The 142592-nt window shown below is 47.0% G+C and overlaps 3 protein-coding genes, 3 long non-coding RNA genes and 2 pseudogenes across 7 annotated transcripts in view; 4 read left to right on the top strand and 4 right to left on the bottom strand.

Moving 5' to 3' along the window:
• The first annotated feature begins 1723 nt into the window (after positions 1-1723).
• On the top strand, positions 1724-2662 carry LOC143658677 (olfactory receptor 4P4-like). Its single transcript, XM_077130850.1, has one exon. The coding sequence runs from the start codon at positions 1724-1726 to the stop codon at positions 2660-2662; it is 939 nt and encodes a 312-aa protein (XP_076986965.1).
• Positions 2663-7607: 4945 nt separating this feature from the next.
• Positions 7608-8217, bottom strand: LOC143658680 (protein lin-28 homolog A pseudogene; annotated as a pseudogene).
• A 66-nt stretch (positions 8218-8283) lies between these two features.
• On the top strand, positions 8284-13567 carry LOC143674953 (uncharacterized). The gene is made up of 4 exons (XR_013171296.1): positions 8284-8849; positions 8971-9140; positions 9881-10023; positions 12591-13567. It is a non-coding gene; the product is annotated as an uncharacterized LOC143674953 (long non-coding RNA).
• Positions 9721-40230, bottom strand: TMEM201 (transmembrane protein 201). Of its 2 annotated transcripts, XM_077151388.1 has the most exons (11): positions 40118-40230; positions 33117-33237; positions 32289-32483; positions 30733-30909; positions 29141-29493; positions 28250-28453; positions 22254-22486; positions 19577-19648; positions 18732-19013; positions 18022-18159; positions 9724-17221 (listed from the first exon to the last, which is right to left on the bottom strand). In XM_077151388.1, the coding sequence occupies exons 1-11, from the start codon at positions 40228-40230 to the stop codon at positions 17124-17126; spliced, it is 1986 nt and encodes a 661-aa protein (XP_077007503.1). In that variant the 3' UTR covers positions 9724-17123. The 2 variants fall into 2 exon arrangements, with proteins under 2 accessions (XP_077007502.1, XP_077007503.1); XM_077151387.1 differs by having other exon boundaries at positions 9721-18159.
• A 3260-nt stretch (positions 40231-43490) lies between these two features.
• On the bottom strand, positions 43491-84479 carry SLC25A33 (solute carrier family 25 member 33). Its single transcript, XM_077151389.1, has 7 exons — positions 84240-84479; positions 63653-63832; positions 52334-52411; positions 50326-50426; positions 48513-48579; positions 45816-46096; positions 43491-43965 (listed from the first exon to the last, which is right to left on the bottom strand). The coding sequence occupies exons 1-7, from the start codon at positions 84293-84295 to the stop codon at positions 43763-43765; spliced, it is 966 nt and encodes a 321-aa protein (XP_077007504.1). The 5' UTR covers positions 84296-84479; the 3' UTR covers positions 43491-43762.
• Positions 59855-63070, top strand: LOC143655171 (large ribosomal subunit protein eL19 pseudogene; annotated as a pseudogene).
• A 15181-nt stretch (positions 84480-99660) lies between the features above and the next one.
• On the bottom strand, positions 99661-105473 carry LOC143664647 (uncharacterized). The gene is made up of 3 exons (XR_013166567.1): positions 105418-105473; positions 100695-100772; positions 99661-100051 (listed from the first exon to the last, which is right to left on the bottom strand). It is a non-coding gene; the product is annotated as an uncharacterized LOC143664647 (long non-coding RNA).
• Positions 105474-141014: 35541 nt separating this feature from the next.
• The window catches only part of LOC143664655 (uncharacterized), a 3624-nt gene continuing 2046 nt past the window's right edge, over positions 141015-142592 (top strand). Inside the window, exons 1-2 of the long non-coding RNA XR_013166570.1 lie at positions 141015-141458; positions 141787-141846. This is a non-coding gene — a long non-coding RNA (uncharacterized LOC143664655). The remainder of the gene's footprint in view (positions 141459-141786; positions 141847-142592) is intronic.

Raw genomic sequence — 142592 nt, forward strand, 5'->3', positions numbered from 1 at the left:
TAACCATGTTTGTTTTTTTCTATATATGTTGTTGATCTAACGGTTTTTGCAGTCTCTGTAATTTCTTATGCTGTGACATTATTATACAAATCTGATTTTTTTTAAAAAAGTCTATAAGTTTTAGAACACAGAATCCAGAGCGGGCATGGATAAGGTTGTTACTGAGAGTCTGTCTTACCACAAAGAGAACTTGTGCCTCAGTTTCCCCATCTGCAAAATGCTTCGTATGGGCTGTAAGTTTGTCTCCACATGCTTAGTCAATATCTTAAAAAAGACAATAATTTCAACAACAAAAAGCTGTATCTGACTGGTTGCATGTTTCTAATGATCAGTTTTGAACCGTGTGAAGGGGACGATATTTGCTGAGGGGAACTGCATTAGGAAAAAAGTTAAAGCAACTGTCCCTTCAAAGCAAGATCATCCAATGACTAAGGATCCCCCCCCCCCCCCCGCCAAGTTCTACAAGTTTAAAATGAACTTTTAATTTTAGAATATTTTTAGATTTACAGAAACGATATTACAGGGAGTAGATAGACCCCGTACCCAGTTTTCCCTGTTGCCTGACATTGCTGTGCTCCATTTGTCACAACTAATGAGCCAATTTTGGTGCATTGCTAGTAATTCAATCCCCCAGTAAGGCTTTGGTTTTGCATGGGATAATATTTAGTAAATACATACCAGTTGCCTGTACTCCTAGTGATATTTTTTTCTGTTCCAACAAATCTTTATTTATTCATTGTATTATCCCATGGAAAAGTGGGGAAGGGGAAATGGTCAGCATGTTTCAAAATGATAGCAAAACAGAAAGTACCCAGTACAAAATCAACCATCAAAAAACATGCCCCAGTGATAGGTTCACCAAAGCCCAAAGGGGCTCAGTCCCCTGCAGTTCAGGAATAAGGGGAAGGGATTAGGGAAAGGACACATACATGCTTTCCTCCCTTCCTACCCATAAATTCAAGATTCAACACAAGGCTTTGGTTTCTAGCAGTAAACATGGAGTTGCATTCTATCTCCTATTAAACAATCTTGTGGCCACTTTGACATAAGTTTCTTGCACCTGCCTAAAAGTTCCTGAGTGATTTGGATATATATTCATCCGTTCCCTTTCTTGATCTCTCCCCTCCACTTTCTACATGGAAACACCCCTTCCCCATTGTTTCTCTCTATCCTAGAATTGATGCGTAAGTAGGTTTGGCCAATCCAAGGGCAGCAGTGTTAATCTTTTGGCACAAACAACACAAGAGGAATGGGTCTTAACTTACAAGGTTGGGAATGAGGGATGGAATGTTCTTGGGGTCGTCAGGTTTTTTGCAAAAATCATTGATGAGTTGTGGAGATACCCTCCAAATTAAATGTGTGTGCGGGTTTGGGCAGGGTGCGGTGGAGAGGGGCAATGGGGTAAATATTTAGAACAGAAGATCTAATCCAAAATAAGAAACAGGGGAGCATGAAGGAAAGGAAGGTCCCAGATCTCCACATCAAAGAGAGGCCCCCAGCCTTTTGCAGAGTGGTGAGAAAAACAGCAGACACCACCATTTTTGCCATGTGCACTTCCAGCTGAGAGAGAAACCCTGAACTTCAGTGGTCTTCTTGAACCAAGCATGTTTTCCTGTAAGAATCATGTTTTTCTTCAAGGGCTACATGAGCAAAGTGATAAAATGGTCTTAAACCCTTGGAAAGAAATAAAGGTAAAACTTTTGACCATTGCCTGTATTAGATCATGGAAATGGTGAATAACGTCACTGAATTTATTCTGCTGGGACATTCCCAGAACAAGAAAGTTAAATATTTGTGCTTTCTTTTATTCTTATTTTGTTATATAGCTATTTTGATGGGAAACTTGATCATAGTGATTTCTATCATACTCAGTCAGCTTATTGGCCAACCCATGTATTTCTTCCTTAATTATCTTGCTCTCTCAGACCTATGTTATACCTCAGTGGTGACACCCAAGCTAGTTGCAGACTTGTCGACAGAAAGAAACACAATTTCTCATACTAGCTGCATGGCACAGCTCTTCACCATGCACTTCTTGGGGGCAAATGAGGTCTTCATTCTCACAGTGATGGCCTATGACCGCTGCGTGGCCATCTGCAAGCCCCAGCACTACACTGTCATCATGGGCAGGTGGAGGTGTGATTGCCTGGTCATGGCCTGCTGCGCTGGGGCATTTCTGCATTCCTTCGTCTACTGTCTTCTCACCATCATGCTACCCTTCTGTGGCCCTAGTGAGATAGATCACTACTTCCGGGATGTGTATCCTTTGCTGAAACTGGCGCGCACTGACACCTACGCAGTGGGAATCCTAGTTGTTGCCAACTCAGGCAAGATGGGGTTGGTGATCTTTGTGGTCTTGATGACATCGTATTTTTTGGTATCATACACCAGCAGGGCTTACCCTGCAGAAAGCCCTAGCAAGGCACTTCCCACCTGCAGTTCTCACATAACAGTTGTGGTTCTGTTCTTTGTGCCTGTTCTCTTTATTTATACTGGACCAGCCAAAACTTTTCCAGAAGATAAATTCTTGGCTCTTTTCTACACTGTCATTGCTCCCATGTTCAACCCTTTGATCTACACGCCGAGGAACTTGGCGATGAAGAGTGCCTCGAGGGGAGTGTGGTGCCCCAAACCAATTTTGAGTGGAAAGCAAATGATCTGAAGTGCACTTCCGCTGCTCAGCAAACACCCCGTTCAAGTGATGCTTGCCCATCTTAAGCAGGACCTCTGCTCTAAGAAAATATGAAGATACCCACCAGCGTCTGTTCGCTAATATTATAATTTACTGTGCACTACTTTTTTCTTTTCTTTTCAGTTTGTGTTTCTTACATTGTTCCCTAACACTTTTGGTCACACTTCTTTGCTCAAGTTCTGTTATACTCTTCTTTTATATTTTTTCTCTGGATTTGGTAAATAAGTCATTACTTGGAGCCCATCTTTCTACCCTCCCTACACTTTGACTCCGTAAATGAATCACCAAATATATACATAAGGTACACTAATGCTTATGCTCCCAGGCCTGAAAAGCCCGTAGGACCTATTATCTTCCTGTATTTCTCATCAAAATAAAAAAAAGAGCATTGAATATTGAGAATCAAAGTTCTGCACTCATCATATGCTTTTATGTATTCATTATAGGTTCTAAATAGTCATTAATTTTAAGAGAAATAGTGTATAGAAAAAAATGAAGAATTTTCCAAAAATAATTTTAATGAAATAATCTAAAAATAATGTTATTTAAACAATTGTAATGATATTTGTTACACATATAGTATACTACACATCCTCTTCACTTAATAATGAAAATATATTATTGATAAAAATCAGGTTAGCTGTCTAATTTTTTGCCCAACCTGAGCAACAGTTGACTGTAAAAGGGGGTGATGCTAATAATGATGCTCATACAATAAATACTAAATGTGATAGTGTCAGGTGGCCAGTACGTATGTCTTTAAATACCTGAGAAGTCTGCATACTCTTGTGAAAAATTCATTGCCAGTTGTGGAATCTACTTAGTATCAATGGGATTGTAAACACAAAGGGAAATACTGATACTGTTACTACTTCATCCAGAATATGCTGGCATTTATTTTTTCCTATTACCATTGAAATGAAACCTACAAATTTTAAATTTCTTATAGAACTTCCTTACATCTGATCATATCCAAAAGATTGCAAAATATTTTCAAATGATAAATTAAACAACCAATTATAATAAAATATGATGAAATGTGAGAAAATAAAATATTAAATATGTCCATTAAAATAAAATATGATTTCAATCACTACAAGTATTGGTGAGAAATTGAGATTTCTTTTCCTCTTAGAGAAAAAGCTTCATAAACCCTAGTTTTGAAATAATGATCCAATTATCTTGCATATTTTACAGATTAATAATCTGAAACTCAGGGGATTAAAATGTTTTTCAGCATGAAATTGTCAGCTAGAGAGGGAGTTAAATAGCCAAATAAAAAAAAAGTCATGTAATTTGATGACAACTCCAATAGTTTTATTTAAAGTTTGCCAGCAAGGGGGAGTGTTCAAAAAAGTCAGATCAAAGATAGAGACTTAGGTAGTTGAAAAAGTGGAAAGTAAAGTTGGATATGACTTTTAGAGTGGAATGTCTTGTTAAAGTTGTTAAGTAAAATACATGTTTCCATGAATGGATTCAGATTACCTAAAGAGGTTCTTAATCTGATTATTTCTATCAGAAAATTGCCCCCGTATTTGCCCCAGAATGGTCTCTGAAGATACACAAATATGTTTCTATTTTTTCATAACTAACAATTATAAGACATCTTCCCTTTACACTAAACTTCTTTTTGACTGAGACAATCCTTACAGATTCTTGATGAGGAAGAAAATATCTTTCATGTCATAATTTTGAGTAAAACCATTAATTTAATGTATCAATTAATATTTTGTATTTGGATGTTTTAATATGGATTTGGCTTTAATAAATATATTTCAGACACTTTTTCCAATAATATTGTGATTTCATTCTTTCTTACTTTCCCTCCTTCCCTGCCTCTTTGCCTCTCATTCTCTCTCTCTGTCTCCTCTGTCTCTCTGTCTCTTAATGCGTGTGTTTGTGTACTTTAGGAAGACGTTCAATGAACACTTTCCATAGTGGCTTTCATAACAACATGCCATATAGATTTGGGGCCCGGGTTTTACAGTGTGATGTCCTGCTCAGTTCTGCATGTACTTACTCTTCGCTTATGTACAATAATAATGCTTTATAAATGCAAAAAGTCCCTCTGGTTATTTAGATAAAAAAATAAAGCTATAGGGTGGGAGGCCATGTAATTAGTTTAACTGGAATTTGTATTAATGATTGTTTCCACACTGGTTTTTTTGTTTACTAAATTTGATATATTTTATATTCTGAGGCCAGTTGAGGACTAGCTTTTGTCCTCCATGTTTAGCCTTCTGTACCTCTTGAATCCATCTTCCTCCCAAAATCTGCAGAATGCTAAAGTTCTTGACATAACACTGAATATGTAAACTTCAATATTACAGCTCTGATGATTTCAAACAGAGTTGAGAAGCTATCCTGGAGGTTATTCTTTTGCATTATTCAGATATCCATTTACAGTTTATGCTGTATAGGAGAGGCTGAAGGGAAGTACCTGAAACTGTTGAGCTGTGTTCCAGTAGCCTCGGTTCTTGTAGATGATTGTATAAAGATATAACTCTTACAATGTGACTGTGGGATTGAAAGTTTTGTGTCTGTTGCTCCTTTTATCCAGGGTATGGACCGATGAGTAAAAAATATGGATAATAAATAAATAACAGTGGGGACAAAGGGTAAAATAAATTTTGGAGGGTAGATGGAAATTTTAGCAGTCAATGAGAGGGAGGGATAAGGGATAGGTTTTGTATGAGTTTCTTCTTTTTTCTTTTTATTTTTCTGGAGTGATGCAAATGTAAAAAATGATCATGGCGATGAATACACAACTATGATGATATTGTGAGCCATTGATTGTAAACCATGTATGGAATATATATGTGAAGGTATCTCAATAAAATATATTTTAAAAAGTCAAAAAAAAAAAAAAAAGAGAGGTCCCCAAGCATGTTTCAGATCCTTTTGCCTGGTGCAGTATCTTCTGTCAAAGATGCTTCGGCTGTTTTTCTTCAACATGCAAAAAAGGAGTTTGTAAACAATAAAACCCCCAAAAGGACATGGAAAAAAACCAACATATTATATTTACACCAATTAGGCCACCTAACAATCACCAAATCAGTGAATCGTGAAGTTCTACAAAGCCCAGACAAACTAATTAACTGGGGGGGTGGGCAGCATTTGGGGGAGACCAGAAGCCAGGGTCAGACACACATCACCCAACGTGTTCTATCGCATTTACTCCTCTTCAGCACAGGAAGGTAGGTTTGCAGCGATCCCACAGCATGTAAGGGAAATCCCCTTTCTCCTCTACCTGCTGTAACACTGCAATCACTGCTGCAGCGGGGTAGGACATTGGCTTCAGCTGTCACAAAGAAGCCTTCACTTATGGTCTCTCTGGAAGCCAAGCAGGAAAAGTCCAGAATTTTGAAAGGTTAAGGATTTTATTCTTTGCTTCATACATCCATCCTTACACACACACACACACACACACACACTGTGCATGGCAGGCCTCGCCTAATCCAGTGAAGGGTGCATTTGATGTACTAAGCAAGTCCTGTGCCCTAGGATTAAGAGGCTGGAACAGGAATCCCTTATAACATATGTGGATAACTGTTATCTAACCTTGGCTTCTTCTCTTTACCTTTAAACTGCCCAGCTCTCCTTAATTCTCTGCACCATCTTCCCATTTCAACTAATTTCCAGTTTTCCAGGAGGAGATCAAGTTATGGGGCAACCTAATTAAAACCTAGTCTCCCATGAAAGGGAGGGATTTCAAGAGGACACTAGGGCAGAAAAACCAGCTCTAATTGGCAAAAATGAGGTGGTTCAAATAGTTGTTCTTTGTAATGATAAAGCAACGACAATAAAAAATCACTCCTGCTGTGCAGACCTGGAGCTGCTGCTTGGTTATCCCCAAGACTGCTCATGTACCTGAGAACACAGTGCAGGAATAAGGGGTTAGATTAAATTATACAAAGCTACAGGGGATGCAAGGGTAGTTCAGTGGCAGAATTCTTGCCGGCCATGTGGGAGACCTGGGTTTGATTCCTGGTCCATGCACTTCCCCCCAAAAAACAAACAAACAAAAGTCAAAAACAAACAAAAATTCAACAAATGGTGCTGCAATAATGGGATATTCACATGGAGAAATAATGAAAGGTGACCTCACCATACAGCGTACAAAAAAACCACACTAAAATATATAAAAATAGAAAACCAGAATATTTATATTGAGAAAAAAAACAGAAAAATAAAAAAGGAAAGAAAAAAATGAAAAAAAAAAAAAACGAAGAAACAACCCACACACCCCACCTCCCGCCAAAAAAAAAAAAAAACAAGAGAAGTTAAAATGCACAAGATGCCTCATTCACACACAGCCAGTGTAGTTGGCATCCTGGAGAAAGTGGAACCCAAGGTGCAGTTATCCAAGGGAGCAAATAAATAAAATCTGATTGGCCCCGAATGGGGTAGGAGTGAGCTTAAGAGCAGGAGGTCTGCAGCTGTCCCACCAACCTCCCCTTTTGTCTGTCATCACAATCTACTGTTTGGGAGAGTCCCCAGCAAGGTGTCCCAAACATGGGTTATGAGGAGACAAGACACGGAAACCCCCTGTCCTACCCCTGAGAGGTTCCCTCCTGCAAAATGTAATGGCTCCTGGGTCTGTCCACCAATCTGCTCTCATACTTAATCCTTTCACTCTGGCATGACAAATTTTTATAAATCCTCTTTCAGAGGAAAACAACTTCCCTATCAGGCCAATGTCAAAAAACCTGGAAATTCTAAGGGTATCTCATGCAGGCTTTGGGGTATTTCTCCTGAAAGCTCTCACTTGTATTTGGATAGAGCATGGTTGGAATTCCTTTGCCTCACCCCTTTCCCCCACCAAGATGGAAGAGGGGGTGAAGCTATGGACCCCAGCCTGAGACACACGGCAGTGCCAGCTGCTTCCTACCCATCCCATCCCATTTTCTCCACTCTAGTGATCGATGTCTGCTCCTTGGGACTTCCTGATGGCGAACGGATTGCCCCCACACACTGCGGCTCGGTGCTGGGCCTCTGGGAGCAGGGCAGGGCTGTGGGTCTCTTCTTCCTCCCGAAAGCAGGAGGGCTTTCCCCGTGGGCTGGGCCTACTGGGCTTTCCGTGGACACGAGGCCACAAGATGCCCGCTGCTCGGCAGAAGTGGCACTTCCCAGGCTGGGCTGGCAGCTTGCTTTCCTTGGCACGATAGTCTAGACCTCCACTGCTGCAGCACTTGTCTCCGTTTGATCTGCACTGCTGCATGTGCTTCCCCTTTGGCGGCCTCTCACTCCCGGTACAGGCCACCCCCCCAGATCCAGCGACACGGTGGATTCCAGGCCCTTGGCAGACTTGTGAAAGGTGAACCCCACTACCTCACCCTCCTTCAGATTCCGGAAGCCCTCCACGTGCAGTGAATTCTGATGCACAGAAATGTCCACCGGGGGGTCATGGACAGGAAGCCGAAACCCAGCTGCACGCTGACCCGCTTACTGATGTCTGCACGGGGCAGCAGCTGCGGCTTCTCGGCGCAGCCACCTGCAAACTGCTGGTTGGACACGGAGCCTGTGGTCGCCGCCTGAGCTTGCGGCCCTGGGGCCCCGGTCGGGCGGCTGCTGGCCCCAGAGAAGTCCGGAGGCAAAGGGCACTCCTCATGATTTTGTGGGGAAAATATGAGGACCACAAAGTGTGTTGAGAAGCAACTGGAGGCTTGTGCCGGTTTGAATACGTACCCCAGAAAAGCCATGTTTTAACTGTGAGCCAATCTTGGAGAAGAAGCCGTTTCTTTTAATCCTGATTCAATAATGTAGGTTGGAAATTTTGATTAAATTATCTCCGTGGAGATGTGACATGCTCAATTGTGAATATTAACTTTGATTACATGGAGATGTGACTCCACCCATTCCAGGTGGGTCTTGATTATTGGAATCCTTTAAAAGAGGAAACACTTTGGAGAGAGAGCAGAAACAACAGAGCTTAGAAAAATGACAGAAACCTCAGGGCCGACAGGAACGTCACAGCAGAGCCGACACAGACGCGGAAACATGGAGAACAGAGACATACATGTTTGGAGATGCTTGAGGCCCAGCAGGTGTCACCGTGGGATGTTAAGCAAGTGAGAACCTGGAGAGGCAGATGCCAGCCACGTGACTACCCAGCTGACGAAAGTGTTCCCAATCCATGGACCTTCTTTGAAGTAAGGTAAGCTCCTGTTGGTGCCTTAATTTGGGCATTTTCATAGTCTTAGAGCTGTAAACTTGTAACTTGTTAAATCCCCCTTTTATAAAAGTTCTTTCAATTCTGGTATATTGCATTCCGGCAGCTTGCAAACCAACACAAGGCTGCTCACTGTTGGTCAGCACGAAAACAGAAAAAAGGGGATCTGCTAATCCGGTCTCTTCCTATACTACGCCCTTGTGCCAGGGCTCACGTGGGGTCATTTATAGAAGCCCTTCTGTAAAATCATCATTCAGTGTGGCTGATATTTGGCAGGTTAGTACGATGGGGCCAAATAAAAATGGTAATTTTACTATTTGTAAATTCAGAATTGAAAATCCCTTGTCCTTGGAGCCCAACTACAGTGGATTTGGGAATAAATTCCGACAAGCTGTCAATGTGTCTGAAAAAAGTAAACCAAATCTCCAGAGAAAAACACAGCTCAGCAAATGTCTCAAGAGTGGGGTTGGGGGAGGATGGGGGCAGAAAGGCAGACAAGACTCAAAGTCATAAAATGCCCTGGCCTGGGCTGGCTGCTCTGTACTAGACTTGCCATAAAATCAATTTAAGAAAACCACACACTTTATGTTCACTCCATTATTGTTCCTGCTATAGCCGGTGAGGGGTGGTGAGTTATGTGCCTCCAAACTGGAAAGGGAACCCCTTTGTGTTCTTGGGAAATGTGGTTTGGGCAAGTCAGTGGGCGAGCCAGGACTATGCCACCTGGGTTTGTGCTAATGATTATAATCCAGATGGATTAATTTGGAAATATTTACCTGAATTAGAAGGAGGAGCTAGATTTGTTTGGGTAGATAATGTCTCTAAAATGTACCCAGTGGCTCCAGCGTGTGTGGCCCCTCCCCGTGCCAGGCCAGCTGCCTGATTCTGGCTAAGATGAGAAAGCCCCTACACATTTATGAACTTAATCTTTAATCTTAAATTCAGCTAATAGGGGAAGAAACAAAGAAATTGCTGCTATGCACATGAATCTTGGACTCAGACCTTTATTTTTTCAGGAATTGAACAACTTTTGGCTGAAAACACAAAAACAGCACACCACTAGGAAAGGCAGAGTCAGAGAGACCAAGGAAGAGACCCCAGTATATTTGCCCCTGTGCCACCAGCACTGGACAGTTGGGCCACTCAGTGCATTGTGCAGGTGAGAAAAATCAACTGAAATTCCCAATAAAAATTACTCTCTGTAACCCCCAAAGCAAATGGTGGGGTGGTGGGTGTAGGGTTGGGGAGCCCACCCCTTCTGCTGAGAGGACTTTCTCTACTGCATCACATGTGATTTCTCTAGGCAGTAGGGGCAACGCCTGCAGCACAGGTCTGAGTCAGTTTGCAGATTCTCCCCCTCCGAACCCCAGAGTTCTCACCTCTTCCGCTCTGAATTGCAGACTCACTGACAGTTCCTTCCTACTTTTAGGGGGTAGCGTAGAAAAAATATCCTAAGACTCAGTTGCAGGTTTTGTGATTTGGGGAGCTCCAGCTTCAGACCAGGTCCAAAGCAGACAGCTTTGCCCAGAGTGCTCACTGTGCTGCCCACAGCCTACGTGGGACACCTGAGGTTGAAAATGCCCCCAGAGAACCTGTTTGAAACCAGAAGCCAAAGGACCAGCAGACACCAGCCATGTGCTTCCCAGATGATGAACTGTTCCAGATGCCATTGGCCTTCCTTGAGTCAAGTTATCTTTCTCTAGATGCCTTAGTTTGGACATTTTTATGTCTTTAGAACTCTAAAATTGCAACTTAATAAACACCCTTTATAAAAGACACCCTGTTTTGGGGGTGCAAGGGCAGTTCAGTGGTAGAATTCCCGCCTGCCATGTGGGTGAGCCAGGTTGGATTCCCAGCCCGTGCACTTCCCAAAAACAAGCAAACAAGCAAACAATCAAATGAAAAACCAAACAACAACAAAAATTCAACAAATTGTGATGCAATAAGGGGATACTCACACAGAAAAAGAAGGAAATGTGACGCCCGCCACATAGAATGCAAAGAAAAGAAAAAAAGAAAAAAAAAGAAGAAAAGTCAACCTATTTCCAGTATACTGCAGTCCCATAGCATTAGCAAACTAAAGCAGATTTTGGTACCAGAAAAGTGGGGTGCTGCAGTTTGCAAACACCAAACACGTTGGTACAGTTTTTTAAATGGATAAGGGGAGGATTCTGGAAGTGTTGTGGAGCTTGATAGAGAAGGCCTAGAATGCCTTGAAGAGGCTGTTGGTAGAAAGGTGAACTCTAAAGATACTTCAGGTAAGACCTTAGGCAGGAGTGATGCATGTTACTGTAAACTGAAAGGTGACCCTTGTTTTAAAGTAGCAGAAACTGTGGCAAAACTGACAGCTGGTTCTGGATGGAAGGCAGAATTTAAAAGCCACAAGGTGGGTTACTTAGCTGAAGATAAGTGTGGAATTTCCAAATTAAGGGTGGAAAGTGCAGCCTGGTTTCTCCTTGTAGCTTATAATGAAATGCAACAGGAAAGAGGTAAGCTGAGAACTGAACTATTGGGTACAAAGAAACCAGAAATTGATGTTCTGGAAAATTCGGAGCTTCCAGAAAGGGATACCCCAGACAATAGTGCTTCTTGTGAGGTTTTAACCAAACATGGAACCAGTCAGCCATTTCAGAAAAAGCCAGAATTGGAAATAGAGTTATCCAGAAAGGATTTATGGAAGGTCCTATTATCTGATGGGTGTGATTCATGACTACTGAATGGAAAACCAAATTTCTTATGAGACCTGTATAAATGGAAATACTGCCAGTCTGGATGGACTCAAAGGGACAGAAAAAGGACAAATTGAAGGAAAAGATTATTTTCAAGGCAGAACCAAGGATGCTAAGTCTGAAGCTGAGAGATCTTGGGCCAGGAGAGTGAACTACCCAAGCACTTGGAGAGGGTGAGTTCGCCCTGAAGGCAGAGAGTGGGGCCTTCCACCTGGATCTTTCGGAGGAGTTTTGTTGCCCCAGGCCTCAGAGAGGGTGGAGCACATTCCAAGGGATTGAGCCTGTGCCCCTGAGATGGCAGAGAGCCCAGAAGCTGCCCCAAGGCTTGGAGAGGGTAGAGCTAAGAAAAAGGTGGTCTCCTCAAAGCTCCAGCCCTCACTTCACACTTGGAGAGAACAGGGCCACTGCACAGGCCCTTGGAAAGGGTGGGCCTGCTACTTTCTAAAGCTCTGAGGAAAAATCTCCTTCAGACTTTGAAATCTAATGGAGTTTGCCTTGCAAGTTTTTGGAACTGTTTGGGTAGGTGACCCGTTTTCCTTCCAGTCTCCTCCTGTGGCAATGCGATCATCTATCCTACGACTATTCTTCTATTGTATATTGGCAGCAACTTGTTCTGAGTTTTATAGGTCCAGAGCCAGAGGAGAATTTTGCATTAGGACAGACCACGCCTGTAACTGACCTTGATGAGATTTTGTTCTAATTTTGACTTGGTATTTTATTTGTATAGTTACTGAAATGGTTTAAGACCTTTGTGATATTGTGATGGAATCCACGTATTTTATATGTGGAAAGAACATGTCTTTTTGAGGTCCAGAGGGTGGAATGTACTGGTTTGAAATTGTTTTGTATCCCTGAGAAGCCATGATCTTTAACTCTGATTCAATATTATTTAGGGTGGGACCCTTTGATATAGGTGGTCTCCATGGAGATGTGTCTCCAGCCATATAAGGTGGGTCACTCACTGGAGTCCTTTAAGAGGGAACCATTTTGGAAAAAGTTTCAGGGCCCACACAGCCAGAGAAGTTTGGAGTTGCAGAAAGAAAATGCCCCCTGGGGAGTTGCTTGAAACCAGAAGCCAAAGGACCAGCAGATGCCAGCCATGCTCCTTCCCAGCTGACAGGAGTTCCAGACAACATTGGCCTTCCTTGAGTCAAGGTATGTTTTCCTGGATACCTTAGTTTGGACATTTTTATGGCTTTAGAACTGTAAACTTATAATTTTATAAACCTGTCTGTAAAAAGCCAACCCATTTCTGATATATTGCATTCTGGCAGCATTAACAAACTAAAACACACCATATACTATCACCTCACAGCACTTTTAAGTATGCAGTTGTGTAATTACATTCTTACCTAAGCCTGCCTCCTCTACTCTAGGTGAGCTCTGTGGAGCAGGGTTTGGCTCACCATTGCACCCTTGGTACCTAGCACACCCTGGCACATACATAATACTCTTTGCACAAAATCTGGCTGACTGAATGAAGGGAAGCACACAGGGTGCAAGTCCTGGATCCCTCTCTCCCTCCATCATGATCCAGCCCTGTCTCACCTGGTGAATGGGGTGGGACTCAAAATACTCCCGGCCGCAGGAGGTGCACAGAAAACCCGTGTTGGCTGTGAAGCTGAGCCGGCTGTGCTCCAGCCCTTCCAGGACTGAGAAAGAGCTTCCCTACTTCCACCCCTGGAAGCAAAGTGCCTGGAGTTGCTACCACAGTGTTCTGCAGCGGCGGAGTCCACTCCAGACTCCACGGCCACCCTCTGCTGGAGGCTCCTGCTTCTCACTGTCTCCACAAAGGGCCCAAGTGACACAAGGTTCTTGGTAAGGCTTGTGGTAACAGCGTTTCCAAACCTTTCTTTTATGACCAGCAGAACCTTTTTCTGATATCAAACCTCAAATGGAACCCCAGCATAAAAGCTCTTGGATGGGGGTGGTGGAGGGCTCCCCCACCCAGGTTCTTGGGTGGAGTTCCTTAGAACCATCTCTTTTACAAACATTATTATTATTACAAACTCGGACCTTCTCATCATCTTCCCATCACACCAGGGGCAGGTTTCAAAAGCAAAAACCAGCTTGGTTTCTGAAAACAAAATGAAAAACATCTAGGTAATTTCCCACACCTTCCTGGAAGGCAATGAGTTAACTGTTTCTCCCCAAGACTCGGTCAGGTCCCAGCCCCACCTCCTGTGAATGTGGCCTCATTTGGAAACAGGGTCTGTGAGGGTGTGAGTGTGAACAGGAGGCCAAAGTGGAGGAGGGCAAGTCCTGATCCAGTATGACCGATGTGCTTACCAGACAGGATTGGGCAGCCAGCCAGCCAGATGAAGAAGGGGAGAGTGCCATGCATGGCTGCCGGCCACCAGGAGCCAGGAGAGAGGCGGGAAACAGGTTAGTCCCTGTAGACTTGAGGGAACTTGGCCCAGCCGCAGCCTCCAGAACTGAGACAGACCCCTGGCGTCTCAGCCATCTGGGTCTGTGGTTCTTTGCCACTGCAGCCCTTGGAAACCAAGAGCCATGTATATAAAAGGCTTTAGATCCTGTAGACCTTTGCAGAATAAAAATCAACTCTCAAGAATTATCTAAGTCTGGGAGAAGATGTAGGTTCTCCAATTTACAATTCTAAAGAGGGGAAACCCAGCCACTGCCTTCTGGCTGCTTAGCAGAAAGTAAGATATCTTTAATAAAGACCCCATCTTCATAAAAAAAACATACCTATGTAGAAAAAAAAAGACTAAAGGGAGACATCAATATTTTAACTGTGGGACTATGGGACTTAAAAAAAATTCACTTGTATTTCTAAATTGTCTATAATGCTATTTCCTCTCCTAAGAATCAAAGGGGGAGAATCCTTCCTGCCCTCAGGTTGGCTCTCCACCGGGCTGGGCCAGGTTGGCTGGGGCCCAAGGAGCCACCTGTGTCATCGCCTGTGGGCACACCTGTGTCAGCCTGGATGACGTGCTGTCCTTTGGACGCCTAGGAGAAGCCATTGGCACCGGGCCTGCCCTTGGCCACAGCATTCCCAGAGGACCCCCTCTACGGCAGGGCCCTGAACATACCAGGATTCCCAACGTGCCTGCGCTGCAGCCTGTGACCCAATGCCCCTCACACTCCTTCTGCCAGGCTGGGCAGGGGTCCACCTGAGTGCTGGGTGACCAGGGCCTGCAGGGAAAAGTTTCCACATGCTTTGCTCATGGCAGCCCCTTCCCTGGCAGCCCTGGAGTTGGTGGATGGCAGGCTGCCTCAACACCTGTCCAACTGCCCCCCCTGCATTTCAGCTCTGTTCACTCTTCCTGCCCAGACCTGGCCCTTGTGGATGGCCCCCTCCCATCCAAGCCCCACAGCCCTCTCTGGGGACCATCACACTGCATTGCCGGCACCGTGAGCCCCTGGAGTCCACCTCCAGCTCTACTGAAGAAATGAAATCACTTTCTTCCCAGTGAGGGATCCTCTTCAGTCCAACTGGGCCTGTCATGCAGCCTGAACTGGACAGAGCAAATGACAATAAAGACAAGACAGCTGAGTTGTGAGTTCAAGAGTTAGCATCTTTTTTGGTTCTTTTTTTTTTTTTTTTTTTTTTGCTTTTATAAAGAAAAATAAGGTGATTCTTGTTTGAAACAAACAGGTGAACCCCGCCCCCCTACCCAGCCTCTCCCCTGCCCCTGCAGGGGTGCAAAGACAGGCGGTCCTGGCAGGGGAAGCCAGGCTGGCCTGGGCCACCAGGAGTGGGGTCCTGGTTTCCCCCTGCCCGGGAGCTTTCTCAGAGCCCCAGAGAAAGGCCACCTGGAAATGCAGTTTGGCTTTGATAGGCAGAAATAAAATTAAACAACTCGACACACGCCCATACAGTTGGGGACCAGGAGGCACCACCTCTATGTTGGAACCATCTCTGGCACCTCAATTCCCCATGTCCTGGGGTGGGGACAGGGCAGGAAATAGCATCAGCAGCTCTTAGGTCAGGAATGGGGAGGTGAGACGGGGAAGGCAGAGCAGTCTCCTTCCCCACACATTAAAAAAATGATTAAAAAAGCACCCAAAGCTGAAAAAAACAAATCTCCCTGGCAGGGAGTGTAGGGGGCATTCTGCTCACCTGCAAAATACCTGACCTGGCAAAACGTGTACAAAAATAAAACTAAACGTTATCCCTGAATGAGAGTGAAGACCCTCCCCCCAAAAGCCTCAGAATTCACTGAGGCCAGCCCGATTCCTTCGAGAGTGGCACAAACACAAGCACACATTCACACACACACTCACACACAAACACATGTACAAACATAAACACATGCACACACATAAACACGTACACGCACACAACTGCGTGTACTCACACAGCGCCCCACACCCTCGTCCCCAGGGCTAGGGGAATGGGTGGTTGTGACACCCTCCAGGTCCTTGGGCCAGACAGAGGCCCTTCCTTCCTCCTCCTGGGGGACAGGACGGGACCCTAATCCCAAAAGGAAAGCAGGGCAGGGGGTAGGGGCACAGCTGCAATAGGCATCAGGAGGTGTGTGGCAGGAACCAAGGGGAGGAAAGAAAGCCAGGCAAGGAGCCTGGGTGCCGGTGGTCTGAGCCCAGGCTGGGAGGTGCTGGGAGAGGGGGGAATGTGCGGCTGTGCGACCCGACGTAGAGCTGAGGGACAAGCAAGGGCCCATTGGGCAGCGTCGGAGGGTGGCCTGGAACACTGGGTGAGTAGGGCCCTGTGCACTTGTGGGGCCATGGGACTGCCTCCAGGACAGGTCAGCCGAGGTAACAGAAGAGAGCCTCGGGGTGGGTGGGCAGGAAAGGGGGCTGGGAGGGGGAGGGAGGGCAGTGCCCATGCAGGCCCCAGGACCAGCTGGGCCTTTGGCTGCTGAGACCCAGAGGCGTGGAGGAGCCCTGGGCAGGGCCAAGGAGGGCAGGCCTGGGCCAAGCCGACAGGATGATGCCTGGCAGACAGGTGCGGGGCAGCCAGGGGGAGAGGACACAGGTCCTCAAGGGGTCCTGCCCAAGGGAGGGTCACTCTCCACCAGTGGGGAGAGGACAGGGGCACAGTAGGGAGTCCCCTCCCTCCTGCCCCTGGGCACCTTCGGCTGGGTGGGGCTCTGCCCGGGAAGGGGCAGGTACAGTACGAAGGGAATGGAGTCAGGGAAGCCGCTGCTCAGCCAGCTCCGGCTCCAGTGACAGTAGGATGGGTATCCTGCTAGGCAGGGGGTGATGCGGGGAGGGGACCCCTGGGTCCTCCAGCCCCTTGGGCATCTCTGGCCTGGGGATCAGAGTGTCAGCACCAAACACCCACAACCGAGGTCAGCCCAGGCAGGGGCTGGCAGGGAGGGGACTGCAGGAGCTGCTAGGCCTGGAAGAGGTGTCCTGGAGGCAGGAAAGGGGTTCCAGGCAGGCAGCTGCAGGCTGCTCCCCACTCCCCCTTGACCTCAGCTCACAAACCAGTGAGGAGGTTGAGGGCCAAGATGGCAGCACCTCCGGGAGATCTCTGAGGCCCCGAGCTGGCCAGTGGCAGTGGTGGAAGCAGCGGGCAACCTGGGCGTCACCCAGGATGCAGTCAACGCAGGCTCTGGTACAGGTACACTGAGGTGAAGACGGCGTTGGCGGCCAAGCTCATGGTCAGGAGGCCCCGGACCAGGGAGGGGCTGAAATGACCTGTGGGGGCAGAGAGACAGGTCAGAGGTGGGAGTTCATGACCTACACATGTGGGTGGGGGGCTGTCCATTGACCCCATACCCATCAGCGGCTGCAGCTCTGGGGGCTGCAGGGCCCTCTGAGGGGGACAAGGGGACTAAGGACCTTCGTCCCTCCACAGCCCAGCACCTCCCCAGCAGGAATGCCCCGTGGCCCTGCTTGTGCTCAGCTGTTCAGGTGCTGCACCCTGAAGGCGGACCTGTGTGCACCCAGGCTGCCAGAGCTGGGCCGCCACCTGCCTCACAAGCCGCAGCAACAAGTGTTCCCTCCCGGGGTACCCCATGTCCACCTCCGTGCACACGGGTGCTGCCCCCACAGGGAGGGAACCACTGCCAGGGGCAATGCTTACTCAGCGCTCAGCACGGGCGGCTGCTCCATGGGGACGCACCAGCCCCCTCTGGGTAACCCAGTACCCTGGTGGCACCCACAGTCCCTGGGTGTGCCCACATCCTGCTGCCAGGGCGGTAGGGAACTCTCTGGGACAAAGGCATCTGCTGTATCTGTACCGTCCCCTGAGCCACCAGGCCCATGGCCCAGGAACTGAACTTTCACTTTTACTTGACTTTGGTTCTGTTAATCGGAAGTGGCCCCTGTGGCTGGTGCTGCCCTAGGAGATGGGCAGAGGCAGGCCCCGAGCCCGGGGAGGGATGCTGCCATTCAGAGTCTTGGGCTTTGGTGGCCCAAGGCCGTGCAGGGTGCTCTGCTGGGTCCCAGTCGCTTGGCGCTGGCCTGGACCCTGTAGGGCGGAGGTGGTTCCAGACCTCTCCAGGTGGTGGCCTCCTCCGAGCACCCTCGGGTGGTGGTGTCCACCACACAGCTAGACGAGTGCGATGAGTCGTCCTCTTTCTTGATGGAGCGGAGGCTGCAGGCGCCGCCTCTTTCCGGCATCAGTCTCCCGTCTGTGGAGAGGAGAGGCTTCCCGCTGGTGCTCGCCCCAGATGGCTCCCCCACCTCCCCTCTCAGCACCCATTCTGGCCCTGCCCTGGACCCTGGCTGTGTCGGGGCAGCTGGTCTGAGATCTGGGGTCGCTGCCACCCAGAGTGAGGCTTCTGGAGGGGACAGACAACTGGCCGGGGAGGGGCAGGGCTGGGGGCGGTCTAATTTTTAAAATAAGCCACACCATCTGAGCAAAACAAGTATCTGTGCTGCTGCAGATAGTGCTTTCAGTGAATCCCAAGGAACAAGGACCCTAAAGGTTGACTGCAAAACTAGAAAGTAAAACCAGTCAGCAGAGGGCATGCCCTCGAGGGTTCAGGGTGATCAGAGGCTAGACTGAGGACACCTGGTGTCGGGGGTGTGCCCCAGGGAGGAGTGAGGGCGGCCCGTGAGGCCTCCACACGTCCCTTCCCTTAGGAGCACAGGCCCAGCCGGGCCATGGAGAGCAGCAGCTGGTGCGTGGCCCCCGAAAGTGCTCCCGACCCCGCACCCCTTCCCAGGCACGCCCAGCACCAAGGGGGCAGGCAGGCCGTACCCACGGTGTGCTTGGCATCCTGTGCTGGCGGCCGCACGATGGTAAAGGGGCTGCCGTTGTGGGGCGAGTGCTCGTCTGAGCTGCTGGGGGAGCTGGGGGCCTCTGCAGGGGGCGACGGGAAGAGCAGCAGCTTCTGCCCCTTGAGGTTGAGGCGTGCAGGGCTGATGAGTGGTCTGCGGTGGCGCAGGGAGCCCGAGCTGGAGGCCACGGAGCTAGTCACGGAAGGCGCTGGGGAAGGGAGTGGAGAGGAGGGGCGGCCCCCCGACAGCAGGGAGAGGTAATCTGGGGGAGGGAGGGGAGGGTCAGCCATATCTGTGAGCAGGCCGCATGGGGCTGCTACAGCAGTGCTTCCCATGTCCCTGGGCCAGGATGGAGGGTTGGGGAGAGACTGGGGGGCAGGGGGCAGTCCCGACAGAATCCAGAGAGAGAAGGGGCTGGTGCCCCACCTGGCTGAGGGGAGGGATGGCGATCATGGAGCCAAGGCCACATCCCCTCTGCCCTCCTGCCGCTGGGGGCAGGCCAGGCAAACATGGACTCTGGAGGCTCAGAGTTTGGTGAACCCAAGTCCCTGTCGTTGCCATCAAGGTCACCAAAGAGGACATCAGTGACACTTGAAGGTGCTGCTCTGGGCCAACTTTGGGTTCAGTGCCCTACAGGGATCAAGAAGAGGAAACTGAGGCACCAGAGTCACGTGCCCAGGCTGGCACAGCCAGGTGGTGCCAGGGCTGGGACCTGGGCACAGATGCGTCTGACCCCTGGGTACATGCTTGACCACTCTGTCTTTCCCTCGAGCTCCCCAGCGGAGGCTGCCCCCAACCCTGCTTTCAGCTCCTGGTTCCCCTTACCTGAAACAGGAAGCTCCCCTGTGGGAGACACCTGAGAGGGTGGGCGGCTCCCACTGAACAGGTACCCTGAGTCTGGAGAGAAAAGAGAAGCAGGAACAGGTCAGGCCTGCAGACAGGACATGTCCTCCTCTGCTCCCCACCCTGGGATGTACCATCCAAATCCAACCCCCACAATATGCTTTCATAAAATCGCTCTCAACTGAGGCCTGGCACGACCTTTGGAGGCAGGTAAGACACAAATGCTCATTCCCTTTGCGTGAATAAAGGACTGAAACTCACAGAGGGTGATGGGCGGAGTGAGACCTTGGACCCAAGCCTCTGGGCCTCCTGTCCCCAGGCCCTGCCTTTTCAACCACCTTACTTCTACCTTCTCTGCTAATCTTGTCCCACTGCTGGCTCTGGACACATAAGCTTGGCACATGCTGCCCTTTCTAAGTACAGTCTAAGTGGGGGCAGGGACCCCGCCTCACCCATCTTGTGTCCCCAAGTGCCCATCCAGGCAGGGCCTGAGTGCCTCTTTAGGCGGTTGCTGCCCTGGGGGTCTGAGCACCCCAGCCACCCCTGCCCTGCCAGGCCCCCCATGCCACAAGGGGAGGGTGGTGAAGTGACCCAGGCACCACTGAACAGAGTCCTTCCAGATACCTGCTCTGGGGGGGAGGGGGGCACGGAGAGGGCATCGTCCTACTGGGCCTGGGAGAGGGAAGCAGAGGTGGGGGTGGGAGAAAAGCTGAGAGAGGCAGGGCAAGGGCTCAGGACAGAGGGGCCTCTGGGTCAGAGAGACCCTGGGGCCATCTGTCATCGGCCCCCACACCCTGTAATGACAGTGAGGTGGCACTGTTTGGTGAGGGCCCTGCTCCAGCAGACCCTGGGAGATGAACCGCTCCATCCCCCGCCCCTGCCCCCACTGCAGAGAGGTTAGGGTGCCATCTGGCTCTCAGGGCTTTATTTCCCTCCTAGGATCCCACAACTCCACGAAGCACTTGTCACGGACTCCCTGTTAGGGTGGAATTGCGAGGTGCAGAGCGGGGTGGGGCCAGGGGAGGCAGAGGCGGGACCTGGGGCCAAAGCTCCTGCCCGGGAGGCTGCCCCAACTCTGCTCCCCCATTTTGCCTCCATCAGACTAGCAGACAGGGAGTGGGTGGCCCTGGGTAGGGGCTGGGGACTTCAGAGGGAGCCTGGGGTTCTCTTTTCCAACTCTGGCATGGCCCGTACAAGGGAACGGTGAGGAGGCCCCCTCCGCCTGCCCAGCCCTGTCTGCTTTGTGCCCTGGGGAGACGATGAACCATAATTGCTTTTTTTCCTAAAGAACAAAGCCTGAGGCAGCCCTCCTCACACCCTGTAATCAACAACACCGAATTAATGTTTGAACCTAAAAGGGGAGAGTTAGGCTGTACGCCCATTACAAGTGCACACCCCAGCCGGTGTGGCCTGGGCTAGAGGACAGGGCAACGGTAAGAACACTCCTCTGGGGACTGGAACATGGAACAAGGGCTCCGCGCTGGTGTGGGCTGTTCATGACAGAGGCAGGGTGGTAAACCTACACCTTCCCTAAAGAAGACGAAACAGGCTCCCACAGAGTTGACCCCAGGCCGGTCCCGTGGTGAGTCCCACCGCACCCTGAGGGCCTCTGAGAAGCTTCTGGGGCAGCCCCAGATGCTGGGCCCCAGGGTCCCGTGGCGCCTTTGCTCCAGCCCCCGCTCCCAGGGCAGAGCCCACAGAGGCCCCACCAGGCCACGGGGCATGGCCAAGGAGCGGCTCTGCGAGGAGGGCAGCAGCCGGCGCCTTCCAACCACCGGGGGCGCGTGTCTAGCAACACGGAAGGATCTGGAAGTGACAGCCATGCACAGGACTCTCCCGGCTGCTCAGCCGGCACAGGGGGCTCCTGGCTGCAAGGGCCTCAACCCTTCCTGCCCCGATAGCCTAGACATGGGAATTGTCCTTAGAGGCCCCGTAGAGGCCCTAGTCTGTCCACTTTGGAACAGGGGAGCTGTGCTCAGGTGCTGGGGCTCAGGCCCAGCTCGTAGCAGCAGTGGGGCCAGGGGCAGGTGATCAGAGGAGCCAGGCTGGGGGTGGGGGGTGACTCCTGGCACAGAGCCAATGTGATCTGCCGTGAAGTTGCTGTGGGGCTTACATGAGGCCCCGACTGCACGTTACAAGGCTAGCACCTGGAGTGTAACAAAAAAAAGCCAGTTTAATTGCAAGCCCACCATGTTCTCCGAGGATGGAGTCCTGTCACGTGTCCCCAGGACACACGACCCAGAACGGGCCCAAAGGGGCAGAGGCTCAGCACCAGTCTCTGGAAAATTTCCAGACCTAACCGCAGTAATAGCAATGGTAAGAACGAGGAAAAACCAAACCCAACACTGCTCACACTCGCTGGGCACACACTGGGTGCCAGTCACCCTTCTAGGCCCCTTAAAATGTCATCTCATTAACTCTTAGCTTCCCACTGCCAGCTCCAGAAGGCAATGCTATACCAGCCCTGTCTGTGGGGACACAGAGGCTCAGAGGTTCAATCCTCTGGCTTAGGTCAGTTACTTGCTAAGTGGATCCCTAGGGTGAGAACCCAGTTTCATCAGACCCCACAGTAGGAGCACAAAGCCCCCCTGCACCACCTCCCACTCTTTGACCGGCTGTCCCCTCCCTGCTTTGCCCGCCCATCCTGAGCGCCCCGTACCTGTCCGTGTCAGGGAGGGGACGGTCCCCAGTGAGAGGGCCCGGCTGAGGCGGCCTGGCAGTGAGGAGGGCGAGGCCCGTCGGGGAGACCTGAACAGCTGCTGGCTGGCGAGAGGCAGGAAGCCAGGAGGGCTGGGGACGAAGAGAGATGGTGGGGAGCCCCCGACGCTCAGGCAGGGGATGGCCAGGCTAGGGCTGGCAGGGAAGAGGCTGGCCGCATCTCCTGGGAAGTACCTGCGAGAGCCCATTGGCCCGGGAGAAGAGCAAGAGGGTGAGCTGCAAGGCTCTCGAGGCAGTCTCGGCACAGCAGGTCCTCATCCCCTCTCACCGTTCAAGGGGAGCTGGAGTTGGGGGCCCGAGGAGCCGTGCGTTAGTTGAAGCAGAAAAGCAGTCTGACCACGTTCACGCCATTAGGAGCGGGTGGCTGGGGGCGGGGTGGGGGGTCAGCATGGCCACCCCACCTGCATGCCCCTCCGATCCCCCAGGGCTCACAGCAAACTAGTCCCACTACAGGTCTCGGCATTAAAGTGACACTGTCGTCCTTGTCAACCTCATGCCATCCCTGTGCCTTGACGTGAAAATGCCTAGTCTCAGGCCAGGCACTCAATAAAGGTAACGGACTTGGACTCTTCTTTGCCACTTCCTGTTCCTGGCCCACAGTCTTCCTGCTACTGCTCCCAGTGGGGCAGCTGAGCTCAGAGCATGGAACGGCAGGAGCACCCAAAGCCAGAACAGGCACCCTCTGCTACCCAGGGCATCATTCCTAGAAGTCCCACGGCCACTCTATCTGTGGGAGGCTGCCTCCTGCTCCTCTGGTCTCGGACACTGGACACTTCCCTTTCCAGCCCCTTGTAAAGCAGAGGGTGTGGTGGCTGCGCTCTGCAATTTCCCCTGGGAAGAAGCTCTCATGGGACAGGACCGCCAGCCCATACACCAAACTCAAAGATTAGGAAAGCTTCGTAAGCGATCTGCCAAAGCCACCCAAAAGACAGAGGTGACAGTGTCTCTTTAACTCGAGAACAGTACAAATCACACCAGAGGACCGAATGGCTCTGAGCCAGAACATCAACCATGCTTCAGATTAAGGCAACCGATTACAGAGAAGAGCGCGGGACAAGAGGCAGTTAATACATTAGTCTGCCGTCTGGATGGGGCTGCAGATGGTCCAGCCTTACCTCAGTCCCCAGGGACAAATGAGCCAGCTGGCAATCTGCCGGCGAATGGGCAGGCTGGCCAGGCCCTCCAGCAGACCAGGGGCTGGCTAAGGTCCCTTGTGGCCCCCACCAAAACCGACCGAGCTCAAGTCCCAGTCCCCCACAAAGCCCCAGCGAAACATTTTTCATCACCTCCTCTTAAAAAGTTTTATAAGGAAAGCATAGGGTCAGCTGTTGATTTCCTGGAAAATCACGTGACCTTTTAAATGCCTTCCCAAGCAGACTCAGTGTTCACAGCCCATGGGGAAACCAAGCAGGAATTGTCAAGTCAACATGGAAAGGCCTGGCCAACATGAGCCCAGGCTGGACGCGCCCACATTATCCGCTGATCTGTCCTTCCCAAGCCCGGTGTCCACTCCTGCCCCCTTGGGCACGCAGGGAGGGTTCCACCTCTAAGGAGGATAGCATCGTACCTCAGGGAATGGCTGGGAAGGATAACACTGTCAGGCACTTTCAGTGGTGGCAGAGGCATAGCTGGGACAACTTCCTGCTCTAGGGTATGAGTCCATGGGGGAAGGCAGAGGCTACCTCCTCCCAGGTGGCCTGCCAACCCCAAAGACCTAGAGTCTGCCCAGAGGGGGAGTGGCCTGCTGCCAGCAGGACACCTGGGATCATGCCCAGGCCCTCCCAGCAGATGGCAGCAGGAAACCTCGACAGGCAGCAACACACGTGGACGCACACCCAGGCCCTTCTAGCAGATGGCAGCAGGACTCTGTGTTGGCATCTCATCTCCACTCCCACTGGGTATCTGTCAAAGGCAACCCACAGGGGCCTGGGAGGCCTCAGTGACCAGCTGAGCCTGTGGGTGGACATGAGGGGAGGGGGCTCCACGGGTCTCAGAGGACTGCAGCGCCCAGAAGCTTTTGGCCCCTCACGGGAAGCTCCAAAAAGAGGCCGGGTCTTGCCAGCTCTTTCCCACTTTTCCTAGACTCTGCTCACACGTGGGAACACCGCAGTGTTTCACATCAGGCTTCTCATCCCTTTAGCAGGTGTGCTATTCTCAAACAGGCAACACTGACACAGGCGGCACTGGCAGGGGGAAAGAAGGCGCTTGGAGACCTAAGCCCTCCGGCTGCGACTGCGCCACAGCTGGTTCCGGCCACATGCAAGAACTTCCTCACCGGATGCTGGCCTGGGGGATGGTGCAGGGGGGCGCAGAAGAGGCCCTGACACAGTGGGTGGTCCCAGTAAAGGAAGCCCGACCTCAGGTCAAGCTCCACCGAGCTTCTGCAGGTGCTCAGGTTCCCTTTGGTGAGAGCCCCTCAAATTGCCCTGCACCCTAAAACCAGGTCTCGGGGACCGAGGACTCAGAATCTGAATCACTGTACCACATGCTGAATAAGAGCGTTCTGGGAGGGGACAGGCAGGCTGCACTTTGACCTGATACTGAGGGCAACTCTGGGATTTTCCCACCTGGTGCCAGTCCAAGGCCAGAGTGGAAGGAATGAGGACTCCCCCGGAAGCGGCTGTCTGCTGAGAAGGGAGAATATGACCTAGCAAGGTAGGTGAGTGCTGGGCTCCTCTGAGAGGTGCCAGGACACCAGCCCCCAATCCGCACTCCCACCAGATGCCTGTGGATGTGCCTGTACCTCAAATGCCCTCCGCCCCGCGCAGCCCTTCCTAAAGGAACAGGAAACAAAAAAACATAAAAGACATGGCACCTGACGTCAAACAGGTAGAAAGCAGGGCCCCAGGGGCATTTATTGAAAACACAGCATCCAAAACACAACGCCCAAGGCCAGGAGTTGTGTTTACAGTGATTAGAGGGATACTAGACATTATCCACAATTCTACGCGAGAGAGGACGAGGAGCGGTGGCCGCCGGGTGGCTCAGAACCGCGGCGGCTCCTTCCCGGGTGGGCTCCTTCCCAGGTGGGCGGGCTGAGGCTGTGCAGGGTGAGTCAGCGCCTTGTTCCTGGGCAGGTGTTACTGGAGGAGCCTTCTCAGGTAACACGTAAGGGGAACGGTGGGGCGCTGGCACAGAAGGGGGAGGACAGCCGGCCCCTCTTGCATCATTCTACACCTAAAGGTGATCCTGCCCTGACCAAGGATGGACTAGTAGTCGTGCCCCAGCAGTGGGGGAGAGAAATGGGTGGCACTGCAGCTAACAGGCCACAACCCCAAAATCACCAGCGCTTCCTCAGCCGTCACCCAAGATATCAGAAGGGTGTTAGAATATTCTCAAAGTGACAAAAGCTTAAGGGACAGATGGGTAACTTAAAAATTCACACAAAACTCTAAAAAGGCCAGTACTCCTCACTTTTCCATCTCCTAAAGTCTTTCCTATCCCTGCTAGATGGCAGGAAAGGCATCTGTTTAGCAAGGGCTCCTGGCCAGCAAGAAAGCTGGTTATGATTTTTATAAATAATTTAAGTACACACATACACACAGATGTCCTGTTCTATACAATGCCAAGAAAAGCAGTAGCTGGCATCACACTGTCAGCTTCCTGGACACACAGGTGGGGGTTGGCACCGCCAGCAGGCTGTGCTCATGGGCCACCTGCCACCTGCCTTGGAGTGAGGGGCCAGTATGTGGCTCCTTACCCTCTCTAGGAGACCCGCCACTGAGCATGGCTTTGGGCTGCCCCCACCCCCAAAATTCCCAGCTCTTCCTTGCTGCTGATTCTACAGGAAGGGCTGCCTCCCATGTCTTCTCATCTCACCCGTACTTGGTCAGGCCCTGTCTGAGATTCCCCTGGCAGATTAGGAAGGGAGCAAGACAGAAGCCCAGAGGGTCCCCTGACCTACCTAGGCTTTCCACACACTAACAGAGGACTGCTCTCTAAGCACAGGGCCAATGGGGTAGGGTTGCTGCTTAGGTTCCCCCATAAGGAAGACTCGTAGCAGTGGGCTTGGGCACCCCGACCGCACCCTGCAGGGCCCTGTGCAGGACTGGGCAGGGCACGCTCTCCCACCTGCTGGGCACTTAGACCCAGCAGGCTGGTTGCCTCTTTGTTATAGTGTGAGCCTGCATGATCAGCTGTGGTCTTCCCTATGCCGTACAAGAGTAGAATACGGGGGCTGGTAACCCCAGGCTCTTCCTTCTGGAAGGGGAGAGCAGCCTACCCTGGGTCATCAGGGGGCACCACCAGGTAGGGAACAATGGGTCCACCTTCCTGCCTTGGCCCCTCCAATGCAGCTTGGGCTGGGGACTCCTCTGTATGTAGACAGCACTCGGTTCCCAGTGTGCCACCCTGTGTGCTCTACCCCACAGTTTGTGACGGGAGGCACCGGTCTCTTGGCACCAAGGACAGAAGAAACTGAGGCCCAAGGGGGACACATGCTCTAGCTGCCCAGGGCTATGCCGCAGCAGGCACTGGGATCCAGCTCTCCCAACTCTCCCACTGCTATATGCTCTACTCCCTGGGGACAGGGTCAGGGGACTAGGCCTAGCAGGGGCTCTGCCCCTCACTTCACAGACTGGGGAAACTGAGGCTGGGCATAGCAGTACCTGGTCAAGACCACAAGCTAGTAAGTAGCAGTTGTTCCTGGAATGTAGCCTCAGCCACAGATGGCCCCTTCCCTGGGGCAGCCCACAGTGGGAGGTGGTCTCCCCAGAGTAGGTGGGTATGGAGCTTTGGCAGGTGCTGACCTTCTCTTCCCACCTAACTCAGTGTGGAGCAAGTGAGCTTGGTAGCTGCCCCACAGTGGAGTTGCTGCCAGGGGCCTGGAGGAGGACATCTGACAGTAGCAGGCCAGAGAGGTGACACAGAACCTAGTGTCATGGTGTGCAGACCAACCTCCTAAGCCTTGCTCCCAGGCATATGGGGTGACTGGAGGAAACTGGAGATACACCCAGGCCTGGGGAGGAGGAAGGCCAATGGGGGCAGCTCTGGGTTCATGCACAACTGGGTGTTTAGGGGCAGCTAGAATAGGCTGGTACAGCCCTGGCAGAAGGCAAAGGAGGCTTCCCTGGGGGCGGCAGAGCATGCATGCCCAGCTCTTTCTATCTGGCCTACAGCAGTGCCCACTAAATAATTGGTGAGTAAAGAAAAGACAATATTCCCTCAACCTGGGACACTCACACCATAGTTTAGAGAGAGATGACTATTGACCACAAGCAGATTTCCTACTGCCCCTTGGGAAGAGGCTCTCCTCACAAATTCATGGTCAAGGTTGGTAGGGGCTCTGGCCATACAAGCAACTGGGCCTATGAATTGCACTCAATTGCCTGGGAAGGATGAGGGACAACTGGGTCTCAGAGACCAGAGAGCTGAGTTGTAGGCCTAGGGCAGCCCCATCCCCTCTCTGGTCCCACTGGCAACAAGCATGACCAGGGATGGACCAGAGTTTTTACCTGGGCACCAGGGTGGGGTTGGGGTAACCTGGAGTGAGGTGAGAGCAGCAGATGGCAGGGACCCTGGCCCTCATCTGCCTGTGTCAGAGTTAGGAAAAGGGGGTTCCTAGAGCTGCCAGCAGGAAGCCATGGGACAGGGGCAGGCTTGGGGGAGACCCCAACATTCTGGTCATCTGGGTGGGTGAGGAAATGCATTGAGAGGGTCTTTGGTCAGAGAGGAGGCAGCAATGGCAAGTAGCAAGGGGGCACCTGGGGCTGGGGCTGGCTGCGTGCCAGTTCAAAGGAAAAGGGGTACGGGCCTGACTCTGTGGGGAGGTGGAGAGGCTGGGTCAGGCCCTGGGGCTTGAGGCTGGGCAGGGAGTGGGAGTGGGCAGGTAAGAGAGAAGGAAGAAGAGAGAAGAGGTGCCCTGCCCCAGGCCGGGGGCAAGCTCTGAGTCTGTCCATCTGTCTGTCCTCCCCCCGCAGTCATTGCTGCTTCTCTGACCTTCGGGGCCGGAACCTCCGCGTGCCTGTCACCTTCCTTGTAGCCACGGCTGCGGTAAAGCCCACCAGGCAGCACAGGGACGTGATGCTGAACTTGAGCATGTCTAGCCAGCTGGGCAGGGCTGCCTGCAGGTGCTGCTCGGTCAGGTGCAGGCCCAGCAGCAGGGCCCATAGGCAGGAGGCGAAGGCGTCGATCCTCCGGAGCCTGCAGGGCAGAGTGGGGCGGCATAAGTGCCTGTGGTGGCGGGGCCAGACCCCTGTCCCACATCCTGCCTTGTCCTCCCTACCCGCCACAGCCTAACCTGCTCAGAGGACAGAACCCTTGAGCCAAGAAGGATCGTGAGCCTCTGGGTCCCACCCGAGAAGGCCAGTTTCCCCAAACCTCAGTGCTCCAGCCTGTAAGGTGGGGCCAAGAAAACCACCCTCAGAGACACTCAGAGGTAAGGCGAGGGGATGTGGCTTCTGGTCCAAGGTGCGCCATGGCTCAGGGAAGGAAGACAAAAGACCAGGAAGATCCCACTTAAATCCCTCACCACCCCATGAGGGAGCTGATAGCTACCACAGCCCAGATTTTACAGTCAAGCCCAAGGCAGGGGAAAAGCAAGGTGAGCTGGCCTCAACACACTATAGGTAAGAGACGGCCATCTTAGTGCTGCTGCTCCCCTTCAAGGCAGGGTCACTTTCTGTCCTACCTGCCCAGTGGACTCCCAGCCCCTGGAGCATGGGGACATCTTGTTCCAGCTATAGCCAAGTTCGGCCCAGAGTGACTGTGACAAGGGCTCCTTACGCAGAATCAGCCAACAAACCTGGGCCTCTTGAATTACTGCCCCATGCCAGTGATTCAGGGTGCAGATCCCATCCTACACGCTCCCGTGCCCCAGCCCACACCTACCTGATGCGGCCAGCCAGCAACATGGCCAGCAGGCAGGCAAGCAGGCCCAGGGCCACGATGCCCATCTGGTGACTCTGCCCAAAGGCCCAGGCATCCCGTAGCCTCTCCACAGTGTGCTCTGGCAGGAGGCCCAGCAGCTGCTGCCAGCCCTCAGCCCCAGGGGCAGTGCCATTGTCAGGCACAGCTGAGCCATTGCCACCAGGGGGCAGGGCTGGGGGCAGGGAGTCACCAGGGGTGGAGGAATCGCTGGTGCTGTGCAGGGCAGTGGTCAGCAGGAAGGCGCAGGCCAGGAAGGCGAGTGCACGGAGTGCGGTGGCCTGAGCTGGGGCCTTCAGTGCAGAGGAGCAGAAGCTCTGGGGGAAGAAGGAGGACAGAGACTGAGCCAGGGGCCATATCTACCTGCAGGGTGCACCTGGGCCTGCTGTGCTGCGAGGCACCAGGGTCCCAGCCCAGCGTGATGGTCACGAACACTGTCCTCCCTATGCCCTTGATCCTTACACCCTCTCTGCTGTCCCTATTGGCAACCTGTCCCCTTGACTCCCTTTGTCCCTGGCCTTTCACCCCACAGGGGCCATGCCTGTGGGTGGGTGAGTGGAGGGTGCGGCTCCCACACGCTCTTGTCCAAGAGAGCTGGTATTAGTAGTGACCTTATTCTTCCAGACAAACTTTTCAATCATTTAGTCAAGTTCTCATCAAAAATTCCTCTTGTTGCAATAAATGGATAGATAACTCTGGCAAAGACTGAATTTATATTAAGGTGTCCTTCTGGGATAAGCTTATGCCTAATTTTTTTTTTTTGGCATGGGCTGGTTCCTGCAATTGAACCCAGGTCTCCAGCATGGCAGGTGAGAATTCTGCCACTGAGCCACCATTGCACCACCCAAGACTGAATTTAAAATTTTGGTATCTAGTTGTTTAGTCTAGGAATAAGGCGGTCAGTTTGGGGGAATTTTAGGTCAGAGAGCCAAAAAAAAAAAGAAAGAAACCCCAGAGGACAGTGCCTGCCTTGTTTTCCACTGTGCACACGTGTGCATGCCCGCGGAGGTGACATGGCTGTGAGGTTGGGGCGGCTGTGGCCTAGAAACCACACCCCAGCTGGAAAGGAGGGGGGGTGGGTTTTCACTTCTAATTCTACTTGTGAACATCTCTTATTTTTCAACGACCTGAGTATCCCATTAACTGTGCACCACAATTTTAAAAAGTCAGTGAGGGGTTTTAGCCAGCCAGTCCTGGGTTTGAATCCTGGTGTCGAGTAGCCCTGTGAAGTTATTTGACCTCCCGGGCTTGGTTTCTGCAGCTGTCAGTGGGGTGCCAGAGGCTCAGAATCACCCCAGGGCTGCCAGGAGGAGCAGATGCGACACCACAGGGAGGTGCTTGGCACAGAGATCAGCTTTAGCGCTAGAGACAGAAGTATCAGGCACAGCACTGAGCCACTCTCTGCAGGACACCCACTGACAACAAGGGGCCCGGCCTGAAAGAAAGGTTTCCCTAGGGAAAGGCCCTCAGCCCTATATTGTGGGCCTCTTGTCATGGGGGGACCCAGCCGAGTACACTGAGAGCCCCAAACAGCCCCAAGCTCACCCACCACAGACCTGCGTGCAGGGCTGATCGGCCTCCCGGCGCCTGAACTGGTGGCTGAGCAGCAGCGCGCGCAGCTGGCGGTTCTGGTGCTTGATGTAGTACTCCACGGCCGCCTGGCAGGGCCGGCACAGCTTGTACATCTGCTCCAGGTGGTGCCGGTATACCTCGATCTCCTCGTCATACCTGCCCTGCAAGAGGGGTGGGAGTTGGGTGGAGAAGGTTGAGGCCACCCTCTCTGCTGACAAGATGGACCTGGGGACAGGTCTTGGCCCTGCCGCTTACACGTAGGTGAGACAAGCAAGTCACCCTCACGCTGAACCTGCTCCTCCTACGACCAACAAGATGAGGGCCACTGGTGGGTGACACAGGGCGATGCCTGGGGTGAGGCGATACAGGTGCTGGGAGGAAGGGCAGCAGAGTCCAAGATAGAGCAGGGGCCTAGCAGGCAGCAGAAGACACACTAAGGAAGTCCTTTAGCTCCCGGGGATGCATCTGGAGGTACTTCAGGCCTCATGCCCTGAACCTGAAGATAGGGGAACCATAGGCAAAGGGGGGGGGGGCACCTGATACGGCAGAGAGCTAAGCCCAGAGAGGCCCAGGATCAGTTTCAGAGGGAATTAGAGGGGGTCTTAGGGCTTCAGGAACAGCCTGGAAGACTCAGGTCCCACCTGGGCCCTCCCCCAGAAAAGCCACTAATGCATATTTCATCTTGTTTCCATGGGAACCAAACATTTCAGTTTGTAGTGGAGGACAGTTATCAGTATGATCTCCTCATGCAGGAACCTAACGCCCGCCGTGGAAAGCTGCCCTTCACTCTATACACCCTGACTCCAAGCCCAGCCCCAGCTCACCTTACACTCCTTCCCTTGACCTGGGTCCCTCCCTTCCCACCTCCCTTCCAGCTGGACCCTGGGAAAACCACTGTGTTTGGGCCTTAGCTAGGATCTGCCCCTGAGGCCATGGGACCCCTGAGATGGAGAAGGTCAGGAGTTAGCCAGGTAACAAGGCCCCTGACCCCACAGTGGGCTCAGGGGAGGCAAAGCTCCCAGCTTGGCCAAACACCTAAGGCTGAGCCTCCCAGCAAATACCATGTTCCTTCCTCTTCAAGAAGTCAGCAGTTTCCTTCCCGTATTTCCCCTGCAAACTGCCTGGCCAGCCAATGAGCACAAAGGACTCTGAAGGAGCAAGATAAGATGGGATGCATCTGATGGGGCCCCAGAGGGATAGAGGCGTTCATCCTTTCCACCCTGATGTGCCTGCCTGGAGCCCAAGACCTATCTCTCTCTGCCCAGAGACAACCCTTCTGACCAGCAGGTGCTGTGGCTTCTGTGGGGTTCCTGGGCTGGGAATCCAGAGAGAAATGACCATGAGCCAGGGAGAGCAAAGAGGAGGGAAGAAATCACACACAATGGAACATGGCACCAGCAAGGAGAGGGGTGTTTCCAAGCACTGAGGGCAGAAAGGGGGGGCAGGGGCTGGAGGCTCAGAGATGGCTCCAGCCAGTGTTTTGCAGGCACGCGTTCTCTCGGCTGCTCCAAAGCCTCCCGATTTCCTCCCCCCACCTCACCTCCTCTCGTGGAGTGAAGGCAGCCAACTGCTTGATCTTGGTGGTCTGGTGGTGGCTGCACCTCCGGCATAACAGCACCTGGCTGCTCACCCATTGCTGCGGCTGGGGAGGGGTGCGGGGGTTGGGCAGGCTCCGCACCACGTGGTTCAGGTGCTCCATGTACTGCGCGGGGATGGGCTTGTTATAGTCACCGTTCTGGAAGGAGAAACCACGGTCAATGAGGAATCCCTTCCCCAAGGGGAAAGAGGGGATGCAGCAGCCCCTGAGGAGATGGGGGAGAAATGGGGTCCAAAGGACTGGCCCCATGCTGGAGGCTCCAGGGAAGTGGGGGCAGCCCTCACACAAGGCCCTTCTTTCTTTCTTTATGTACAATTGCAGACACTTTTTCTCCAAAATTTTTTATGGGATCCCAAAGGCATGCTAACTGTGAAGTCATCCAGCTTGGCGCACAGCTGGGGGCCCGGACCCTACCTCCCACCCACACCCTGGGCAACCCCAGCCTAGAGCAGGTGCCAGTACTCTCCTGCTCCACAAGGGCAGAAGCAAGGAGCTGGGCAGAGACCGAGTGGCCTGTGCAGCCTAAAACGTTTAACACGTGGCCCTTTACAGGCCATGCTTGCCATCTCTGGTGCAAAGCAGAGAATGGGCTTCAGAGTCAGACACACCTGGGGCCACACCCTGACTGCCACTCTGAACAAGTCACCTCGATCCCCTGAACATCTTCATTTACAGATGAGGGGCAGCACCACGAGACGACACATGGAAAGCACCCTGCTCCAGGCTGGGGCCCAGAAGGGCAGGTCCTGTGCCAGCCCCTGCCACTCGCACCTCCTGGAAGCCATTGTACTGCTCGCAATGGGGACAGTCCCAGCAGTTGCGGTTCCCATAGGGCACCACCGTGTCCTGGTTACAGAACCAGCAGTTGACGGTCGTGTGGGTCGGCTTCTTCCTGCGAACAGAGGAAAGAGCGGAGTCAGCTGGAACCTTCTGCTGGGTCCTGCCCTCTTACCTGCAGATGGGGTCCTGTACCCTGGCCACCAGGGAAAGGGTGAAGGAAGTAAGATCTGGGGACCACAAGCTGGAGATGCAGGGTGGAAGGAGGAAAGTGATTCCAAAGGAGCTGGGCCTGGATGTTGGGGGCATTTCCACTGTAGACCCAAGAGGGATATGCTTGAGGTGGATCCCTTCACTCACTGAGGTGAAGCACCTCTCAGGAGATGCTCACCAGATCCCCAGGCTCTGGGATATCCTTACGCGGACCCAGGGCTGCCAGCCCCCGGTATCCTAGAGCTCAGGCATGAGGGCAGCAGGGGCCAGAGCTGGCCAGGCCTCGAGTTGACCCATCGAGGCTCCAGGATGCCTGCCCCCAGTGGGCTCAGGTCACTCCTAAACTAGCTTCTTTCCAGACTGTGGCAATGGTGCGCCCCAGATTAAAGGGAGTCTCCTGTGCTTCCCAGAGGAAAGTCCCAGGAGAGTGACTGCCAAGGAGCCAAGGGGCAGAATCAGTGACAGCTGCTCAGCAGGGGCTAGCACCCCCACCCTCCACCTCCAGTGAAGAAGATTGGGCAGGAAGGCCAGCCATGTGTGGTGACAGGTGGGGCTTATGGGATAATCCCGGCCCAGACACTGGGAGTCTGTGCTCTGGGTGCCTCCATACTTCTGGCCTGATGGGGAGAAGAGGTGGAAGCAACTGCCCAACAAACACCCCCAGTCCCAGGAGTCTAGAAATAACGTGGGCAATGAGCAGCTGCTACCTGGGCCCCAGAGCCCTGGCCTTGTCACTCCTGACTGCACAGGGGCCATCTCCAGTCCTGGGTGAGCTGCCACATTGCACATAGATGGCCTCGCTGTCCAGAGGACCAGGTGGCATGGCCCCTGGGAGGCTGGACCAGAGCTCTATTGACTTCCATATGTGCCACTCAGAGTCTCTCAATTCCAGGTCTTGGCACCTGATAGAACGACAGAAAAGGGCCAGCTGCTTTCACTTGCTAAGGGCCTGGAAGGAGGGTCAGCACCTTGGAAAGCAGGGCTCCTTGTTCTGCCACTGGCAGCCACCACCTGGCTTGGCCCTCCCTTCCCTCCCACTGGTCATGGGCAGATTACTGGGGACAACTTGAAGAATCCCTCCTGGGGAGCTGCTCAGCAGGGCCTGATCTAGAGAAAGTGCAGGATTAATGGCCATTACATGAGGTGGGGGCCCAGAGGACCACCTGGACATCCCCTGCAGCTCTGCACTACCACGCCAGCACAGGCCAAAGCCCTTGAGCACCATGTTGTCCTCAGCAGTCTAAGCAGCAGGACTGGGCAGGATGGCACAGGGGCAGCCACATTTCCTCATTTGTCAGATGGGGACAATGTCAGTCCCTGCCCCAGAGAGACTACTGTGGGGGTCAAGTCAGAAAATCTAGGTACTTGGCTGGGTTGGGGGCTGGCACCTGGCGCCTGGCAGCTGCACCGTTCACTGCTTCACGGAGCCTTCAATAGCGTGCGCAGCGATGAAGGGCTACAGGTCTGGAACCTGCTCTGCCAAGATGCCACCTGCCACGGGACTCGGCATCTGGTGTTCCAAGCACTTAAACCCTTGGCTTTTTCTTGGCTAACTTGTACCTGCATTACAGGCAGTTTTTAGCCAGGCACAGAGGCATGTTCCAGTTGGGTGAGATGCAGGCCCCAAAGCCTCTCCTCAGATCTGTGCTACCCCAACCACAAAACCCCGTGCCTGTGACAGGCTCTGTACCCGCTGCTTGGGGGTGAGAACCATATCCCACCCACCCATGAAGGACCCAACCTTTTCAACTTTGTTTGGAAGGACCGGTCAACCAGTGAGCTGGCTCTAGAACTGCTGTGAAGCCAAGAGTAAGAGCAGGGCACTGGCCACTGAGGAATAATGAGGAGCTGCGGAAGGAGAAGACACTGCTCTGTCCCCTGGCTGCCCCGTACCAGGAAACACAGACGGAAGAGCAGGGACTGCCACGGAGCTCCCTCCACTCCAGGAAGCCCTGTTACTAGGGAAATGGCTCGGTACATCTCAAAACAAGTCTAGGCTGGTTGCGGTGGCAGGAAGGAGAGGCAGGAGATGTGCCGTCTTCCCTGGGGCCAGCAACTTCAGCTCCTGTCATTTGGAGCCCCTGGTAATCTCTGCCCAGAGCAGGGAGATCCTCTGTCCTGGCTAGAGCAGCCAGCCCCGCCCCCAGCCAGATGGAGGTCTAAACACCAGGAACCAGTTCCCTTGGCTCTTCTGGGGCCAGCCAGGATGAGCAGCACAGTATGGAAGGGGTCCACATGCCCCATGAGAAGCAGGTGGGGGCGTGGCAGAGGGCTGGAGTTCTGGCCCAGCTGGGTCTGAACTTTAGTCTCCCATGCTCCAGAGCTGTGAACTCCTTCCCTGAGCTTCACCTGTTAGACAAGAAAGCAAATGCAAACCCCACGGAGGGCACCCCTGACAGCGCCTGTATGTGGTTCACAAAGCCATCCCTGTCAGCTGGGGAGGGTCAGTCCCGGGCCCTGGGGATCCCGACCTCTAGGCTTTGCCCACCTCCACCTGGCCCCAGGCCAGGCTCAGCCCTGTCCTGCTTTTGCTTAGGGAAATCCTCCTCACACTCCCCCTGAACTCCCACTCCCAGCGTCTCTCCCCCAAGCCAACACCCTCCCACCCCAACCAGGCTCCAAGACAAAGCACGCTTAGTGTGACAAGGTTTGAGGAGACAAGACAGAATGTCCTTGTAACACAGGGGAGAAGCACCATCAACAGATTGAAGAGGGAGGACCCTGGCCCCTAGGGAGGCGGGCACCCACCTGGCCCCTAGAGTCCAGAATCTGACAGGCTAAGAGGCCAGGAGACCAGGCCACCGTCCCTGGTCAGGGGTCCCAAGAGGCAGAGTGGGCCCCGGTGGGTGGCAGCCTAGGAGCCACTCACACTGGGCTGCAGGCATTCTGACGCTGAGGCCCTGGGCTCTGTTGGGTCCTGGATGCAGAGCAGGTGCAGAGGGGCCTGCGGCAGTCACAGGCAGTAGAGGCTCTAGGGAAGGAGTAAGGGGAGCTCATGCATGGTCTCTGCCCCTCTTCAAGCCCAAGCACACCCTCCGAAAAAGCAAGATGGACACATGGACGCTACACAACACTGACGTCAGGCCCAAACACGATAGCTTCCTAAAACAGCGCTCATGCCTGCCACCTCCTCGTTCCCTACAGGTGGGACAGGGGTGGGGTCTGACTTAGGAGGAAGGAGCCCACTGCGACAGGGGTTGCACCAGGCTCAGCCTCCACCCCGGGGCGCTCAGAGACTGCCGAGGCTTCTCTCTGGGAAGCATCGGGCTTGGCTTCCTCAATGGCCAGGGAGTCAGAGGCCAGTCTCTGCCTGGGCCCTAAGAGGATAGATACCCTAGGACAGCCTCAGGGGTGAAGGAGGGCCCTCATAAGACCCCCACGCAGCTCCTCACTTGCTCCTCTGTGCCTTGGGTGCCCCAAATACCCACATTGAGGTCTCCCCACAGCGAAACCAACACATGCCTTGCTCCATCCAACCAACCAAATCCAAAAGGCATAAGGCACCACCAGGACCTGATGGGCCTCCAGGCTCCTGCCTGATCCTTCCATGCCAAGACCAATACTCCTGAATCCAGCCCCTGAGGGACACCTCCATTCTCCTCTGTCCAGTGTTCAGAGCACCAGGCTAGGCTCACAGAGGTGAAAGCTGAGCGAGATGTTCTCTACTTGTGGACTTGAAAAAGGACAACAAGGACAGCCTTACAGGACAGTGACAAATGCCACAGGGGTGAAGCCAACCAGCAGGGAATCTTGCCATCCCCTCAGAGGGGTACATCTGCCAGGAGGGTACCCCGAGAAGGTGGCATTCAGACAGGTGGGCTGCTAGGCACAGCCCAGAGGGGCGCCACCTGCAGAGTGTGCAGGGGACAGGTCCAGGGGGCAGCTTCGGCTTAGTGGGAGGTACAGGGCCCTGGCGGGTGGGGTGGGGGCATCTGAAAGACTGGCCTGTCAGGATGAGACCCTGGCACTTGATGGGGGGTGAGGGGGTAGGGCTTGCTTCCTCTTCACCTCTGAGCACCAGGATGTGGATGGCTCAGCAGGCGGCCCTGGAGGCTCCTGAGAGGGATGGGGTGCTGCTGAGGAGTCCAAGCGGGGTGGAGAGGGTCAGGGAAACAATGAGCAGACTGAGTGAGGGTGGGGAGTCCAAGAAGCTGGGGACTGTTAGGACCGCCAGGGGGAAATGCAAGAAGACTGGGGGCCACCCCTGTGGTGGCAGAGGGGCAGCCGGGTGCCAGTGAGGTCTGGGGCATGAAGCTGGCGAGTGCTGGAGTGTGGGCTGGGGGCAGCTAGTGATTCAACAGCCTAGCCCCTTCAAGCTTCCTCCCCTGGAAACAGGGAGGCCAGTGTGCCTGCCCCATGGGGCTGCTGCCAGGGTCCCCAAGGTGGTCGCACATGCTGTAGGGCTCAGGATCTGGTATGCCACTAGCCCTGAAATGCCACTGCCACCGTTGTTAACAATCATCCAGGCAGGAACTCCACGGCAGGGGGCCTGGCTCTGCCCTTAGGCTTAGGGAGGATGGCAAACCTTTAGGAAAGTGACCTCTTGCATCAGCCTGGGTCAAACTCAGGCAGAGGGCACCCAGAGGACTCCTTTCCATAATCCCCATGGTGCCCCTCTCCTGCCTGCTGCCATCTTTCTACTGAACCTGCAAATACCCTCCAGCCAAGCTGCCTTCCCAAGACAACCCTCCGTCCTGCCCTCTCCCCTGAGGTCATTCCCATCCTCACGCTGCCACCAAAGCTAACGTTTATCATCGTCACCACGTTCTTCTTAGTCCCTGGCCACCTGGACAGAAGAGGGCTGATTCCACAAGGCCTGGTCTCATTTCTGAATTGCAGCAGTGTAATTTTGTGTAGCAGACTACACAAAACTAAGACTCAATGTGAACGCCTCTGAGCATCCTGGGAAGGGACTGGCCCTTTTCAAAAACAATCAACAGCAATAGTCCCAGTGCCACCCGTGACTCTCTGGCTCCCCGCTCACCTCTTTGCTGGAAAAGGTACACTCCTGACTCTCCTTCCACCCCACTCACTCGACACTTCACCAATGTCCCAGACTCATCTCTGAGAGAGGGAAACTGTGGCTAGGTCCAAGAAGGGGAAATAGGACCCGTGAGAAAAGCCGCATGGCACAGCAAGCAAACCTCAGTGTAAATTCAGTCTCGCGAGATGTTGCAGGACCCAGACAATGCCCAGCCAGGGCCCATGACCTAGTTGCCCCATCAGGCTTGGATCCTTGGGTCAACCCCCCCAGTCTGCCTGAACTGAGAAACAGCTCAACCAGCAGGAAAACTGCTCTGGACCCAGCTCTGCTGCTAATATGCTGTGGGGCCTGCAAGCCTCAGGTCCCTTGGATATAATATGAGGGGTTTGGACCAGGTGGTCCGGCAGACCCTTCCAGCTACCAGGACCTGGGCAGGAACTGGGTCGGGCAGAGGCTTGGGTTCTTGGAGGCTCCTGAGTGGTAGTGGTGGTGCTGGGGTGGTCCCTCAATCCCTGCTGCACTCACCACCTGGCATGCTCCCCCACATGCCCATTCCTTGCCCTGGAGGTCTCTCCCTCCTCAGCCTGCCAGTCTGGCTCATCCTCCAGGCCTGGCTGAAGCCCTCCCTTCCTCTTTCAAGAAATCTCTGATTCACTCACCCTTGCTTATTTTCTCCTTCTGGGATGAAAAGCAGTACATGGCAGAGGTTAAGGAAGTACAGACTGGCAGCCAGACTGCCGGGGTTCAAATCCCAGCTCTGCCACTTGCTGCCATGTAACCCCAGGCATGTGTCTGCTCTTCTTTCACCTAAGATCTGAGCTTTCTGAATTCCTTGCTGATGCTACCCATCCAGCCAGTTCTGTCTCTAGAGCGTGTTCACAAGCTCAATTTCCCCCCTTGTCCCCCAGGAAGGTGCATCAGGTGGGGAATCGGGTCACCCCTGAGGTCCTGCTGAGGCAGGAGACCATTAAGCTTTTATCCCTGACCCCAGAGGCTGATGAGAGGCCAGCTGTGAATGTGGCAAGGGGGCTAGCACACCCCTGAGCACTGGGGGGAGGGGGGTACCAAGGAACCCGCTCAGCTGTAGCTCCACTCACACCATCCTTCTAAAGACCTTTGACACATCTCAAGCCTTTCTTACATCTTGAGGCAGTGTGGCCCTCAAGGTTAGGAACGCAGATTCCAAGGCCAGACTGTGGCTTGCAGAGTTTAAATTGCAGCTCTGCTTCTTAGTAACAGCCTATTTTCCTTGTGTCCCTCAGGCTCTCTAGAGGGAGCAGGGGCCTTGACTAGTAATGAGCTACCAGAAGGCGCTCCAAACAATGCCTGGAGCATCCTCTGCAGACCCCAAGTGCCAGCTGAGAGCATCAGGGCCCCCGACCCGGGAGAAGCGCTAGTGGCAGCAAGCAGGCAGGACGGCACCCGCCTCCATCTTCGATTCGCCGCAGTTTGGGAAGCCTGAGGGTGCCGGGGACTGCAGCCCCCGCGGCTCGGCCAGAGCATCTCGCCGCGGGAAGCAGTAGTTTGCACCCCGCCCGCACCCTACATTCCCGGAGTCCCGGTACCCCCACCCCCAGGCAGGCTCCCCAGGCGATTCCTGACTGAAGATTAGGGTCTTCTCTTGGGTGGGTGGGGGAGTGTGTGCAGCCCGGGGGTCAGCGTCGGCAAGCAGGCCGCAGCCCCAGCGCGCCGCCGCCGCCTCCGGGAGAGGGCGGCGCTCCCGCCCACCCCAGATCCTGGCGGCCGCGAGGGGCCGCGCCAGGCAGGGCGGGGACCGCGTGGGCCGCGGCGCACTCACCTCCGCGCGATCCTGTAGAGCAGCACGCCGGCCGCGGCGCACGCCGTGACCCCCAGGCCGCCGGCCAGGCCAGTCGTGGGGCAGCCCGCCAGCAGCGCGCTCACGCCCTCCATAGCCCCGGCGCGGGCGGGCGCGGGGATGGCACGGCGACGGCACGGAGAGAGCGCGGGGAGAGCGCCGAGCCGCAGTCGGCGCGCGCCTGCTCACGCCGTCGTGACCTTCGCCGCGCTTTGTGGCCGTCGCGGGACCGCCCCCTGACTCGGCGCGCTCCCGCCGCGTAGCCAATCGGGGCGCGGGGCGGGCCCGAGCGGGCGGGGCTCCGGAGGAAGCCGCGGCGTCGACTCCCGCGCGTCCCCCTGCGGCCGGAGGTGGAAGAGCCGCGCCCAGGGCCAACCCGCGGTGCCCGCGGATCCCGCAGCGTTTCCGGGGGCCTCCTTCTGTAAGTAGGAGGGGAGCACCTCGGGATATTCGCCCGAGCGTACTTAGACCTTCTCCGGTTAACCTTGCCTTCCCGAAGTCTAGGCAAACTCAACTCTGCGAAGGGCTGAACTTGGCTGCTAGTTGCATCTCCTGTAGCCACTTCCACTGTAGCCATCCAATGGTTAAAAAATTCACATTAGTTAATGGAAACGTGGATGTCCACCGATAGGGGGGAGACTGAGAAAATTAGAGGACAGGCGTATACATCGGAACACACCGTAAATATTGAAAAGAATGTCAGAACTGCAGGTATCGGCCTCTAAGTTTGGTACTGTCTTAAAAAAGAAGCATGCATATCTTTTTTTTTGTAACCAGTTCGAATAATCCGCTGTAAATGTATGTTGAAGTGGATAGTTATATCTGAACTGCAAGCGTTAATTAACTTACCGGTGTGGAACTAGAGGGGGCAGACAGACTTGATGAAAACATTTCAGTATCGTTCATTTGTGTTAAATTACCTTTTCAATTTCCTAAAAAGCTAATAGTAGGAAGTTTTTGTATTTAATGACAAACACACGTTTTATCTTTGCCAGAACTTTCCCAGTGTGTCTGAGGTTGCAAGTTCTTTCTGGAGAGGGATGGATTTTAAATTGATTTGATGGCAGGTGTCACTTTTGCTTCCTATTGCCAATTAGTCTGTCCAGCACCCCAATGGCATGTGCCCACAGAACTATGAGCCAAGGGGCCCAGGCCTGAAAGCTACTATGGCCTGGAAGTGCAAATTTATTGGCGTTTTGCTGCTTTCCTCAGCCATGAGCAGACAAGTGAGTAACTAAATGGAGGTGCTTCCTTCTAAACGTGTGGCATTGTGTTTAAGGATTGCTTTCTTTCCAAGAAAGATTCAGCATCTGCTTAACATTCCACTCAGAGGAAGGGTTCTGGCCTGCGTGTGTGTGCTCTCCACAGCTTTGCCACGTGCTTATGCTCACCTTGCTCAGGGATCACATTTCTGGGATCGGAATCCTTAGGTAAAATCAATGGAAACGGTTTGCCAAACCTTGTCTTTGAAGTCAGACCATCCCACACGTTCAAATGCCTCCTCTGCCTTTTTCATTCATTTATTCAACACACTTTTACTTTTACTCTGAGTCATCTTACCACTCAGCAACTGGGAATCATGTAACCTCTCTGAGCCTCTCTTATTGGTAGCATATGAATGATACTTTACAAGATGAAAAGATACAAAACATCTTGCACAATGCTTAGCACACTTTGGAAATGCAGGAAGGTGTGTTTTTTTTGTTTTTGAGGCACATATACATGCAGACGCATAACAGCTTCCAGAGTGATATTTCTAAACATGGCTCTGCAGTGAGGATTTTTTAAAGCTTATTTTAAAGCCTTATTTCAAATAATGAAATTATTCTCATGAGAAATAAATCATGGGATATCTCCATTAGCAGTTCAAATAGAGGTATTTCCCATTGAAAAATCAAACAAGCCCCTTTGTAAAGAAAACATTATGTTTCACTGCTTATTATACCTTTCCCATTTTGGTGCTGAAATTTGGTTAATTTTAATGTCTGAACAGGAGAAGAAAGAAGAAAACTCAATTATACTAGATCAAACCAAATTTATTAATTTAAGAATGTCTAAAATGAGCATTATTTTTAAATAATTCCCATACCCAGTAAGAGAATAGTTAGTAACCTAATTTTGACCCTGCCTATTAGATAAAAACTTTGAGGAAAAGATCATGTTGAATATGAGTATTAGGAGGATGTTGCTAATTGCCATTATCAAAAAGTTTAGGGCAGGCCACGGTGGCTCAGCAGGTAGAGTTCTTGCCTGCCATGCTAGAGACCCAGGTTCGATTCCCCCGTGCCTGCCCATACAAAAAAAAAGTTTAAACTGAGCTTCTGAAATAGAATTCACTTGACTTAGGTCACTCATTTTGACTTCGAGATGGCTGAAGCAAATTATGCCAGAGAGTTTAATAATACCAATTAATCTCTTTTGTGACTAGAAAGGTGAACAAAATTAAACAATACAATTTGAAAATACTCTCTTCTTATCCCTACCAGAGTATCAAATTCAATTTGAAACTACAATGCATCAGGTGTTAGAATCTTCCTAGATATTTGGATTGAAAAATAAAAATGTATAATATATTCAAATACTAGAGATTTGATTACCTGCCTTCTGTCTTATTGTTGTCTTCCTTTTCCCCCCCCTATTAAATTTCCTTCATAAATGAAGGGGTAAAATTCTCATTTCTAGAATTTTTTTTCTTTCTAAACTCCACAGTACGGTATTTGACTACCACCAAGTACCTCCTGACAGAATGAAAGTATCCAAGGTGTGGGCAATCAGTCCCAGACTGTGCTCCTCTTCTCCAGCAGTAAGCTCCAAGACAGGGTTAGAGAGCTTAGACGGAATGTCTGTTACTCATCACTGTCTACACTCAGAGCCAACTTGGGAGGATGTGCTACAGCATATGTAGAAGGTCCTCGGGCTTAACTAGGCTTGACTTCTGGAAATATAATCAGGAGTCAGTTGATAAACAGTTCTTTAAAACTCTTGTCTTTGGTTCAAATCAGAAATAAGAGGAAAACTTCAGGAAAATATTTATAGTTTAAAATACTTCGTGCCAGAAAGTTGTACTTATTTTTTCTTAGCAGCCTGAAAGCTTAGGTTATAAATTTATATAAAGAATCTGAAATGTACAAAGGAGAAAAATAGCTGGGAAGTTTGCCCGGTTGGCACAATCCCACCCAGATGTTGATACTTCCTACCTGTGTATCTAGCAGTGTGAGATCTTAAAGCATACTGGAAAACAAGTTGTACTCTACTTTGTTTTTCTCTGTGTTCCCAAGGCACACTGAAATACTTACGTCTTTAGCTATCACTTAGAGTACAGTGAACATAAAAGAGGACACAACCAAATTTATACTTAAATTAAATAGCATGATTTAATTTAGTTGCTGCTTTAATCCCGAATCCTCTTAAGTTAAAAAAAAAAAAGTTATAATTAACTATGAACGTTAATGAATTAAAACCTTCCAGAGAGCATGAATCCAAAAGGAAATGTCCAATGGGTGATATGAGCCAGATATTTTATGGTCTTTCCCGTTTCAGTCTCAAACATTCTAAACATCAAATGGAAAAAAAAATTCTCTAAGAGTTTTTCAGTTTTATTCTTCTAGAGCACAATTTTCTGGCCTGTTACTGAGTATGGTCTTCTAACAGGTACACAATTAACTCATAGGTAGACAACACAATGGCAGTATTTGGAATCTGCCTGATGAGCTGGGCAAAGAGTCCTCTGTAAAAGGCAAGATAACCTTCTTCCCGAAACACCAGGCGTGCGGTCTGGATGAAAGACTTGTACTTGGTGCCTTCCTCACGGAGCCGCGTCCTTATGACTTCTGTAGACAGAGAAAGATGTGTTTTATGCTACAGTAAAAGTCCATTTCCAAGCAATAATTGGGGGACAAGTCAAAGTGGCTAGCACACACATTTGAAATTGTCAATATACAACTATGCCTATTTGCCATCTCAGCTCTATTTGGACAGATAATACAGAGATATAAGGAAAAGTTCTTCTGAGAATATTCTTCAACTCTAGGAAGGGATTAAAAATGGCTTAATTTGAATGGGACTTAATTTAAAATACTTTATGGTTTTCTACTCTCAGTTAAGTAAAATTAGAATTTCACCAAAGGTGTAATGGTATTAAGTACAGCAGTATCTTAATATCAAGACATTATTTTCACATAATGGTATTGAGTATGGCAGTATCAATACATTATTTTCACATACTCCCGATAGTTCTCCTCCTTGAATCTTTCTCCACTCTGTCCAGCTTAAAAGCCTTTATCAAGCCTCCCTGACCTGCCTATTTCTCATCCCAGCACCACAGGATGGCACACAGCACCTCCTGCCCATAGGGCAGGCCACAGTGCTGCATGCATCTGTCTCCCTGCACAGCAGGCAGCACCTCTCCTCTGTAAGTCCCTGGACCTACCTTTGGGCCAAGACACATAATTGAGACTTAACACCTGTTAGTTGAATTGACCTTATGCATTTGTAACAGCTGAGAGTGCAGAGGCTTTTGAAAACAAAAAGTTTTTCATGATGTGCTGGTTTGAAAGGAAGTATGCCCCCTAAGAAAAGCCATGTTTTGATATAAATCCCATTTCATAAAGGTAGAATAATCCCTAATTCAATACTGTATATTTGAAACTGTAATGAGATCATCTCCCTGGTTAATGTGATTTAGTCAAGAGTGGTTGTTAAACTGGATCAAGGGACGACGACATGTCTCCACCCATTTGGGTGGGTCTTGAATGGTTTATTGGAGTCCTATAAAAGAGGAAATATTTTGGAGAATGAGAGATTCAGAGAGAGAGAGCAACACTATGAAGCAGAGAGTCCACCAGCCAGAGACCTTCGGAGATAAAGAAGAAAAACGCCTCCCAGGAAGCTTCATGAAACCGGAAGCCAGAAGAGAAAGCTAGTAGATGACGCCGTGCTCACCATGTGCCCTTCTAGCCAAGAGAGAAGCCCTGACTGTGTTCGCCATGTGCCTTCTCATTTGAGAGAGAAACCCTGAACTTCATCGGCCTTCTTGAACCAAGGTATCTCTCCCTGGATGTCTTTGATTGGACATTTCTATAGATTTGCTTTAATTGGGACATTTTCTTGGCCTTAGAACTGTAAACTAGCAACTCATTAAATTCCTCTTGTTAAAAGCCATTCCGTTTCTGTTATATTGCATTCCAGCAGCTAGCAAACTAGAACACGTGGCATAATAAATTAAGCTAGTATATTTTATCTTTAAGTAAGCCAGTAAGAAATCAGCTCCACAATTCTTTAAAACATAAATTTACTCAAAGTAGCTTTACTTGGCACCCCATTCAAAGAGGAAGCTGAGGTTTTTGTTTTTTTTTTTAAGTCTGGCTCCAACATCATTTTTGTTTTGTAATCAAGGAATTTTATATAAAATCCAGATTTCTGGTTTCTTTCAAAACATCAGAAGTTCAACAATAGAGCCCACATTTCTGCACGGCAATCGTTTTAGTCAAAATCAGCTGGAGTTAAGTAGAGTTCCCACCACTCACATAACCTACATTTGTGCTGTTAAAACTGTTTTCATTCATTCTCATTCACCTTAGCTGCAAGCATCCGCACTCTCCTGTATGCTAGAGAGGTTTAGTATCCTGACAGTGATAATGACCCCAGAGCTGACTGCTCCAGAAGAAAGAGCCTGACATACCGTGTGGATAAGCAATGCAGGAGGCACATCCCTTAGAAATTGCAGCAGCTGCCATGAGTCCAAAAAAATTTGTGGAATTTTTCTCAGTCCCATTTGTAGAAGAGGCTAATGGACCTTCTTTTAGATACTTCTTTAGACTTTCATAAATAGCAAAACAGATTATAGTTTCTGAAATCCCAGCATACGAGGCAGTTAATCCTCTATAGAAGCCACGAATGCCTTCTGTCTGGTAAACATAGCGAGCACACTGGAGTGTATTCATCTGCTTGGAGCCTCTCACTCTGCAGAAAGAACATCAATGGCACCCCATTAAAACACACACGAATGAGCCTGCTGATAATACCAAGCTGCAAAAGATGTTTGATGAATGTGTGATGTGTCTTCCTCGTACTGCCATCATGCTGTCTTTGTGCCCACCATGAGGTCAGGCCTCAGAGCCTAGAGAGGGGTCAGGCTATGTAGATGGGGACAGTTGGGGCCCACAGAACATTCTGTGCATCTGTATCAAGAGTCATAAAAAAATGTTCATAGCCTGGGACTTAACTCCGAAGTGAGCTGTATGTGGAAAGATGCTCACCACAGAGAAAATACAACTGCAGTAACATCAAAATAATCTAAAACTCTAAAAGTAGAGATAAACTATGGTGCCTAATTTAGATTGAAATGCTTATGAAGCCAGAAGCCAGTAAGATATGGGGAGACAAAATTATATGTAAAGTATAATTTAAACTATGATACAAATATCTTTAGGAAAATACTGAAGGAAAATTCACCAAAATTCTGATAAGGTGAGTATACGGTGCTCTCTAGCCTCTAAATTGCATGCTTAATTGTATTATTTCTTAATTTATAAAGTTATAAATATCAAATAGGCTATAAAATAACAGAAAAACCTTAAAATTAGGTGCTCCTTCCTAAACTGCCTGGCTTGGGGCAAAACGAATGGACCCAAGAGACATAATTGTGTTGACATGGTCACATGTCCAGCAATGCCCCTATGGAGGTACAGACAGCACCGTTCAGGTTCCATCACCCTTAACCAATTTCTCTACCTGTTTCACTGTGTCTCAGCAGAAGCCACTAGCTGTGCCCCAGCAGGAGCAACCTCTCTAATACAGATCCCACCATTTCACGTCCTTGCTGAAAACCTTCAAATGAAGGGATTCTCAAGTGTAGCACTACTGACATTTTAGCTGGATAACTATCAGGGGGGCTGCCCTGAACATGGTAGGATGTTGCACAGCATCCCTCACCCCCATCCACTAGATGCCATTAGCACTCCACCCAACTTGTGGCAACTGACAAGGTTTCGTGACATTGCCAGTATGTCCCCTGGGGGCAGAACTGCCCCCACTGAGAACTGGTGCTCCAGTGGCTGCACTCTACATAAAGCCAAGTCTCAACTCCAAACATCTTCCCAGGGCGATGGGAAGATCTGGCCGCCCCTCGCAGCTCCAGCTATTATCTTTCCATTATTCCCTCCTTTCCCAGCATACACTCCAACCACAGTCCCTTCTGGGTTTCCCAGAATTATCCATGCTTGCTTGTCTCATGATTTCTTAGACAAGCCTAAGCGCTCTTTACTGCTGCCTCTGGAGGCCCTCCTACCCTGCTCCCTCCATTCCCTCCCTAGCTGCTCCATAGGATCCTCCAAAGTCCAGTGGTACTGTGGGCCCCTCATCACACCATACTGATCTCTGTATTTCCTGTAGTCCTCTGAGCTGTGCTCCTGGAAGGCGGGGGCCTGTCATGTCCTAGTGCCTAGCGCACAGGAAGCAAAAAAAACACTCAAGGGTTGAGAGACACATTAATATTTTCATTCTAGACAGAATGAAAAGGAGCATCTAAATGCTCTCAGCTAACTCATTCATTTATCTATTGCTAAAAAGAAGTGATATGAGGACATTTTGTGAACACGTGGAATTGGGAGTAATATTCAGAGGTTTACAGGATTTTACCCTGAGAGTAAGTACAATCATTGAAGGCTCGGAGCAAGGTATCTGTTCAAATGAGTAGACCTGCTGTTCAGAAGGCTGTCGGGCAGAATAGATTGGGAGAGAGACCAATTCAGAAGCTATTGTGGGTAATGAGAGAGAAAACAAAGGAAGGATCCTACCTATCCTTCTGGGGCATTCTTGTTTTCTCTTTCTCCTTTCCCTAGAGGTAGCCTAGAGTCAGACTGTACTAGATAAAACTCTCCAGTACCCTGCATGCACTTTTATGCAACAAAGGAACATGCCAAAATAATCCATTGCACAAGAAACAATAATCCCGGCTAGAGTTTCAGGGCAGAAATCTAGTCCACTTGAGGGGCTTGGAAATGAAAGTTATCCCTTTGCAGACTGTTCTGTCCTTATGGCATCTTCAAGTCTGAAAGAAAGATTGTCCACAGTGGCCACAGTAGGGGTGGGGTCTTCGAAAAGCAGAAGCCCTGTTACCATTTGAGAAGGAAGTCAGGAACCACAGATCAGGGACTATAATGGAGAGAACTTTGCTTCTTCCCTTGTTGGTTATGGCTGGCAGTACAATCTCAAAACAAAAGGAGTTTCTACATATACTTATATTCAGAAAATACAAGGAAAACGATGGCTAAGGACTCCGTGCATTTCACTCCACCACTGGAACTGGGGGAAAGAAAAAACCCAAGAATTCTTCCTATATCAAGGAAAGTGGGAAAAGGAACAATTTGTAGCTTACCTTCGTTCTAGCTGCATCCGGGTTTTAACCATCCATATAGGATTCATTAAGGAATTTGTGACAAAAGCTGGAAGAAAATAAGCAGAAAAAGTTATTGCTGAACATGGTCAGCACTTCTTAAAGCTGTCTTTATGATAAATTCTGGGATCAGGATTTCAATGCCTTAAGGATTAAAAATGGAGAGCAAGAAGCCATTATGTTCCATATTCTAGGCAGATGGTGTACTTCCTAAATAATGCACTATAGTTCCTAAAATGTAACATCTATACTGATTTGTTGGCCCTAAAAGAAATCTTGATTTCAACTTTTTAGTGCCCTGTCTAGTCTTTCCAACCTCTAGGTGGTGCTACTGTTATTTCTGTTTAATGTGATCCCCTAAAGTAAATATGAAACAATCCTAAAATCCAAATTATAAGCTTTAGGTCAGAAATAATTTGTTTTAAAAGGTTGCCGGAAGTTACCTTATCCAAAAAGTTACCTTATAGCTTGGAATAAAAGGAAGTGAATCTCCATTGCCCTGAATCTAAATTTAGAAATTATAATACCTAACTAATCATTTCAGAAAACTGAAGTTTTAAGACTTCTGCTTATGGCACTTTTTTTTTTTTTTAAGTAAGCCTTTCCCATTTTAACACTGCCAATCATTCAGATCGATTAGGAAAAAGCAATGTCCTGGTATTAGACATACTGTTACCATTCTCTAATAATTCATGCCCTCCAAAGTCCTGAGTGAGGAGATTAATTAGATATTAGGGAGATGGTGGTTTAAAAAACTCCCTTCAGGCCCAGCCCGCTTCGTTTACCAAGGGTTCTTCTAAGTTATTTGTAAAAATTACAAAACTGATGACTACTTTTTGACTTATGGCTAACTCAGTATTTTAGTCTATAAAATGAAGATTAACCTGGTTTTGAAATCCACATCATTTCCTTCTCAGCACTCCCTACTAAATAAAAATTCCTTTCTTGTGTGAAATAGCTTTCCTTAACATTTTCTATTCAGGGTCCAGAAATTAACAACTACTATAAATATTCCTATGGGGTTGTTTGTATTTTCACTCAGAATAATGAAGGCAGGCAAAATGGAGTGTGTACACCTTACCAGCTGGCAGAAGGTGTAGATTTTTCATAAAATGACAATTTAAGTTCTCTAAGATAATTATTATCTATTTAAACAGACATCAAACTTTTTTATTTGTATAAAAAAAGATTTAGCCTTTGCTTCAGAAATCTATAAGGCCAAAGTATTTTTTGCCAAGTACTTCCTGGGGTGGGGGTGCAGGGAGAAACTTGCTATGAAATGTCTTCAGTAAGTGAAAGGACTTTCTCAGAGAAAATAGACACTACCTGACCTATCACCAACCCCAATGAATGAACAATCAGAGGCCCCGAGTCCTCAATCTATAATCCAATTGTTAAGGACACTCACTGCCAAGTGTATGTCAGCTATGCTGGACCACGTGGGAAGCACAAAGAAAACAGCTCTGAGTTACAGAAAATAACTTGATGGGGAAATACGAAGCCATGAAAAACACATTAATATTCTTTTAAAAGAAACGTAACTCTAAGATGGTGCATGCATGATTTTTTTATAGAGAGAATAAATAGCTTTAGTGGTAGAAGAAATGGAACAACGTTACAGATGGTTCTTAAACACTCATATTCTATCAGTTTTAATGTAAAGCTTTAGAAAAACAATTTTAGGTGCAAAAAGAAGCAGAGGGCTTATTTTTCTAATTGCAGGAAAAAGATGCTTGGCATAAAAACATGCATTGGAAAAGTGAGAAACTGATCTTCACTCAAGAGGGGAACATACCTGCAGAGCCAGCTGAGAAAATATGCACAACATTGCTGTTAGGCACAAAAATGCCGTTAAATTGCTCTTTGGCTTTGGAGTAACATGCAAAGTACACAGCCCTGTGAGAACAAAGAGAGAATGCTATAAAGAAACTGTCATGGCATGATATAATATATATCTCCCTCCCCAACAGCTGAAAAAAGTAGGAAGATGATATGGAAAAAAAGTTGACGTTCACCCAAATCTTGAACTTGTCTGCTGCTATAAAACTGTTTTCTTCATTCTGCATTAACTCTCCAGATAAATGCTAATTCTTTAAGCATCAACATATACTATATATTTTTCAAAGGTGTAATATTCATAAGAGATCCACATATGCTCTGACTCATACCAAAATGAGTATGTCAAATATAATCTGAACTGTTTTGGATGATGTGGGAGCGCAGTGGAACAGCCACCATACAGTGTTCTCATAAAGAGCTCCTGTTGGTCCCTCAACTGAATATGCACCCCCACCCCCCAGAAGCGGACTACTGCAGATGGGGTTCAGCTTTCCCTATGGCTTCCTGGTTTTCTCTTTGTCTGCTTTTTTCTCTCTTTCTCCTTGTTGGGGATAGTTGGGATTTCCTGGCTCCTTTACTAGCGATGCCAGGGAAAACGTGTTTTTTTTTCCCTCTTGGCCCACCGATCAATTATAGAATATTTTTTCAACTTAAGATCTTGATTATTTATCATTATTGTGTTTTATAACATATTTTCCCCTTAGGTTCCATCTGTTCTAAATGGGTGAGGTAGCCAGGAATTTACATCAGATAAGTATGACCAAATTAGTACTGCTCACCTGTAGATAAGACTTTTATTTTCTGGACTTACTTCATATCTACAGGTTTCCCATCTACTCATAATACTCAAACCCATATTACTTCACAGATAGTACTTTCTACTTTTTAAGTAGATTGTAGATTCTTAAGGAACAAAAGGGTTTAATTAGTCTGCATTTTTATAACATCTCCAGGCAATTTGTATACAAAATTGGGAGCACTAATCTGGAAGAATTTGAGAAGCTTTTCATCTTCACCTTACATAAAACAACATTCCCTTTTTTATTATAAGGCAAAATTCTCTTTAAAATCTATTTGAATATTCCATGAAATATGAATATGAGTGAAGACACAATATATGTGAGTGTCCCATACCAGTCACCCTCCCAGGAGGCAATTGCTATACCAGTTTCATGTCTACCTTTCCAGAGATATTCTACACACAAACTCTCTCACATGTTAACTTTTATTAATCATGCGTTTATCCTCTGTATTAGTACTGGCTGACAGATCTTTCTGCAAAGATGGAAATATTCTTGAGCGAAGCTCTCCATCACAGTAGCTATAAGTACAGAGGATACTGAGTACTTAAAATGTATTGAGGAAGACTGAGCAACTAAATTTTCCATTTTAATTGATTTAAATTTAAATAGCCCCATGTGTCCAGGGGCTATGATATTGGGACAGTGCAGCTCAATATACTCTAACGGGCTTTAAAGAGAATTAAGCCTTGTACCAAAAAGGAGAATGTTGTTTTATGTAAAGTAAGGCCTAGGAGCTTTTAAAATTTCTCTAACATTGTGCTTCTCGAACACTTGCATATGAATCACATGGGGATCTTGTCAAAATGCTGATTCTAATTTGGGTCTGAGATGGGGTGTGAGACTGTGCTTTTCAAACAAGTGCCCAGATAATACCAATGCTACATCTGCAGAGCACACTTCTGAGTAGCAGAGTTTAGGATGCAGCTGATGAGAGCAGATTAATTCTTATAAATAATAATAAAATAATTAGAATCTCTTTCACATACACACACTAAAAGATACTTGCAGTTACCACTGAGTATTTCTACATATGTGAAATGTATGGAGACAAATTCAACACAGAAAAAGAAACTGGTCATTGAGAAGTACTGCCCTTCAATAAGAAAGGACTAAGCTTTCTGCACAGCATGGAGTAAGGTAGGTAAAGAGTTTAATGCTTACCTTGATGGAGCAACTCCAACCAAATTTGGACCCAGGCCTCTAAAAAGTGACTTTGGTCCCTCCTTCTCCAAGATTGACCTGAAAAATAAGAAAAAATGTATTTTTAAAACCCCTTTGGTAAGGCCTATGGAAAATAACTGGCAACAACTTTCATATTAACTCTTTGATAGAATAAAATAAATTAGCCCCCGGATTCTTAATCTGCTTATAATACTACAACACAGAATCGAAGGCTGTAAAATACTGCTTTCATTAATAGAGTGAAAAAACATATTTCAAGAGCATCATCTAGACATGCTTTCAAGAAGCCCTTCTCCTTATTTACACAGGAGCAAAATGTCAGAAAACATATGTCAAAAAACATAACCTGAAATCCTATTAAGGTACATGAGCACCTGGCAAAGGGTCTGATATGGGGAATAGTGCCCTCAGTGCAACAAAATTCACTGAGAAACAGGTTCAGAAATTTCTTTGGATGGTACTTCTTTTGGATTTATTCCTTATTTATAATTCTATCTTCTAGATTTTACCTATTACAGTTGAGCCTTAAACAGGAATATCAAGAGTAGAAACATCAGATGCTTCTAGTAGTTTTCATGAGCTTCAATGGCTGAAACCCAGGATCTCCAATCCCAAAGTATTAATGCAATTGCATTTTTTTTAAATGTGAAAACTAGCTTCTGGTTAAAAGTCAGTCAATAAAGGATGTATTATCATAATTTTAGAACTTCACCTACTGTATGAGACCAAAGGAAGAGAGTTTTATTTTATTCAAAACCTAAATTTTCTGAGGCACACTATCTAATTTAACTTGCCTGAACAGTTCAGTTAAACAACCTAAACACATGCACCTAGCATTAGGAATGAGGTCTTGCAATTCTGTATAGCTTAATGTAATACGCTAATACATTCCGGAGTATGTTGCCAGACAATTAGAAGGTATTGGCAAAGTCCCTTGAGGGACTGGAGAAAAATATGGAACTAATAAACTTTGCCACCTGGGAAATCCCATGATCCTCCCTCAAACATTAAGGATTCTCAAGTTAATAGGACAAGCCCTTGATTTTGACGCTTGTTCCCATGAAACTTATTTTTGTAACAGAGAAGCTAAGTCTACCTATAGTTATGCTGAGAGTTACTTCTAGAAAACTTCTTTTGTTGCTCAGATGTGGCCTCTCTCTCTCTAAGCCTGACCCTGCAAGGAAAATCATTACCCTCCCCTCTACACGGGACATGATATCCAGCTGTGTTAAGTCTCCCTGGTAACAGGACATGACTCCCACGGATGAGCCTGATCCTGGCCCCATGGGATCGACAATGCCTATTAACCAGAAGGGGGAAAAGAAATAAGGTATAAAATTATTTCTTTAATTTTGATAAAATAAGGTATCAGTGGCTAACAAATTTCAAATAGAGTTGAGAAGCTATTCTGAAAGGTTATTCTTATACAAACTTCAGCTAAGATACTGCTAATTCCATGGTTTGCCAAACCCCAACCAAAATCACTCCCATAAAACCTAAAGAACACCCAGGGCTCTATCTGAGACTTTATAAAAATTTTATTCACTATGGTTATTTTTCAGAAACCGAAAACCTCCAGAGGGTTCCTAGGACACATAAGCCCTGAACCCCAGAGTTACCAGTCTCTCCAAGAGCATCAACCAGTTGCATCCCCCTACCCCATGTTGACATCTTTTCAACATGAAGTTAGAATTGTCATTGCCCAAATATCACTAAAGACTGGGAAAAGGATTAAGGTGAAGGAGGAGTTATAAAAGAAAAGACAGGATTTAATAAACATGTATGATTACTGAATCATTATTTCTTTTTAGTCTCCAGTGTCTTAGAGCAACTAGAAGGAAATACTTGAAACTGAAACTGTAACCCATACCATACATGGAAATTTGTTCTATAACTACTTGTTAAAATGTACCTTGAAATTTATCACTTTTTGTATATACGTTATATTTCACAATAAAAAATGAAAAAAAAAAAAAAAGGTCAGAAAATCCTAAAAGGATTACACAGAACATTCCTTAGGGGTACTTCTGTGCTCCAACATAGTGATTCATCAAAATGGTTATTATGTTCTTTTCAATCGCTCAATTTTTATAGTATCCAAAGGAATCTGTATCGCTGAATACTGTCCACTCTAATTCACTCTCTATTTTTTTTTTTCACTGAGGACTGTTCTTTACTTGTAACTGATACCTTCAATTTGACAGCATTCTAAATTAATCCAACTCACAAATTACATCCTAGTCCAAGGAGTTTATACAGTGTTTCAACTTTATAATGTTGAGGTTGAACAGTTAAGAGAAAGAAATACCTTCTACTTTATGGAATAAAGAGTCCTATGAAGCTAATAATAAAGTGAATCCTGCCAACTTTATATCTACCATTTTCCACTTTTCTTATGAAGAGAAAGTTGGTAAAACCAAGCTCAACTTTTTGGTGCAAAAGTGTCAGTTGATGTTCTCATGTGTCAGATGATGTTAAAATTCTGTTTATTTAGTCTTCATTTCCCTTCTTTCCTTCCTCAGACCATTATACCTTTTCATGACCTAGATTTCCTGAATGGACAAACTATGTAAAATTTTGAATCTTAACTTCTTTTCTCCTAATTTCTGGATGTTAATAAAATATTTAAATTGTCTAAAATAAAGAATATTTGTAGCTTTAAAAGTTTTCCTAAAAATTAGCAGGCTAGCAATTAGGCAAAAAGAATAAAAGTTTAATTTAGATTGGAAAGGAAAAAATAAAACTATCTCTAGTCACAGATGACATGAACTGGTATATAAAAAATACTAAGGAATCTAACTATTAAGAAGGTCAGCAAGATTGCAGGGTATAAGATCTATATGCAAAAATGAGGGGGTGCAAGGGTAGTTCAATGGTAGAATTCTCACCTGCCATGCAGGAGACCCAGGTTCAATTCCCAGCCCATGTACTTCCCAAAACAAACAAACAAGCAAAGCAAAAACAAACAAACAAAAATTCAACAAATGGTACTGCAATAGCAGGATACTCACGTGGAAAACAGAATGAAATGTAACCCTGCCATACAGCACACAAAAACAAAAAACAACTGTACTTCTACACCCTAGCAATGAATAATCTGAAAATGAAGAATTTTTTAAAAATCCATTTTACAATAGCACTGAAAAGGATAGATTATTTAGGAGTTACTTAACAAAAAGAAATGTAAGATTGTTACACTGTGAACTACAAAACAGAATTAAGAGAAACAAAAGAAGGCCTAAATGAATTGATAGAAACCCTGTGTCCATGGGTCTGACAATTTAAGTTGTAATGATGGCATTACCCTCAAAATGATCTACAGAGATAGCTGAAATTTTGAATAAGGATTGCACTATCTTTTCTTTTTTTTTTTGCTAAAACTAACAAGCTGATGCTAAAATTCAAATGGAAATGTAAGGGACTCAGAATAAACAAAACAATCTTGAAAAAGAAGAAAATTGGAGGACTCATCCTTCCCAAATTAAAAACTTATGACAAAGCTACAGTAAACAATACCATGCAGTATTTGATTAAGAATAGCCGCATTTAACAGTGGAACAAGATCTAGGCATCCAGAAACCCTCACATTTATGGTCAACTGATTATCAGCAAGGGTGCTATATCAATGCAGTGAGACAGAACTTTTCAATAAGTGGTGGTGGGACAAGTGGACATCCACAAGCTACAAAGAATCAAGCTGGATCCTGACCTCACACATCACATTTTGTAACTCAGGAAAATTAACTCAAAACGGATCACAGACCTAAATGAAAATGCTGAAACAATTCTATAAAACACTTAGAAGAAAACATAAAACTAAACTGTCCTGACATAAGAGTAGACAGTAGTTTCTTATATATGACATCAAAAGCACAAGTAATAAAATTTAAAAATGGTGAAGTTGGAATTCATCAAAATGAAGTACTTTTGTGCTTCAAAGGACATCATGAAGAAAACGAAGATATCCCATAGTAGAAAATATTTACAAGATGTATATCTGATAAGGACCTTAAATCTAGACTTTATAACAAAAAGACAACTTAATTTTAAAATGGGCAAAGGATTTGAACAGACATTTCTCCAAAGAAGACATAAACATGGCCAATAAACATGAAAAAAGACTTAACATCATCAGTCATTAGGGAAATACATATCAAAACCACAATGGCTTTAACACTAGGATGGCAAATATCTCATCTGAATATGTCAGGTTTTAAAAGATCGAGACTAGTTACTACTCAGATAATAAAAAAGAAAGTAACAAATGTTGTTGAGAATCTGGAGAAATTCCAGATTTCTATAACATTGCTGGTGGAAATATAAAACAGTGCCACCCTGGAAAATAGTTTGATAGGTCCCTCAAAAGCTAATCTAAAGTAACTATATGATCCAGCAATTCTATTCCTAGGTATACATACCCAAGAGAACTGAAAACATATGACCACACAAAAACTTTGTACATCAATGTTCATAGCAGCATTATTCATAAGAGCCAAAAAGATGACACAAACCAAATGTCCATCAACAGACAAAGGGATAAACAGAATGTGGTATATCCATACAATGGAATATTACTGAGCCATAAAAAAGAACTGATACATGCTACAATGCAGATGAGCCTTGAAAACATCAAATTATATAAATGAAGCCAGGCACAGAAGGCCATATACTACATGATTCCACTTATAAGAAATGCCCAGAATAGGGTCATATATAGAGGCAAAGAGTTAATCAGTGGTTGTCAGGGCCTGTGCAGGAGGGGAGCAATTGGAAGTGACTGCTAAGGATACCAAGTTTCTTTCTGTGGTAATGAAAATGTTCTGGAACTAGATGGTGGTGATGGTTACATACTAAAAACCACTGAACTATACATTTTAAAAGGGTGAAAATTCTGTGGTTTGTGAATTAAATCTTTCTTTCTTTTTTTTTTGCATGGGCAGGCACCGGTATGTGAATTAAATCTTAAAGAAAATAAAACCCAGCAAGGAGAAAAAAGGCTCACTGAAAAAGATCTAGACAGCAGGAGAGATGTCAGCAGAAGCTGTTTTAAAACTTAGGGTGGTGCGATGATGGCTCAGTGGCAGAATTCTCGCCTGCCATGCTGGAGACCTGGGTTCGATACCCAGAGCCTGCCCATGCAAAAAATAAAAAATTTAGTTCTGTGCTAAATCAATCACTTACAACAAGTGATAAAACTGGAATACAGAATGCAGATTAGATAAAAAAAAAAAACATATCGGATGGGCCACAGTGGCTCAGCAGGCAAGGACGCTTGCCTGCCATGCCAGAGGACCTGGGTTCGATTCTCGGTGCCTGCCCATGTTAAAAAAAAATATATATATATATATATATATATATATATATATATATATATATATATTGAATTTCTTGAAATTGAACAATGTGCTGTTTTTAAGAGGATATCCTTGTACTCAGGAAATAAATGATGACATTTTAATGGGTATAGGAGTATGATGCCTGTAGCCATTCTCAAATAGTTCAGAAAAAACATGCATGTTATAGAAAGCAAATATGAAAAAGCAAAATGGCAAAATATTAAAAACTGGTGACTCTAGATAAAGGGTATAAAACAAATTATTTGTACTATTCTTGTAACTTCTCTGTAGGTTTGAAATTCTTTCAAGGTAAAAACTCTTTTAAAAAATGTCTCTCAAATAAGACCTTGAAACGACCTATATTATAATACATTATGTAATAAAGATTTTCCAAATGCTAAGTATATTAAACAAGCTTTACAAGTTCAGATTCTATCTGTGGTCATCATTAATGTACACTGTGCAGCCCCAGGCATCATTTAAGTATAATTAGGGGAATCTCTAGCTCTGGGAAGTTCAAAGCCTCTCATCTATAATGCAGTAGGGAACTACTGTCCTCAAGTGACTCAGGCCTTTTAAGAACTGCAGAAAGACTGTCACCATAGTTACTCATATTAACAGTGGGCAAAAAATCAAGTCTGTTACATAATCCAAATGTCTAACCTAGCTGGATGTTTACAAAACTCTTCTGGAACAATCAAGTTCCTACTATAAATGGTGCACTTCAGTTTCAAAATAAAGCATGTAAAAATACAGACAAATTTTCCCATAGTCATATAAAGTTTCATTTAAGAAAAAAAAGTGCAAAAAAAAGGAATGGTTGTTTGGAGCATTTCCTTCTGTTCACTAGTTTTAGATCATAATAAGCATATCAATGACTGTTCCAAAGCAAATATCTCATCTGGATATGTCAGGTTTTAAAAGATCGAGACTAGCTACCACTTAGATTAAATCTTCGACTACCTGTTGGCACTGACATACTTTAATCTACTAAGGGCTAGTTTAACTGTAGAAACCTTGAGTACCAGTGAAGAAATTTTAAAACTCTAATTTTAAAAAGGTACAGTACTTGAAAAACAAACAAAAATAAGAAAGCCTGAAAAGTTTAAAGAATAGAAGTTCTGATGAAAAAAAACCCTGTAAACAGAAGACTCATTTTAAAGTGGTACCTGAAACAAATTGATAATTTATTGCCTACTGGTAAATTTTAGTCAAGCCTCAATGTGTTAAAAATATTATCTTTTTCTTTTACCTTCTTTCTTTTAAAATGTAAGATTTCTGATTTCTCAATAGAGAATTTTTTTCCCTACTAACATGAGATGTCAGAGAGCACTGATTTGCATTTTGAGGTATAAACTATCTTCAAACAAATTCAGCTGTCCAATAAGATCTTTAAAGTAGTACTTCCTGAAAGAGTAAAATCTAGTAACAAGCAGCTTCATTTTAAAAGAATGACCATTTTATTCAGTCGAGTCTTTGATAAACCCAATGTCTTCTGAAAACCTAACAGACAATGGTGAGTTTGTGGTACAGAGAAAAGGCCTGGACCTTTGCCCTCTCTGTTGACCATTCTTCACTGCCTTTAGTGCAGGGGTGACTGACAGAAGAAACAAAGAGAGCTGATCCAATAAGCCACATGAGAGGATGGTGGCTTCAACCAGGGAAATGGAGTGAAAAGTAGCCAGTTCTGGTAAGCCATCCTAAAACACAATGCCTTTATATAAGCACCAACAGACTACTTCTAGAACTTACTAACAGAAAAGACATGCATTTTCCCTCCAGAGCAAGCGTGCTTCCTTCAGATGAGAATTATGTAACATATTCCACTTCTTGCCTTGGCCACCAAAAACCTCAGTTATAAATCTTACATTTAAAAAGTACAGAAAGTGCGTATTATAATGACAGTAATGACAGCAGCTAACATTGACTATTTGTGTGCCAGGAGGGATATAAAGCCCTTCAACCTCAAAATTCAATCATTCATTAATATGTATCAAATGCCTACTACGTGACAGATAACATTCTAGGTGCTTGGGGATACCTCAGTAACTAAAACCCAGAAGAGTTCCTACCTCTGAGGAACTTCTTGGGGAGGGGGGAACCGGAATGGGGATGGTGGTGGTTTGCAGATGTAGAAAATAAGCAATACAAATAAATAGACTATATGTTGGATGGAGGTAAGCGCTGTGGTTAAAAATAAAGCAGGAACAGCGGATGGGGAGTAGTGGGAGGGTTCTGTTTTAAATAGCATGGGCTCTGCAAGGCTTTCTTGCAAAGGTGACAACTGTGAGCCAGCCATGCAGATAATGTCCAGTACAAAGGCCCTGCTGTGGAAAATGTTTCTGGCCTTTTAAAGGAACAGCACAGAACTTAGTGCATCTAGAGGGGCATGGGGAGGAGGGCAGAGGGAATGGAGGGAGGATAGGAATAAAAGGAGAGGGTGGCAGTTGTGTAGAGCCTGGGAGGCCATTGGCATAGCTTTGGTTTACTTGGAGACAGATGGTATCTGAGCAGAGGTAACTGGAGGGTCTGAACAGAGGATTCTCCAGCTGCTCTGTTTAGACCAGACTGAGGTTGGAGAGGGGATCCAGGTCTGAAGCCAGAAGCCCAGTTAGTAAACTAATGCAGTAGTACAGGTAAAAGACATGGTGGCTTTGACCAGGATAGTAGTGGAAGAAGTGGTGAAAAGGAGTCAGATTCTACATACATTTTGAAGATAGAACTGATAGAATTTGCTGTGGGATTTCAGAAAATAAGACAGGGATGACTTGGAGGCTTTAGATTTGATAAATGCAAGGATGGAGTCGCCTTTAACTGAGACAGAGAAGACTCCAGGAACAGCAGGTTTGGGAGTTCAGTTTTGCACTTTACACTTCGGGTGCCCATTAAACAGCCAAGATAGATGTTTAAAAGGCTGCTGATGAAGACTGTGAGGCTAAGGGTAGAAATGCAGTCAGCTTACAGAGGGTATTTAAAGTCATGAGAGTAAATGAAATTACTGGAAGGAATGGATACAGCTAAAGAAGAGGTCCAAGATATGAGCCCTAGGATCCTCTAACATGGAGAGGTTGTGAGGATGGAGAAATACCCATGGAAGCAGAAGCAACAGCTGATAAGGAAGGAATATATAGTCCTAGAAGTCTCTCCATTTGAAGGAAGCAAAAGTTGGGCCTAGTTTCTATGCCTTCTGTTGTTGGCTTTTTAATTTTACTTTGAGATGTTCTAAATCTTTCTTAGAAATAGGTGTATATACATAAAATATGACCTTGGGTGAGTCATTAACTTCTAATCTGCACCTCCTCATCTATAAAATAGGGGTAATATGCCCAAGTACTAATTTCATAGGTTTGCTGTAGGGAGAAAAAAAATTGATGAAATGTCACAGAAATTCATATCTTTTTTCACTTGAAAGCACCCACATATCAGCTAAAGTGTTCTGGAGAATCTTAAAAATGCAAAGATATTTACTGGAGACAGAGAGACAAAGATATTGGAAATGTGGAAAAAACATAAAAAAAAAAAAGCTGTGAAATATTGAGACATTCCCATTTACCGTCTGGATAACAATTAAGGCAGCTTGGCCCTGCTGACATCTTTGGGTAGGAGTTTTCCAGTTACAGGAAATATAAATGCACTAGTCATGAGTTATTTAGCAAGCATGCAAGAGGAAGTTCATTTTGAATGTTAGTGAAGTTGGCAAATTACCTATCTCAATGTCAGTATGTTCAAAGCACTTTCTGTTCCAGAGAAAAAAGGTGCCACCTAAGACACCTCCACCACTTAAGTTTGTAATAAGCCACGCGAGATGGGGCATTTTTCAGCCATGTCTTTTTGAGGTCCATGGGTCTGCAGCACCTCTCCTTTCCAAGATCAAAGTATGCCCCCACATTTTTGGTCTTCAATTTTCTTCTAACTGTCCCTAACCTGCTTTTTGTCTTCTCTTCTCCCCTTCTCAATGATTCCTTTAAAAGAAAAGTTTCCCTGGAGTTTTCAATACCAGCCTCCCTTTTCCCTGTGGAGTTTTTGATTCTCTCACTGGGGACCTTGCCCTCAACAGCTGATCTTGCTTTCCTGTCTTTGCTCAGAAATTCAGTGGTACCCTTGGTGCCTGAATGACTCATAGGTAGTTTTTACAAACAAAACTTACCTAAAAATAAATAAAGCAATTTCCAATTCATTTTATCTCATTTAAAATGTGACCGAATTTTGTCCAAAGTGCCGTGTTGTGGTTAAGACAGAATATTTTAATTTTATGGCACTTTTTTCTACAGGTCCCTAACTAGACATTTACACTAATAGCAATATAGCTTTCTTGAACACATTTCTTTCTGACCATCTGAATATCATGACTGATTAAATTCAACTAATATTTTTTGAGCAACTCTCTTAAAAACAAGGTCTTGGGGGTGCGAGGGTAGTTCAGTGGTAGAATTGTCACCTGCCATGTTGGAGACCGGGGTTCGATTCCTGGCCCATGCACTTCCCAAACAAACAAAGAAACCAACAAAAAAATTCAACAAATGATGCTGCAATAATGGGATACTCATATGGAAAAAGAATGAAATGTGACCCCACCATACAGCTTACAAAAACAAACAGACAAAGAAACAAAGTCTCAAGCTAAAAACCAGATCTTAAGTACTCTTCTCAATTTCTGGTTTTTGCTCTAAGCATAGAGATGGAGAAGCCAAATTCAACTTACAAATATTTAATTGCTTTGTGGGCATATGAGATATTTTTAATGCAGTGAAAATAATAAAGTAGACAAGCACCATAGATATGAAACATTTTAAAAACAATTTTACGAGCCGTAAATATGCCCAGGGTTCAGCAGAGGTTCACCCAGTGTCCTCTGCTGTAGCAAGAAGGAGTTTTGGTTGGAGACCAATGAGACCAGTGAAACTGCCAGTGTCAACTCCTGTCAGTAGATTTGAAAGCTGATGAAAGATGGGTTGATCATCCGCAAGCTGGTGACTGTCCCACCTGGGCTGAATGTTGGAAAAACACCTTGGCCCATTGAAAGGCAGGATATGGGCATAGGTAAGTGAAAGGGTACTGCCAGTGCTTGAATGCCTGTGAGGTCATCTGAATGAGGATGAGAATACTGTACCGGCTGCTCAGAAAATACCACGAATCTAAAAAGTGCCTGCCACGCGTATCACAGCCTGTACTGAAGGTGAAAGGGAATGTGTTCAACAACAAGAGGATTCTCATGGAACATATCCACAGGTTGAAGGCAGACAAGGCCTGCAAGAAGCTCCTGGCTGAGAGACCTGCAGGTCCAAGATCAAGGAGACATGCAAGTGCCGTGAGGAACAGCTCCAGGCCAAGAAGGAGGAGATTACAAAGACTGTCAAAGGAGGAAAAGACCAAGAAATAAACTTCTCCTTCTCACCTGTACTATAGTGGCCTTGGCAATTATATAGATCAACCACTCAATAAATCAAGCCTCCTTCTGCTTGAAAAACAAAACAAAACAATTTTATTCAATAATATATATTATATATTGTAACTTTTCTATAAATTTAAAATCATTTCCAAAAAAAAGCTAAAAAATTAAAACATTTTATTTCCATATTACTTCCCTTTCTTTGTGTGATTAAAATTAATTTTTAATTTTGCTTTCCTACCCCATATCTTGTTGAAAACTCTCACAAGATCTTGGACAAGAATGACAATTCGATGCAAAAATGCACACATGGACTTTTGGTTTGCTTTGTTAGGTTTACTTTGACTATCTCGGGATGGGGGTCATGTGAACACTATAACTCCTGCTGCCAGGAAAGCAAGGTGAGTTCAAGGGTCATGGTAAAGAAACCTAATTCCTAGGACTGGGAATAGGCCATGCAAACAAAATACCTTCTTTTATGTGCTTTACAAACATTCTGTTGTGACAGCGGAGGCGGGGTGTGTGTGCACGCAGGTGGCAGCGGACTAGGACCTGAAAGGGGACTGAACTTACTTCAGAACCTGTAAGAGTCCAGGTGTCATGGAGGTTGGTCTCACCATCCCAGCTCCACTAATGGTCCCTAGATGGACCTGCGGATAGTAAACTGTCCGAAGGGCTAATCGTGACGACTGCAACCTGGTCTTAATGACTTCTAGTGGACAAGTGAAAATAGCACCAACTGTGCCCCCACACCTGGAAGAAAAGAAATCACAACAGGATCAGAAAAGAGATACTGTTCTCCACACAAATGAAATGTGAAATTTAACTTTGCCCTGTTTTTAAAAATGCACATGTTCATTTAGTAAGACTCAGAACATAAAGGAGGTTTTAAAAAAATTACTTGAAATCATATCAGCTACTAATCTAGCACATCCTTCCAGACTTCACATTACTGGCTTCAAACACTCCCCGATCCTCAATCCCACCCCCAATAGAGACATGGTGAATGTTAACATATCCACCAACTTCATCATTTGTAATGGTTACATACTATCCCTCTGTATCAATGTATACTATTTTAACCAATTTCCTATTATTGGACCTTCATGCCATTTCCAATCTCACTACCAATTGCTGCAATGAATATTCTAGAAAATGCATCTTTGCACATAAACAAAATAATCATTCAAGTAATGTTACTCTTTTGAAAATCAATGTTTAATAAAATGCAGACTTTCATTAAAATTGATTAAATTGGACTCCACAGAAAATTAAACCAAAGCTTACTTTTAATGATAAAGTTTATGTGTCTCCCTCAGCTAGAAGTACTCAGTTCATCTGACTCCAACTGCTAGATCGGTGCTACCTACCCTAATCTCAGTCATCTGAATATTACCCTTTACAATTAGTTCACACTAAAATAGTACCCAATTACCATTTAAATATTTTCTTCAAAACAACTCACTTCTTTGCCTTAAAATACCACTTTCATCTTTTCTTAAGCAGAAGTATCTGTGAAATCACATGCTTGATGGCCAAGATGTAATTAACACCACCATGCACCATCTGAAATCATCACCCGCACCACCAGAGACACAGCTCCCACTCCTAGAAGAACACTGCTCCGCAGTATAGGCTCATCAGAGGGCCCATCAGAGCCATCTTTGTAACCCTGACATTGGGTCCTCACCAAGTTCACAAACAGTATTTGCTAAGTAAAGGAATTAATAAACTCAGATTTCAAGGAGATGTCTTTTGAAACTATTCAAAAGCTACATTTGCTCTTACCAGCATCATTTTAGTCTCTAGGCATGTTACACCATGGGTTCTTCAGATAGTTAATTTAATTTTCATTAAAACAAACTCTCAAAGTTGAAGTATACTCTATAATTTAAACATTTCACAAATATAGTCTCTCCCCACTGCCCCCCACCAATATTTGACTTGACAGTAGCCCCTAAGTAGAATGAGAACCTTTAAATAAGGTTTTCGGGGACTAGGACATTAAATCTTGTTTGGCATCAATCTACCTTCTATCAAATGCTGCCTCTCCCACTAGTCTGGGAGCCCCTTAGGGACATAGGGACAGGGCTGTGTGTTCCTCTACTCTAGCACTCAGTTGGAATAGAGTATCTGCCACACAACAGGTGGCTCGGTAAAATTAACATGGCATCAGCATCTCTGATGGGGAAAGTAACAACAGGAAGGGAGGACAGGCTCTGGCACACACAGAACATTAAAGTTAACTTCCCTGCTCCACTAGAAGTGTTAGAAATCTGGAAGGCAACCCAGCTCCTCAGAGCCTGAAGGAAAATCCCTTCAAATTTTTTTAAATCAGGAGTTTATAGTTCCACATAGCAAGTAAAATCCTCATCACTAAGAGCTAGATGCTACTGGGTCAAATAATTAGCCACTACTGCCATTTACTGAATGATTTCTTTATGACAAGCACTCAATTCCCCATTAATCCTACAAAGTAGTAACTATTACTTCATCCCAATTTACAATAAGGAACCTGAATGTCAGAAAGAGACTAAAGTATACAGATGGGGAGGCAGGGGAGAGGGGAGGAAAATAGCCATTTAGGGCTGTTGAGGTAAACTTGGTTTAGAATCACGTTAAACTACCCTAAATTGAGCTTTTAGCTACCACACTACTTTGTCTGTTTTTTTTTTTTTTTTTTTTTTTTAACATAGGTAGGCATTGGGAATCGAACCCGGGTCCTCTGGCATGGCAGGCAAGCATTCTTGCCTGCTGAGCCACCGTGGCCCGCCTGCTTTTTTTTAAACTGTGGGTCAAAGTCCAGCAACCACAAAAGCAAGTGAAGGATCACAATCAGAAATGAGAAGGATGTGAAGGGCAGGAAGTGAGCAATGTATCAAACAATTAGGATTTGCCCCTCAGCATTTGGCAGGGTGTATTATCCCTATTTTACCAGTAGGGAAGTTAGGTCTCAAATGAAGTTATATACCTTCTCAAAGTCACAAACTTTAAACTGAAAGTTTTTATACTGAAAGCTAAATCCAAAACTTCTGTCTCCAAAGCCTATGTTTTTTCCACTAGACTAAAGGATTCTCTGTTGGAGTCATAGGGAAAGATAGGTATTATACACAGTTTTGTGAGCTAATTCAGACTTCACATTCACAAAAGGTGAAAATCATTGACTAGAAAACTAGATCTTCAAAAGTCTAATGTATTTTTTGTACTAAGAAAAAATTGGGAGCTTAACAATATTGGACTGTTAAATTTGCTCTAGGAACTAGAATATATCTAAAGAGAATGGGATATAATGGGAAGTGTTTAAAAAAACCCAGAGAAGACTTCCGGAGAAGATGGCGGCTTAGTAAGACGCGCGGGTCTTAGTTCCTCCTCCAGAAAAGCAACTAAAGAAACAGAAACAATAAAAAACAGCTCCCGGAGCCACGACAGAGACCAAAAAGACAGCGTACCCCATTCTGGAACAGCTGAACGGGCAGGGAGAATCCGCTGCGGTGAGATACCTGAGGGGCGTGAGTTTTCCCAGGCGGGGGCAGCTGGCGACTGGGGTCCCCTCCACGCACGTGGCTCCCCGGTCTGACTGGGAACGTTGGATAGCGGGGCCCTCCCGCCACGCTTGGCGTCTCAGGCCAGCTGGGCAATTTGGACCGGCACTCCCCCAAGCCGCGGCGGCCAGTGACCCCCCTCCACGCGCGGTTTCCCGGGCCGACTGCGAGATTCGGATTGGCAATTTAAAGGAGCCACAGCATCTTTTACTGGTGGGCTCCGCAGACAGACGAGCGCCACGAGCGCCACCTACTGGGCAGGAAAAGAAAAACAGAGCCCAGAGATTTCACAGAAAAACCTTTCAACCAACCGGGTCCCACACCCAGGGAAATCTGATCAAATGCCCAGACACCAGCAGAAAATAATGGATGACGCTCGGAAAATTGAAGATATGGCCCAGTCAAAGGAACAAACCAATAGTTCAAATGAGATACAGGAGCTGAGACAACTAATGCTGAATATACGAACAGAAATGGAAAAACTCTTCAAAAACCAAATCAATAAATTGAGGGAGGACATGAAGAAGACATGGGCTGAACAAAAAGAAGAAATAGAAAATCTGAAAAAACAAATCACAGAACTTATGGGAGTGAAGGACAAAGAAGAAAAAATGGAAAAAACAATGGATACCTACAATGGTAGATCTAAAGAGACAGAAACTACAATTAGTGAACTGGAGGATGGAACATCTGAATTCCAAAAAGAAACAGAAACTATAGGGAAAAGAATGGAAAAACTTGAGCAGGGGATCAGGGAACTGAATGACAATATGAAGCGCACAAATATACGTGTTGTGGGTGTCCCAGAAGGAGAAGAGAAGGGAAAAGGAGGAGAAAAACTAATGGAAGAAATTATCACTGAAAATTTCCCAACTCTTATGAAAGACCTAAATTTACAGATCCAAGAAGTGCAGCGCACCCCAAAGAGAATAGACCCAAATAGGCGTTCTCCAAGACACTTACTAGTTAGAATGTCAGAGGTCAAAGAGAAAGAGAGGATCTTGAAAGCAGCAAGAGAAAAACAATCTGTCACATACAAGGGAAACCCAATAAGACTATGTGTAGATTTCTCAGCAGAAACCATGGAAGTTAGAAGACAGTGGGATGATATATTTAAATTACTAAAAGAGAGAAACTGCCAACCAAGACTCCTATATCCAGCAAAATTGTCCTTCGAAAATGAAGGAGAAATTAAAACATTTATAGACAAAAAGTCACTGAGAGAATTTGTGACCAAGAGACCAGCTCTGCAAGAAATACTAAAGGGAGCACTAGAGTCAGATACGAAAAGACAGAAGAGAGAGGTATGGAGTAAAGTGTAGAAAGAAGGAAAATCAGATATGATATATATAATACAAAAGCCAAAATGGTAGAGGAAAATATCCAAACAGTAATAACACTAAAAGTTAATGGACTGAATTTCCCAATCAAAAGACATAGAATGGCAGAATGGATTACGACCCAGCATTACCACTGCTAGGTATCTACTCAAAGGACTTAAGGGCAAAGACACAGACGGACATTTGCACACCAGTGTTTATAGCAGCATTATCTACAATTGCAAAGAGATGGAAACAGCCAAAATGTCCATCAACAGACGAGTGGCTAAACAAACTGTGGCGTATACCTACGATGGAATATTATGCAGCTTTAAGACAGACTAAACTTATGAAGCATGTAATAACATGGATGGACCTAGAGAACATTATGCTGAGTGAGTCTAGCCAAAAACTAAAGGACAAATACTGTATGGTCCCACTGATGTGAACCTACATTCGAGAATCAGCTTGGAATATATCATTGGTAACAGAGACCAGCAGGAGTTAGAAACAGGGTAAGATAATGGGTAATTGGAGCTGAAGGGATACAGACTGTGCAACAGGACTAGATACAAAAACTCAAAAATGGACAGCATAATAATACCTAAGTGTAATGTAACTATGTTGGAACACTGAATGAAGCTGCACCTGAAATATAGTTTTTTGTTTGTTTGTTTGTATCTTTTGTTTTTGTTTTTTTCTTTTTCCTTTATATATATATATATATATTTTTTATTAGTATTATTATTTTAATTCTCTTCTCTATATTAACATTCTATATCTTTTTCTGCTGTTTTGCTAGTTCTTTTCCTAAATCGATGCAAATGTACTAAGAAATGATGATCATACACCTATGTGATGATACTAAGAATTACTGAGTGCATGTGTAGAATGGAATGATTTCTAAATGTTGTGTTAATTTCTTTTCGTTTTTTTGATTAATAAAAAAAAATTAAAAAAAAAATATTTGCAAAATTCCCTTGGGGGAATAGCAAGAAAGGGGAAAATTCAACTTCCCCATGTGGAGAATTCCTGAGATTCTCACAAGCAGTGGGGACAACCAAAGTCACAGGCTGAGCCCTCAATCTTGGGGTTTGTTCATATGAACCTATCCCCGCAAAGGATAGGTCAAGTCTACTTAAAATTTAGGCCTAAGAGTCACCCCCAAGAGAGCCTCTTTCGTTGCTCAGATGTGGCCCCTCTCTCCAGCTAACACAACGAGCAGTCTCACCACCCTACCCCTCTCTACGTGGGACATGATTCCCAGGGGTGTGGACCTTCCTGGCAACGTGGGACAGAGATCTTGGAATGAACGGAGACTCAACATCAAGGGATTGAGAAAAACCCTAGAATGAGCTGAGACTTAGCATCAAGGGATTCAGAAAACCTTCTCAACCAAAAGGGGGAAGAGGGAAATGAGACAAAGTGTCAATGGCTGAGAGATTCCAAACAGAGTCGAAAGGTTATCCTGGAGGTTACTCTTATGCATCAAGTAGATATCATCTTGTTATTCAAGATGTTATGGAGCGGCTGGAGGGAACTGCCTGAAAATGTAGAGCTGTGTTCCAGTAGCCATGTTTCTTGAGGATGATTAAATAATGATACAGTTGTCACAATGTGACTGTGTGATTGTGAAAACCTTGTGTCTGATGCTCCTTTTATCTACCTTGTCAACAAAGGAGAACATATGAAATAAAAATAAGTAATGGGGGAACAAATGCTAAAATAAATTTAGTTAAGATGCTGGTGATCAGTGACAGCAAGGGGTAAGGGGTATGGTATGTATAACTTTTTTTTCCTCTGTTATCGTTTTATTTCTTTTTCTATTATCTTTTTATTTCTTTTTCTAAATCGAGGCAAATGTTCTAAGAAATTATGAATATGCAACTAAGTGATGATATTGTGAATTACTGATTATGTATGTTGTTTTACTTTGTTTCTTTATTTTTTAATTAATAAATAAATTTTTAAAAATTAAAAAAAAAAAAAACCCAGAACTTTCTAACCCTCGTCAAGTCACACGATATATATTACTCTTATCCATTATAGTACTACCTGTGCTAAAAGTATGTAGTATTTAAGAACATTTGAAAACTTATATGCTAAAGAGCAAGATCGAGAACTATCTGAAATCTATTTCCGTTCATTAACAATTGAACATAGAGACAAAACCATGAACACACATAAACTCTGTCACTGAAGAAACAGCTTCTGGGTAAATCCTTTGATCAGTAAGTCAATAAGCTCAAATATAGTACAGGTCAACCAACTCTTTGCTTTGTTCCCGAGTCAGTTGCACTCTTGACTTTGGCAAAATGGCATTCTTTGGTCAACTGTCATTTAAATAAATGTGTGCCACTGAGCAAAGGACAACCAGGCAGGGAGGTCTGACTGTCCAACATAGCCAATGCCACGCTAAGTATCAGCCATGACCTCTGAGGATAGCAGGCTATGCGCTTGACCACACTTGGTTTTCTGATGCTGTCTACCATAACCAGGATGGAAGGAAGAGCAGGTGGTGGTGAACATGCCCTGGACTTCTACAGCCACCTAACTGGAGAAACCAAGGCACTCTAAGACTCAAGGGTCTCATCTATAAAACAGAGACAAAGCCTGTCATACAGTGTTAAAGGAAAACCAGCAAACACTGCAAACTGGAAACAACCTTTTTACCATAAAAATTGACTTACTCATCAATACTAGGTAAATCGCTCCTTACCCACTAGAAAAGTTCTTAGATGTGAAATACCCAAGAATGCTTTAAGTCTTTAAACTGTGTTGGATACATATTTACTAGCATACTCTTTTTTTTGGTATGTTATATGGTGGGGCTGTTCACATTTCAGTCTTTTTCCATGTGACTGTCCTGTTATGCAGCATAATTTGCTGAGTTTTTGGGGGGAAGTGGGGGAGGTGTGGACAGGCCAGGAATCAAACCCAGGTCTCCTGCATAGCAGGTAAGAATTCTACCACTGAACTACCCTTGCATGCCTACTAGTATACTCTTTATTATTTTTTACTGTGAAATATATATACAAAAAAGCAATAAATTTCAAGTACATTTTAATAAGGAGTTATAGAACAGATTTTAATGTTTGGTAAGGGTTACAGTTCCATGATTTTTCGTTTTTTCTCCTAACTGATCCAAGACACTGAAGACCAACAAAAATATCAATAAAATGATTCAGCAACCATACTCACTTGTTAAGTCCTATCTTCTCTGTTATACTCCTTCTCTTTAAATAACATTTATCAGTTTTAGGTTTTTATTTCTAGCTGCTCTAAGGTACTGGAGGTGAAAAGAAATATCAGTATAATGATTCAGCACTCATACTCATTTGTTAAACCCGACCTTTTCTGTATAACTCCCCACCATCACTGTAACCTTTCTTCCACTCTTTAGGGGTATTTGGACTATTCCCATTCTAACTTTTTCATGTTGGAAGGGGATGCTGATAATATGGGATAGGGGCATGGAACTAGTTGATGTTCTGGAGAGGCTGGACCCTCTGCATGTCAGGACTTACCCACGTCCAGGGACCCATCTGGAAGTAGTCTGTTTTGGACAGTTACCCTAGTGCATGGAACCTTTGTAGAACTTATATAATGCCCTAGATATTCTTTAGGATTGGCAGGAATGGTTTTGGTTGGGAAAAACTGTCTCTTTTTTGGGGGTGGGTGCATGGTCCAAGAATCAAACCTGGGTCTCCCGCATGGAAGGCAAGCATTCTACCACTGAAATACCCGTGCACCCTAGTATACTCTTTTTTTTTGCATGGGCAGGCATCAGGAATTGAACCTGGGTCTCTGGCATGGCAGGTGAGAACTCTGCCTGCTGAGCCACCGTGGCCGGCCCACCCTAGTATACTCTTAATTAAAAGAAAGCAAGTTCTGATATTAAATTAAAATTTCCAAATAATCCTCCTGAAATATAGAACACTTTATAGCGGCACTTTAAAAGTATCTCATCTCAACCTTTTTTTTTTTTTTTACTTCAAGTACCAATGTGCACAAGACACTCATCAGTATGAGAATAATACTGAATGCTGAAATACTGACTTCTCTAGATTGGTGTGCTGGTTTGAAAGGATTTATGAACCCTAGAAAAGTCACGTTTAATCCTAATCCAATTTTGTGGGAGCAACCATTTCTTTCAAAGCCTATCCAGCATTGTATGGCAGAAACTTGATTAGATTATCTCCATGGAGATGTGATGCACCCAATTATAGGTATTAACTTTTGAATACAGGGAGATATGACTTTACCCATTCCACTTGGGTCTTGACTAGTTTACTGGAATCCTTTAAAAGAGGAAGCGTTTTAAAGAGAGTCCATCTTTTAGAACCATGAGAGAATGAAGAGAGCCAGATGAAGAAGGAAAACACCCTGGAGGAGCTTCATGAAACAAGAAGCCTGGAGAGAGGCTTCTTCTGGAGACGTAGTAGACACCACCATATTCGCTGTGTGCCTTTCCAGCTGAGAGAGAAACCTTGAACGTCATCAGCCTTCTTGAACCAAGGTATGTTTCCCTGGATGCCTTAGATTGGACATTTCTATAGCCTTGCTTTAGTTGGGACATTTTCATGGCCTTAGAACTGTAGACTTGCAACTTAATAAATTCCCCCTTTTAAAAGTCGTTCTGCTTCTGGAATAACACATTCCAGCAGCTTACAAACTAGAAAAATTGGCTTTCCAGACTTTTCTAAAAATATTTAATCATTTTGGGTCCAAACCTTTTCAGATCACAACAAATTATATCTTTTGTAGGAAAAAAATTTCCTGCCAATTCTCGACTCTTCGAGAACGAAGAACACCTTCAATAGGAGCCTAGCTCCTGACAATGTAAACTAGTGTTTGGACTACTGCTCTCAGGCAGTCTTAGTCAGCTGATCCTCTGTGGTTTTCCCCATGCTCTCCAGAAGTCCCAGTTCTGTCTGCCAGCCTTCCATCCACAGCTGCTTCTCACCTGTGCTCCACTTTCCTATCCATGGCATCATGGGCAGGTTCCATCACTTTCTGGTAACTTTCAGTTTTTCAAATCCAGTCCTAAAATGTCAATCTCAAAACTGATCTCAAAACTTCCCTCTACCATTACCAGACTTGTAGCTGTTCTTTCATTCCTCCCCACCCCTTCCTTGTAAGCTTGTCTATGTCTGGGGGCAGGGGGAGAGAGAGAGAGATGAGGCCTTATGTAAGTGGTCACTTGGTCACTATCTGCCTCCAGCAGCCTGTGTGCTATCGCAGTGACCTCGGCAAACTTTATGATTCCATGTAGATGTTTTTGTAGGCTTTCTTGGGGTGGTGATCAATCTTCCCAAGGGTCACCCATGTCCTGGATCACACACACACACACACACACACACACACACCTCACTGACACCCGCTTTCTTGGGGTGGTGATCAATCTCCCCAAGGGTCACCCATGTCCTGGATCACACACACACACACACACACACACCTCACTGACACCCCCTGCAGTCCACCTCCCAATCTCATTTCTGCTTTACTTGGTTACTGGGCCTGGGAGCCTCCAGGCAGCACCAGGTGCCTTCTCTATTGGTCCCTTTGCTCCTTACTGCTTAACTAGGAGGCCCACTGGAGTATTCTTCCATGCCCTCCGGGTGCCAACAAGATGGTACACAGCAGGAAGTCACCCCATGTCCTTCCCAAGTACACTATGCCAGTCCCTGCTCATTATGCTGCCATGGGCTGATGCAGCAGTTGGTCCTTCAGTCTTACAAACTTTCCCTCAGTCCACAGCCAAGATATCCTACACAGTGGAGATAGAGTGGGGATGAGACAGGATGAACTTCTCTCCACATAACACATACCCCAAGGTTGATGGACACAACCTTTCTTCTCTGCGCAATCTGGGGGTAGTGTGGGCAATGGCAGTAGAGCTAGTTCTACTGCCTCTCTCTTCTAAGTCTCAGAGGGGGTGTCTGGCCACAGGGGTAGAGGCTCTTTGTAACATGCGGTGGAGGGCTCTGGTAGCCAATGCCCAGGAAACAGGAAAGGTCACTCTCAATATCCAGTTACATAATGACATAGTGCTACCATCACAGAGTTGGGAATCTGAGTATCTGATTGGATGCCAATATTCTCAGCCACTAATCTCCGAAGTGGAGTGCATACTCTAACAGATGCACAATGATTCACAGGAACACAGAAATAAAATATTACTATTTGTTTCATTGTATTTATTATCTTCATCATTTAATCTCTATTTTCTCCATATGACATTATACACAAGGGGATGTGCACATTTCTAATCACAGGGGTGTGTGATCAAAGTTTAAAGACCACTATTCAAGACCAGTGGTTCTTAACTGGGGTTATTTACTACACAACCTCCCTCCCTTCCACCAGGACACCTGGAAATATATGGAGACATTTCTGGTTGTCGTGATAGGGGGAAAGGATGGAAAGACTAGTATCTAGTGGGTAAAGTCAAGGATGCTTCTAAACAGCCTACAATACTACACAGGATAGCCTCCAACAGCAAAGAATTATCCAGTGGAGCTTGAAAAAACTTGTTCCAGAACAATAAAATGGACAACATATTTGAAAGGCAGTATAACCATTGCAGTGGAATGGCTGGTTGCCTTCCCAGCATTATCTTCCTTTTCCTCAGTCTTAAGCCATACCAGTTTGGATAGTGTTGAACTCATCTCTAGTTCCAGCTCTGACTCATCTGAGCCAATCAGCAACTCCCATCCACCTTGCCACAACTATCTGTTAAAAGATGGGCACATATTTCCTAATATAACTTATGTGGACTGCTTAATCGAACACCATAGTACTTGGAACCTTGCATAGGGCATGAGATTTTGTAGGTTTGTCCAGAGTGATGCCCAGATAAATCCCAGAGAGATTTGAACAATTAATAGGGAAGTACTTGCAGAGTCCCCTAGGGGGAATGGTGAGAAAGGGGGAAACTTCAACTTCCCCAAGTGGAGAATTCTCGATATTTTCGCAGGCAATGGGGACAGCCAAAGCAATAGGCCAAGCCTCCAATCTTGGGGTTTGTTCATATGAAACTTAATCCTGCAAAGAATAGGCTAAGTCTACTTAAAATTAGGCCTAAGAGTCACCCCCAAGAGAACCTCTTCTGTCGCTCAGTTGTGGCCTCTCTCTCAGCTGACACAGGAAAGCAAACTCATTGCCCAACCCCTCTCTACGTGGGAAACAACTCCCAGGGGTGTGGACCTTCCTGGTAAAGTGGGACAGAAATCCTAGAATAAGCTGGGACTCAGCATCAAGAGATTGAGAAAATCTTCTCTACCAAAAGGGGGAAGAGCAAAATGAGACAAAATAAAGCGTCAATGGCTGAGGGATTGCAAACAGAGTGGAGAGGTTATCCTGGAGGCTATTCTTACGCATTAAATAGATATCACCTGTTTAGTTAAGGTGTAACAGAGAGGCTGGAGGGAACTGCCTGAAAATGTGGAGCTGTGCTCCGGTGGCCATGTTTCTTGAAGATAATTGTATGACGACATGGCTATCACAGTGTGACTGTATGGTTGTGAGAGCCTTGTCTGATGCTCCTTTTGTCTACCTTATCGATGGACAAGTAAAACATATGGATTAAAAATAAATAAATAATAGGGGGAACAAATGTTAAAATAAATTTAGTAGATTGAAATGCTGGTGATCGGTAAAGGGGAATGGTATGTATGAATTTTTTTCTGTTTTCTTTTTATTGCTTTTTCTGAATTGATGCAGATGTTCTAAGAAATGATCATGATGATGAATATATAACTATGTGATGATACTGTGAGTTACTGATTATATAACAAGAATGGAATGATCATATAAGAATGTTTGTGTTTGTATGTGGTTATAAAAATAAATAAATAAACGAAAAAGATGGGCACATGACTCAGCCTAAGACAATAAGCATAACTCCTCTGGAGCAATGACTGGCTTAGAAATGGATACCTGCCCAAGTTAGTCTAATGAGAGCTAAGCTCAAAATTGATTCAATGGTGGGAGAAATATTAGGACCTGCTGGAGGCCATTTTGTGTTCAAATGGGATCAACCTTAGAATCATGCAACATCAATGGAAGGCAGAACGGTCACAGATGGAGTCTCTAGTGACATTGTTGAGCTAAATAAGCCCTTACTCAAAATCTCCCTCTAGAATTCAGTTGTATGTGCCAATGATTCTCCTATTGGTTTAAAGCCAATTTGAAGTGAATTTTCCATTACTACCAACTAAAAGCCTCCTAAATTATCCTAGACAATAAAAAAACTTATACCTAAACTTTTTAAGAAAGCCCTTAAAATGTTTTACTATTGTAAATAACTTTCCAAAAAGCAGATAGGACTCATGTTTCTAGTAGGGTATGTTTCTAACAACTATGAGATACTTCTTGAATATTAATTTATTTTTGCTCCCAAGGTACCTACCACTGCTCTAGTCACTGATGCCAAAGTCTAGAGAAAATTTTCTGTGGGAAAAACCATACAAAGGCCATGAATACAGATGACCAGAAAGGCCATGATTACCGGTTGAACTACATTTCTAAGAACATCACAGGGATGGGTACTCTCTAAAGTCTATGCGCCTAAAAAAAAAAACTGGATATGTTTTTCATCCTTTCCTTTTACTACTTGTTACTTTTTTACAAAACCAGCCCTTCCCTCCATTATCTACCCTTTTTCATTCTTCCATTCCAGAATTGAAGCCCTGTGTTTATTACAAAAATATATGTTTAACATTTTATATTTTTACACCTACGAAGTCCTTGCTTAATTCCCCACCTTATGACTTAAGCTCCTTTCCTCCAGTTCATAGCATAACAAAGCTACAATATTACTACAACAGTACATAAACTGGATTTTTTTCCTCTATGTGATCAAAGAGAATTACCTAGAATTGTAATATTATGCTCCCAAATGTTTACCTTTTAACTTAGGGTTTCAAACAATAAGGGCAATTTTTAAAAACAAGACAGATTCAACATGAACCTTTCTTTTCTATGCATATACTAATTAATTTGAGGTACTTAAAGCCAAGGTCACTTTGATCATCAATATCCAATTAATGCTGATTGTAAACTTTGGATGATTATATGGTATGTGAACATATCTCAATAAAATTACACTAAAAATATATCCAATTAATGGTAAACTGATTTCTGTACTTACAGCTTATATAAATGTACAACATGTGTTCAACCAACAAACAACACTGCCCAGACACCCTGTAATCCTTCTTGAATCTTTGGAATTTTTGGTAATTTTTTCCTTTTTAACTACTACTTCCACACTCACAAACTGAAAAATACTAGTTGCTACTCAGTGTACACTATACTTTTCTGGGTTGTTTTATTTGAATAATTGGTGTAAGGCTCAAGAAGATTTTGATTATGCAAATTCTGTATTCATTCAGTTCAAGGAAAATACATCTTTGATGCAGCTAATTATCCTTTAGATGCTATTTACTGTATCCTATCTCATTTGAAAAGAAAACTAAAAATAGCATCGTGAGTGAATGAAAAACTCTACAGTGGTTTCTGAGCCCAAAGAAAATCAGTATCTTTCTCAGTCTTTCATAGACATACAACATACACAAATTCAAAATATTATCACCACACATTAAAAGAATTAAATGTCATGATCAAGCGGGTTTTATCCCAGCTATACAAGAGTGTTTCAACATAAGGAAATCAGTGTAATACACCATATTAACAAATAGAAGGGGAAAAAAATGATCTAGCATCGTTTCTTGATAAAACACTTTAAAAGGTAGGAATAAAAGGAAACTTTCTAAAACAATAAAGGGCATATATGAAAAACTCACAGCTAACTTCGTACTCAATGGTGAATGACTTAAAGCTTTCCCTCTAAGCTCTGGACCAAGACAAGGTTACCCACTGTCACCATTTTATTCAACATTGTGCTAGAAGTTCTAACTAGAGCAAGTAGGCAAGAAAAAGAAATAAAAGACATCCAAATGGGAAAGGAAGAAGTAAAACTTCCACTATATGCAGATGACATGGTTCTATACATAAAGTCCTGAAAAATCTACAACAAAGCTATTAGAGGTAATATATGAGTTCAGCAAAGTGACGGGTTACAAGGCTAACATGCAAAAATCAGCAGTGTTTCTATACACAAGTAATGAGCAATCTGAGGAGGAAAGCAGGAAAAAAATCCATTTACAATAGCAACTAAAAAAATCAAATATCTAGGAACAAATTCAACCAAGGATGTAAAAGACTTGTATGCTATGTAAAGCAACCTGTCTGGATAGCTCACTTCAACAACAAACTAGTTTGGGTTGTTGAAGTGAGCTATCCAGGCTGGAATGAGGTCTTGTAATTCTGTATAGCTTAACGTAATACCAGGATACATCTCAGACTATGATGCGCTGATAATTAAATAGTGGTAGAATTCCTCAAGGATCCAAAGGAAAAACAACAACAAAGATGCAACCATTAAACTTTCCCATCTGGGAAACCTCAGGTATCCTCTCAATCATTGGGGACTCCCAAGAAAATAGGCCAAGCCCTTGATTTTGAGGCTTGACCTTATGAAACCTATTTCTGTAACGGAGAAGCTAAGACTGCCTACAAGGAGGCCTAAGAGCTGCTTCTAGGAAACCTCTTTTGCTGTTCAGATGTGGCCTCTCTCTCTTTCTAAGCCCAGCTCTGCAAGTGAAATCATTGCCCTTCCCCCCTACGTAGGACATGACATCCAGGGGTGAAAGTCTCCCTGGCGACTTGGGAGAAGACTCCCAGGGATAAATCTGGCCCTAGCACTGTGGGATCAACAATTCCATCCTGACCAAAAGGGGGAAAAGAAGTGTAACTAATAATGTATCGGAGGCAGAGAGAGTTCAAATAGAGTCAAGAGGCTACTCTGGAGGTTGCTCTTATGCAAGCTTCAGTTAGACCTTGCTACCTATCATAACCTGCCAAACAGCAACAAGGACCATTCCAACCAATCCTAAAGAACACCTGGGGCAATATATAAGATTCCACAAGGGTTTCATGCACTAGGGTGACTTTCCAGAAACCTACAACCTCCAGATGGGTCTCTGGTCTAGATAAGTCCTGAAACCTAGAGGGCCCAGGCTCTCCAGAACATCAGATAGTTTCATCCCCCTACCCCATATTAGTGACAGACCCTTTCAATATGAAACATTTAGAATGGCCATAGCCCAAACACCCCCAAAGAGAGGATAGAAAGATCAAAGATGACGGTGGAGTTATATACGAAGATAGGATTTAATAAATGAATATGAATGCTGAATCATCAAATTGATATCTTTTAGTCTCCAGTATCCTAGAGCAGCTAGAAGTAAAAACCTAAAATTGTGAAATTGTAACCCATGTCAAACTCTGAAATATGTTCTACAATTAATTGTGTTGTTGTGCTTTGAAATTTATTGGTTTTTTAAAAGTATATATATGTTATTTCTCACAAAAAAAGAAGGAAAAAAGTCAATTGTGATAATAAAAAAAATATTTAAGCCTTCTAGCCAGCTATATTCTGAAGCAATTATAAGAAAAATCTGAGAGGATCGTATGGTAGGCCATGACAAACTCTGGGATCTGTACTGTAATTACTGGTTGAAGAGTGCTTTGAAAACTATTGCTTTTCTATTCCTTTGCTTTGTATATATGTTATACTATACAATAAAAAAAGTTTTAACAAAATACACTGATTTCTAAAAATGGAAGTCAATTTATGCACACAGTGGTATATTTATAGAAAACTTATCTAAAATATGCGCACACTATGTCTTATCAAAATTTCTTTAAACATTTCAAATCAGTTCTTGCATCTTCTCTACCAGTATTTCTTCAGCAAATATATTGCCAAGTGCCAGCTCTGTACTCCCTAACACTTCAAAAGTAACCATCAGCTGAGAAACATTAAATCTGGAGGGACAAGCGTTTCAAATATCCATTTGGTGACAGTTGTCCATCGTACAGGAAAGGAAAAAATTGAATTTTGAAAACATCTGAGTATACATTTTAAAATATTAAAGGTATATTCTCATTAAAATACATTTTAAAGGCTATTTAAGTATATTTGATGACAAAACAAAAATAAGACCTAAAATACATAATCCAGGCCATAAATCTCTAAATCCAATTAGAGCTTAGTCCAGCTATTTCAGGTACTAAGCAGATCTCCTGAATTGCTGGCCTGACACTGCTCATTTCAGCAGATGTATGACATCACCTAACATTACCTGGACAACCAGAACCTCCACATTAGTTGACAGATAAAGGTTTTTTTAGATAAAAATTTTAAGGTATTGTTTTCAAGAACAAATAAAGACTAGACACAAAAGACCACTGAAGATGATTTCAGTATTTTTCCTGGTTGGAGCGTTTAAACAGTAGAAAATACGTTATAGGTTTTATTTGTTATTTAGAAACAATCAAATTTGTTCGAGCACATATTTGTTCTGACAGTTTTACTGCTCTGATTTGGGGGTGAGGGAAGTAGAAATTTTTGTTCTGACATCTATACTTCAGATTTGGGGACTGGGAGGAAAGAAAGCAGAAAGCAGCAGAAAGCCTAAAGAAGATAATAAAAATCAATATGAAATGAATCAGGTTTACTGATGCAGAAGTCAGTCACCCTAAAAGATGGTTGTGCTGGTTTGAAAGGATGTATGAACCCTAGAAAAGCCATGTTTTAATCAAAATCCCATTTCGTTAAAGGGCAGAATAATCTCTATTCAATACTGTATATTTGAATCTGTAATTAGATCATCTCCCTGGAGATGTCTCCCAATCAAGAGTGTCTGTTAAACTTGGATTAGGGGAGATGTGTCTCCACCCATCTGGGTGGGTCTTGATTGGGTTACTGGAGTCCTATACAAGAGGAAACATTTTGGAGAATGGGAGATTTGGAGAAAGCAGAGAATGCTGCAGCACCACAGCCAGTGACCTTTGGAGATGAAGAAGGAAAATGCCTCCCGGGAAGCTTCATGAAACCGGAAGCCAGGAGAGAAACCTAGTACCAGTTGCCCTTTCAGCTGAGAAAGAAGCCCTGACTGTGTTCATCATGTGCCTTCCAGATGAGAGAAACCCTGAACTTCATCAGCCTTCTTGAACCAAGCAAGGTATCTGTCCCTGGATGCCTTAGATTGGACATTTCTATAGACTTGTTTTAATTGGGACATTTTCTCAGTCTTAGAACTGTAAACTAGCAACTTATTAAATTTCCTGTTTTAAAAGCCATTCTGTTTCTGGCATATTGCAATCTGGCAGCTAGCAAACTAGAACAGTTAATGAATGTGCTGCTAGGTACCAAAAGCCTTAAAAAAGTATTTTGACTCAACAATTTCACTTCCAAAGGTTTATATTCAGTAAATAACCAGAGAAGCACATGTATGTACATAAGGATGTCCAGATATTTATAAAGGCAAAAAATCAGGAATGACAGATTATAGAAACATTCTGTAAACCAAATAAACTAGGTAGTCCTGTTGTAAATTACTATAACATTGTCACTGAGGTCCATTCAGTGAGCTTGTAAACTGCTTTTGCCTTTTCTTTGTTGCTATTTCTCCATGACCTAGGCACTGAAGAATAAATAACAAGGGATCAACTAATGGTATACTCACAGAAAACACTACCATACTGCCATTAAAATTCAATACACTACTAAGAAAAAAACAATTTACAAGAATATGAGCCTATTTTAATATTAAAAATTATATGTGTACATATATACACATACATACAACTTCTGTCAAATGTGCTTTTTTTCTAGGTGTTGGTTTGCGGGTGGTTTTAGTTTTCTTCCAGTTCTCTGGATTTTCACTTTTTTTCCCTATGAAAACATTTTTATAAGCGCTGCTGAGATGAAGGCTAAGAACAAAAAGTCAAGACCCTTGCTTTATCAGATCTCTTTATATTTCCTTTTACTAAAAAAATTAGCTGAACCTTTGTCAAGATTGCTCAAAGCATCATACGGGCATCTATCTTTACCTTGCACCATACTACTAGAATAACTTGCTATTCTATTAATTTGGTAACACTGTCAAACTGGAATTCATGCAATAAGTTTATTCTCAACAAGTGCAAAACTAAAATGTTAAAAGTTTAATCATAACTTAAAATTAGAGAACAGAAAGTCAATTCTCATTGTCATTGTACGCTAACTTTTTATGTAAATTTTTTTTAAAGGGCAACACTGCATTAAAAATATGACTATTAAAAATTAATGTAGGGGTATCTCCCTTTCCCAAAGAATCGAAGAAATTAACTTAAAAAAACAATTAAAGAAATTAAGAAGACTGAGTTATTTGGGTACTATAAAGTTCTTATTTTCTGGGATCTAAAACTAATGTCAACTATTCATAAGCTGTTATACCTGACAAAAAATTTATTCAATATCATTGATTGGTGATAGCATTGAACTTGATATTGTGGTTTCCAATGGCTATTAAATAAGCAGGAGAAATGGGACAGATTTGAAAAGTGGGGCCTCTGACTTCTTTTCAAGCTTTCAAAGGAAGTGAATTTAGTTCTCTGGAAAGATGCCAGCTTAACAACAGTGGAAACTAGTCAGAGCAAAGCAGCAGGTATTCCACCCAGACTAGGAGGGACCACTGGGTTGACTGATTTTAACTATGTAGCACACCCATTCAAAAAACTTGGCTCCTAACCTGAAAGAAATCAAGGTTATATATTTTAGGCTAGTGGGAACTGATCCTAATCCATTTAGTTACTCTGAAAACATCCTTTCAGAGGATGTATTTTCTTTCTTGAATATCTGCAAGTAATCCTGATCTGCTGTTAAATGCAAGGGGCTCAGGCAATACCCTAATAAACTACACACAGCTCAATCAATCTGGCCAGCTATACAGGCCACTGCAGTATTCACCATCCCAAGGAAACAGGCTGGCGCTCCTGTAGGAGCAAAAGAAGCCAGAGGACACTGTGAAGGGCGGAGGGAAATTCAGCAAGACAGAGCCATCAATTGAGCAGTGAGTCTCAGCAGAGGCTGCTCCAGAGCATATAACTCTCCAGCGTGAAACAGAAGGTAATTTTTAAAAGACCACCTCAGTAAAAACAATAAATCAAATTCAAGTGAGCATGAAATCATGGCTTAAAAACGATAAGGCTTTAATAACACGGCCAACTTGCTTTAAATCCCCAAGAATGATAAATTAATTCATTTAAGAACATTTCCCCTTGTGTCACTCCCAAATGACGTATCAATGGGAGGCAGAAGGAAGTGTCAAGAGGGAAGAGATGAATGAGAAATTCTTTCTGTGAGAACAACCAAAGTTCTGTGGTTGGAGAAAGAAAGTTAACTGGGTGCTCAGCTAGAATAAAAAGTACAAAGAGTACACCAACACTTTCATCACAGTTTTCTCTGCAGCTAAGTTTCTCAACCACTACTAATCTGTAATGAGGAACACACCTAGGTAGCAGCCCCAGCTGCAACTAAAATACTCAAGACTCCAAGCGCACTCAAAGCCAAGTTTTAAGACAAAAGTAAATTTTAGTTCATCCTCTGAAAAAAATCAGCTCCCTGCTTAACTCCGCACCACTCTGCGACCCTAGAAATGGGTAGCCTCATGAAACAAATTCAAGATGCACGATTTTCCAACTCACGACGCTCTCAAAACAAGGCAGAATTTGAGAGTTGTTGCCTCCGCTGCTGGAAGCACCCACCATTGGGTGAGAAACATTTCTGCCCACCTTCGTGACCTCCTCATCCCATTCTCTCGACGTCCCTTTGCCCCTCCAGCATGTTACTGGCCAGCATCAATGCCCACGACCAACACCTGCAGCCCTCCTGACTGAACTGGCTCCTGAGCTACCATGAGGATCTCCTGGGCGAATCTGAGCACCAACAAAACTACAGCGCCCTGAAAACGATGCACAGGAAAGGGCCACGGAAAAGAACCCATGAGGAGGTGCAGTAAGTTCAGGATGGCCAGGGCGGCGGGCTGGGAGGAAGCGGGGAGGACTGAGTCACTGTGGCCAGGCAGAACCACCTCGGGCGGCACTCACTCCCATCAGCCACTAATTGTTTAAGAAGAGAAAAGGCTGGCGACGCGGAGGGGAGGGGCGTCGGGGACCCGACACCTACGGGGCAAAAGGCGGCCCGGCGGGATGGGGGAAGAAGGGCAGGCCCCGCGGCCGCCCACGGGCCCTTCCCCATCTGCCATCTGATGTCGAGACCTCCCTGTCCTCAGGGAGCCGGCGAGTCACCCGAGAAGGGCCGGTAACCGGCGCCGGAGGGAGCGAGGACCGGGGAGAGGAGGGGAAGGCGGGGGCCGGGGCTGCCGGAGGCCCCGGGAGGCTCACCCGCCGGCGAAGAGGTGAAGCAGCGTGCTCTCCTTCTGCTGAGTGCCCGTCGCCATGGCCGCGTCCGCTCCGCGGCCCGCCGTCGCCGGGTGCCGCGGGGCGCTAGGCGGCTCGAGGTCGCCCTGTCCGCTCGCCCCGCTGGCCCTCAGGCGGCCGCCGGCGCCGCCTCCATGTGCGCGCGGGCCCGGACGACCCGCTCTCCTCAGTCAGCGGCCCCCGGGCGTCGCCGCCGGCGCCTCACCGGCCTCTGCGGCGCGAGCCGGGCGTGAGCGAGAAGCCGGCGTGCGGCCGTCACGTGGCGGAGGCTGGGCCGTGACGTCAGGCGGCGCGCGCGGGGCTGCGGGGCGGGGCGCGGCGGGGGTGTGGGCCGGTTCCCGCAAGCCCATTGGCTGGCAGGCGGCGCGGGTAGGGTGACGGAGCAGCCAGGGGCGGGGTCCTCCCGCGGGGGCGGGCGGGGCTGGGATGGGGTGGCGGAGCCTGCGGGGTCCCCGCCGGGAGGCAGTGAGATCGGACTTGGCAAAGTCAGGCGAGGCCCTAGGCTTTGGCTTTTTTTCCTTTTCTATTTTTCGTTTGCTTTGTGATATTTAAGATGGGCAAAATGATGTAAAAATTACGTCTCGCGCCCCTGCACTCCCCATCCAGCTTTGGGGAAAACAAACGAAAACATGACCCAAGCTGCCGAGAACCCCTAGTATCATGTTGTGGGTTTCTGATCTTTCCATAAATCGTGTGTCTACTGCATGTATTTTGCAATATGCTTTTTGACCTATCTTGCTGATCTTCTCCACCCAGACTTCTGAGGTTTATATATCTAAACAACTTCTCTACTCACATGTCCCTAGGTTTCTGTTAAACTCGGCTTGGCATTTTCTTAACCTCCAGGACTCTCCCCGAATGGCATGGGAGGCTATCCCTGCCCACCCTTTTAACACATGACCTCATTTTAATATCCTCACGATGGGCTTCAGCTGTTACTTTGTTGATCTATCTTGTGAGCCTCCCACTCCTGGAATGTAAACTTCAGGAGTGCCGGGACGCTGTGTCTCTTGTTCACTGTTGTTCCCGACACAACTGCCGCTTAGCAAGGTCCAGGGAACTAATAAATGCCTCAAACTGAATTCTTCCCTCTTCCCCTCCCCCAAACCTGCTTTGCCTCCTGTATTTCCTGTCCTGGTGATGGCACAGCCACTAACGCCGGAAACTTACGGGTTACCTTGAACTGCCCTCTCTTAGCAGCCTGTCACTCACCTGGCACTGCTATCTTCTAGAATTCTCCTAAATCCATCCCCTCTTCCATGTCCTCCCCAGCTGCTGCAGGTTTCAAGTCTTTCTTAGTTTCCCACAGGCCACCTCTTCCCCCCGTTCCGTCTGTTACCCCCTCCCCCTCCTCACCCCCTTCAGTGGAACCGGATGCTGAAAGGTACTAACACTTTGTCTGCAATTTCCCATGGCTGCTAAAAGCAGTACATTGAACAGATCAGCAACTGGGCACCCTGTGTGTAAACAGAAAAAGAGCTTAAGTAGAAAAAGAACTATGTGCAAACAGGAGCTAGCAGGCCAATCTGTATTTGATTGCTGGGACTCTTCAAAAACAACTCTTCTGAGCAGTCATCCAGAATACAGATACAGTGATACTCTATATTAAAGTCATTGCTCCAGGCTTTGAAAGAGAAGAAGCTATGCTAGGGCTAGGTCTAGAAAGAGAAGCTATTTGAGGGCTCAATACGTGGAGGGAACAGGTGGGGAGGATGGAGAAAATAAAGAATTCATATTCCCTAGATTCCCCAAATCCCCCCTCACTTTTTGAAAGTTAGCATTTGTAGCTGAAGATGGCTTAAGAGATTTAAGTGGAGCTGGAGGAACAGCTTCTCCTCTAGGCAGAATTCTGAATCTGAGATTTGGAACAGAGCCCTTCATCTTGGCTCCTTGCTCACAGAGGTGTTTAATGAAGAAATAAAGATTTAACAACTGATTATGACTGAATATAGATGAATATCTAGGTGTCTTTCTCTTACTTCCTAGTATATGGTAAAGTAGCCAAAAGGAAATATCTAAAATTACTGAAACCAAATTGCAAATTGCACCAAATTGCAAATTGTAAAAACCTCGTGACTGGCCCCACCTTGTACCCCCTTATCCTGTTTCACAATTTGGAGTCTTATAATCACAAAATCAACCCTCTAATGTGAATGAAGGAACTTGAGTCAGCTCAGAACTAACCTTCGACTTGTTCTTGTAGTGGCTGGCTTAGTTCTAGCCTAGCTCCACTCCTTTACGTTAGTAGATGGTAGCTGCTTATACTTGTTATTGTAATGGTAACAAGTCCATCCCCTCGTTTGAATCTATAAAACCCTAAAATCCTTAGACTCGGAGAGACAGATCTTTAGGCCAAGAGGCCATCTAATCTGCTTCTTGCTTAGCAATAAAACCTTTCTCTCTCTGAAAGCCCAGTGTCTCAGGAATTTGTCATTTGAGTGCATCAGGCAGGAGCCCATTGCTTTTGTCTGGTATTGGTTTGGTGACTCTGGTGGGACACGGATGTCCATACACAGCAGGGAAGCTGACTGCCCGGAGTTTGGGAGCCCTGGCAGGACAAGGTAAGCATTTTGCAGCTGCCAGACTCTCTTAGCCTCGAGGCTCAGCAGCTGGGTTTTCTTCTGTCCTGCTGGCACTCCGGGCTCCTTGGCGCTTTAAAGCTTCGAAGGAAGAAACAGCTTTCCAGTTCCAGGTCCAGACAGCCGACTAGGCGCATGGGTCACCAAGACAGAAGTGGACTGGGAAGGGTGCACGGGGTTTGAGTGCTCTGGACTGGGTTTGAGGCTCTGGATCCTGCTTCTCTACACTTTTCTGTTTTCTGAGTACCATTCTGTCTGGGGCTCAAGCCTCTGCCCTGAGTCTCTCTGTTGAGTATATGCCTGAAATATATCGTAAGGTAAGTAATCCAACAATTAATTGGCATTTAATGAAACTAAGTAAGTGCTTAATGTCTTTAATTTTTAATTGGCGCATTACTTAAAGTTTCTGTTTAAATTGTTAGTTGGTGTGTTACTGCTTTTGTAGTATTCACTTGTTCCTAATTGGTTCCTAATTACTGAAACTCTTTAAAATGGAAAATTCTAGTTCTAATAGTATTCCTGAATAGAACCTGTATTTTGAAAAATTGGAAAGGTTTTGTTTGTAAACCTATGAAAATTTTAAAAAGTGGTTTCTTTGTGTAATACAGTCTGGCCTCCGTAATATTTAGAATGACAGAAATGGTTTGAAAATGGTTCTAAAGAGAAAACACTGTACTGCAATTCAATTTGTTCTGTAAAAGAAAGCAAAAAATGGGTTGTGATGATGTGTCTTCAATCCTTTATTTGTCTCTCTCAAAACTCAATGTTAATGGGAAAATACAAAATTTTACATGCAAATGTTAGTGGAGAAAAGAAAAATGTCCTCTGTGATTCAATTCTGGAAGATCCAATAGAGCCTTTATTAACTCCTCATTGTATCCCTCTTTACCAGAGATAAAAGAGCCCAAGATAGAAATGCTCTCCCCTCCCATACTCCTCAGCATACTCAAACCAGCCGAGGCTGCTCTCTAAAACCAGCGGCTGAGCCACTGGCAAAATGTCTACACCTCCCTCAAGTGCCTACAGAAATAGACGAACAGGGAGGCCCGAGAGGACTTGTATATGTGCATACCCCATTCTCTAAGTCAGATTTATATAACTAGGAAAAGAGTACTCCACCCTACAGAGAAGAACCGAAGAAAATAGAAAACTTAGTTACTTCAACATTAGCAACCTTCAACCCAAATTGAGCCAATATTCAAGATACTAGAAAAGAATGAAAAAGTAGAAGTTCAAATTAGTGAGTTTTATATTTCTATGTTTCTGGGTTTTTTTGTCTAACTTTCTATTTAGGTCTGTCCGTTTAATGTGTATTTTCCTACCTCCAGATTAGCAAACAGAAAGTCTTAAAAGAGCTCTATTAGATGGGTATTAAGGTAAATAAGCATATACACACATGTATATCAGTACTCCTGGAGTCCCAGAAGGTAAAAAAAAAAAAAAAGGTTTAGACACCAGGGTTCAGGGCTTTAGTATAATTACTGCAGATGAAGCTGAACATTGATGCCACCTAGAATTTCCTGAAGGCAGCAGAGGGCTGCACTGGGTAAGGGCAAAGACTTTTCCAATTGTTCAGGGCACAGCTTTAGACAAAATAGATGTAATAATAGGAAACAGTTAAAAGATGGGCATAGAAATGTTAGTGGATAGAGGGAGAAGGGCTGGAGGCACATGTGAAACCAGAAGGAAAGATAGAGGATAAGGACTGAGACAGTATCATTTAGAAATACTTAGAGTGTACAATGATGGTGATTAAATGTACAACTTAAAAAATGTTTTTGCATGAGGGAGAACAAATGAATGTCATTATTTCAGGGTGTTATGGATGTTATACAGGAAAAAGTACAATTAATGCAAGCTGGGGGTCTATAATCAATAGTAGCATTGTACTGTGCTTCCACTGAATGTAACAACGGCATTATGCTAAAATGTCAGCAGGTGGGGGATTGGGAAAGGGGTATGTATTCTTTGTGGAAAAAAGGGAAATGTCTTCAGATAGAATATGATTGCAAAGGCAAATCAATACCCTTAGGTTGGATTGTGTGATGTGTGAATAAAACTGTTTAAAAATGAACAGAGAGGAACAGTACTAGAGAAAATGAGGAGAAAGAGATGTACCTAATCACTGTCCATAGGAAACTGAGGTACAGCCCCTTGGAGGGCAGTGTGATGATTCCACAGGAGGCTAGGGATGGGGTTGCCATTTGATCCTGCAACCCCGTTGCTCAGTATATACCTGGAGGAACTGAGTGTGGGGACACAAATGGACATTTGCACATTGGTGTCTATGGTAGCAGTGTTTGTAATTCATAATGGATGGAGGTGGCCTAAGAGTACAAACGACTGAGGGAAGGAAGGGGGAACTGTGGTTCTACTGAGCCTCTGCAAGAAGGAATGAAGTTGTGAGACGTGCAGCTAGGTGAATGAACCTTGAGAGCTTGTATGTTGAATGAAATGCCAGGAACAAAAAAACAAATATTATCAATGCCTGAATCATATGGACGAACTGTAATATAAAACATTCAGGGAACTAAAGTCGAGAGCATGGGTTATCAGGTTGGGGCTTATTGTAAAGGTTCCTAGATTGTAAACTCTTATAGCAGGCACATTTATTCAGAAGTTATAACTGTTAATTCTAAATTCTGAGATACTGAGCTATTTGTATATAGCATGGGTCTTTCCAAGAAACTCTGGGCATTTATGTGACACCTGAGAGTTAGAGCTCTGAAGCTGTGAAAGTCAGGAGTGCCACATTCAAGAACTATTTAAAAAGTTGAAAAAGTGATCAGACATCATGTAGAGATATAAATGAGGCTGATATGGATAGGACTAAGGCAGATCAGAATACAGGGTAAAGAATTATGTCATCCATATTTTAAAACTTCAACTTCTGTGTGAGGCTAAAGGGAGAGATGTTTATTGGGTGCAAAATTTATATTTTGGTTAACACATTTCCTAATTAGTGCTAGTATTTTGGGTAGTGCATTATCTAAATTAACTTGTATGGTCAGTTTATTTGAACACTATAATTATATGGAATCTTGAATAGGGTGTGAGATCTTGTTAGTTTGTACATATTAGTGTGATACCCCAATACATCCCAGAGTAATTTGAGCAGAAAATAAAAAATATTTGCAAAGTCCACTTGGGGGACTGGGGAGAAAGGAGGAAATATTAAACTTCCCCATCTGGGGAATTCCTGATATTCTTGCAGGCAATGGGGACAAGCAATTCAATAGGCTGAGCCCTCATCTTGGGGCCTGACTCTATGAAACTTACTCCTGCAAAGGAGAAGCTAATCCTACGAATGAAAATGCCTAAAAGTCACCTCCAGAGAACCTCTTTTGTTGCTCAAATGTGGCCTCTCTCTCTAAACCAGCTCGGCAGGTCAACTAACTGCCCTCCCCACTACATGGGACATGCCTCCCAGGGATAAGCCAAGACCAAACATCATGGGATTGAGAAAGCCTTCTTGACTAAAAGGGGGAAGAGAGGAATAAAACAAAATAAAATTTCAGTGGCTGAGAAATTTCAAACAGAGTCAAGAGGTTATTCTCATGCACTATATAGATACCCCTTTTTAGTTTATGGTTTATTGGAGTGGTTAAAGGAAAGCACCTGAAACTGCTGAACTGTGTTCCAGTAGCCTTGATTCTTGAAGATGATTGTATGACTATATAGCTTTTACAATATGACTGTGTGATTGTGAAAACCTTGTGTCTGATGCTCTCTTTATCCAGGGTATAGACAGATGAGTAAAAAAAATAAGGACAAAAATAAACAAATAATGGGTGGGGGAGAGAAGGGGTTAAAAAATTGGGTAGAGTGCAATACTAGTGGTCAATGAGGTGGGAGGTGGTAAGGGGTATGGGATGTATGGCTTTTTTCTTTTGTTCTTTTCATTTGTTTTTCTGGAGTGAAGCAAATATCCTAAAGATGATTATGATGATGAATACACTACTATGTGATGATATTGTGAGCCATTTATTGTATACTTTGGATGGACTGTATGATACATGAAGATATCGCAATAAAAATATTTTTTTTAAAAAGTGAAGTTTGTCATAGTCAATGCTGACTGAAAATTTGATAGACTAGTTTATAATAATCTTTAAGAGCTTTTATGTCAAATTGCATATTCATACAACACTAGAGTTTAGTTTTCTCTGTTAAAATAATGTAGATTGATGGTCTGCTCCAGATGAAGAGTGATAAAAAGATTTTCTTAACCATCTGAGTACTCTGTCTAGAGGACAGAAATTCTGTGTCATATCAGAATAACATCCTTGTTGATGTTTGTGTTAACGTTATCCTCTACTTTTTATTATTTTTTTTAATTTTTGCATGGGCAGGTACCAGGAATCAAACCCAGGTCTCCAGCATGGCAGGCGAGAACTCTGCCACTGAGCCACTGTAACCTTACCCTTATCCTTTATTTTATTTTATTTTTTCACATGGGCAGGCACCGGGCATCGAACCCGGGTCTCTGGCATGGCAGTTGAGAGCTCTGCCTGCTAAGTCACCATGGCCTTTCCTCCCTTATCCTTTATTTTTGAAGACAAGTCTTCTCACTTTTAGAGGAACTAAGTCTTTTTCTTACAATCATATTAACTCCTAGTTTACTTTTTGTTGTCACTTTGGTTATATAAGGAATCAACTATTGTTTCACAGTAACCCATTTTCCCGTTTAACATAGTGTTCAAACCCAATAACTTCTGACATTTTGCCTTCCCAAAATCAAACCCTAAGGCATGTCTTTTTATTTCAAACTCTTGGAAAGGATCTGTTCTTTCACCTTGTAAAAGGGAGGTGCTAAAAATAGTTAATATATCATCTGAGAAGTGATTGGGAAGTCTTATCAAAAGTAAAAGGGATTTTCTAACCCTAGAATGAGCTGAGAATTAACATCAAGGGATTGAGAGAAACTTCTCGACCAAAGGGGGAAGAGTGAAATGAGACTAAGTGCCAATGGCTGAGAGACTCCAAACAGAGTTGAGAGGTTACCCTGGAGGTTATTCTTATGCATTAAGTAGATATCACCTTGTTGTTCAAGATGTAGCAGAGAGGCTGGAGGGAACTGCCTGAAAATGTAGAGCTGTGTTCCAGTAGCCATGTTTCTTGATGATGATTGAACAATGATATAGCTTTCACAATGAGACTCTGTGAATGTGAAAACCTTGTGTCTGATGCTCCTTTTAGCTACTATATCAACAGAAGTGTAGAACATATGGAATAAAAATAAATAATAGGGGGAACAAATGTTAAAATAAATTCAGTTTGAAATGCTAGTGGTAAATGAAAGCGAGGGGTAAGGTATGGTATGTATAATCTTTTTTTTCTCTATTATCATTTTATTTCTTTTTCTGTTGTCTTTTTATTTCTTTTTCTAAATCGATGCAAATGTACTAAGAAATGATGAATATGCAACTATGTGATGATATTAAGAATTACTGATTGTATATGTAGAATGGAATGATATCTTAATGTTTTGTTTGTTAACTTTTTTTAATTAATAAAAAAAAGTTTAAAAAAAAGTAAAAGGGATTTTCTAAACTTCTGTAGGTTAAATTTGTATGGGCAAAATGTTATCCATTTTATTTTTATTTAGAGATTGTATAAAATTGCTAAAGGCTTGACAGTGTTGTCACTGTCCATTGTGGTAGTGATCTGCATGATGTTTGATGACAATATGACGTCAGTCATCGTGCTAGTTTGAGAGTGTTGTGTGCCCCAGCAATGCCACATCCTTTAATCTTGATTCGATATTATAGTGTGATTAGATGATCTCCACAGAGATGTGGTGTGCCCAATTGTGGGTGTGGCCTTTTGGTGATATGGAGATGTGACTCTTCCCATGCAAGGTGGGCCTTGATTAGTGTGCTGGAGTCCTTTCAAAGGTGGATCATTTTTGAGAAACCTTAGATGCAGATGCTTGGAGAACAGAAGTGACAGAGCCAACACAAGACCCAGGCGTTTGGAGATGCAGAAAGAAAACACTCCTGGGGAAGCTGTTTGAAACCAGAAGCCAAAGGACCACAGATGCCAGCCACGTGCCTTCCCAGCTGGCAGAGGGGCTCAGAAGTTATCGGTCTTTCTTGAGTCAAGCTATCACTCCCTGAATGCCTTAGTTTGGACATATTTATAGTCTTAGAACAGTAAATTTGTAATGTAATAGATTCCCTTTTTAAAAGTCATTCCATTTCGGGCATATTGCATTCTAACAGCATTAATAAACCGATACAGTCATGGTTTTAATTATTGTTAGAGAGAATGTTACAGGTCAAGGAAAAGATCAAATTTCCTTTCAGTTACACTACTTGGTTCTAATGCTTCTCTAAAAGTACATGGAGTCAACTACAAGTCAGAACTTCATGTTCAGCAAAAATGGACTCTAAAAGAGAAGCAAGGTTAGTATATACATTATGGTCTACCTGGTAATTAACCTAACCCCGGTAAAAGTGTAAAAGAGACAGGACAAAACTTCTGTTTGGTTTATGGGTGATGACCCCAGTATAAGTCAACTGTCAAATGTTTTTATTTCTGGAAATAGCTTCATTTAGAAAATGCTTAAAAGAAAATTAGAGCCTAGATGTAAGTGCTTATAGTAGTCATATTTATTCCTGAGCTTTAATTGTTATTTCTAAATTCTGAATTGCTTTGCTTTTTGTGTATAACCTAGTAGTTCCCTGGAACTTTGGGTATCTGTGTGATACCTGAGACACAGAGTTAGAGCTCTTCAGTGCTAAAGGTTCTAACAAGAAGCATTCTTTCTAAAAAGATGACCCCATACAACAACTGTTTAAAAAAAAAAAGAAAAAGCTAAAGAAAGAATCAGACTTTTATTAAAGAGGTGAATAGGATTGATTTAGTTGAGAACTAAAGTGAATTAGAATACAGGGCAAAAAGTGATAGTAACTGTATTTTAAAACTTTAGTTTCTATGAGAAACCAAAGAAAGAAAAATTTTTGTCCAAATACATGAGCTTTTTATAACACACTGTCTAACCTAATCCACCTGGTCAGTTTATTTGATCAACCTAATTCAGCTTTATTTGACATGGAATCTAGAGGAGAAAATGAGATCTTAGTATTCTGTACAGGTTAATCTAATACTCTGATGCATCTCAGAGTGTGTGGGGCATGAAATGAAAAAAGCATGTGCAAGGTCCCTCGTGGGACTGGAGGAAAAAGCATGGGATAACTTCCCTACCTGGGGAGTTCCTGCTACTCTCTCAAGCAGTGGGGTCTCCTGACTTACTAATCAAAGAACTTTGCAAAGTCTAAATCTAAGAGCTAGTCCTTTTTTGAAGACCATAAATTATCCCCATTAAACCTGTAACAGGGAGACCTATAAAAATAAACTCAAAAATATATGAGCCCTGACTAATAAAAGGAAATATGCTAATAAGCCAAGTCCTTGATCTTGAGGCCTGTGCTCGTAAAACTTTTTTTCGTAATGACGTAATGCCTAAAAGTCACCTGCTGAAAATCTCCATATTGTTCAAATGTGGCTTTCTCTCTAAGTCAAATTCTACAAATAAACTCACTACCTTCCCTCCTATGTGGGACAAGATTTACAGGGGTACAGTTTCCTGACATCATGGGACATGACTTCTGGGGGTAAGCTCCCTGACATTGTGGGATTAGCAATGGATTCAGATCAAAAGAGGGAAAAGAAATAAAGTTTTAATGGCTAAGAGATTTCAAATAGAGTCAGGAAGTCATTCCAGACGTTACTCTCCTGCAGGTCTCAGCCAGATCTTGCCAATACTGTCCCCAGAAGCCCTAAGAAATACCCGAAGTTCTACCTAAAAATCCATAAAAAGCTATTTCCTCAATGTAATATAGTTATAAATCACCTAATCAAAATCCTTCTACTGCTTTTATTTAAACTTATAAGTTTCAATTTATTTATTAAGCTTATCTTTCAGAGACTTTAAGTCTCCTGAGTGTTCCTAAGTTAGCTAAACCCTGAAACCCAGAGATATGGGTCTCTCCAGGAACAACAGCCAGTTTCATTCCTCTAGCCTGTGATGTTAATGCCTCTTTTCAGCACGAAGAAGTTAGAGCAGTCAAAGCTCAGGTATCCCTCAAGGTTGAGGAATGAACAAAAACAAAAAAGGAGGAATTTTGTAACTGAGAAATGAAGATTTAACAAATAATTATGATGACTAGGTCAATATATAGATGCTTTTTTCTTACTTTCCAGTACATGGTAGAATAGCCAAAAAGGAATACATGAAATTAATGAAAGGCATTGAATTGCAAATTGTAAAAACTTGGGGACTGCCCCCTACCTGGTATCCCTTAGAGTCTTATAATCACAAAGACAATCCCCTAACATTAATGAAGGAACTTGAATCAGCTCAGAACTAACTATTGTCTTGTTCTTGTAGTGTTAGCTTAGCTCTAGCCTAGCTCCACTCCTTTACATATGTAGATTATAGCTGCTTATATTTGTTATTGTATTGATAACAACTCCATCTCCCCTTGTTTTAAAAACCAAAACCCCTTAGACAGATCTTTTGGCTGAGAGGCCATCTGGTCCCCTGTGTCATACTCAGCAATAAACTCTTTTTCTCTTTGAAACCCAGGTATCTCAGGAATTGGTCATTTGAGCACTGGGCAGTTTGAATCTGTTATGTACCCCAGGAAAACCATGTAAATTTTCCTATCCAATCTTGTGGGGGCAATCATCACCCTTTAATCCTGATACAATATTGTAGGATGGACACCTTTGATTAGATTGTTTCTGTGGAGATCGATCCACTCAATTGTGGGTGTGATCATTTGATTAGATATGGCCGTTTGATTAGATTATCTCCGGGGGGATGTGGTGCGTCCAATTGTGGGTGCGAACTTTTGATTAGATGGAGATGTGACTCCACCCATTCAAGGTGGATCTTGATTAGTTCCCTAGAGTCCTTTAAAAGAGGAAACATTTTGGAAAAGCCTCTGATGCAGACGCAGACATAGAAGTTTGGAAATGCAGATGCTTGGAGAATAGTTGCTTGAGAACCAACAGAGACAGATACTTTGGAGATGCTTTGAGTAATGACAGCGAGACTAGCCGCCTAGACACAGACATTTGGAGATGCAGCCCCTAGCAGACGCCAGCCATGTGCCTTCCCACGTGGCAGACATCAGCCTCTCTTGAGTCAAGGTATCTTTCTCTAGATGCCTTGGCTGGAGCATTTTTATGGCCTTAGAACTGTGAACTTGTAACTTAATAAATTCCCTTTTTAAAAGCTGTTCATTTCAGGTATATTGCATTCCAGCAGCATTAGCAAACCAAAAGAAGCACATTGGGTAGAGAACTCCCCTGCTTTTGTTCGGTATCAAGCCCAGTTGTTTTCATTCCCTTTTTATGGATAAGCAGGATAGATTTGCTCAAGGTTGCACAGCTAGTCAGTGACTGATGCAATTGCCTTCTCTTCCTCCATGCTGTTGAATGTGCTATTTCCTCTGCCAGGAGTATCTCTTATCAACTGAGAAATAACAAAGTAAGCTGCAAGGCCAAAGATATTTATTTGGGGTCTTAGAATTATTGGGGAAGCACAGATTCAGGTAGCAACTCAAATTGTGTACCATGTTGTCATTTCCAGTAAGAATTTTTTTTAAAATTTTTATTAATATAAATATATTTTTTCTTAGAGAAGTTGTAGTGTCACAGAAATATGCATAAAATATATAAACTACCAAAAAGGCAAGTGTTTTTAAAGGAAAAGATTAGATACGTTGCTTGTGGTTGGTGGATATTTAGGGCGCTCCAAATATTCTTCAGGTTAATAGTTTACTGAGTTCTTTATCTTGTGGTTTGTTTTATGGTGTCTAGATGTCCTTCAGGTTTTGAGGAACATTGTTGCCTGAAGCTTTACATATTTTAGCAGTTGGTGATATTTGGCTGAGATTTGCCTAAGAGTAATCTCCAGAATGACCTCTGGACTCCGTTTTAAATCTCTTAGCTGTACTAACTTCTATTTTGTTTTATTTCTTTTGACACTTGTCTCCCTTGCCAGCCAGACTCCTGGATGTCCTCTGAGATCAGTTCAAATCTCAAGTGTCTGTGATGGCCATCCACAGCTGCCATATCGCTTCTCCACCCCAACCCTGTTGGTTCCAACTACACACACTGAGTGAGGAGATTCTGTGGTTATGACATGTTGGTGGAAGTGAAGCCTGGGACAAAATTTTCAGCAAGAAGTCAGGAAATTTCTGTTAAAATGTTGAAATGCACATGTCCTTTGACCTAGCAAGCCCACATCAAAGAAGCTATCTGATTCATTCATTCATGCACCGCAGATTTACTGAGTATGTACTCTCTTCAAAGCAGTGTTGGTTTGATATTTGAAAATCAATATAATTCAGCATAGTAACAGCAAAAAGGGGAAAAAACGAATGATCGTGTCAATAGAGGCAGAAAAAAGCATTTGACAGAACTGAACATCTGTTCATGGAAAAAACCTTAGCAAACTGGGACTAGGAAAGAACTTCCTTGACTGATAAAGGGTGTCTACAAAAAACCTACAGCTAACATAATACTTGATGGTAAATGACTGGACACCTGCTCCCTAAAATTGGCATTATGCTAGAGTACAAGTCAGGACAATAAGACAAGAAAAAGAAATAAAAAGCATAATGACCAGAAAGTTAGAAGTAAAACTGTCTTTAGTCACAGATGAGGTAATTGTTTTACACAGAAACTCCTTAGGAATTTATTTAATCACTACTAGTATTAATTAGTGAATTCAGCAAGGTCACAGGACACAAGGTCAACAAGCAAAAATATACTTGTTTGCTAGCTGCAAGCAATTTGAATATGAAAAATTTAAAAATTCTAACTACAATAACAGCAACAAAATAAAACAAATTCTATCTACAATAACAGCAACAAAATTAAACAAAGAAAAAAGCCAGAGATCAAATGATTCCATTTATATGTAACTCTAGGAAAGGCAAAACTAATTTCTAATGAGGCAGACCAGATTGGTGAAGTTTTCAGGCCAGGGATGAAAAGAGGAAAAGGATTGAGTACAAACAGCCCCCAGGGAGTGTTTTAGGGTATCAAAATATTCTATAACCTGATCAGGGTATATTCATTTGTTGAAACACATTGACCTGACCCTTAAAATGGGTGTGTGTTCTTGTACGTAAATTATAGCTCAATAAAGCTGATTAAAAAGAAAAAAAAAAGCAAGGCAGATTCCGTATAGAACTCTATGCACAGCATACCAAGTTTAAAGATAAAGAGGCATGTAGACAGGTAGTGACAACAGAGAGCCACTTAAATGTCCCTGGGTCCCAGACACACTGGTGGAATGAGGGGTGGGGGGTGTCAGGAAAGGAGAAGCTTGTTTGGGCCTCTGGTAACACTGGAGTTTTGAAGTGCCCAATGCTTCCTGGTGAGCTGCGGCAGGTTTCTTTTTTGCTGTCCTCATCTGACTGCTGACTGTCAAACCTCCAATTCTCCTCCCCACCCCAGTCATTTCTTTATCCTTGTTTTTCTACAAAATCTGAGGGTATTGGAAAACACCCCCTCCCGCCAGGGTTAGAGTTTAATTACTTCGCAGGGAATTGCCAGGAGCCTTGCAGTTTTGCAGGAGCCAAGCCCAGATTTCTATTGGAGGTTCCAGGTGTGTGTTCTGCTGAGGACCTGGAGGGTAGTTGTGGCAGGTGGTGTAGTTTGGAGGTCAAAGGACAAACGCCCGGCAGGCTGCTGCTCTCCCGGCTTCGATTCTCCTGAACAGACGCAGTCTGAGCCAAGTTTCCAGGGGCAGCCCTAGCTTTCTCGTTAATGAAAGGCCCGCATTGTTCCCAGCAAGGACAGGCCACTGCCAGCAAATCTCACTCTCCCTGTGCACAAGGCTGGACCTGCTTTTCCAAACTCGCTGTGGGTCTTTGTCCTTGCCCACATGCTCTGAAGGAAATCTACTTTGGTGGAATGTGTATTTTGAATAATGCTTATAGATCGGTGAAAGCCCAATGACGATTAATAATTGGGTGGTGCCAGGCTGGCAGGCTCCTCCGGGGTTGTCGGTGCCTCTCTCCTCTCTCCTCACTCGTGCTGTCCTCTGCCCCGAGGCTCCCGTTCCAGCCTGCTGAGTTATTTCCTGTCTCTGTGTCTCGGTTCCCTCACCTGTACAATGAGGCAAGCTATGGTAATTCTTCAGAGCGAAAACAAACAATAACTCTGCTGATATTTATTATGCCCCAGGCACTGTTCTAAGTCCTTCTAGGACATGTCACTGGTGGAAAGTGTGAATAAACAGAAGCTATTATCAGAATTAGCTTCAGGATCCCTAAATGCCCCCCAAGAACTTTTGTTTCAAAAGTAGAAGAGCTGGTCGTGGAGGTAGTGGGGGGGAGGGGAGGTTAAGGACAAGCCTTAAAAAAATGAAAGCTGTTGTTTATTGAGTGTTGTTTATTGAGCACCTGCTGTAGGAAGGTTGCTATCAATACAATCCCTTGCCCAGAGCCCTGGGGTGCGTTTCAGAAGTAGAAGTTTGTGCGATAACTTTAGAGAGGTTTGAGGGTGCATATACCACACATTTGCACGATCTTCTGGGGTCTGGGGCAGCCCTGCCTTATCTACACATAAAAGTTCTCAATAATGGGGCAGTGCAATGGTGACTCAGTGGCAGAATCCTTACCTGCCATGCCAGAGACCCGGGGCCGATTCCCGGAGCCTGCCCATGCCAAAAAAAAAAAAGAAAAAAGTTGTCAATAATCACTCTTCCTGGGATTCAAAAAACACCCTGTAAACAGTCTCACCTTGATCATTCAAGGTGGGGTTTGCCACTGAATAAATTGGTGGCAGGCTGCGTTCCACTGCCAACTGAGTGAATCTTCCATTTTTGGAGCTTTCTGGAGATTAGAGCTGAGCATAAGGGAGTGAGCCTGTGCTCCATTTCACCTCCGTACACCCCTGGTTGGTGGGTCTTCTCAAGGCCTGACGTCACAGAACCGTGATAACCCAAGGCCGGTGACCTCAGTTTATTGAGCCTTGGCTCTAGGCCATGTCCAGGGCCGAGCTCTTCCTGTACCTTGTTGCATGAAACCTCCCGATGAGCTGCGTCCTGTATTCTGCCCATTTTGCAGATGAGTAAACTGAGTTTAGGAGAAGTCAAGTAACTCGCGCAGAGTTAAGATCTGAACCTACCTCCCTCTGCCTGTAGACCGCGGATGCTTGGTCAAAAAGCTGGTCAGAGAGGCAACAAAGTGCAGAGGTTAAGTGCAAGCACCCTAGAGTCAGGGTTTGACCCCCCCAACCTCGAGCAGCTTCCTTAGCCTCTCTTTCCCCAACTGTGTAGGCGGGTGGACACAGAAGGTACCTGCCTCATGGGGCCCGGTCTGGACAAAGAATATGCCCGGTGTGCGTAAAGCTTGGTTACTCCAGGCCCTGGGTCTGGGATTAGGCCTCCTTGCTTGGTGGGCCTGGGGCTAGTGGTTGGAAAGGTTATTGGGCAACAGACTTTGAGGTCTCTGGGCACAAGAACTGGGGTTATGGGCTCTTGTCTAGAGAGCATGGCTCCGAGTGGAGAGTAGTCTCTTTGTTCAGCTCAGCCTGGCACCCAGTGCTGCCCACAGGCCCTGAAGGACCAGGCATTAGCCTGGATACCTGCACTCCACAGGGAGAGGCCATGGTGTCAGAACCAGGGTGAGAACTCTGTAAGGAGCTTCCAACCACAGGAGGCGGGTAAGGCAAAGCAGTAAGAAGGAGGGCAGGTCCGCTCCTGCATTAGCCATGTGCATGCATTTGTTAATGCATTAGCCATGTGTGCATGCATCCGTTCATGCATTAGCCATGTGTGCATGCGTCCGTTCATGCAATAAATACTGACCTCCTTCTGCTCCGTCACAGGCCGAGTGTCCTGGGCGTCCACAAAGGGTGATCGCTATGTTGTCCAGGCTGCCCTGATCTTCATTGTGGTGGGGAAGAAAAACGAGGAAACAAGAGAAAGGGGGGAAGTATGGGGAGCACAGAACAAGGAGAGTCCCTGCACTTGTTTGGGGAGGGACAGGGAAGGCTTCCCTGAGGAAGTGACACCTGAAGGTGGCTGGAGAATGGTCCAGAGAGGGAGAACAGTAGGAGCAAAGGGCCTGGGGCCTGGAGAGGGAGGCCCATAGGAAACCCATCCCACTGGGCCCCTCTGGAGAGGCCAGCCAAGACAGGCAGGGAAGACCCAGGGATTTGCACTTTATCCCAAAGGCAATGGGAAGCCATTGAGGGGTTTTGCAAGGGTGAATGTCTGACTCCAGCTGGTTTTTTAAAAAAGGTACATCTGGCCTTTGGGTGGGGGAGAGAGGAGTTAGGGAAATCAAGGAGGAGGATGTTTCTGTGGTGCAGGTAAGAGACACAGGGTCTTGGCCCTGGGGTGTGCTGGAACTGTAAGAAAAATCCTACTTTTTTGGAGGAAAAATCCAAAAGTTGAGGTTCTGTAAGGCATGCGTGGGGGCAGGGAGTGAAGCCCACAGTCCCTGCAGCAGACAAGCTGGTTTAGTAGGCCTGTGCAAGGTGCCCGCTGGGAAGGCCCATGTATCACGGGGTGGGTACTCTGGGGAGGTGGGTGTGGCTGGGAGAGAGGGGCTCAGAGGCTCTTCTAACCTGGGCATTCCAGGTCACTGTGGCCTCGTGTTATAGCCAAAGGCTGGCAAGTGGCATGGCTTGCTGTGCCTCGATTCCCAATAATCAGCCTTCACTCTGCTCCGGAACCTGCCCAGGTAAGCAGAATGAGGGGAGAGAAGAGCCCCTAGGGTGCCGGCGTGGCAAAGCTCATGGGGAAGAGCTGCTTGTTTAGGTGCAGCTTCGCCTCGGGCCTTCCCAACAGAATTTTGAGAAATCAGAGCTCTCTCTGGTTTCCTGTAAGACACCACCATAGACAGGGATAAGAGCTTAAGGGCAAAGCAGGGAGTCCCAGCGGCTTGATGCAGACAGCGGAGATGGGCCCAGAACCCTCTGCTGTCCTGGCCCTGGCTTCCGTGGCTGGAACTGCCGGGAACACAGAGCAGCTTCAGGCTCTGATGAGTCCCTTTTTTTCTGGACTTGGCGGCTCAGGGAGGCACAACCAGAACCCCTCAGAGGGCTGAAGATGTAATGGGGCAGCAAACTGGGGGGTTGGAAGAACTCATCAACCCCTGGAAGCTATCCCACATTCGCTGCCCTCTCAGGGGAGCTGGCTCCACTTGCAGGCTCGGAATTGCTATAGGCTAAGTAGGGCAGATCTGTGGCATTTGTCCCGGGCCCAGGTCAAGGGGAGGGGGCCGTGCAGAAGGGACTGGGAACTGTAGAACATTTATTGAATGCTTGTTCTGTGCTTTGCTTGTTTTAACTCACTTCATTGTCCCAACAATGCTATAAAGTGGAGACTATTATCATTATCCCCATTGTACAGACGAGGAGACTGAGGATGGAGTGGTCGAATAATTGTCCACTTATGCAGCAGAGCTGGGATTTGGACCAGTGTGCCCTGGCTTCAGAGTCTGTGCTCCACCCCCTGCCCAAATGGGATTGGAAGCTCTGACACTCAGGGTGAGCTGATCTGTAAGTCACCTTCTGTCTTGATGGCCCCTCTGTGGACTCTGTTACTGGAGAGGGGGCAGGAAGACAGCCTGGGTTCTTTCTATGGGGGAGCCTTGCTTGCTGCAGCATCTCCATCTAATGACTCATTCCTCACCATGTGCTCTGCCACTTACAGGCTGTGTGTCTTCAGCAGGTTACCCAACAACTCTGAACCTGACTTTTCCCCTTTTATGGAATGAAGTTTAAAATGTTTACTTCATCTGATTGTTGAGACTCTCCCCAGGGCACACCCTGTCTGAGTTAGAAGTGGCCACCCCCTCACCCTGCTTCTTTGATTGTTCCATGCTTTCTACAGCACCCAAAAGCCCACCATTGAGGGATACACGCTGGGTAGTTTACAAAGTGGTGAGGTCCACAGTTCTACAGCTCTGCCTGCCAAGCTTCCAGGCTGTGATCTGTGCAGACACCCTTTTGCTAGGTGACCTCACCTGGTCCCAGGACTTTAAAAACCATTTATGAGGCATTCATATGACTTCCAATTTCCATCTGCACCTCAGCCCTTTCCCCCAAGCTACACACTGGGACAGCTGTGTGCCCACTTGAAGCCTCCAGATGGGTTCAGACCGGCAGGTGGTCTATTGCTTTCCCATCTCACCCTCCCCCAGATCTATTCTCCACCTCCCTGTCCCCTAACCTTCCCCCCGTTGTCATTAGAACAACCACACGTTGCTTGCTAAGCCAGGAATCAGAGCCAAGAGGCTTGGTTGGCATCATCGAACTATTCAAAGGCTGATGAAATACTATTTTTTGCATAACTTGTTCCTCCACAATGTCTGGACACTGGTGACTTGGCTGTAAATAAGACGTGGCCCCCGTTCCTCAAGGTCAGAGCTTGCATTCCAAAGGGGAGATGGTCCATAAATAAGGAAATAGATGGTACAGTTGGGACAAATGGTCATGACCTTGTGCCTGATGCCATAAGGGAAATGAACAGGGTGCTTTGATGGGTAATGACTTCAAATCCCTAGAGTCACCTTTGGAGGGAGTGGGCAGGGAAGGCATTTGGCCGAAGTGGGAAGGACAGGAAGGTACAAGACTTGTAAGAGCCTGGGGAGAGTGTCACAATCAGAGGGAAGAACAGGTGCAAAGGCCCTGAGGTGGGAAAGAGCTCAGACTGTACATAGAGATGAAAGGAGGCCAGTGTGGGGAGAAATGATGGGGTGGAGCGGCCGGTTGTGTCAGGCCAGGCTGGGGCGTGTGTACAGACATGGACTTTACCCTGAGGAGCTATTTTTATCCCCTAGTCGGGGCCTGTCTCACAGCAGTCCATGTACACGAGATTGCCACAGGACAGCAAAAGGCAGGCAGGCCACCTGCACGGCCCTTCAGCTGTGCAAATGTGGCTGATTCAAGATCCCGAAAAGCCCCCCTGCCCCCACCACAAAGCTCCTACAAATCTGAGATGAAACACAATCAATATCTTTTAAATACACAATGGAGTTATTTTTAAACTATCTGAAATCTCCGCGGGTGAAAAAAGAGGGTCCGTGGCTGCCCTCAAGTTGTCTGCCGCACTTCGAGGCCTGGATGTTTGGGCTGATGGCTGAGGGATCGGGGTGCAGGCGGGCCCCCAGGGGCCAGGTGTCTGTGAAGGGTGGACTTGAGGTAAATGCCTGCCAGCAAAGACAAGAGAAGAAAGCTCTGTCTGTCTGGACTCAAGGAGGAAGGGAAAAAAGCTCTGAAAGGTTGAAACCACAGGCCCTTGTGTAGGTTTGGGGTTCAAATTTATACTTCCTTTGTGACCCTGAAAGCTCTAAAGGGTGAAGGTGAAGTTTTGCCTCCGTTTGGTTTCTCCTGTGCAACAGGTTTGGGGGCAGGTAGTTTGTTTGGGAGGTGGTCCCAGGAAGCACGCTGAGGGGTCCCCCCTTACAGTGGGGAGAGGGGGTAAAGGGCGTGTGCACGGGCAGTGAACAGCTGTGTGGATCTGGAGTCCCCCCCCCCCAGGATCCCCAGGGCCGAATGAAAGGCAATTTGGAATGGTCCCCCCGGGGGGCGAGGAGGCTGGGGTTCACATCAGCTCCACTCTTCGTAAAGTAATCCCCGGCTACCCCACAGACGTGCAGGAAATGCCTCAAGGATGAACAGGAAGCCACTGGGGCCTGCAAAGGGACTTTTGGGGTGAGCCAAGGGGATTCAAGTGGGCCCCGACGACATCTAATCCCAGTAGGCAGGGTTGGGGGGGTGGTTTCTAGCAGAAGCCCCCTCAGAACATGTTGTACCCTCTGCTGGGGACTCTCCCCTTTCCCTGCTGGCAGATTCACCTCCGGCATCACCTCCCTATGCCACCTCGCCGTGGTCCTTCCCCAAACTCGCCCACCATTCCTCTCCCTGCACCCCTCAGCCAGTGCCCAGGGGAGAATGGCTTGTTGACATCTGTCTTCCCTGCTGCGGTTTCCAGCCCTGCCCAGCCCAGTAAATACTCATGAAATGAGCAGATAACAGAAGAATGGACGGCCTGGGCAGCCCTGCCCCAAACGCCCTCTAACCCCTTCCTCAAGGGAGGGGCCTTTCTGCAGAAAAGCTGGTGAACCACGTTTCAACAACCCGGTGTCCTTGAAAGTAATACATTTGATTTCCTTCAAACGGTCTGTGAATGTCAGAGTGGGTCCCCCTGCCAAGAGCGTGGATCTCCCAGTTTGGCTTGAGCCTCTCGGCACAGGGCAGCCTCCTGTCCTCCCCCTCGGTGGCAGTCCCCCCCCGGAGCTGGCGCGTCCTGGCCGCTGTCCCAGGGAACTCGCTGTACCGTGAGCGGCTGGACACGGGCCTTCCTTTGGCTCAGCTCCCTCTCTCCGGGGGCCTTCCCCGGCGGTGGGGGGCGGGGGGGCTCAGCTAATGCTCCGGGAGAGGCCTGGGGGACAGGCCAACCTCCCACCCGAGGAACCGAGCTGGCCTTCAACCCCGGCTGACCAGGACGCCACTCGGGGACTCGGTTCCTGTCTGTGTCCTCCCAGATGACCGGACAGCTGCGGATCCCATTTCCATACCCAGAACTTGAGAAGCTTCTTGTTCCTGGATGGCAGATTAGGTCACAAGCCACAAGTCTGGGAGGCGGGAATGAGAGGAGTGACTCTGGCTGGGTGTTTTCACACAAGGATCAAGTGTCTGGGGTGGGGCTGGGGCCAGGGACGTCCACCGCAGAGACGTCCGTGTTTTAATTTGAACATTTTTTTATAGCTCAGATTTGGCACCAGGAATCATTTCCATCCACGAGGACTGAAGCAAAGACAAATGGAGTTAACCACGTGTTTTTCCTAGGGCTGCCCCTAACAAAGTGCCACAAACAGGATGGCTTTTTTTGTTTTTCATTTTCTATGAATATATTATATATTCACATAGCATGTAATCATCAACTGTATACAAGCAATGCTTCACACTATCATATAGCTGTGCATTTATCATCACCATCTACTTTTTTTCTTTTTAGTGTGTGGAAAATAGCATATATACAAAAAAGCAATAAATTTCAAAGCACATCACAACAGTTAGTTGTAGAACAGATTTCAGAGTTTGATATGGATTACAGTTCCACAAGTTTAGGATTTTACTTCTAGCTGCTCTAAGACACTGGAAACTAAAAGAAATATTAACATAATGATTCAGCACTCATACTCATTTGTTAAACCCTACCTTCTCTATATAACTCTACCATCACCTTTGATCTTTCTCCCACTCTTTAGGGGTGTTTGGGCTATGCCCAGTCTAACTTTTTCATATTGGAAAGGGGCTGTTGACAATATGGGCTGGGGGATGGAACTATCTGATGTTCTAGAGAGAGGCTGGTCCCTATGCCTTTCAGGACTTACCTGGTCCAGGGACCCATCTGGAGGTTGTAGGTTTCTGGAAAGTTCTAGTGCATGGAACCTTCGTAGAATCTTATATATTGCCCTAGGTGTTCTTTAGGATTGGCTGGAATGGTTTGATTGGGGTTTGGTGGGTTATGATAGGCAGCAATGTCTAAGTGAAGCTTGTCTAAGAGCAACCTCCAGAGTAGCCTCTCGACTCTATTTGAACTCTCTCAGCTACTGATACCCTATTTGTTACACTTCTTTTCCTCCTTTTGGTCAGGATGGCATTGTTGGTCCCATGGTGCAAGGGTCAGGCTCTTGCCTGAAGGACTGAAGCAAAGACAAATGGATTTAATCGCATTTTTCCTAGGGCTGAGAGTCATCTCCCATGCAGGATGGCTTTAAAAAAAAAAAACAGAAATGCATTCTCTCAGTTCTGGAGGCCAGAACCTGAAATCAAGGTGTAGCAGGGCCAGACTCTCTCTGAAGGGTCTGGGAGGTGATCCTTCCTCGGGCTTCTAGCTTCTGGCAGTTACTGGTAACCCTTGGCAGCATAACTCCACTCTCTGCCTTTATCGCCACAGGGCCCCCTTAATGTGTGTTTCTCTGTTTTTGAGTCTCTTCTTATCAGTGATTAAATGAAGGCCCACCTTAATCCAATATGATTGCATCTTAATTTAACTAATTAAGAGGTTTGCAAAGACCCTATTTTCAAATTAGGTCACATTCACAAGTATGGAGCCATGGGGGGTGGGGTAGAGTTAGGACATGAGTATATCTGGTTTTTCTCTTTTTTTTCATAGCAGCTTTATTTGCAATAGCCAAAAACTGGAAAACAAGCCACATCCATAGATGAATGGATAAACAAATAGCATTCTATCCATTCAACAGCTTTCTATGCAGCAACATAAAAAAAAAAAATGAGCAACTCATTAGGCACCACGGATGAATTGCAAAATAATCATGCAGCATGAAGGGCAGCAGAAAATAAAAGTAAAGGATTCCAATCACACAAAATTCTAGAAAATGGACACTCATCTATTGTAAAGAAATAAAAAAGAATATAAAGGAACATGAAGCAAATATAGGGGTGACAGATATGCATTAATGGGGTGATGCTGATGGTTTTACAGGTTTATACCTATGTCAAAACTTACCAACTTCTAAACTTATATAATAATTATAGGTATAGTTTATTACATGTCAGTTATACCCCATTAAAGCATTAAATGAAAACCTAGATCTCCTTCTCTTTGGAAAATCAGTTTTGGCAGCTCTACACTGTCTCTACCATCTCTCCTAAGGAGAGGAGCAGCCGTAGGAACAGCAAATATTGGTAAGCAACGAAGGCCATTTCCACCTTAGCCAATGGGAATGCTGGCTGGGGCCCAGAAGCCACATCCCTGAACTGTGGGCTCTCCCGTCTCTCTATCCTTATTTCCCTGTCTTGGCAGGAATGGCCCTGACATGAACAGCCCAGAGAGGCTATGGAACTCCACAAAATCTTTATTTTCTCTGACGATGACCCAGGCCTGGAGGTCGTGAGAATTTATATGCATTTATTCCATATGCCTCATTGGCATATTTATGGCTGCACTTTTAGAAAAGGCATATTCCAACTATGCCACTGTCTCCTCCACTCTCTAATAATCCAGTGTTTGTGTACCAATTATGTCCTCTCCTCCCCGTCCCGCCCCAACACAACCTCACAACCAGTGACACCAGCCTTCTCAGTTTTGTCCATCGGGCACATGGCTCCTTTGAAGGATCGGAGGGATAAGTGCTGGGCATTAGGTGATGTCCTATTCAGGCTGCTCCCACAGAGGCTGTCACAACCACTGCCATTCCTCAGGGTGGCTGCTGAGTGCACAGAAGTCCTGGCATCCGGGCCACAAATTAGAACCACAGAAATCTGCAGTCTTTCATAGGAGGCCTGGGGCAGCAATGCAAATCAGACCCAAATTTGGAGAGGCATTTTCTGCTCTCCTACTGCCCTCCAACTGTCCCCTCCTACTGCACACGAAGTTTGGGATGCCCACAAAAGCTACTCACCCCTTCATGCTTCAGCCCAATCCACACAGTGAATAAAACCCCAAGAATTAGAGGTGGTTCAAATAAGGCCATTATTATTGTCTAAACCAGAGAAAGGCGAGGTAGGTATTTCCCCTTTGATGGCTTGGAGGCTGGAAAATTCCATCACAAGCATCACTTGAGATCAACAATGTCCCTGAAAACGGCACTCCTTCTCTGCAGGCACCAGGAGAACACAGATCAGGTCCTTTGGGCCAAAACTGATTAAGGTCCATTCCCAGTCACAGGGAAAGAAGCAGCATCCTCTAAGGGCTCGAGCTAGTCATGATTTCCTCCGGTGAACTGGATAGAGCACAGAAATCTGCTTTCCTGATCATGTTGTTGGGGTGATAGGGGTGAGAGGGCTTCTACCAGAGCAAATGGCAGTGACAGAAATCTGGCAAGGGCCCTGAGCAGATCAGGGAGTGCAGCACAGCTTCTTAAAGCTTCCCAATGGACCTGAAGTTTACGGGAAATCTTCCCACTGTGCCTGTTTACAGGTGACATTCAATTCAACAGACGGCTCCCTCACAAAGACTCTCCTCCCAATATTATAATGAGCAAGGAAATAGGACAGTCCCCACATACCTAAAGCCTTTCTCCTGTGTGAACTTTCTGATGACAGTGAGGTAAGACCCTCGACTGAAGGTTTTCCTACATTCCCTGCGCGCATAAGGCCTTTTTCAAATGTGAGTGCTCTGATGTTAAATGAGGCCAGAGCTTTGGCTAAAGGATTTCCCACATTTGCTGCACCTATTAGGCCTTGCCTTGGTATGAACTCTCTGGTACTGAATGGGATATTGTGGGTAAAGAATTTTCCACATTCACTGCACTCATAAGTCCTTTCTCCAGTGTGGATTTCCTGGTGCTCAACGAGGCTGGACCTTTGTTTGCAGGTTTGCCCACATTGGCTGCATTCGCAAAGCCTGTCTCCAGAACGGGCTCTCTGATGCTGAACAAGTGTGTGTTCGTGGCTGAAGGCTTTCTTGCTTCTCTACAGTTGTAATCACTTTTTCCATTGGGAAAGACTGCTTCACATTTGGTGTCTCCTGGGGTGGTTGGCCTGTTGGTGAAGAAATCCCAAACTGGTAAGGAAGCATTTCCCAACCTCCCTTTAGGTAAAGAGCTTCTTTGACTTATGGAATTTGCAGCACTTCAGAAGCAAGGTTCTGCCCACCTTGTTTCTCTCCAATGTGCTGGTGAAGGTTTGCACTTAAATGGAGCGTTTGCCACATGCCCCACACATCGGTTCTGACGGGTTTCCTTGGGATGAATGAGTTCCCTGGTGCTCAGCCAAGTGAAAAATGTCTTTCAACATTGGAACACACATGTCACAGGCGTGTGTCTTCTGAATCTAAGGATCTGCCTGGGGAGGCCTACCTGTGACACTTCCTCTACAGACACACTCTCCTTAGAAGGCACCTCCTCATCCTCAGCTGCGTGCCAGCCAGCAGGTGAAGCCACAAGTGCAGGACCCTCCAATGCCACATTGTAGTTCACACTGCAGAGATATGAACCCAATGACAAAAACCTCACTCTCCTGGACGCTGTGGGCTGGGCTGCCATGCCAGGGGCAGGTGCCCCTCTGGTGGGGATTTAGGGATTGGAGGAGGGTGAGAGGGGCTGAACATGTCATTTTTACCCCCACAGGACAATTTTATTATAAATCTGATGAGTCAGCTTCTCGGTTTAGAATAGGGATGGCAAACCACAGCCTGTGGGTCTGTTTTTGTATGGTCCTAGAGCTGAGAAATGTTAAATAGAAAAAAAAAAAAAAAAAGAATAAGAACATTTCTATGAGACGTGAAAATGATTTCAACATTGGAAATTACCTGCTCCCGGCATGGCAGCCCAGCCCACAGCATCCAGAAGAGTGAGGTTTTCATCACTGGGTTCGTATTTCTGTAGTGTGGACTGCAATGTGGCACTGGAGGGTCCTGCACTTGTGGCTTCACCTGCTGGCTGGCACGCAGCTGAGGATGAGGAGGTGCCTTCTAAGGAGAGTGTGTCTGTAGAGGAAGTGTCACAGGTAGGCCTTCCCAGGCAGATTCTTAGATTCAGAAGACACACGCCTGTGACATGTGTGTTCCAATGTTGAAATTCAAATTTCCATGTCCATGAAAAAGTTTATTTGGAACACAGCCAGGCCTGTTCACTTACATGCTGGCTAAGGCTGCTTTCTGATTCAAAGGCAGAGTTAAATAGTCGCAGCAGAGATAAACTTTTAGTATCTGGCCCTTGGCAGAAAGTTCACCAACACCTGGATTAGAGTGTTGGTGATGAAGCAGTGACTGACCCTGCCTAGCTCTAGCGCTGGGCTTACAATGCCAGGAACATGGGAAGCGTTTCATAATTATCCGCTGTTTGAATGAATGCACCAGGTCACTTGGTTTCACAGAGGGGTTAAGATGCTGTTGTCCCCCACATCCAGTCTGCACCAGGGCCAAGGTTTGGAAAGGCACATACTAGGTACAGCCCCCTGTAAGTCCAAGCACTTCTGGACAGTTGTCAAGCTAAGATATGGGCTGGAGGCTTGGCTGAGGCCAGGTGCCCTATTCTCTCCTGGCCCCAGAGTCCAGCTCCCCCTCTCCTCCAGGTAGCATCTCCTCTTGAGATGTTGTGCCCTTCTGGACACATCTGAGGGAGCGGGCAGGCTTTTTGATGCCCCTTCCCTGCCTGGAGGCAGGTGCTGCCATCCCTTCCTGCCAACTCTTTTTGGAAACAGAAGGCTCTTAACTTTGCCCCACCCTGGAGAATTCCTGGGTCTCCAGCCTCAAAGCCCAGCCAGGGGGTCTTAAAGGTGGGGAGAGGGAAGGAGGGAGTGAAAATCAGCTGCATTCTTTTCTCTGCCATCAGCTGGGTGCTCTCTGCCACACAGCAAGTCTCCCGGGCTCCCCAGCCAGGCCTCTCTTGCAGACTCAGCACGGGAGGGTCAGCATTGAACTCCACGGCCAACTCCCTTCCAGCTCCATCAACGATCCCCTCTTCTGCATTTTGTTTGCCCTTAAATAAACTTCTTTATTTTAGAATAGTTTTAGATTTACAGGAAATTTGTAAAGATGGTACAGAACGTTCCCATGCCCCACCCACCCAACCTATTGTTAACCTCCTACATGCAGCATCGTAATGAACTGCTATTGAGATGTCATTATTAACTAAAGTCATATTTTATTCAGATTTCCCTAGTTTCTAGCTAACATTCTATTTCTGTACCAGGATCTTATCCAGAACACTGCGTTCTATTTAATTGTCGTGTCTCCTTAGGCTCCTCTTGGGTGTGACTCAGGTGTCATTGCTTCTAGCCTTCGCAGTGGACAGAGCTTAGAAATATATGTGTGTACTCCATTCAAGGATATGCACGTGTATAATTTCTATATTGTCCATCTGTATCTATATTAAGCTAAACTTGAATTCATACTGATCCAGGATCTCATAATCCATTCTAGCCTTTCCACCTCTCTATGACATCCTATTCCAGCAGTAGGAAATACCAGCCACCATCCATTTAATTTTGACTTAATCCCAGTCTACATGTGCAGTGGTTCTGAATTGTGAACCCGCAGACCCATAGGAAATAACTTTATCAATTACAGTACAGTTCCAGCCTTACAGGCTGCACTCGTTTCTGTAGTTACTTAGGTCAGCCTCTTCCCCCCCACCTCCTCAGTGAGGTGATGGCATCCACTTCTAACACAGCTGGATGCATTGTCACAGTGTGCATTATGTCCTGGGATCCTCGACCTCCTAACTGATCTGTTAAACTTTTGCACACATTAAGGTTTCACTCTCTGCTGTCAAGTTCTGTGGGTTTTGACAAACACACAGTGACCCACATCCACTACCACAGTTTCCACCGGAACAATTTCGCCTGCCACCCCCCTGCCCCCCCCCAAAATATCCCCTGTGCTTCACCTGTTCAACCCTCTCCGCTCCCACCTGGATCCATCTTCCATCTCCATTTTCCATCTCCCGCTTCTGCATTTTAACTGAACTGAACTTTCTCTTGGGCTTCTTCCCACCAGCATTTAGCATCTTTCAAAAATCTCTCCGAGTGCCTGTGTGCCGCCAGCTATGGCATTATATCTCTCCTCCCTGTCGTGTCCTCAGCCTGATTTCTGTCCTCAGCACGCCACAGAACTGCTCCCAACAATGTCACCAGCGCGCGCTGGTGGCGAAACCCAGGGGACCGTGGATCCCCTCCATTGCCACTTCCTGGTGCCCAAAGCACCCCCACCCCACCCCATCCCCCTCCACTGTTTTCCCTCCTCCTACCTCTCGGTTCAGCCACTCAGAGGCTCGGCCTCCTCTCTGCGCTCCGCCTCCTCTCTGCGCTCCGCCTCCTCTCTGCGCTCCGCCTCCTCTCTGCGCTCCGCCTCCTCTCTGCGCTCCGCCTCCTCTCTGCGCTCCGCCTCCTCTCTGCGCTCCGCCTCCTCTGCTCACCTGTGCTGGGTTATGGCTCTTCTGGGTTTGTCCCCAGCTGCTCCTGGGGCTCCTGGGGCTCTCTGCCAGGGGACTCATTCTCTCTCAGAGCTTTAATAAGCACCACGGGCTGGACCGAGGCTTCCACACTGACACCTTGGTCTGGGCTTCTCTCCTGAGTGTCTGGTCCATCCGACCTCTGCTAAACTTCCCACTTGGATGTCCTTTTGGTTTCCTCAATTGCAACGGAATCCAAACCTCGTTCTCCTTCCTGCAGAACCCGAGACGAGGTGAGATCACCTCAAAGTGGTAAACATAATAAAAGTCTAGAAAAAAAGATAGCATTTAAGAAATGAGTTAATTCCCTGAGAGTCTTCCATCATTTTTTGTCGTGCATGTTTTGATGCACACTTTCTGGTCCTGCAGAGCCTGTCCACCACCCAGGCTGAGCTGCAGTGAGCAGCGGAAGCATTTCTGGAAGCCTTCTATGCTGGTTTGAATTTGTGTCCCCCAGAAAAGCCATGTCCTTTAGTCCTCATTCAATATTGTTGGCTGGGAGCTTTTTGGTTTTTCCCATGGAAATGTGACTCACCTAACCGTGGGTATTAACTTTTGATTAGAAGGAGATGTTGACTCCACCCATTCCAGGTGGGCCTTGACTGGAATCCTTTAAAAGAGGAAACATTTTGGAGACAGTCCCTCTTAGAGTCACGGGAATGACAAGAGGCAGAGCCTATGCCGCCAAAGACCTTTGGAGATGAAGAAGGAATTTGGCCCAGGGAGCTTCATGAAACAAGAAGCCTGGTGAGAAAGCTAGCAGATGTCACAATGTTTGCCATGTGCCTTTCCAGTTGAGAGAGAAACTCTGAATTTCATCGGCCTTTCTTGAGTGAAAGTAGTCTGTTGTTGGTGCCTTAATTTTGACGTTTTTATAAACTTGCTTTAATTGGGACATTTTCATGGCCTTAGAACTGTAAACTTGCAACTTACTAAATTCCCCTTTTTAAAAGCCATTCCAATTCTGGTGTATTGCATTCTGGCAGGCAGCAAACTAGAACACCTTTCCCCAATGACTTAATGTACCTTGACTATGAGCCACATAAATACACACCACCAAACCCAACTCAGCTTCCCCTTGGCACATCCAAAAAGTGTCTGCAGCCATTTAAATGGCATCTGGCAGGAGGGCCAGTGAATTGGAGGAAAAGTCAGAGTGGAAGGAAGCAAGGTTTAACAGATGGCAGGTAAATATCTCACATTTGCAGATTTTGCAAAAACATTGGTTTGGGAGAGCCCAGTGCTGGGGACCCTAAAGTTTAAGCAGCATCTGCCTCTGTGTAAAGCACCTGCAGGCTTTTATAGCCCAAGTTCTCCTGATGCTGTGGACAAAAAGAGGCGTCAGTTTTCTTAAGGACATTTTTGCATTTTTTTGGTTGCTGATTCCAAAAGAAAAGCAATGATTTATAGACTTGCTTACAGGAACATTCATAGCAGTATTATTCCCAGTAGCCAAAAAGTGGAAACAACCCAACTGTCCATCAACAGATGAATGGATAAACAATGGAATATTATTCAGCCATTAAAAAGGATGAAATTCTCGATGCAAATGTTCTAAGAAATGATGAATATGCAACTATGTGATGATATTGTGAATTACTGATTATATATGTAGAACGGAATGATCATGTTTCTGTTTGTTGTTAAATTTTTTAAATTAATAACTAAATTAAAAAAAGAATGAAATTCTGAATGATGCTGCAACATAGATGAACCTCAAAAATAAGCTAAATGAAAGAAGCCAGTCATAAAAGGCTATGTATTATATGATTCTACTTATATTAAATGTCCAGAATAGGTAAATTCATAGAGATAGAAAGTAGATGAGTGGCTGCCAGGGGCTGGGGACCAGGGGGTGGGAATGACCAATAAAGGGTACAGGGTGTCTTTTGGGGGCAATGGAAATGCTGCAAAATTTATTTTGGTGATGATTGCACAACTCTTGTGAATATGCTAAAAAGCCATTGAATTGGGCACTTTAAATGGATGAATTATATAATATGTGAACTATACCAAAATCAAACAAAAATCCTTACTGACTGCTTTAATACAATATTCATTTAGATTAGAAATATTGGGCAGGCCACGGTGGCTCAGCAGCAGAGTTCTCGCCTGCCATGCCAGAGACCCAGGTTCGATTCCTGGTGCCTGTCCATGCAAAAAAAAAAAAAAAGAGATTAGAAATACAGATGGGAGCAGTCACTGTAAATTATCAGGCTGATTCAAATTTACAAAGTGACTTTAGTGAAAACCCCAATTTGGGTAGAGCAGCTTCAGGCCAACACAGGACCGGCCAAAGAGGCTGTGCGAGGATGCACAGAGCTGCGTTACATAGGGAGGCGTGGGGCAGGAGTGTGGGGTTTCTTAGGGTGGAGGGTGATAGAACCCGAGTGGGAATACAAAGGAAATGAGACTGTGGGCGAAGAAGAAACAGTGACACCTGTTTCAGCTTCTGTCCTCTCCCTCTGCTGTAAAGCAGGGCTAAAGTGGAATTAGAATCTGGGACGATTTTGCAAGCGACAGAGCTTTAGGCCATTTGCAGGACTGTGGCCCTGCCTTGGACGCTTCCCCTTTCTGAAGCCAGATCAAATGCAGGCATGGTTGCAGCAGCAGGGCTGAGAAATAGCAGTGGAGCACCCAAGGAAATCGATTCCAGCAGTCAGTCTGTGAGGGAGTGCCACGCACTATATTTCATGGTCCCTCCGGCTCGTCATGGGGTCGCCCAGGGACTCCAGGTGGGTTTTCAGAGCAACTGGGAGAACTCACTCTCCAGCTCTATCCATGGCCTCATTTGCAACCACTGGGCCTGTCAGTGGAGATGAATACTCAGTGTAAACCCCCATGCCCTGTCTGCCCTGTTTGCCCCAGCAGACACTGAAGGGGGCTTGGGCTTAGCTTCCCCTTCACCATTCACTTACCTGAGCTTTGGGCCCTACAGGGGGTCTGGTGGCCTCCAAAAATACACACCCATCTGGAACCTGTGGCTGCAATCTTACCTGGAGAAAGGGTCTTTGCAGAAGTAATTAAGTGAAGGATCTCCAGACGAGATCATCTTGAATCATCTAGGTGGACTCCAAATCCAATGGTAAGTGTCCTTTGAGACAGACCTAGAGACCTAAAGGGGACGGCTGCGTGATGATGGAGGCAGAGCCTGGAGGGATGCGGCCACAAGCCAAGGAGTGCCTGGAGCCACCCGAAACCAGAAGAGGCCAAGAAGGGGCCTCCCAGAGAGCCTCCGGCCCCCTGAACACTGAGGGAATAAACTTCTGTTGTATAAGAGGCCGGGTTTGTTGTCCCTTACCTTGGCAGCCCCTGGGTCTCATATACCTCATCTATGGTATTTGTTCAAAATCAACACAGCATTTGTCATGTGCTGTGGACTGGGTAGCTTAAGCATTTTACCTGCTTACACCAGCTGATGCTGGGAGTTAACTGCCCAGTTGGACGCTGGTGTGTTTCCATTTTGCCCAGGCAGGACGGGGGGTTCAGAGAGGTGCCTGGTCTGCCAGAAAGGGCCAGGCGGGGACCTGCCATGTGATGGGTTCCCTCCAGGGCTCCCGCTCTCTGTTTCCTTCTCTGTGTAGCCTCGAGGCTGACACCTAAGGGCCTCTGGCCAGCCCCCCTCTGGCACCCTGTGGACCCCACTGGCAGGGCTGGGGCCATTGATGATTAAAGGGTTAAATCCCAGCCTTCAGTGATGAGGCACCTGTCGTTCTGCCTGGAAGGTTCTCTCCTGCAACAGCGCCTCTTCTTGCCCCTGCCAAGCCCTAAAGTGTCCTAGGTAGGAGAAGGATGCTTCGAGGAAGTAGAGAGTGAGAGGTCAGAGCTGGAAGTGGCCTCGAGATGCACTAACTTCTCAGATAGGCAGGGACCCTGAGCCTGAATCGAAAGGCCAGAAGGCATGCTGGCCCGGGGCTCCGCTTTGGCATGTGTGAGCCGGAGGGACAGGCCTAGTGTTGGCGTTTTGGCATGGCCCGGCCAGTGCTCGGTCAGAGGGGACAATGGTCGTGCACAGTGCATGGGGCTCTTCCCTTGCCTGAGCTGCTTGGTGCGGTGGGCTCACTAAGACCCCTGAAGCCTGGGCCCCTCGTTCTTGCCTGGCACCTGGCCTGGTTCCCCCATGGTCACGGCTTCTGAGGCTCAGGTCCTTGCACCCCAGAGGGAAGCAGCGTGGGTTGTTCAAAAACACGTACTAATGCAATAAACACGTGCAGGTCCCATGGTGCAGGGCTCCAAGGGGCACCCATTGAGGGCGAGTAACTTTAGCCCAGTGACCTTTCCAGGGCCAGCTGGGGAGCTCGTCAAGCTGGCAAAGCAAGTGCACAGCAGCTCCCGGGACAGTCATCTGAGCCACCTCCCTCCCCCCCACCCCCCACCTCCCACAGCAGCAAATAACAGCTCAGCTGGTGCCAGATGGGCAAGCCACATCCAGGAGCGGGCAGCCCTCGTGGCCACTGCAAAGCAGCTATTTATCTGCCTCAGCTGCCGCCCGCTGCTCCTAGGTCGGGCCGGTTTGTGCGAGTCTCGGGTACCAAGTCCTCTATTTATTATTATTATTTTTTAACCAGACGAGAATCTGAATCTGAGCAGAGGCAGTAACCCAGAATCGAATCACTGGGTCCGTTCTTGGTGGGCACCCCCTGTCAAGACCTCAAAGGTCCAAGCGTGTAGGTTTTCTTCCTTTCCCTCTGGACAGAAGTACCTTGACTGTGGGACAGAGGATGCTGGAGGGTAGGGGTGGTGGGGACACCCTCCCAAGAGCATCTGTCCAGAGTGTGTCCCTGATCTCGTCCTTTCTCGGAGGGCGGCACATTAAGCATCACTTGTATTCAGAAAGTCGACCGAAGTACCTGGAGAGTCCCTGGGGGGACAGGTCAGTACCCTGTTTGAATACTTAAAAATATTAAAAATGATATTTTATTACTGTGTTCTTAGAACAACAAATATAATCCAGGCTGGATTTGTTATTATATATTCGTTATTATTACATTCATTTTTTCCTTCTGATTTTATAAGCAAAATCATTCTCGTGGGCTTCTAAGAGGATCTGGGTGAGTGGGTGCTGGCGGTTCTGGGACCCCTCTGCCCCTGCCATCTCGTTTGGTTCTTTAATGATTTCCAGTATCAAGATGTACTATGCTAAGAGCGCTGTGCTTGCAAAATCGGATTTCTTCCCTGCTAAAGCCCCTGGGGTGTGTCCCCTTGCTATCCCCAACCCACCAGTAAGGAAATGGAAAAGTGAGATAATTTGTCCAAGGTCACACACAGTGGGGGCAGAAATCAATGCCCGTTGTGCCAGCTGCTCTTTAATCCACTTCTTTTAAGTGGGTAGGAGTTTGCATGCCCACAGCTCATTACCAAAGCCACACACAGATACCCGGAGGCCCCATTAATCAGTAACTGGTCACAGCAGGCCCGGTGGGCGACTCCAGGAGCAGAAAGTAAAGTACAGTGAGTACCACAGCTCCTGATTGTTCTCAGAGCCACCCTCTGCCCTCCTGCTCCTTCTGGTTGTCACTGGGCCTAATGACCTCAGTATTTCCAGTACACACGGCCAGCAGGTCACTCCAGCCTCAGCTCCTCTTTGTGAGCCACCACTGTGGGCGTTAGAAAAAGGCACCCCTTCCCCCAAACCAAGAAATTGTTGCAACAAACACATGGTGATGGGCATGGAGCCCCCTCGATGGGCATGGAGCTCCCTTGATGGGCATGGAGCCCCCTCGATGGGCATGGAGCCCTCTTTGATGGGCATGGAGCCCCCTTGATGAGCATGGTGCCCCTTGATGGGATGGAGCCCCCTCGGTGGGCGTGGAGTCCCCTTGGTGGGTATGGAGCCCTTTGATGGGATGGAGCCTCCTCAATGGGCATGGATCCCCCTTGGTGGCATGGAGCCCCCTTGGTGGGCTTGCCCAAGGCAATGCTTGGGAAATGAAGGCACCACCCACTCGCTTATTTCAGGTCCCGGCCAGAGCTTATGGGGCCTGGAGTGGGAGTGGGGCAGGTGAGAGGATCCAGGTCAAGGAGACCAGCTGGGGACGGTGGGGTGGTCCTGGGCCCTATGCTGTGGCGCCTGGGGATGTGGGCTGCGCTGAAGCTCCCCGAGTCGACAGGGCTGGAGGGCAGGACCCCAGGAGGGGCTGAGGAGAGAGGCGGGTGTCGGGTCCGGGTTCCAGGCAGCATCTACTTGGTCTGAAATTACAGAAATTGTCCCATTGAGGAAAGGAGAGGCGTCCACACGGGCGGCCTGTCCGGTGGGAAGAGCGTGGCAGCCTCTGGGCGGTGTTCTTGGGGTGGGGTGGGACCGCCCTTGCGGGGTGCTGCGTGGGCGCCCAGCCACGGGGCCGCTGCTTACAATTATTCACTCTGCAACCCCCCGCCGAGCGCCGTCTCCCCACGGGGCCGGGAGCTGGGAGAGGACGGGGAGGAGGCGCCCCGGAGGACAAGGGACTCCGGGGGGAGACGGCCGGAGACTGCCCGAGGGAGGCAGAGCCCGGGTGCGTTCTCCCGCCGCAGGTGGGTCATCGTCACAACCCCGGGCCCCGTCAGCCTGGGAGGGGACAGTCGTGGGGGCCGACCGTGATCGGAGTCTGGACGTTCCAGCTGGTGTCTGTGAAACGGAGGTCGCCGCGGTCCCTGCTCGGGTGAAGGGAAGCGGAGCTAACCCGGGGCAGCCGAGCACCGGCGGCCATCGGCGGGTCCCTGCGCGCCCCCTGGCGGCCGAGGCGGGCAGCGTCGCCTCGGGCCCGCTGCTTGCAGCTGAGCCGCCCTCGCCTCCCGCCTCTGGGCTTTGCCTGGGTGGGCACCGCGGCTGGTTAGTCCAGTTCCCCCAAAGGCGGCCATGCTGCTTTCTTCCAGGCTCTTCTCGAGGGCCAGCTGGGCCTCCATCCCACGGGCCAGATTGGGGGGTGCTTGGGGTCTCTCTGCAGGGTTGTGCCCCCCATGTCTTCACCCAGTCCGTTCCCAGGCTGGAGCCCCAGTCCCTCGTCCCCCTCCCCCCGCCCCGCCGTGTCTCTTGGGGGCGGAGGCAGTGTCACCTCCTGGGAAGGCAGGTCAAGTGAAGGCCTGGAGTCGCCAAGGGGAGGGACTGGCAGAGCTCGAGCCCCCTTTTATCTCCTCTAGCAACTCGAATAAGGGTGAGAAGAATCCGTGAAGGACGTGTTTCAAATTCTCAAGTTGATGGTGCAAGACTTTCATTTGTGAAAGAAGAACTAAGAGAAAGCGATACTCTAAGGATAAGATACTTCATCGACCATTTCGGGGGAATTTCAGATTCCACTTCTTAAAAAAAAGTTTACATTTTCCAAAGTGTTTCCTAAAAAATAATTTATTGAGGTCGAGTTCACCCGACATGAAATTCACAGTTTGAAAGGGAACAATTCTGTGGCACTTAGTGCATTCTCAATGTCGTGCCACCACTGCCTCTATCAAGTTCCAGAAAGACTTCCGTCACTCCCAGATTTAAATCCAAGTCCATTAAGCACTTTCTCCCCGTTTCTCCTCCAGCCTCTGGTAGCCACCAGCCTGTCATCTGCCTTTATAGATTTACTGATTCTGGACATTTCATATAAGTGGAAGCATGCACTATGTGACCTTTTGTGTCTGGTTTCTTTAACTTAGCTAAAGTTTTGGAGGTTCATCCATGCTGAGCATCTATCAGTATTGGTTTCTTTTTTATGCAGAATACTATTCTGTTGTATGGTTCTTAGATTCCACTTAGATAGCTCATCTGTGAGGATAAAGTAGGGAGCATACATTTCTATTTGTTTTTGTTTGCTAAAGCCACCAGAATGCAATATACTAAAAATGGATTGGCTTTTATAAAAAGTACTTAATAAGTTACAAGATACAATTCTAATGAAAATGATCAAATAAAGCACTAACAAGAGGATACTTTCTCTGAGGAAAGGCAGCATCCACATTCCTCTGTCGCATGGAAGGTACAGTTGCAATGTCTGCCGTCCTTCTCTCTTAGCTTCTGGTTTCAAAAGGCTCTCTCAGCTACTGGTGCCTGCTGGGGCATTTTCCTTCTTCATCTCCAAGCACCTGTGTTCTCTCCAAAATGTCCCTCTCAGAAAGGACTCCAGTAATCAGATTAAGACCCACTTTGAATGGGCGGGGTCACAACTCCATGGAAATAACCTAATTGAAAGGCCCCACCCAATAAGAGGTCTGCCCCCTCAGATTAGATTAGAAGAGAATGGCTGTTCTGGGGTACATAACAATTTCAACTCAAGATTAGATTAGAAGAGAATGGCTGTTCTGGGGTACATAACAATTTCAAACCAGCACATTATTATTATTTTTTGTTATTGTGAAATATAACATATATACAAAAAAGCAATGAATTTCAAAGTACATTGTAACAAGTAGTTATAGAACAGATATCAGAGGTTGCTATGGGTTATTGCTCCAAAATTTTGGTTTTTCTTTCTAGCTGCTCCAACACACTGGAAACTAAAAGAAATATCAATATAATGATTCAGCAGTCATACTCATTTCTTAACTCCTGTCTTCTTTGTTATAACTCCACCTTCTCCTTTGATCTTTCTCCCAATATTTAGGGGTATTTGGGCTATGCCCTTTCTAATTTTTTCATGTTGGAAAGGGCTGTCCATAAAATGTAATAGGGGGATGGAACTAGTTGATGTTCTGGAGAGGCCGGCCCCTCTGGATTTTAGGACTTATCTGGCCGAGGAATCCATCTGGTGGTTGTAGGTTTCTGGAAAGTAATCATAGTGCATGGAACCTTTGCTGAATCTTAGATTAAGCCCTGGGTATTTAGGTTTGATAGGACTGGTTTTGACAAACCGTGGTAAATAGCAATATCTAGCTGAAGCATGTGTAAGAGTAGCTTCCAGAGTAGCCTTTTGACTCTATTTGAACCCTCTCAGGCACTGATACCTTATTTTGGTACAGTTCTTTTCCCTCTTTTGGTCAGGATGGCATTGTCGATCCCACAGTGCAGGGCCAGGCTCATCCCTGGAGGTCATATCCCACATTGCCAGGGAGAATTTTACTCCTGGATGTCATGTCTCCTGACGGGGGGAGGGCAATGATTTCACTTGCAGAGTTGGGCTTAGAGAGAAAGAGAGAGAGAGAGGCCACATCTGAGCAACAAAAGAGGTCCTCTGGAAGTAACTCTTAGGCATAACTATAAACAGGCTTAGCTTCTCTGCTTTATAAATAAGCTTCACAAGAGCAAGCCTCAAGATTAAGGGCTTGGCCTATTGACTTGGAAGTCACTAAACTTTGAGACAGTATCAGGGGTTTCCCAGTGGTAAAGTTGAATAGTTCCATATTTTTTCTCCTATCCCTCAAGGGCCTTTGCCAGTACTCTTTACTTATTTGCTCAATGTACTCTGGGATGTATCTGGGCATTACATTAAGCTATACAGAATTACAAATCCTCGTTTCCATTCTGGGTTCCATTTGTTTGGGTTGTTTAAATGATCTATCCAGACAGGTTGAGTTAGACTATGTTTTCCAGAAAATTTAGGTTTTAGACTAAATAAACCTCTCTTCGTTTGGTCTCATTGGGTACATAAGGTGCTAAAATACAATGTGCTCCTTACCCCTATATTCTGGTTTCCCTTAGTCCCAACCCAATCAGCTTTATTCTTATCTCTAATTGAAGCCTGATCTCTTTTTCAATTTCTTTAACAGTTTTTGTATGTGGTGATGCTGACTTTCAGATATGCAGAACTACTACTTTGAGTCTTAGATGTCACACAGGTACCCAAAGTTTGAACAGAGTACCAGGTTAAACATATATAGCACAGCCTCTCAAAATCTAGAAGTAGCAATTACCAACTAAATGTGGTTGCTATAAGAACTCACAACCTAGGCCCCAATTTTCTTATAATTATTTTCTACAAGAGACCATACAACATTTGCTCTTTAGTTTCTGACTTATTTTGCATCACACAATGTCTTCCAGGTTCATTCACCTCGTTGCATGCCTCATGATTTGTTCCTTTCTGTAGCTGCACAATATTCGATCCATATACATACTGCACAGTTCATCATTCTACTTCTCAGTCAGTGTGTCTTTTAGCCACCTCCATCCATAGGCATCATGTACAATGTTCAAAGCCAACAATCCATGTCTCACATTATCCTTACTTAGTTGTATCGTAATCAACACTCTCAATTTTAGATAATTTTCATTGTTCCCAAGAGAAAAATAACCAATCAACACACCCTCGCCAATCAGAAAATCCAAACCTCCCTTTAACTCGTCCCCTCCCCGCACCTATTATTTACCCCTGGTGTTGCTGTGGGCTGTTGATGTCTTCCTGTCAAACAAATACCATAGCATGTAATAGTAGTTTGCCCCTGTGCCCCTCTATTTACTCTTTGTACAAGATACGTAATTTTGAAGTAGTTCATGCAAGAACTTAATTATATTTGTTGTGTTAATTGGTGGGATATATGGCTCTATATAAACCCTTTCAATCGTGTTCCTCTTCAATATGGCAATATTACTTATAGATCCACTAATGAACCACCTTCACTTCTATCCATTCCCTTTCGTTTAAGTTCAACCTCATTAGCTAACTGTGCACCCATCTCAAGCTTCCGTGTAGCTCTATGTCTCCCGTATTCTGTACTATAATCAAACCAGCACATATTAATATCTTTCTGGTTTCTTTGCCTGTACCCATCCTCAGATGGCTGATAGCATCTCTCATGTAAATGCGTCCCCAGCACTAGCCCAACTGGCCACCCCCAAGGCCTCCCCTGTGGGTATCCTGGAATTTCCCCCCAAACACACACACCTTAATAAAGGCACGAATCCCAGGACATCCTTGGTGGTTTAGGTTTCTAGGCAGCTTAAAGCAGGTACTGTGAAATGGATTGACTGAAACCATGGGAATGTTTTAAGCTTACAGACTAAGATCCAGAAAATGTCCGAATCAAGGCACCATCAAGGCGATGCTTTCTTCCTGAAGAACGGCTGCCAGCGATCCTTGGCTCCACACGGCAAAGCACATGGTGGCGTCTGCCGGTCTCCGCTGGGTTTCATTGATTCCAGCTTCTCTTGCTTCAGTGGCTTGGTCTCTCTCTCTCTTTCTCTCTGTATTCATTCCATTTTTAAAAGACATCAGAGATAGGATTAAAATTCATCCTGAGTGAGGTGGCTCCCACTTTAACTGAAGCAGCCTCATTGAAAGGTCCTGCTTACAATGGGCCCACACCTACTGGAATGGATTAGATTTAAGGGCGTGTTTGTCTGGGGTACGTATGGCTTCAAGGCACCACATTGGGTGTGATTGGGTTTTGGAGGAAACCGGCAAAGGAAGGGGTGACGTGCAGCCGATGGAGATGCCTCCAGTGGGGAGAGCAGGATAGGGACACAGGGAAGAGAGACCAAGGACTAGAAGAAATTATACCGTGTTGGGGTTTGATTCTGGACTTGTACAGTCTGTGACACTGGGCATCTCAGCCTAGTTTGTCGAAATCTCACAGGGCCAAATGGGCCCCTGCGACGTCTGCATCACAATATTTATGTTCAGTCCCTCAATGTCTCCCTGAAGTTGAGGGGCTTCCAGCAAACAGCTCCGTGATTGGGTCTGCAGGTGGCAGATCGTTCCAGAAGGAGCAGAGTAGGGTAACTGGACCCAGGCAAGTGGGGCGTCAGAGAGGGGACAAGGGTTCCCAGCGCAGACTGGCTCAGCTAGGAAGCCAGTGGGTACAGAGGCCAAGGGAGGGGGTCTTACCTGCCCAAGCCTGGACCCAGTTCTCACAGTCCCTCGTTTTTCACAGGCAGAATCATTCTTGTTAATGGGCTCAGACATCTCAGAGGGACTTAGATAAGTTTTAAATTCTGGTCATTTTGAAAGAGGGAAGAGTCAACTGCACAGTGTTTCTCATTCTTCTCTGGTGGCATCCAGTGCATTTTCTGTTTTTAAACATGGAAAAATTCATTTTCCATGATAAAATCAATAGAACTATGATATGGAGAGCCAGGGAAACTGTGACAGAAAGACAAATAGAGCCCCTTAGCTCCCACACGTGCCACAACACGCAGCGGAGCTTGGTTCCTCCCTTTCCTTAACAAAGCTGCAATCCCTGGATTTGCAGATTCAAATTGTGTTAATATAGGAAAGCTGGTTTCCTCAACAAATGAATGGGGGGGTGGGGGTGGAATAAGATGATCGAGGGGTCCTATGGATCACAAGAGGTTTAAATGACAAAACAACTAATCTCCATGGATCTTGGTCAAACAGACTGTTAAAAAACCACGTTAGTCGTCAATGAGACGGCTGATCGTATGTACACTGATTGGATAACAGTGATGCTGACAAATTATTTTTTAGGTGTGATAATAGCACTGTGGTGATGATAGAAGGAGCCTTATCATTTTTTTTTTTTTTTGCAAGGGCAGGCACTGGGAATCGAACCTGGGTCTCCAGCATGGCAGGCGAGAACTCTGCCTGGTGAGCCACCGTGGCCTGCCCGGAGCATTATCTTTTAGAGAAGGACGCGGGAATATTTGCGGCTGGAATAATCTGCTATCTGGGATTTGCTTTATAAAATTATAGGGACGGGGGATGAGGTTAAGATTGAAGGAGATGGACCCTGCGTTGGTAATTGATGAAGCTGGGTGATGGGTACATGGGGGTCCTGAGATTATTCTCTCAAGATTTTTTGTTTTATTATGGAGAAATTCTCCAGAATAAAAAGTATGTTTTTGTTTGTTTTTAAATGAGTTACACAGGGGCTGGGACTGACCTTCTCGGGAGTGAAGGGTCTTGGAGGTTCCTCAGACCCTCTGGGCTGGGAGAAGCGCCCGCAGGTCAGACTGGGCCCCTGGGTGCTGGCTGGGCGTTCCCAGTGCCCCTGGGTGCTGGCTGGGCGTTCCCAGGCCCCTGGGTGCTGGCTGGGTGTTCCCAGTGCCCGCCAGGGGGCGGCCAAGACCACGCGAAGCCACCCCGGGGGGACCGAGACCAGTTGCGGCAGGGGTCTGCTCGGGGCCCCTCAGCGCTCTTGCGAGCCCCTCCACGAGCAGCTGGCATTTGAAGCTCCTCCCCGACAGGACCCACAAAAGGAAGCGCACGGGGACAAGATGAGGGTTGAATTGCAGGAATTTTGCTGCAGGAAAACTCCCAGATGAGGAGAGTTGGGTTTTCCTTGTCCCTTCACTGAGGTCATAACTCTTATCTTATTGGGATGTCACCGCGAAGACCATCGTTGCTATGGCTTCCGTATCAGGGTTCCTCAGTCTCCCTTGGGGTTTCAAGCGAGCAGACTTCTTTCTCTCCCACCCTGGGGCCAAGGCTATAGAGATGCTCCCAGGCCTCCTGGGAGAGCCTGGCCCCGAGCCCGGCATTAGAGATGGCCACAGCTGCCTCTGTCTACAGAGTTGGGGTGCACTGCAGTGGATCACAGCAGTCACCCCCCAATCTACCCATGTGTGCGGTTGGTGCACACCCAGAATCAGGCCAGGCTTGTGTGCAGCTATGGTTCCAGAGGTCCAAACCTTCTCATACACTGCCGGTGGGGATGTAAAAGGGTGGCCACCATGAAAAACAATTCTGCAGTTCCTCAAAAAGTTCAACATAGAACCACATGTGAGCTGGCAATTCCATTCCTAGGTATATACCCAAGGGAACTGAAAACATCTATCGACACAAAGATGGCACACGAATGTTCTTAGCAGCATTATTCATTATAGCCCCAAACTGGGAAACAATCCAAATTAGCCCCAAACTGGGAAACAACTCAAATGTCCTATCCATAGATGAATGGGCAAACAATAGGGGCTCTATCCACTAAATAATAGTCCAGTGGAATATTATTTGGCAATAAAAAGGAATGGAGTTCTAGTGGACGCTGCAACATGGGTAAACCTTGAAAACATTCCTCTGAGGGAAATAAGCCAGACCCAAAGGGCCTCATATTGTACTATTCTGTTTACAGAAAACATTCAGAACAAGGAAATCATAGAGCTAGAAAGTAGATTAGTTATTGTGAAGGAATGGGGCCAGGGGCCATCGAGAGTGCCTTCTAGCAGATACTGGGCACTCTTCTCTTGGAGGTGATGAAAATGTTCTGGAATTAGGGAGTGGTGATGGTTGCACAACATTGTGAATATATTAAAACCCACTTAACTGTACACTTTAAAGTGGTTAGAATGGTGGGGGGAGGAAAAGACCCAAAGTAAGAGCCATCTTTTGGTCAGGGAGATGGCAGAGCACCCAAGGATCCTTCTAGAACTGTGGGTCTGAAGCCCCCTGCAGGCAGACTCTTGCCCTCACCTCCACTCCGCCGAATCTGCTCTTGCGAAGGTGGCCGCTGACCTGCCTCAGTCCCCGTCGTATGTGACGAGCCCGCAAGTGTTCCCTCCTATTTCACTCTTTCGTGGTGTCCAGGACCTCCCACACTCCCAGATTTCCTCCCTACTCCCTGCTCGCTCCTTTTCTGTCTCCTCCTGCTGGTTCCTCCTCTTCTGCCAACCTGTTCACACTCAAATGCCCCAGTTCTTGGACCTTTCGGGTCACGCTCACTCCCAGGAGCTCTCAGCCATCTCCAGGCTTCATGACCACCCAACCATCAATCCAGCCCTGACCTGTCCCCTTACTCCAGACCCCCATGTCCAGCTGCCCCCTCGGACTTGTCGTCGGATGCCTAATAGAAGCTCAAACTGAATTTCTGCAAAACCAACTCCACCCTCCCCATCCAAACCTGCTCCCTCCCACAGACTTCCCGGTCCTTGGGGTCAGCAGCTCCATCCCTTCCAGCTGCTCAGGCCAAACGACGTTGGCGTCATCCCTGGGTCGAAAGAAATCTCACGCTCAACATGCAGTCTGCTAGGAGAGCCTGCTGGTTGTGCATCCACAGGTGCTCAGGATCTGTTCCTCACCTCTCCGTGCTTCAGCTCCCACCTGGGCTACTTTGATAACCTCCTTATTGGTCTCCCTCATTCTGCCTTTGCCCTTCTGGAATCTTCTCAACACAGCATCCAGCTTGATCCTTTAAGATCATAAGTCAGATCACATCACTCTTCCAAGCAAAACTTCCTGTGGCTCTCATTTCATGCAGAGAAAAAGCTGAAGTCTGTGTCTGTTCAAGGCCCATGAGACTTTCATGATTCGACCCCCCCCCCCCAAGGTTGGCTGAATTATGGCCCCCAAAGATGTCCATGTCCTGGAACCTACAAATATGTTATCTTACCTGGTAAGGGAACAGGTGTGATAAAGTTAAAGAACTTGAGATCGGGAGATCACCCGGGACTACCTGGATGGACTCGGTCACCACCATTGTCCTTATAAGAGGGAGACGGGGGATTGACCAAAGAAGAAGAAAAGGTGACATGACCAAGAAGCAGAGGTTAGAGGGATTCAGGGCCACGGGTCAAGGAATGGACACCCTTTAGAAGCTGGAAGAGACCAAGAATGGACTCTGCCTTTGGGGCCTCCAGAAGCAACCAGCCATCCTGCAACCTTGACTTAAGACTCATTTCAGACTTCTGACCTTAACTGTAAGAGAATACATCCACATTGTTTTAAGGCATTAAATTTTGGGCATTTTGTTATAGCAGCCACGGGAAATGAATACACCCCCTTTACCCTTTGACCCCATGGCCTAATGCCTGTCTTAGTTTGCCAGACCCGCTATGACAAATACACATACAGGTTGACTTCATTGAGAATGTATTGTCTCAGTTTTGAAGGACAGAAGTCCACCGTCAAGGTCTTCGTCGGCCAAGCTTTCTCCCGGGGTTGGTAGTGATCTGGGGCTGGCTTGGTGCCATCCTTGGGATCTCCTGACTCACTCCCCTGCCTCCAATCCCTTCGTGATGTCTTTGCTCTCCGCTTGTGGCTTCCTATGACTTCTGGCTTCTACTCACTCACCGTGCCCGGATTTCCTTTCCGCACGTGGATTGGGCCACACCTTAACGAATCCAACCCCCTTCGGAGGTCCTGTTTACAAAGGGGTTCACACCAACAGGAATGCAGATTAAACCTGGAACATGGCCTCTTCGGGGAGCGTGAGTCAATCCCTGATTGTTCCTCTTCCTTGCTAACTCCCAAGAGCCATGTTGGTCTTCTTGGGGTGCCTCCGACACGCTAGGCACGGGCCAGCCTTGGGACATTTGCCATGGCAGCCACGTCTGCCTGGGACATGCTTCCCCCAGCAGGCACGTGGCCAGCTCACTCGCCGCCTTCTTGATGAGGCCCACCAGAACTACGCTGTTTAAAATCACAGCCCAGCCTCCTCCTCTTGAATTCCTTTCCTTGCTCTACTCTTTCTTGCCACCAGGAAACTTACCCCTTTCTGGTATACTGTGACATTTACACAATCGCTCATTGTGTCTGCTGGAGGATAAGTTTCCTAAGGGCAGGGAGCTCTACTGACCAGGTTCACAGATACTTGCCAAGTACCTGGAACAGTGTGTAGCACAGAAGAGGCACTCAGTAAATACTGGTCATTCTGGAAACCTCAGCTTTGATCCTCTCCTTCGCAGATTGTCCTGCATCCTCTGTCAGTCAGCAGGGACCAGCTGGGAAGATCCAGCCCCTCTTGGGATGGTTTCTGTGGAACCCATTTCCCTGTCCCAGTCAAAGCCTTCTCCTTCTTGGCTTTTAAATTGCACACTCTGAGGCACATGAGCTTGAAATGCAGTAATAGTCACTGCTCTAGGGCTCTGAAACTTTCCAGCCCTGCACTTCAAGAGCCTATTTGAGCTGCAAAGAGCAGAGCACTTATTATGGCAAAGAAGCTGCATCCAGATAAGGAAGAAGAAAGCAAGATGCCCTCGCCGTTTTAAGATGTGTCTTAGATTCATCTCATGGTGGAAGGGATGAAAGAATGTGCTGCTGAGACTTTGGAACCCATGTTATTAAATCTAGGAAATCTTGATGGGTGGGAGCTTGGAGATGGGAAAAGAGGGTGTTATGGCTCCTCAAAGAAGGAATAAGGTGGATTCTGGGGCCAGGCAGGTTCTACTGATGGTAAATCTAAAATTTATAAAGCGCGGTATTTAAAATATGATTTGTCTGGGTATGTGGAAAAGAGTGGGAGGGGTAGAGCAAATTGCTAGCAGGGGTTCTATCTGTCTGGGGGTATTCAGTCTAGGAAAGCTTGATGAGTGGGAGCTTGGAGATGGAAACAGAACGTGTCATGGCTCTCCCAGCCCTTCCCAGGGCTAACTCTGGCTCATCCAGTTCATTGCATAAGGAAAATGCCTGGAGCTTCCATTAGATTCTGGGGGATAAAGTGGAGAAAAGGGGGGCTGGATGACTCCCTAGCCAGGCGGAGTCAGGCACTTCGGTCACACAGTCCAGGGAAGGGTGGTTAAAAAATTGTGTCAACCTAAGGGAAGTCTGCCAGGCTGCACTGGAATCTGTTAAATTAAGAAAAATATTTTATTGTAGTTAAACATATATATAACACAACATTTTCCATTTTAGTAATTTTTATGTCTACAATTCTGTGACATTAGTTAATTTTACATTAACTACTTTTTAATTTGTGATGCTGTACTACCATCACTGCCACACAGTGATCTCCAATGTTTTCCATTATCCCAAACAGATCCTTTGTACCCATTAAGCAGTGACTCCCCATTCTCCTTCTCCCCAGCCCCTGGTAACCTCTCATCTACTTTCTGTCTCTATGGATTTACTTATTCCGGATATTTCATATAAGTGGAATCATACAGCATTTCTTCTCTGTGTCTGGCTTATTTCACAAAGACTAACACCTTCAAGGTTATTCCATGTTATCACATGTACCAGAACAGAACTTCATTCCTTTTTATGGCTGAATAATATTCCATCGTATGGATAGACCTGGAGCTCTGTTTAATTTAAAGGAATAAATGTAAAGTCCTTGTTTTAGTCTGCTGATGCTACTGAGATGCAGTATTCCAGAAATGGGTTGGCTGTCACAATGGGGATTTATTAGTTTACAAGTTTACAGCTCTGAGACTGAAAATGTCCAAATCAAAGTCACGTCCCTTAAGACTGGCTATCAGCAATCCTGGATGTCATATAGCAGGGCACATGGTGGGCATCTGCTGGTCTCTTCCTTCTTTTTTTTGGGCTTTGGTGTTTTCAGCGTCTTGCTCCCATGGCTTTTTCTCTGAGCTTCTGTGTGTTTCTCTCTGTTTCATCTTCCTTTTTTGGAACTCCAGTAAGAGGAGTTAAGTCCCAACTGGGGCATGCCTCATCCGAAATGACCTAATCAAAAGATCCCACCCATGATGGGGCTACACCCTCAGGAATGGATTAGCTTGAAGAACATGATATTCTGGGGCCATTCAGCTTCAAACTACCTGTTCTAGTTTGCTAGCTGTCCGAATGCAATATACCAGAAAAGGAATGGCCTTTAAAAAGGGGAATTTAATAAGTTGCTAGTTTATAGTTCTAAGGTCGAGAAAGCTTTCCAATTAAAACAAGTCTATAGAAATGTCCCATCTAAAGCATCCAGGGAAAGATACCTTGGTTCAAGAAGGCCGATGACACTCAACGTCTCTGTCAGCTGGAAGGGCACATGGCGAACATGGCGGCATCTGCTGGCTTTCTCGTGGCTCTATAAAAGAGACTCTCTCCAAAATGTTTCCTCTTTTAAAGAATTCCAGTAAGCAACTCCACCTTCAATGGGTGGAGACACACCTCCATGGAAATCATCTAATCCAAAGCTACCACCCTTACTGATTATATATGTAGAACGGAATGATCATATGTTAAGAATGTTTGTGTTTCTTTCTTGTCATTTTTTAAAAAAAATTTAAAAATTAATAAAAAAATTTAAAAAAAAGTTACCACCCACAATGGGGTTGGACACATCTCCACGGGAACAATCAAAATGCCCCCACCCAGCAATATTGAATGAGGGTTAAAGGACACGGCTTTTCTGGGGCCCACCACAGATTCAGACCAGCACACCATCTAAGTCCTACATGGAAGAGCAGAATGCAGCTTACTCGCTTACTCAAGTGTAGGATGGGAAACTCAGTGACCAAAATCTGGTGGTTTCCTTGATTCTCGTCTCAGTAAGAACCAGCCTTGTGATAAATGAATGCAGTTCCAGACCGCAGATGTTGGAGTCTAAGTCCCTCTTTACAAGTGCCAGCCCCATAGTGTCCCGCGCTGACCACTGAGGAGCATGGGGAGATTGTAGGGTCCATGGGAAAGGCGAGGCATTGGGTTCAAATCCCAGTGCCACTACATCCTGACCCCGCTGTGGTTAGTCACCTCGCCTGCTGCAGCCCTCATGTCCGCTCCGTGTGAGGGAGCTCAGGACGCCTCCCCGGCTGGGTTCTTAATGCAACGAGATAAGAGGGGAAACCGCCCCTGGCACAGGATAGAGGCTCCACCAACGTTCTTACAGGGTCCCTGGGATGCTGGAATGCCCAGAGGAGGTGGTCGGCAGGGGCCTCGGGCGCCACGATAAGCCATGAGCTCTGCACTGCAGGCTGAATGCTCTTGAGGCAAAAGCAAAGAGGCCATAACCCAAAGCGGTTTCCTCCTGCAGCTCGCAGTAGAGGATCCAGAGAAGCCAGAAAAGCCAACTCGGAGGGGAGAAAACCCACGCCAGCTTCAAACTCAGACAGGGCAGGGATCCATGGGTACCGCCACAAATGTTCTTCATTCAGCCAAAACTGTGCCTTCGGGCTGGTGAGAAGCGTTTCCACACAAAAAAATACCATTGGAAATGGTAAATTCTTTTGAGGGTGTTTCTTATCAGGGGAATTTTCTTTTGGGTCTTCACTAATAGGACTCACTGGCAACTTTGGAGGGAACTTTGAGGAGAAGAAGCAATAAAAGTGATGAAGGGGTTGGAAGGCCTAATTTATGAGGAAAGATGAAATGACAGCTTGGCCTTGCTGTATTTAGAGGAGATGTGGCCTCAGTCTGGCAGATTTGAAGGGTCCCAGATGGAAAGAGAAATTTAGGAGCATCTGGGAGGAATAATGATATGATACGATGAAAAGGAAGTGATAGGCTGAGGATCAAGACCACTTCTGGGCAAAGAGCCTGTGTGTCCCGGGGGCCGCAGACGTGCTCTGTTGCTGGATTCAGTTAACACTTCACACAATCACGATCCTGGGGTCCCAGTTGGGGGTGATCACCTCCTTCCCGATGGGGAACTTCATTTCCAGGCTCTTTGACTCTTTGCACAAGTTCGTTTGGAAAGGCTGGGGGTTTGCAGCAGGGCCTCGGGGGCAGCAGACAAGGCTTTGCTGTGAACACAGGCCCGGGGGAGAGCACGGCCATGAGGGCCAGCCAACCTGGAGAGGCTCAGCTAGGAGATGGGTGGGGTGGCCAGAGAGCATCTTTATCCCACCAGAGGGTGAGCGAAGGAGGGACCAGGAACCAGGGGAAGGGAAGATGCACCCGGAATTCCAGGGGTCAGCAGGCAGTGGATTTCAGAACTCTCGTCCAAACTGAGCAAACATTCGGCTGTTTCTTTCGGACTCCTGTGGTTCCTCTGCCCCATGGGGTCATCGTGCCCCAAAATTTCTGACTATTCCATCGTGTTCACCAGGCATGCTCATGCCTGTTGCCTCCGAAGGAGCAGACCTTAGGAGTGGGTGCAAACATTCAGGTCATCTGCTCCAGACACCGTGTTTTTTTTTTTACTGGTGAGGAAGTTGAGACCTTCCTTAAAAGGCCAAGTAATTAACAGGTATCCAGGAAGCTGGGATGCAGCGTGTTGTCTTTGGGACAATGGCATGGGCTGTAGGGCAGCACCCCTCAAGCTTGAACATTCCCCGAACCTCCTGGGGGAAGTGAACAAATGCAGATTCTGATGGGACAAGCCTGCGGTGGGGCCCCAGATTCTGTATTTCCAACAAGCTTCCCAGTGAGGCCGCTGCAGCAGGTCTGCAGACCACACAGGGGTGGGGGTACGGGTGGGGATGGTGAGGGCACAGGCTCCGGGCACCCTAGTCCCAAGAAGACAGAACGGGAGGAGAATTTCTAGGCCAAACCAAGCCCCGGCGCGTCTCTGCAGCTGGCACCATCCAAAGCACCCAGTCATGTGCGTGTTGCTGCTTTTGTGTCACAACAGCACAGTCCAGTAACTGTCCCACAGTTGGGGATATTTAATCCCGGGCTCTTTACAGAATAAGTCTGCTGACCCTTGAACTAGATTGTTTTAAACAGAACTCTTAGATTGGCATTTCAGGCACAGCTTTGGGAGGATAGGTGAAGTGGGGTGAGGGAGGCTAGAGTGATGGAATGGAGACCCCTGCAGAGGTCCGGCTGGAGAAGGGGTGCCTGGGGAGTGGTCATGGTGGGGTGGCGGTGGGGAGCAGGAGGAGGCTGAGATGCCTGGCCCCGGTCACTAGGGACTGGGGACGCCATTCCCAGGGCAAGGAATGAAGGAGAAAGAAGAGGCTGGGTCGGGGGATGAGGGGTTTGGCTTTGGACAGAGGCATTAGAGGTGCCTGTGGGCTGTCTGGAGAAAGCAGTTCTTGGTGGGACAGAGAAGAGCCTGGACATTGGAGGAGAATCTGAGGGGTCTGAGTAGCAAGTTCATTCATTCATTTAGCATGTATCATTGAGCGCCTTCCATGGGCTAGACCCTGTTTTAGACACAGTAAGCAGCGGTCAAAAGGACAAATAGAAATCTAGACTATTCTGGAGGGGAAGCTACTCCAGAAGTTGCCTCTTTCTGAGGACAGGGGCCATTTGGAGCCATGATTCCCTCCTGCTTCTAGAATTTCACCTGTTCCTTTTCCCAGGCGTGCAGTCAGTGGCCTCGAGGGCCTGCCCAGCCACTGACACTGCAGGGTCCCGCGGTGGGGCCCGAGAAACCCTCAGGGAGAGGAGATGGTGCCGCCTGGGCCCAGCCTAGAACCTTCTCTCTGGCATGCTCATTATGACGCTGCCTGTGCTCCAGGCCAGGAAGGAACTGTGCCCTGTCCCTACAGAAGTGTGGCCTCCTTTTTTAGCTCATTCCTCTCGTTCTCTCACTAGGAGAATGAGAGTGTCCTTCATCTAGAAACGGGCTTCATTGTGTCCTGCTGTTTTTATCCTTCTGGAACAAAGTGTCCATCCAAGGACAGGCATGAGACCGTACTTTCTGGAGATGGGAGGCCACCTCCCACTCCTCTTCCACAAGGACCCTCAGGCCCCTGGACTCTGCCCACCCCCTAGCAGACCAAACGGAGCTATCCAGTTTGCAGACCATAGCGCAAGCTCGTAGCCCCTCGGTGCGGCTGCTCTCAGAGTCAGCCAGATGAGCCGGAGCTCCTGGCGCCTCGAGAGGGCCTGGCTGACCACACAGAAAGGGTGTTTGCTTCCCAAGAGGGTGGGCAGCAGCCTGAGCTTGTTCGCCCTTGTTTGGCTGCAGAGACGATGTGCAGGGACCGTAGTCTAGGGGCTGAGAGCAGAAACTCTGAGCTGGACTGCCAGCTGTGTGAACTCAGGCATTTCTGAACCTCTCTGTGCCTCTATTTCCCCATCTGTAAACTGCAGGAGTAACAGTACCTTCTCCTCAAGTTGGAATGGGACTTGAACGGCACTGCATGTGTAGTGCACTGTGAACAATGCCTGGCACAGAACGTTCTGTACATTTCCATCCCATAAAATCAACAACGGAGGGGGAGTCTCAGAAAATGACAGCATGCCAGCTCTCACATTCTCTCTGTTCCCAGAGCACTTTGAAAGTGTTCTTCCAGCCCTTAGCTGTTGCTGACGTGCACCCTTGTTATGGGGTTCTGGACGGGTACCACCTTAAATACCTGTGCCCTCATATTACCTAGCCTGTGCCTGGCTCATAGTAGGCTCTGGGTAATGTCTGATGAATGAATGAATGAATGAATGAATGAACCCCCCACCCCACCCCAGTGAATCGACTGTTCCGGGAAGATGAATTCCTGAGAAGCAGCCGTCTACAGTAATTCCTGGAGGACTTTCAAAGCTGGGTGCGTGTTTCCGGTGCTCGTCCATCACGGCTGCTGGGTCTGGCTGGGAATCTGCGGGTTGCTCAGTGACCCAGTGGGAGCGCGTGGCCAGGGAAGCGCTGACGCTCATAACACAGAGGTAAGTGGAGGGAGCGTGGGCTTCCTGGAGGAGGAGGTCTCCAGCCCGCCATGACCTGCCCGGCTGACCTGGGAGAGAAGCCGGATCATCAGTCCCCAGCCAGCTGCGGTCTCCTCCTGCGGAGCCTGGAGAGGGGGCTGGGAGGTGGACGGGGCTCAGTCCCAGCCTAAACCTGGTCATTTGAATTCTGGGGCCTGGGTATGGCGTTGATCCCGGGAGGTTAAACACGGTAACTGGCTCGGAGGCCCATTGTCTCCAGGCAGCACAGAGTGTCCCAGAGAGGCCACTTTCTCTTCCTGGCAAGTAAACGCTGGGTGGCAGGACAGTGAGAACAAGGCGAGTGGTGATTCATCCATCTGCAATTCGGGTCAAGGCACCTACGAATCGCCATCCTCAGTCCGAGGCAGGCTGGGCAGAAATGTGGGTGTGAGAGCGTTCCAGGAAGCGGAGGCAGGCTCAGCCCCACCCATCTGCTCGCACCTCACCTGCAGTCCAGAGGGAGCCCCAGGAACAAGGGGGAATGGGCCAAGGGGGTCTGCCTTCCTTTCCTGGGGCCACCATAACCAAGTACCACAAACTGGCGAGCCTGATGCAATTGAGATGCCCTGTCTCCCAGTTCTGGAGACCAGAAGTCCAAAATCTAGGAGTGGGCGGGGCCAGCCTCCCTCTAAACCTGCAGGAGAGGACCCCGTCTTGCCTCCTCCAGCCCCTGGTGGGGGGACGTCCTTGGCTTGGGGCTGCAGCATCCAATCCCTGCTATCCCCATCTTCACATGCCCCGTCCTGTGTGTGTGTCTGTCCCTGTGTCCGCTTTTCCCTCTTCTTACTTCCAAGCACCCCAGTCACTCTGGATTAGGGCACCCCCTGCTCTACTTCGGCCTCATCTTAACCCATCACATCTTCCAAGACCCCATTTCCAAGTAAGGCCGCATTCATGGACCCTGTGGTTAGGACTTGCACATGTCATTTTGGGGGACCCAACGCAGCCCCTAATAGGACCTCTCTCCCTACCCCTGCTGAAATCGAACCTCCGGGCTCCTCTCTTTCACCGAGGCTTTGGACGGACACGACTCGAAGTGCATGGAGTGGAACGAGCTGGCCGGACAGCGCTGGCTCGGCCACTCCCCAAATTGGAATCATGCAGCCCAGACTGGCGGCCTCTCGGCTCCCACATTTTGAAAACATGAACGTGTTGCTATAGGAGGTACCAGACAGGCTTTACATGTCATCGAAAGGCCTGATGGGGCTCACCCCAGGCTGGGGGGGGCAGGGGTCGCTGAGACCTTCGCCTCGCAATCAGCAGCTGCATCTCTCCCCCTCACCCCGTCTCTCCCTCTCACCCCATCTCTCCCCCACACCCCCACATGGGCGGGGTAGGTGGGGCTCGCAGAGCGGGAGGGGCAAGAGTGCTGCCTCCACCAAGGCAAAGACAGACCGCGGGGCTGTTGGGGAATGCACCCGCCAACGTGGGGCGGGCTCGCCGGCCACTTGCCTGGCCGAGCATCGCCGCCATCAGTTTATACTCCCTGCTTCTATGGGAAAAACTTGGGCAATAAGCCATCCTTGAAAACAGTGTTCCAAGGCATTTCATTCACTCGTTTGACAAACGTGTGCTGAGCCCCGGTGCTGCAGGGACCCAGATGCAGAAGACATGCCCGAAGGAGCCTAGTTTTGGGTATGAGGGGTGGGGGTGGAGACGGGGGCAGATAATTAAAGATGGCACGTAGGTAAGTGTTGCGAGGGAAGCTCTCCTGTCCCCCCAGCTGGAGGAGAGGTGGGGTGATGCGTCAGGGGGGCTTTGTGGGGAGACCATGCCTGAGTTGAGTGTTAGAGGATAAGTGAGGCTTTGGGAGCCGGGGCGGCGGTGGAGAGGGCACTCTGGGTAGAAGAGGCACAAGAGCAAACACCCAGTGGCAGGGTGTGAGTGTGTGTGCACACGTGTGAGACTGGTGTGGCATGGAGTGAAGGTAGAGGTGACAAGGGCTGGGGAGGGAGTGAGGCTGGGGCTGGATCAGGAAGGCCGAGTGTCCCTCATTAAAGAGGTTGTATTTTACCCCTTACAGGATGGGAAGGTGGGAGGACGGGAGAGTGAAAATGGAGTCACCCTTGCCACATGTCTTGATTGTGGTTCTTTTACTTGCCGGTTCCAACCAGCATAAGCACAAGTGGACATTCATGACTTTCGAAACAGAAATGTTCAAGGGCAGTTCCGCCTTCAGGCAAAGCTGGATCCAGGCACTCAGCATTGATGGCAGAGACCTCTGTCTTCCACGCTGGCTTTGCTCAGGTGGGCACTAGCTGTGTGGTGGCAAAGATGACGGCTGGTGATGACAGCTTCCTGCTCTGCCCGCACCAAGTGGAGAGGGCGGCCTGCTTAGCAGTTCCAGCAGATGTCCCGGGCTGCTCTTGGAGGCTCAGATTGAGGCACAAGCCCATCCCTGGAGCATTCACGTGACTCGAATTTGCCCAGGTCATGTGCTCACCCCAGAAGCAGGAGATGGGGTGTCTACTTGCAAAGAGGTGGGGGAGAGGGCAGGTGAGCCTTCCCCAAAGGAAAGCGAGAGCCCTGTGATCAGAAGGGGGAGGAGGGCCCTGGGCAGGTAAAGACAGCAGATGTTCTCCCTCCAGGCAGCCTGGGCCGCTCGCCCATCCCTGGGTCTAAATCTCCCTGTTTCCATTGGAGCTGCTGAGTTGGGGGTGGGGTGACACCCTCTCTCCTCCCCCCTCCTCCTGTTTTCTCCTCTTTAACCCTCCGAGGGTTTGGGACCCGCAGGCAATTTCAAGCCACTGTACAGGGAATTCTGGGCGTGCCTGTTGCACAGGCCACGGAGGTACCAGGCTGGTTTGTATAGAAGCCACGTCTGTGCATTTTAAGGAGACCTGGAGAGGGAGCTCCAATGAGAGGCCAAGGGCATCTCGTTCAGAGGACTGTGTTTGATCGGGTTTTGCTGGGCACATGCTCCAAGCAGCTGTCCCTGCCTTCTCCCCTCCCCGCGCACCCCCACTGCTCCGGGCCGTGGAGAGGACCCTGTCATCACTCCGGGCCCCAGGCTGTAGCCCACGGCTGCTGGGAGGCCTCACAGTGTCCCAGTTTCCATCATCTCTTGGCACTGGGGTGCTCGGATGACACCACCGTGGGAAAGCGCTGGTCTTGGGGAAAAGCTGTTCACCCTGGGGCCGTAAAAGGAAAAGTGGGCTTTGGCTCACTTTCTGGGTCAAATCTTCCATGCTAGGGTTTGGGCAGGGCCCAGAGCTGACTCGAAGACCTCCTGGAGTGAGCTGGGTTGGTTCCTTCTGGACCAGGAGTTGGAATCCACCAGCTGGTCATGGAGGGAGGACAACTCCTGTCCCTGCAGGCCCAGCACTGGGCAGACGTGGTGGGGACACAGGGGCCATCCTTGGCTGGGCGGGGCTCTCCCCTCCTGCCTAGAGCTGGAGACAGCTGACCCCCGCCTGGGCTCTGGTGTCCGTGCCTGCTTCGGGGATGCTCAGAAGCACCCACCCGCACCAGAGTCACCTGCGTTCCCCGTGGGCCACACCCTGGGAGTGGCTTTACTAGCTCCTTTGGGGCCTGTGTCCACTAGGTGAAGGGACAGAGGAACTAGAGTTGGGGGGTGGGGGCCATATTTTGGTCCTATCTCCCACCAGCTTTCACCTCTGCCTAATGGTGAAGGGGAGGAATTCCCTCAGGTGTTGGGCTCTGGCAGAGAACTGACCATGCAGCTGGGGCCAGGGGCCTGGGTTCGAATCCTGACTCCACTGCTTATAGCTGAAAGACACTGGACAAAGTATTCCACTTCATGACCCAGTTTCCTCGTCCCCCCTGATGCATGTGCCACCTGGCATGTGGCAGGTGCCCAGTAAGCATTCGCTAATATCACTGCCCCTCCTTTTCCAGAGAACCCACGAGCCACATAATGGGGGAGCCTCAGGATTGCTCTCTAACCTGTCAGCTGGCATTGTGGGGTCCCAGAGAGGACCAAGGCATCCAAGGAGTGAAGTCCGGGACACCCTGGGGACAGCTGGGGTCCTGCTGATGCCCCTTCTCCCCGGACGCCCATTCCTGCTGCTGGAGCCCAAGGAGGACAGGTCTGGAGGGAGAGAAAATGGGAAGTGGGCCAGGCAGGGCCAGGCTGGGATGAGAGCTGGGTCTGTAGGAGGAAGGCTCCCGGCCCTGAATCACCACACGGGCGCTTGGCTGCCTGCTGACACAGCCCCCCTGCAGGGAGGACAGTGGTCACCTAATGCCCCGCCCATGCCGCAGCGCTGCCCTGGGGGTCCAGCCCCACCCCGCCCCTACCCGATTTCATACGCCCCTCGCCCCCGGCACACACAGCGGGGACCTGCAGACTGCCCGAGCCAAGACTTCAGTGGCGGTTTATGACTTGGAATGTTCTGGAATGGGAGAGGCGAGCAATCTCCACTTCCCCCAGGGCAGCCGGATCGTAAACCCTGGACTACAAACCGTGCATCTGCCCCAGCTGCGCAGGGAGAGCGCCTAGGGGCTCATCCCCAAGGCTGGGGCCCCGTCTCTCTTGCCTCCGTTTATGAAAATAATGGCCTAAAGATTGGGAAAGGGAGGCCCAGAGGAGTTAGGGACGTGCCAGTCACCTCCAAACCAAAGGCCATCTTGGAGAGAGAGCTGGGAACAGAGCTGGGAATTTATCCGGGGCAAAGTTGTCCGAGTCCTGGGCCCTCAGCTTCCCGGGCAGCGTTCGGAGCCCCGACTCTCTTGGACATGCCTCGGAGTCAGGGCGTCCCGGCTCCTGCCTTCTAGAAACAACTTTGTTTTCTTTGCTCTCATCTTCTGAAAGCAGCCACATCCATTGCCGGCAGTAACATTTTTGCTCTACCGATTCTCTCCGAGCGCACCCTGCGTTTAGAGATAGAGAAGGCTTTACACGGGCTCTGGGGTTTGCACCAGCCTCCCCGTAAGCAAGAATTTTAGGAGAAAGTCTCTCGAGTCAGGGCACCCCCCAGCCAGGCTCAGGCACCCCACGCCAGGGTGGATCCCGAACACAGGGGCATGACCAGCCCCCAACCTGTCCCCAGTCCCCCCCGGGAGATTGCTGCAGGCTTAGCTAGACTTGAGCCAACTTGGTTGCCTGAATTTTTACTGCGGATCTGGGGACAACGGGCAGGGCCGGTGTGAGCTCCCTAAGGCTCCTGCTTATTATTTTACCATAATAACCTGAAGTCAATGTTTACGCATCACCAAGGCAACAGCCCAACTCTGCCTGGCCCTCGGCCTCCATCCTGCCTCGCACGGTGGGGCTGAGGGCAGGAGGTGGACCGAGGAAAATGAGTCAGCCCTTCTCCCCCTACCACCTGGGAAAACAGTGACCCAAAAAACGAATCCCGGCTTCTCTTATGGGGTGCCCATTCTTTCTCGTGGTCCTGAGACGCAGTGCCTTTACCGCAAGTGGGACGAGGTCATCCGAGACCTCTGCGCTGGAATTTTTATCTTATTTTTGTGGAGGTGGTGGTCAGGGCCAGGAGGTTTTGCAAACATTCTGTTGATGTTTAACATACAGGAAGAAAGTGCGCGTGTCGTGAGTGTGCAAAGCAGCGGATTTTCACAGACTGGACACACCCTGGAAAGCGACGCCGGGATCCAGAAACAGCACGTGACCAGCCCCCCTCGAACTCTCGCCACACCCCTCCCTGTCTCTGTACCCTCAGTGGTGACCAGGTCTGAACTTCTCCCAGCCCAGATTAGTTCTGCCTGTTTTTGCACTCTTTACAAAAATGGAATCCGACACTGCGTTAGATAGAGCTGAGAGCTTTTTTAGACACTCGGAGGCTTGGGCTGCCTCCCTCACCTCCAGCTCTGGGAGGAAAGAATGGGGGTGGGGGTGGGTTTCAGGGGCCACCTTCCCTGCACCCACAGGCCAAGTGGGTGTCAAGGAAAGGAACTCGATGACATGATCTCAGCTGATAAATAGAATGTGGGGCGGGGGTGGGGGTCCGAAAGAAAAACAACTAGACTGAGCATCATTCTTTCTTGTGGTATGTAACAGGCTTCCTCGGTTTGTATCCACCTGTGCTCGTGATGGGAAAGGACAGGAACAGCAGAGCAGGTAACTATCCCAACCACGGGGCCTCTGGAACCCCCCCCCCCCAGATGACCTCACTTCTCCCGGCAGGATGCTGGAGGGAACCCAGTGGTCCTTGCTGCCATCGGTCATGTTTTTATGCCTTGTTGGAGCACGGATTCCGTCATGTGTCCTTATGGTGCTCGGCCGGCCTGGGCCCCTGGGCACGGCGCAGTGCCAGGGCAGGTGGGCGGGGTGGAGGGGCCCGGATGCTTCATCGCGTCCCCTTTGGACCAGAGAGTCTCAGGCTCTCGGCAGTGAAGGAGCAGCTTCTCGGATTTCCGATCCCCCGCAGGCTGCTGCTTTCATAAATACGAGAACAAGGAGATAGTTGAGCAAATGAAATGGAAAAGAGCAACAGCTCTACAACCTACCAGCTCCAATGTTTAAATTATTATTAGACACAGCCACAAAACTGCATTTCAAAGCTCTCAGGAGGCGCATCACAGGGGAGGAGGCGTGTGGCGCTGCGCAGGGCGTATCTGGCGCAGCCAGGGGAGGAGCCGCACGCGGGCCAGGGGCAGCAGGTCTGGGGGCGGCACCTGGGGGGGCCTCAGGCCGCGCCTCTGTCCCCGCTGCCCGTCACTGCCCACCTGGCAGCTGTCCGTGGGCTGGATCTGCTCCTGGGCCTCCTTCCAGCCCCTGCCAGCGGCGTTTTCCTTCCTGTTTCTGCTGCGTTTGCCGAAGGAAGGCACAGAAAGCTCTGCCCGCCCATTTCAGGACCTTTTATA

This window comes from Tamandua tetradactyla, chromosome 2 (assembly GCF_023851605.1).
Source record: "Tamandua tetradactyla isolate mTamTet1 chromosome 2, mTamTet1.pri, whole genome shotgun sequence".
NCBI lineage: Eukaryota > Metazoa > Chordata > Mammalia > Pilosa > Myrmecophagidae > Tamandua > Tamandua tetradactyla.

What these genes read in the sequence shown, in the direction of transcription:
- TMEM201 (XM_077151387.1), bottom strand. Translation starts at nt 40,230, where the DNA reads ATGGAGGGCGTGAGCGCGCTGCTGGCGGGCTGCCCCACGACTGGCCTG. An exon ending in CCTTCACTCCACGAGAGGAG is followed by an intron (nt 30,910 to 32,288) that starts GTGAGGTGGGGG and finishes CCCCTCTTGCAG; the next exon opens with GGCAGGTATGACGAGGAGAT. An exon ending in GGATGCCAAGCACACCGTGG is followed by an intron (nt 18,160 to 18,731) that starts GTACGGCCTGCC and finishes TCCTCTCCACAG; the next exon opens with ACGGGAGACTGATGCCGGAA.
- SLC25A33 (XM_077151389.1), bottom strand. Translation starts at nt 84,295, where the DNA reads ATGGCGACGGGCACTCAGCAGAAGGAGAGCACGCTGCTTCACCTCTTC. An exon ending in TTTCTCAGCTGGCTCTGCAG is followed by an intron (nt 48,580 to 50,325) that starts GTATGTTCCCCT and finishes ATTTTCTTCCAG; the next exon opens with CTTTTGTCACAAATTCCTTA. An exon ending in CTGCATTGCTTATCCACACG is followed by an intron (nt 43,966 to 45,815) that starts GTATGTCAGGCT and finishes CTCTGTCTACAG; the next exon opens with AAGTCATAAGGACGCGGCTC.
- LOC143658677 (XM_077130850.1), top strand. Translation starts at nt 1,724, where the DNA reads ATGGAAATGGTGAATAACGTCACTGAATTTATTCTGCTGGGACATTCC.